The sequence below is a fragment of the Pseudopodoces humilis genome, chromosome 9, assembly GCF_049639895.1.
Source record: "Pseudopodoces humilis isolate 2021_Gansu_Grassland_sample_001 chromosome 9, ASM4963989v1, whole genome shotgun sequence".
Lineage (NCBI taxonomy): Eukaryota > Metazoa > Chordata > Aves > Passeriformes > Paridae > Pseudopodoces > Pseudopodoces humilis.
The window spans coordinates 23,011,205-23,133,100 of NC_142208.1; the positions used below are offsets into that span (position 1 = coordinate 23,011,205).

Below are 121,896 nucleotides of genomic sequence, written 5' to 3' on the forward strand. Positions count from 1 at the left end.
ATAGATTAAACATCCCGGGCAGAGCTTGTGCAACACCCGCATACCAGCAGGAATGTGTCGCTGGGAGCGGTGCGCCTCCAAACCGGGGTGAAGCCCCCCCCTTCCCCCTGAGATCACAGGTGCAGAAGTTTTGTTTAAAATGCTCTTTAAGCTACTTTTTAAAATTATTGTTATTTTCCTGGAAGCTTGGAGGGGGGTGGGAAATGGAGTTTCCAGCTGAAAAGTGAAGGGAACGGAGCACTGGGATTGTGCAGTTGTATAAAAACATAGCTGTAATATTTTGGAGTATGAGATGGAGACCAAATAGCAGCATGGCTAATGACCTCTCCTCCACATGGTACCCTCATCAGAGCTGGGGAGAGAATCCTGCTGCATTATCCAAAACCCGTCTATAGGAAACACACATGCACAGGCAGAAGCAGAGGGAGAGAGATGACATTGTCAAGGGGAGATATCTCTATAAAGCTGGCTTTGGGAGACCAGCGGCTTTTGCTTTTATTGTGGTTTTCTGTTGTTGTTTAAGACAGGAGGAAATCTTCCCATTTGACGTGGGGGTGGTGGGGGGTAGCCCCAGCCTTCTGATGTTGAAAGGAGCGATCTCCTAACATTTGCTCAGAATACATCTTTATAAATGTCAGGGAGCAGCGAAACTTTCCAGACTTAAAAGAGGGATTTGAGACGAGGGGGGAAAAAGAATTCTGTGCCAGCTCGCAAGCCGGGGCTGAGGGGGGAGCAGGTTTGGCCGCTCATGAAAATCATTTAAAGCCCAGGAGCAAGAGTGTCGGGTCTGGAGAGGATGGGCTCAGCTGCATCTCGGGGACTAAAGGGCTTGGCGTGCTGGGGCTGGGACGACCCTGTGCTGGCACCAAACAGCTGACTGGGGATGAGAACTGTGTTTGCACAGGGAGCGTGTTGGTATCCTTGGGTGGTTATACCACTAAATACCTGCACTGGGGTATGGTTCTCTTGTGAGTCTTACGCCTCATAGTTCTACCATCTCTGTGGACTTTGTGTTTGAAGAGCTTCAACACAGCTCTTCAATAAGTGGGGTACTTGGGAGCAAATAAAGAGCCTGAGACCCAGAGGACAGGCAGCTGTTGGGTGTGTGCCTGGGGCAGCTGGAGCAGTAGTATGCTCCTGCAGAGTTGAGAGAGGTGAGGGATGAAAGCTTCAGCCCCTTGAGAGGGCAACATAGTGCCATCCTGCATGTCCCACCTTGATCCCCTCCAGTTCCCAGCCTTGATGCTCATCTCAAGGTACCCCAGTCCCAGTCAGGACCCACTGAGTCCTGGAGGGGACTCCAGGGTCACCAAGCCCTGTTGTACTCCCGAGCTACCTGCACCTCTGCTTAGAGCATGTCTGGAGAGGGCACAGCTCTATACAGGGCTCTGGTCACTGTGTCCCTGAGCTTAATGATCCTTCTCCTGGAAGACTCTGATGGCACAGGAGGCACCGCCGCGGTCCTGGCTCCTGGCCTCCCGTAAAGCCCAGCTGGAGGCCGACGATCTCGGTTCAGCCCATTTTGCCCCGCTGAGGAGTAGAGATTATAATGGTGTGTTGTATATTTTTTAATTTCCTAAAGGTAACTGTTCAGTCCCCACCTAATTTTACACAGCATGTGAGGGAGCAGAGCCTGGTGACAGATCAGCTCAGCCGGCGGCTTGTCCGTACCTACCAGCTGTACAGCAGGACCAGCGGGAAACATGTGCAGATCTTGGACAACAAGAAAATCAATGCGATGGCAGAGGATGGGGATGTGCACGGTAAGGACATACGATGTGGGCAGGCAAGGGGGGAGCTGGGGAGGTGTTCGCAGCCCAGCGTGGCGATTGATGATTTCCGTCCTGTTTGTCAGCCAGAAATCGTTAAAATCGTTCGGCTTGTGGGGGCTTGTAAAAGGAGAACATAGGGGTCAGCAATCAGCAGCTGTGTGATTCAAGGTGAGGGCAGGTTCCCTGTGCCAAGGGAAGGGACCAGCCCTTGAAGGATAGGCTCTGCTTCTTTCATTTTAATTCTTGGTTTGCACCTGACTCAGAGGGTTTGGGGCTGCGGCATCCTGAGCATCATCAGAATTTCATCCTGTCTCTTTGCAGGGATGCGAATCCCTGGACTTCCTTTTGGAACTGAAATGGAAAGTAAATTTGAAAAATAAGAGGCAGGGAGGAGAAAGGGGGAATGACTGCTTTGGGAGCCTTCCCTGAACTAGGACTGTCTAAAGTGGCATTTTCATGTCCCATCCCTTCCTTTCCAAAACAAATCCTGAGCAGAGGGTCAGCGAGGCAGTCAGCTGCAGGCAGAGATGCTGCGGCGTCTCCAGAGACAAAACAGGGACTCTGCAAGTGCGAGAGCTTGTGCTCTGCCACGGCCCCTCTGCATCACCCTGGCACCCCCTCCCCAAAACCTCCACCCTCTCCAGGGCAAGGGGACCAGTCCCTCTGCTGGGGACTCTCAAAGCCCAAATACTTTGATTGTGTGAGCTCCTGACATGTTGGGATGGTCAAATGTGGCACAGGGGTCTGTGGGGCCAGCGAGCCACGGGGCCAGCTGCGGGAGGCCTGATCCTGTGCCCAGGGCAGGGAAGTGCCTGTATTCCTGTGTGTTGTACATAGGTATCACAACTGTTTTTCTTTGGTATTAGCTGCAATTTCCCTTTCTTGCTTGGGTAGATCAGTAGAAACAATTTTTTTCTTTACCTTTCTGGTTTTTGGGTTTTTTTTCCTTCATTTTCCTTTGGGTGAAAATTTCACTCTGGACATTATCTGTAAAGGCACAGTGCAGGTTCCATGTGATGTTCCATATATCCAGAATTAATCTTGCAAATGAATTATTCCCGTCCTGGAGCAGCTCTAGCTTGAAAGGGCAGTAGCTAATTTCCGAAGGAAAAAAAAAAAAAAAATCCCATCTTGTTTTAGACCTCTAACGCCTGGATTTTACAAAACAGTTAGTGCATATTTAAATAACAACCAGGTTTAAATACGGCCAGAAGGAAGGGACTGGTGGTGGCTTGAAAAACTCTATTAAAATGTAATAAAAAAAGGTTAAGCATTTGAAGAGCTAAGGAGGAAAATGAAGACTGATCTAAACCAGAAAGAGAACAAGCAGTTTTTCAGATGTAAAGTTTTAAAAGAGTTGCAAGTCTGTAAATGTTAAAATAGAGGTTCAGGATTGTTCTGTATGAATCTCTAGGGAGGCCCCCATGTCTGGAAGAACTATTAAAACGCTTCTTACTTTCACCTTTTTTAACATTTCCTGAATACTTTCTCCTCTTCGCAGTCCAGTTGGGGGATCAAGTGTGTCTCGCTGCATTTTTTCAGCATTTACGTAGCCACTTTCCCTTCAAAGTTTGAGCATGAAACATAATTTTACTGGGATAAATCTGTCACTTAAATGAAAGAATAGAGTTGAAAATGTTAAGCCTCCCCCCCTCCCCAAAAGAGGGAGGGAAGAAAAAAAAGACTCCCCCCAAATGTTATTTAGAAATCCACTTTTGCAGCAAAGATTCCCCCTCCCCAAGCCCTTCTTTCTGCTTTTTTTCTTTTTTTTCAGTCTCATTTTTGGGGGTGGGCATGTAAAAGGGGTTGATTTATTTTTGCAGATGACCCCTTTCCCCACGCTGACATTTTTACAGCCGACTTAACATCGAGTCCAGTGTTTTCAGTTATTTGTCTTAATTGTCAATATTTGATTGACTTTTTTTAATTCTAAGGGAAGGCGGGCGGCCGGTGCAGCCCAGCTTGTCCCTCCCAGGCTGTGTCTGCCACCAAGAAAACCCCTGCCAGCTGCAGCTTGGCTCGACCCCACGAGTGGCCGGAGACACCGGCACAGATCTCTGCCCACTTGCTGGTTGTTGTTCTGTGCCTAGGGTTTTCTGTTGGCTGGGGCTGGAGTTTGCAGGGTTCACGAGTTGCCTGGAAGGGTCTAGGGGTGCAAGTCCCTGGGGCCAGGTTGTCTTCATCCTCTGTGGATAAGGGGGCTGAAGAGACACATGGGCTGGGCTCGTGCAGGGCAGCAAACCCGTCTGGTGGCTGTAAATCACAGCTGCCCTTTGGGGGGAAAAAAAAAAAAGAGAGAAAAGTCCAAAAGAGAAGCAATGTGCATCTTTAAAGCAGGGTTTTGTGCTCGCTGGGGCCAAGGCCTCCCCACTCCCTCCCTCTTTCCCACTTCATCCCTCCCTCTCTCCCTCCCTCCCTGCTCTTTCTATCTCTCAGAGAGAAAAATCAATTCTCCTCAAACCTTTTACTGCCTCCAAGATCAATTCCACCCCTTTCCCCAATATAGATAAATAGGGGGTCACTGTCTCAGTGCTTTGTTTGCAGAGTGCCATCGCTCCCGTGGGTGGTTTTTGGGGATGCGAGGTGCTTGTCAGGCTCTCTGGGCATTGATCAGCACAGCCTGGAGTTTGCTCTTCCCAAATTTCTTGTCTCCGAGTTCAATCTGTGCCTGCCTAGGAATAGGGGTATGTGAATGCATGGTAGCTTGGGGACAAGAGATGCTGCAGGGTGATACTGACAGGAGGGGGTGCCTGCATGCACATCAAGCTTGGCCTGCCTAACAGCACCAAATCAGTTGGCCCCAGCAAATTTGGGGATGACCTTTCCATTGGTCAACTCAGCAGCTGCCAGCACTGCCTGCTTGCTGTCCCCATTCTTGGTGCTTGACCTCAGCAGCGTCCATCATAAGAGGGATGTGGGGTTGAGGCACTGCAGAGAGAGAAAGGCCATTTTCCCCTAGCCCAGAGCACGATTTAAGCTCACTTTAGCTTGTGTGTGCGCTTACAGCCTGCTTCTGCCATTCAAAACATCCTCCTGCAGAGCCTCCCACTCCAGAGCCACATCACTGCCCTCACTGGGGCTCGCTGGAGGCTGAGCATCCTGAGGAAGAGATGTGCAAGTTGCAGTGAACCACAGTCCTGAGAAACTGAGCAGCCCCTGTGCAGGGACCTGAGAGGATAAATAAGGCACCAATGGACTTAAATCCATAATAAGAGCGGAACTTTTGTGGCCTGTCCTCTAATTGCCTTGTTGGGTAGCACTTGTAGTACTGTGGGCTGATGCTGAGCAAGAGCTGATGGGGCAGTCACAGCTGGCTTTTCAGCACTGTGGGGAATTCTTTAGTGCTTGGCATAGCACAGACCTTTTGAGGTACAAACAGGTAGCCACCATCCCCATCGGGGCTTGCTCTGGGAACAGCAGCTGCAGAACCGGGAAGAAGGATGTCCTGTCCCCATCCTCCCCCTTCCCTGGGGATGGATGAGCTTTGGGCCTTGGGTTCCCAGGGTGAAGGCAGGGAGGGAAGGTGACAGGTCTATTTATAGGCGGCCCATCGACCCAGCGATTTGCATAGCTCCTTCGGAAGTCGATCGATGCCTCCATTAAAAAACTGAGACCAAATCAATACGCCCTCTCGACTTGTGCAAAGGTGAAAGGCATTAAAAGGGTGGCTGTACCCTTCACGCCTCCCCTGCCAGCTGCAAAGTCACTGCTCCTCCTGCAGCCCTGGCCTGGCAGAGTGACATGGAGCAGTGTCCCCTGGGCTGGGGACAGCTGGCAGCACACTGTGCACTTCCGGAAGGTGTCTGGTTCCTGCCCACAGGCACACCCAGACTTGCCTCAGTTTTCAGGGCAGCTGCCTTGTTCTCTGCCAACCAGCATGTGCCCTGCTGGCTGCCCTGCCTCCATCTGGGACTCCTCTGTGGCACCTGAACCGCTGAGCCCTGTGGAGCCGGGTAAAACAGAGCTATTCCCCATCCAGCACAGCTTAAGATGGCAAAAGGACATGTCCAATATCATGCAGGGACATTGGGGCAAGTTACGGGGTGGGGACAAGCTGTATCTTAACCTCATGTGCTGATTTTAGGGCTCTCTCTGGTCCAGCTGCCAGAGATCATGTGCCTGCAGTGCCCAGCATCAGGGTGCATTGCTGATGTCTCCACACCTCTGCCAGCCCTATCCCACAGCCCCTCTGACCTCCCTCCCTCTCTCCCCCTGCTGCTCTCCCCAGCCAAGCTCATCGTGGAGACAGACACCTTTGGGAGCCGCGTGCGTATCAAGGGGGCAGCCACGGGTTTCTACATCTGCATGAACAAGAAGGGGAAGCTGATTGGCAAGGTAGGGTGCAAGGGTACGGGCAAGGCAGGGAACTGCTGGGACACGGAGCGGGGACTGCCATGAGAGCAGTTCTGCCTCTTGGGGGCAGGGGAACAAGCCATCCTGCAGCCTGAGCGGGAGCAAGAGAGGTGGGCGGGTGCCGTGTGGGGCGCATTCCTTCTATCTCTCCGAACAAATAGGCGGATTGCTGGTCTATTCTCCACGATTACATGGTACAAGTGCCAGGAATGTTAAGATGCTCCATGGGGCTTGCCCCAAGGCCAGACCCCACCTCCGGCCCGCTGGTTTGTCATGCAGCTTCTGTGCCTTGATGCCCCTTCCCGCCGTGGCAGGGCTGGATGTACAAAATCCCTCCAGAACAGTGATTACCTGCAAGGATTTTCCATGGCAGCTGCTTCCTGGGGGCTGCCCGGTGTGGCTTCTTCTCTAGTCCTGCTGCTCTCCATAATGGGGGAGCTCAGTTCCTGGCTACCCCATGCTTCCCCCATCACCTTCATCTGTGGGCACCGTCACCACTGACCTCATGTCGCTTCTCCTGCCACTCAATGTTCCTCGGTGTCCCTCCTGTATTAAAGACCCCAGGGGGACAGGATGGGTGGGTGAATTGGGATGGGGAGTTTGTTTATGGTTACATCCAGGCACAGATGGAGGCAAAAGTTCCCTTATGGATGTGGTGGAAGTTAAGGCTGGGACCAGCTGCACTGGTACATAAGCAGCAGTGAGCAGTGTTTGTGCCTGCTCACTGTGGCTTGTTAAGGAAAAACACATTTTGGGCAATTCTGACTTGTGGGAGAAGTGAGACTTTGGTTGCCCACAAGCTCTGCAACCCTGCTGCCACAGTGAGAAGCAGCCCTCTGAGCAACTGCCTGTCGCTTAAATCTCTGCTCCTGTCCCCTTCTCAGAGCAACGGCAAAGGCAAGGACTGCGTCTTCACGGAGATCGTGCTGGAGAACAACTACACGGCGCTGCAGAACGCCAAGTACGAGGGCTGGTACATGGCCTTCACCCGCAAGGGCCGCCCGCGCAAGGGCTCCAAGACCCGGCAGCACCAGCGGGAGGTGCATTTCATGAAGAGGCTTCCCAAGGGCCACCAGACCACCGAGCCCCACAGACGCTTTGAGTTCCTCAACTACCCCTTCAACCGGAGAAGTAAAAGGACTAGAAACTCCAGCTCCAGGGCGGGCCCTTGATGTGCCTGCCCCTGCCCCCTCTGCCTGCATCTCCTGGAGGATGCTCCTCTGAGCTTGATGGACTATATGTAGAGACTTTCCCATATGGGTATTAAAACAAAACAAATAAAAAAAGGGAGGGGGGAGGATAAAAAAAAATTACCTGCTCTAGTTGTTGGTACTTTTGGGAGGGTGTTTGGTTTTTACAAAAAAAAAAAAGAAAAAAAAGACAAAAAAAATGAGAGAGACTCTATTTTTGTACTCCAGCTTTAAAAGTAATGAAACATTCAAAGACTGGTGAAGGGAGAAGAGCCCTTCACTTAGAAATGTTCTAGTCTGTTTGGGGTTGCGCTTTATTTTGTAATTTTTTTTTTTTGGTAGCTCTAGGGGGAAAGGAGTTAAAAAAAAAATGTTTAAAACAAACAAGCAACAAACCATGGAAATCCAAATCTGGAAGCGATGTGCTACTTAAATGAACTGAACTAATGCTATGCTTGCTGGAGAAGATGGAGAGGCTGGAAAACAGCTAAGACGTGGGGATTTATTTTGGAGGTAGTTGGAGGCCACCTAGGTGGTTTTGGCAGCCTGAGTGGTGTGAGGACACTGCCAGTGGGGGCTGACTGTGACACCTGGGGTGGGGACCACTGGATGCTTTCTTTCCTTGGATGTGCCCGCTTCTTTGGCTGAGCAAGGGGTTGCTGGAAGTCGCATCCTTCTCAGAATGCTGCTGACTTCACAACTCTCAACTTACTTTTTTTCTCAGGAGGGGACAGGGGCTGATGGATTCCCCAGTGAAAGTCCTGAACTGACTCGGTACCTCTTACCCACGGGAGCATCTTTGGCATTTGGTTTGTTTTAAAGTACTAAGGTACAGCTGCTGTGGAGCGGGCTGATAACTGGTATTATTTTTTTCCCCATGTGGAAAATGTGAACTTCTCACCAAAAATTGATATTTTTTTTCTGTCTATATTTTTTTATGAGATGCAAGTTTTCATCCATAAAATTAAACAAAGTTTACAAATTATTGTGGAGCCATTTCAGGCTGTTTTGTTGTGATAATTCAGTATCTTGTCATAATAGTTGGTGCTTCCATTGCCAACTGTCTTTTCCAGGTTTCTTCTTTGATGAGAAATACTGCTCCCCTTGCCCCCCTAGGAAAGAAGGGGGTTTCTTTCAAAATTTGTGTTGACAGAAGCCAAATTTTATATTTAGAGGAATGAAAAATCACAAAGGAAACATTACATCTCTTGAGTGAAATCCTCAGCCAGCCCTGCTCTGCACATGCTGCCCTGGGACTGTGACTCTCTCCAAAGGGTTAAACCAATTATTCTTTATGGGGAGGGCAAACAAAGACACTGGATAGGAGTCAGAACCAGGGGTTGAATTTTCATCCAATCTTTTTTGATTGTTTGAGGTTTTTCCTGTTTCCTTGAGGATTTTTGTTTTGTTTCAGTTGTGTACAAATTGAATATGAAATGATTGAAATATTTATTTAATATGTGCATTAAAAGTTTGTATTAGTCTAACTGAGCCTGATGCTTTTCAGGGAGGGGTTGGGGCTGGACAGACATATTGGAGAGGGATGAAAGAGGATGGCAGTGAGGTGCTGGATGGGGCTGAGGCTGCTGGTTGCTGTAATTTCCTTCCCAAGGGAACAGCTGTGGAGAGTGCCCCAAGATTTTGGACCCAGATGAGTCTTGTGGAAATCATAGCTTTCCTTGCAGCAAATTCCAGGTTTAACGTGCAGATGCCACCTTCTTGACAGGTGGGAGTAAGGCCTACTGCAGGTTGAATGGGGACATAGTACAATGGAGCCTTGATCACTGCTCTCAAGGAGGGGATGAGACTGCCCAAGATAAAGCTGGTATTTGCTTCTCTCTTACCCAGAAGAGCTTGGGGCTGTGCAGAATGGGCTGTTGTGTCCTGTCCTTCAGAGAATACTCAACCCTGCTGTAGTGCTGGGTCTTGCTTACAGGAGATATGGGATTCAGATATGGAGTGGTTCTAAGGTATGGAAGCATGCAAGAATGAAAGTGTGAGATATGTTAAAGTGTGTAAGTGTAGCAGCCCTGCAAGGTGGGTTTTACCGACACAGGTGCCAGCCCCGGGTTTGTTGCAATGCTGATGGGGTGCCTGTGACATCACCTAGTGCTCATGCTGAGACTGTGGGTTTGAGGCTGAGCCTTCCCCTGGCTGACACAGCAGCCTAGGCAGAGCTGGCAGTATTTGTCAATAATTTCAAGGAGGGAAAAGAAGGGACTGAGCACTTGGCCGTGCTCTGTACCTGAACATCGCTGCTGCATCACGGAGATCAGGGATGTTGCTTGAGCCACAGGACAGCACGGATGGCTTTTGTCTGACTGTTTCAGGAGGGATCCAAGGGCTGCAGAAGCCTGAGGATGACAGCTGGGACGAGACTTTGTTGTGGTTTACAGGCTACAGGAATTAAAAGTGAACTGCTCCTGGCCTTTCCCCAGGCAGAGATGGTGTTTGATAGTCCTTAATGGTTGCTTTTCTTCCTTTAATTTGTCTAACTGTTTTCCTAATGGCTTTGTGAACATGGGTGAATTGGTGCCAGGTGCCTGCTCCAGGTACGGGTAGCAGAGGCACGGGACTAAATCCATGTCTCCTGTCTCGATACAAATGCCCAGCTATGGTAGAGAAGGGCACGGTGTGGTGCTCAGCCTCCAGTAAGGCTGTTCCCCCATCCCTGCCATCCTGGGGTGCAGACAAGAGCTGGAGCAGTGAGCAGCCAGCGCCCCGGGGTTTGAAGTGAGTATGCACACTCCTGTGTCCCTGCACAGCTCTGTACCACACTACCCCCCAAATCCTGCTGTCTGCTCTGCCACAGTGAAAGGCACCCAGGCCTGGCCTCTGGGAAGGGATCCCCAGCTCACTCGGTCCATGGTTAGTCAGCCACTTTTCATTAAAGGGCTTTTGAGTGGCCATGGAGCACTACATGTTTTGTTTATTGTTTGAATTTGTCTAACTTCAGCTCCTTTACTCAACAAAGGTTGTTTTACCACTGCTTGGAAGATTAAAGAGCCCAGTTCTAGTAAGTTAATGAGTAAGTGAATTAATTAATGGTTTCTCATATCCTGTCTCTGTACTGATACTACTTAGTCCTTGGTAAGTCTGGAGGAGCTCATACTCCTCCTGAGTCCTGCAGGGTGCTGTGCATATGGTCCCCAGGGCTGGTGGCTTCCACCACCCATGCAGGGAGGTGGGGACAGTCCCTGATGATACCTGCTGTTCCTCCACAGTCACAGGAACCCTAGCTGCTATTTGAATGCCTAGGGTCAATCATCAACCCAGTAATCTGGGACTTTTTCTTCTTCATCAGCAGGTGTATGAACCAAGCTTGAGAATCAAAGCCATGTAAGGGCCCTGGGGACTGTGAGGTGCTGAGATGGGGGCAGGACCTGCAGGAGAGGGCTGGGGGGCTTTGGGGATGGATGTTTGCTTTTGTTAACTCATGCTGTTAGTGTGGGTGTTTTGGGCAGAAACCCTAGCTTTGAGCTAGCAAAGTCCTTGTGGTGGCCATGTGCCTGTTGCTGATGCCACCATTCCATGTCACCCTGCAGCTCCCTCACTGCCACTAGCTGCCTGGAAGGAGGTGACAGATGAAGCAGGAGAGGAACCTTGCTGCTCTGGCTGTTGGAGCAGGGATGATGGCCCCATCCTGAGCTCCAAGCAGTGCTGTGTGCATGTCCCTGCCTGGACAGGGCTCACCATGTGCTGCCATCCAGACACAGTGACAAGGCTGGAGTTGAACAATGTTTGGGAGACTCTGCCTTGCCAGATCATGGGGAAGCCCATCAGGTCCAGCCAGCTAACACAGGGTAAGAAGTAAATGGGCAACACCAGGCAGGAGAAAGAGCTGTTTTCAGATTAAATGCTGCTGTAGTTGCCCAGAGAAGCTGTGGGTGCTCCATCCGTGGCAGCATTGAAGGCCAGGTTGGATGGGGCTTTGAGCAATCTGATCTAGTAGGAAGGTATCCCTGTCCATGGCAGGTCATTTAGAATGAAACAACCTTTAAAGTGCCTTCCAGTCCAAACCATTCTGTGATTCTGTAGTAGAGAAACAGGGTACAGGCAGCAACAAATTGAAGTGGCAAGAAAAGGGGCATGTGCTGTCTGAGCAGGGGCTGCACCAGGGCTTTATCAACCAAACCCCAAACCTTTTGGCTCATGCTGTCTCTGCTTCCACCCCTTCTCTCAGTTTACAACTTTTCCATGATGTCTGCTTGGATCTGGGTGCCCACTGAGCTGGGTGGACTGCAGGATGCTGTGGCAGGGCTGGAGCTTGCCCAGGCTCCTTAGGCAGGCTTTACCTTGGGAAGGACGACTGGGCTGTTTGTTTATTGCATCAGGCTCAGCTTTCAAACATTTCCCTGCCATCCCCCTCCCCCTCCTTTAATTAATTCTGGGTAAGAAGTTCTGGCTTTATTGTGCTACCGAACTGAGGGCTCCCTGTGGGAAAAGTCACACCTTCTGAACAGCTTCTGATACCATGCAAATGAAGGACAAGTCCAGGAAACGCTTTCATCTCAGACCTGTCCAGCCCCCTGCCCATTAATTACAGACATTTCATTTGTGTGAGAGCAATTCCTCTCGGGGAGGGGGCGGGGATGGCTGCAGCTTGTGGATCATCTCAGTCCCCCTCTCTAAAGACTCCTCCTTGGAAGGGATTTATAGCCAGAAACAGGGATGCTCAGGGACTCAGTGGGAGAATCTCATATCTTGGCCACTCCAAACCAAACTGGCTTGTTGGTGGGCTGTATCCTGCCAGCAGGGAGGGCTCAGCACTGCTCCATGCCCTGCTCCACACCAGCAAGCTCTGGCTGTGGAACCAAGTGGAGCATCTTAGAGGGAGACACAAGGTGGAGCAGAAATGAGCTCGGGGCTGTCACAAGGCAATGGCCCTCCAGGGCCAGGAGCTCATGAGATAAATTGCTTTGGGCAGGGTGGCCATAAAATGAATCTCACATATGGAAACAACCTTCTGTGCTGCAACAGTACTCAACATGTGTTGAGGGCCAGCACCATACTCTGACAGGGCACAAAATCTTCTTGGCCACACAGACCAGATCCGATGCTCCTTTTGAGCCTTGGTCCCTCTCTGCTCCTCTCTCCTTTCCACACACAGCTCTTCTGACCACGGGGTGCAGCCAAAGACGCCTCCAGGCTGGTTCCTGTTTTCCGGAGTCTGATGGGGAGTGTTGGGTCCAGACCCTGGAGAAGGTGCAGAGAGAGGGGATGTGGAGTACAGTTGGTTTTCACAGCCAGTTTCCTGGCCATAGTAATAACACTTAGCACTTCTCTAGCACCTAGGATGCTCCAAGCACCTACACATATGCTCCTCTCATTACCACTCTGCTTCCCATTTGCAGCGTTTCTGCCCCCTCCCCACGCATGCCTACAGCACTATCAGTTCTCCCTTAGAAATGGGGCCGCCCTCCAGTTCCCGTGGCATTGCTGCAGAATACCTTTGATGGCTAAGTTTGCTGTTTGCCTTCCTCCTGGACAAGGATGTGCTGTGAGCTCTGGTGTTGACAAGCCATGGGCCCAGGGTTACACGGCCCCTGTGGCTTGGTGCACCAGAGGAGCTCTTGGGAGATGTTGGAGGGATATTTGGGACTGGACTAATGGGAACCTGCAGCCATTGCAGGGTCAAAGTCAGCATGGAATTGGTGCCAGGCTCCAGTAAAACTTCTTGTCCACCCACTGGCCGTGTACCACATCAGCTGCAGGATAAGAGAGGGTTCCTGTGTGGATCAGTTGAAGGTTACAGCTGTTACTCCAGGTTGCCTAATGGCCCAGGTACTGTGCAATGAAATGCACTTCAGATTTGCTGTTCTGGGAGCAAAGGGGATGTTCTTGGGCTTCATGTGACTTACAGCATCTCTCCTATGCTCATAACAGCTGCAACCTGGAATGTCCTTCCAGGTTGTGTGGTGTCCAAGATAAAATCTGTGGCTACATATCCCAGGATCAGAGCCTGGGGGAGGCTTGGCTGTGTTGGGAAGAACCACTCCAGTTACGTTCAGGTATTATCACTTTGCTAAGGTTGTGCTGCTGTTTGTTGTGGACTGGAAATAGAAGGCTGAGAGCTGTCAGAGCCTCCCCAGTTTGGTGAATGCCTGATCTGTGCCACTGCTCCTATCCAAGCCCTCTGTTCAGCCATGACCGTGGCACTGTGAAAGGTTCCTGCTTCCTGGGCTGGTTTCTCCTGCCAATACGGCCAGTAGTGTTTTCTAAATTTTTTTCTTCTCAAAGATTCATAGCAGGAGGAGGAAAAAAAAATCTCAGCCTTGCTCCTTCTGTGATTATTTTGCAAACTCTTTCTGCTGTAGTAGTAGTACATCTTGGTGGCTGGAACCTCCTCTTTTATGAGCTGCTCCCAGAGTAAACAGCAGCCCTTGTCCCAAAGAAATCATGTTTCCTATGGTCAAGTGTAGCAGGTGCCATAAGCTGGCAAGATAGACATAAGCACAGGTCTAGTTGCTTAAGCAACTAGCAAAAGAGGATCCTGAGATGGGATTTGAAGGAGATCAGGAAGGTGTCCCTGTGGAAGTTCATAGCACACATTAGGAAAGCTCCAGTAACAACATTAAAAAAAAAAAACCCTAAGAGCCTGCTGAGGCACAGGATGAGACCCAGCCTGTACATCCATAGAATTTTGACTATCAAGATGTGAAATGGGACCTTGAGTGCTGGCTCTGCCTGCTCAGGCCCTGGGCTGTGGCTGTGCTCCCTATCTCCCCGTGAGAAGCAGAAGCCCAGCTGGGAGCCAGCCCTTTGGTAATGGCCTGCGAATTTCCCTGGACTCTGTTAATTGCCGCCTGGCTGCTAGTTACAACTCCAAGTCAATTGCTGGGAGTGTTGGGCCCTGCAAAACAACCCCTTGAGATCAGCTGTTAGCCCAATTAACAACCAGTTTGGCTTTGGTTCAGGCTGTTAACCATCAAACAGCTAACTGCTGCTAATGATTGATTTCTTAGCAGTTGGGGTAGCAGTGGAGGAGCAAACCTGTGTCACAAAATGCCATTAAAACCAAAATTCTGTGAATGCATCTGGCTGTGGCAAACATTTGAGTTGTCCCACAGCAGTAGAGCAGGCTAGGGGATGAGCAGCATTTTCATCCATTTTGATTGAAGTAGGGGTTATTGGCATGTGTTGGGATGAACGGGTAGCCACCAGAGCACTGCAGTCACCACACAGTGCTCCAGGACGGTAGCCAACACTCTCTGTAGGGCAACCACTGGTACTCATGGGGCATCACAGCATTCAAGGCCCCCGTGGATGGGACTTGCTTGTTGTTTAGTTCTCTTCCACAGCTACTGTTCCAGCCAGCAAACCTGCACAGATTAGTGTGTCTCGTTTGGATGTTCACGTGTTTCCACAAACCACCTTTTCTCTCTGCACCACCAGCTGGGAGCTTGTACAGGGAGAGCAGCTCCTGTCAGCATCTGCAAGCCTGGGATGTTTCCATAGCAGCCTGAGACACCGTGCTTGCTAGATGACAAGGTAGACACCTCTGCAGGTGTGAGTATCTCTACAAAAACTCTAAAATACTCTTTGGGTCCCAGGGTTCAGGCAGGATTTGTTTAAGACTGCTGTCCAGGTCTTCATCCATTTCCCTCCAGTTTCAGGCCCTGGTTCTCCACTGTGCCCTGACAGGCTGGTTCAAACACATTGCTGGTGTTACATCAAGAGCTTTTCCCCTGGGGATATTTTCCCCCTGATCAAAGTGTCTGATTCAAGCTGTAGCATGTTTGGGGAGGAGGAAGACAGCCACCTGTTAAGGAAAGACTTTGAAAATGTAGGGGATGCACTGCAGAGGTTGACTTTGTGAAATGTAAGGTCCAACGGTGCAGGGTGAGGAGTGAGCACCTTGATGAACAACACTACCATGGTTGTGCTTTTGTGGGTACTCAGGGGCCTGTGGTCCCGCTAGGGCCTCAGCTCTGAAGCCTGAGCTCAGTTTCTGAAGCTGGAATCTGGTGCTTTTCAGCAGGACACGTGCTCCTGAGACCCATGCAGATATTTCAAAGATCTTGCTGCAGGGTTCCTCTAAGTGCAGATCCGGTTCTCCCTGGAGACATGCTTTTCCTGTCCTTTCACCGCAAGTACAGTCATCCCACATTCCCACAAGTACACAACCCTGCATGGTGCATGTTTTCTGTAATCAGGGGTATTAGATCCCTGGGCAAACAGGACAAAGTTGCTTATTTCATCTGATACCTGCTGAAAGAAGCTGTGTTCTCTCTCACATTTGGATTACCTTGCCACCCATACTGGGGAGGCTGGGTTGCAGCTGAGACTCCCCCCATTCCAGGCAGCACATGTGCAGTGAGCCTCTATATCTGGGAGATCAGTCAGGGTTTCACCTCCAGTCTGTACAAGAAGAAACTGGTTCTTACAAAAGTAAAAATTAGGAGTTTGGAGTAAGCAGACAACCCAGTTTTCTTACTCATTGGGTCTGTGAGCGAATGTTTTACTTGCAGCTTATGCATTTTACTGGGCTGAGTAACAGCAGTCCCAGTCTGTGCATCTTCTGGGTGTCCCATTGCCCCAAGCTGCTGCTGAACACATCCTTCCAGGTGGTGCTGATGGGTGCCCCTTGCCTGCTGGAGATGGGTGAGCTCTGCCTGCTCAGACTTTTTGTATGCCAGAGAAGGTCAGCTATAAACAGAAATTATTGGTTTTGTTGGGGGCTCTTTTTAGACATCAAAAATGCTCCATCATCACCAGGCTGGTTTAGCTTTCAGTAGCCAATGCAAACAGAGCCAAACCCTCAGCAGAGAATTTAGCAAGAGAAGTGGCACAGACTTTCCAGAGCTATTCTGCCAAAGTATCACATCCTCATTCCTCCTTATACTTTGTGCCACAGCAGTTGATGTTGCTCTGGGCTCTGCACAGACACAGGGTGAACACAGAGGAGCTCCCAGCTGGAGCTGAAGGCAAGTGGTGTAGCCCCACTTTAGAGAAGGTGTGGGGGAAATTAGTGAACGAAAAGATTAAGATCTGAAAGAAATTCTGGCAGAGCTGCAAATCAGCTGAATCAATCTGTAAGAGGCCAAGAAAAGGTATGGCAGTAGTCCAGTGGGAGAAGCAATGCATATATGAAATAATCTGAGTTATAAATGAGGTATAAAACCACAAACCTGATTTTTTTCTAAACCTCATGTCCGATTCCTCAGCTTTGACTGAAGATTGGACTCTATCCTGAATGCTGACTGGATTTGTACATCAGCAGATTTCAAGGTCATGGGGAATATTCCAAATGTTTGTCCCAGTCTTCTGCCGTACTCAGATGAGAGAAAGCTGCTCAGTGCTTTCTGTATGAAAGTCACAGTTCTTACTTAAGGAACAGGAAGGAAGGATATTCTGCAGGGACCCCATGTTGCAATATTCTTTGGCATTTTTGGCCTAAAATACCTAACTTCAACTTGCAGCACTTGACTTTGCCCTCTTCCAGTTTACAGTGCCATCCCACCTGACCAAGTTTCTCCAGGCAGAGCAAGCAGGTTTTCCAGGTCTCTCCGAGCTCTTACAGGGATTTTTTAAAAGCTGATTCCCATCTGTCAATATCTCTTGTGAAGTGCAGCCAAGTGTCTTGGCCTCAGCATCTGGTGATACAGTCTGGTGTTGGCTTGGTTGTGTCCAGGACCTTGAGAGGAGAAAAGATGCAGCAGCCACACTGCTCAGAGCTGGTGTTTTCAAAGAGGTACTTGCAGGGACTTGTGGAGCAATTGAAACCAATCATGGAGCTGTAATCCTCATTCAGATGGCACCACTATAACTCCAGTCTCTTTTGAAGGAGAGAGACATGGATGGTCCTCACAGGAGGTGCAGGTAAAGCAGTTGCAATCTCCTGACACTTACACCCAGCTGCAATGGCCATAGCACATCTCTAAGGCAAAGACAGCATTTATTTTATAATGAAATCTCAAATGCTGGATCTTGTGCCTTCCCAGGAGGACTCCATGTCCTGTCATCTAAATATTGATGTCTGATCTATTTTTGCTCTCAGTTGTGATGGTCTTTCCTCCAATTTCACTGGAACCACTGTGGATAAGTTGACATGTGAGCAGAAGGTGGTTTGACCTAATTATCCTCCATGCCTATGTCTGCAACTCTCTCACACTAAGCCAGCACAGTGACAGCGTGAGAACAGTTTTCATATACCCAAATGTTTTGGCAGAATCTGTGTTTTGGGGACTGGTCATTGACCCCAGATGCTGTCCCACGGCACTTTTGAGGAGTGACCGAGATGTAGAGGGGCACAATAGGGCAGGAAGTGCTGTACAAACTGCAAATTCCGGAGGCTATGGCTGTGTCTTGTGGCAGTATCTGCGGCACCTGCTGCTCTGACCCAAATCCCACCACTGTCACAAGCTGGTTAATTATAAGAAAAGCTCTTTCTTACTAATTGCTGCTGGCTGGTAAAGGGGCATCCCCGGCCCTAAAGGACTGGTGGGATCTAGAGCAGAGAGGGGTGGTTGCTGACATGTGCTGAGCCCTTGCAGCCTCCATTGTGGAGCCTGAATGTGTCTGCACTTCACTCCCTCTCAGAGTGATCACTGCAAGGAGCTGAGAGTTTCACCACCTCCCCCTGCAGAGCCGTGGGTTTGCTGTGCACTTGACACCGGTGCAGGGGGATGACTTGCGCTTGACGAGTGTCCCCACTACAGCAGCCGCCTGTCCTTCACCAATGCTCCCCTCCAACCTCCTTGTAAGAGCTGTGGATTCCCAGAATGAGGCTGAACTCCAGGGTGGTGCAGTGTGATGTGGAGGTGGCACCCCTAGGGGCCGTGTTGCCAGCTGGTGAATGTGACAGCCTCCAGGCCATTATGGTCCCAGACACTACAGTCACCAGCTGGGCCTTCCCAAATCAAGTCTGGTGCTCCCTTGGGGAGCCAGTTTGCCTTCAGCATCAGTAAGGATTAGAAACTTCCCTACAGGTAAGAGAAAATTACAGCTGAGATTTCTGTCCTGATGGTGATACTCTGAGCTGGGATTTCAGACAAATCCTCAGTGCTGTGACAGGGGATCACATTACACGTGGTGTGGATGGGGCATTTCTTTTGTGTATTTGCTACTTATGGTGTGGAAAGCTGATGTGACCAAAGGGACCAACAGCAAAGGGGACAAAGCAGGCAGGAGTGTGGACAAGTCCTACATGGAAAAGCAGAAGCAGCCAGACTGGCCAGTGGAAGGGTGAGGAGGGTCTTTGGATCCCATCCTATGCTCCCTAAAGTGCATGTCCTGGGGATGAATATCTGTTGGAAGGAGAAGGGAGATGGAGCCAGTTAGTGAAGCACATAGGCTTTTAGTCCTCTTGTCACTCAAGAGATGACAAATGTGGAGTCTGCTATTGAGACCAAGTGAACCCCTAACAGTCTGCTTCAAGGGACTGTCACTTAGAGAAATGGCAGTGTGACACAGACAGCTATTTCAAGTCTACTTTACTAGGCAGCACCCACTGCTCACTGTTCCTCTGCTGCCTGTTCCACCCCAGAGCCAGGCTCACCCTGTGGCAAGCTGGGATGACCTGGCCATAACCTGTCCTGATGAATGATCCAGAGGAGTTGCACTGACTTCCTGGGGGAGTTGTTGGATGCTGAGATCAGACTCTGCTCTGTGTCTGGGCAGCATCACAGGCACTGGTGGGCACTTATGGATCTGGCCTTCCCCATTGGTGCCAGTGCAGGAAATCTCTGAGTGTGCCAACTTGCAGGATTTTATGCATAAAATGGATAATGCTGCCACTGCTGTTGTCTGGAGCTGGTTTGGAGCTGTTACTTGAAGATGGCCATGTGGGAAGCAGTCATGATACAAAAGGTTGTAAATATAGAGTGGATGCCAGTGGGGCATGAAGAGCTCAGGATGGGGAGGAGGACAGTCATCAACATGGCACAGAACCCTCATCCCCAGAAACCTTACTGTGTTGCTTCATGCTCTGCTTTAAACCTATAGAGAACCTGTGGATGTAAGAACTCTGAAAATGTTTGTATATTATTTCAGGAACATTCACTGTGGGGAAGAAAATCTTTCCCTACCAAAGCTGTGAATCCTTACCTCTGCCAACAGCCTGTGCAGAGAGGGCTCAGCCCTAGATGAGATGCAAAGCAGCAGGTGAACATCAGGATGCTGCTGGACCATAACGCAGACTTAGCTGCAAGCTGGGTGCACCATTTACTGGTGTGAGCTGTCATGGAAGGCAACAGGTCTCTGGAGTTATTCTCCTGTATTGAGCTCCTAGGAAATGTCTGACCTTCCTTGAAACCAGAGTATGCAGAGCAGCCTGCTTACCCTCAGCAGTGATGTCTGGGCAGGAAGCTCAGATGTGAGCAATGAATGCAGCAGCTTTGCTGAGGAAATGCATTTAATTTGATCTACACTGCAGTTTCTGTTGGAAAAAAATGTTGATGCAGTAACATTCTGCACAGTTACTAGGGGTGGATTAAAGGTCATAGTGATACTGTAGCATGCTGAATTCACAGGTGGCAGATGGGAAGAGTCCAAGATGAACTGGGAAAGTCTCTCTGAAGTGTCTTCTCCGCAGCTTTATTTGTTCTACTAAAGAACTGGGTTTGTTTCTCCTTCCTAGCAGGTTTCACTCTTGCCTGGACACTTCTGCAAACTGGGAATACTTGTTGGGATACTGCACCTGAATCTTTCCCACATGCTTTAAGTCATGGGGTGACCACTTAGCATGGTGGAGCAGGGAAGTCTACTGATTGGGATGCAGAGATGGCTGGACAAACACAGCCTCCAAGAAGCAGTTCCCTGGGCACACAGATGGGTCTTGCTGCAGAGCATGCTCTTGGGAGAGGGCAAGAGCAGGTGTCCCTGTCTGCTGCAACTTTTCAGTTATCTGAGGTGATGGAAGTCTTCTGTGGAACACAGCAGGTCTGTGACAGAAGCATTTTAAAGCACTGTTCCCAGAGGGATAAAATTCAGCACTGTGCATTGGGAGTATATGTGTCTCAATGGACAGTGGAGAGCCTCACACCTTTCAGCTCACGACATGGGATAACTGGCCGACCACCTGAGCTCCTCCTGCCCCCTGTATAAAACAGAGCTGGTGCCAAATCACTCCACAGGTCACTGGAAGTTTAATGCAAGTTTCCCAGAGGAGCATGCAGTGGAGGATGTTGGTGTGCAAAGCATTGCTGTTTATTTCACCGTTATCACCCAGTGGGGAAAAATGCAGGGTAGATTGTGGCATCCACTGAAATGTCAAGGGAAAAAAAAAGCCAACTGCCCAGCAGCGAAATCACCCTGTCCTGCAAGACAGACAGACAGACACCCCCCTCGCCCCCCCCAGCCCCCTCCCGTATTTTGTGCTCTGTCCCAGCAGAGGGAGCCCGAGTTTATTAACAAATCCCGATCCCGGCGATAGCTGCTATCAAGGTGGTGCCAAACCCCGGGCAGGATTCTGGCTGCTGGAGGAAGTCAGCAGAAGGAGTAGAGGTCTAGCAGTGATGTTGAAAGCAGGGCTGTGTTTTCAACTAGGGAAGCAAGCAAATGGTTAGCCAAGAGGGCCTGCAAGGAACTCTGCTCCTGGGACACTGCAACCATGTCAAGAGATGGATAGCCTGAAGCAGCCAGCGGATATGCTCATTGCACGGGGAAAACATTTTGCATCAACAGATTCAGCAGATCCACACTATGATGAATTAATGGAGTTTAATTTACTTCAGAGGTTATCTGAAAGCAGTCACTAACCTGTGTACCTGCACTTGTACTGGGCTGTCCAGTTTTAATCTTGTCATCTGGACAGCTCTCCCAGCAGTGTTGAAAGCCATTGACCAATGTGGTGCCAAATCCACAGCTGTTCCCATTTGGTCTGCATGGAAATGCTATATAACCCTTCAAGCACAGGAAAGTGGCCCTGAGCCACCTAGCATGAGCTTTTGCACTGGTTTCCCTTGGTTTTGGAGGCTCTATATTAGTGCACAAAGAGTTTAGTTGAAGGTGCAGGAGAAGTTTTAGTGAAGTGCCTTCTCAGAGCTCATAAGGATGCCCTAAGTATTCTCTGCTGATAATGTGAGATGAAATGGTTCTCAGGGAGACAGATGATTCCTGGCTATGTGTTCTTTTTTTACAGCCAGCAGTTGCACTGATACCGTGGATGCATACATGAGTACAAGATTATCTGGGAGAAAAATGGTTGTGTGATTGGGGTGTGGGAGGGTCACAGATAATTTTAGGCCAAACCCAAAAACCATTAATATTAATGCAAAACCCCTCATTAGCCTGAGCAAGCACAGAGATTCTTGTTTTAGAAGCTGAGTAACAAACTGTGACATTTTAAGAGACAGGGATGGGAAGGCAAATGACTCAGGCTGCACTTTACAGAAAGCAGCAGGCAGATATTTTCCGAGGCAACTTTTAAAAGGAAGGTTAAATTTCTCCAAGATAAGGAGAGCTCCAGCTCGCTGGAATGCATCACGACCCCCCCTCCTCCCCTCCCCACCTCATCCTATGATAACAGCTGTTGTGTTGGAAACCTAATGCTGATGAAAGAGTTAAAGGCTGGTTGATGGGCAATATCGGTGACACACCTCTGAATTGAGCATACTCCTGGAGTGAGACTGCGGACTGGTGTTACTCAATGAATAGAGGCCACTCCAAGGGAGTTTTTCCTTGAATAGAATGGGGTCAGGGAGCCGCTTTGGGGAACAATGGTTGCCACCGGCTAGCTGAATTTCTTACAATCACACACCATACCCCCTGATCAAATAGCTCCTTTGTCAGTCTGATATAAAAACATGTCATACAATGATGATCTGGAAGAATGACAAGAGCTGGCCTTTCAAAGAGATCAGAAGGGCTTGTTTTGCACAAAAAGAGCCCCCATCAGAGTCAAGACAGAAAAAAATGGAGAATAAAAAGGGATGAATGGAAACAAACAGCAATAACAACAACAACAGAAAAGAGGGCAAGTTGGAAACTTAGGTCTGGCTTGTTTCACAGCATCCCATATCCACAGCAGTGCAGCATGGTCGAGTTGAAACTCTTTCAGTAGGGACGTGGATGTCAGATTGTGCTGCCATTGGGTTCCCATTGTCATTCTGCACTGGGACAGAAGAAATTGCTGGATGGGAAAAGGTCACTTGGCCCAACGAATCATCTCCCTGCCCCCCTGAAAATGTCTCAACACCGTCTCTCTCCTTTCTCACTGTAGTTCACTCCTCTGCCTTTTTAATACAAGGTTCATCTGCTGTCTTTATGATCCTGTACATAGTTCAGATTGCTCAGAAAGCTATTCTTGTCCATCTGCTTGTGTGAGCTGGAAAATGTCTTTATTCTCCCCTACTACCTTGTTAACTTTAATACTTTTTTTTCTTGAAGTGTATACTCTGTTTTCAACCCTCTTCCCAGGATTTTCAGAGACATAATTGGTGTTCTGGAGGGACAGAAAGAGTTTTTCCCCAAAGAATGTTTTAAGATGTGCAGGGAAATGGATCCTTCTGTGCTACTTGCAAGGGAGCTGCATTCCTACAGTATCTGTCACATGAGTCCCAAGAGATGGCATTTACACACAATCATTACAATTATTTGCAAGCCAGAAAAACTCAGCAAAGCTGGAAATAGACAACTAAAGCTGCCAGGCAATTTCAACACCTAAAAATGTTTGAAAAATGTGTATTTAGATTTTAATCTGGTATTATATAAAATAAGAAGTCAGAACAGTCAGAAGAAATCACAGTATATATAAGATTGAGCTCTTGGGAAACTGCTCCTGAAAGTACACTTACAGTAACAACACAACAAAGCTTTGCCCTGCTTAAGTTTTTTATACATATATATATATATATACACATATACATTTTAACCACAGCATTTTATCTAAAGAGAAATAAAACTCAAAAAACATTTCTAATGCTTCCAAGAGTTTGTATGATTGAGCACACAAACCGGGAGGTACTTTGCAGAAAGGATAACTTCATGCATCTTTTTTTACCTCCAAGAAAAGTATCTATTATCATCTAGGATTTCTTCATTTTACAGTTTTACTTGCCCCTTTCTGCAATTTTGTACAGAATCTGTTATACTCCTATTCATGTTACTCAGCATATGTACATTTTAAAGAAAAATATTAGGTAAACTCTATTTACAGAATACATTGTTTATTAAATGCAGAGAATATTTATAAACACGCACACAACACTGACAGGTGTAAACCAAATAGAATTGATGTCGAGTTGAATGGCTAAGCTCTTCAATTCCTTTACCTAAAAGTCTATATAGCATAAAATTAGGGTTATAATTAATCACCTCTTCTCCTGAATAAAGGTCTGAAGAGCTGGCTGAAAATAACTAGGCCACATTCTAGGTGCAGGGAAGATTAGGATACAGGTTACTGTAAATTCTGGATAAGTTAAGTTTCAAGACTGTTACTACCAGTGTATTTGAGATGGTAGAGGAAATACAGGACACACTGTGCAGTGCCATTTGGGAATTAATTCAGAATTGTAGTATTAAAATTTACACCACAGTGAAACAGTGCAGAGAGTAGATGAGACACAGCACATGTAGTGTTAGGAGTCAGAAACTAGACACGGGGGAAAGTATTTAGGCACCTAAATAAAATGTTTTCAGTGGTCCTGAGCACCCAACAGTTCTGCTTGGTTTTCAGAACTAGTGACAGACATATGACTTTTAAGTTTGTCAGTCTGAAAGCCAGGTTTTAGTGCTTGTACTTATGGTTCCTTCAGCCTCCAGCTGGAAACCACAGGTAGCAAAGAAGGTAAGAATTCAGTTTTCAGATGGGATGTACCTGCCTTGAGACTGGCTGTTGACCTGAACTGAACACCTGGTAAGTGGTGAACGGGTTTCTGCAGCATTGGTTTTGATCCAGCTGCCCTTAAAGCATCCCAAGACCTCATCATTTTGTGATCAAGTGGGGCTACATGAGAAGGAGCCCTTGGCATGCCATAACCTGCTGGCTGGACTTGACAAGCCCACTTTGGCCGGGAGAGTGTTATGCATGTCCTAAAGGACAGGCTCTGGTCCACTGGATGTGATACCCACTTGGTGATAACCTGCAACTTCATAGCACCTTTATTTTTCTTACTTAAACTATTTTGAAATTGTGTTGTTTGGCTTTCACTGGACATTTCTGTTTTGTGGTTAGTCTTGGTTGCTGGGTTTTCTTTATTATGGAAGTTCTGGATAGGTGGATAATTACTGTGTTTTCTCTAGGTGACACCCTGCTTCAAAATAAAGCAGCATAATTCTGTTAAACACAGTGAAAACTCCTGTTTACAACACCTTCACATCTGGTCCTGAGACTCTGGACAACTCTGGGAAAGAAAAAAATATGTTAAGGGAACACTCACTGTGGAATTAACAGTATCAAAGATTGGAAGGCATAAGAGCCAGCTTGCACACACATCTTAATTTTGTCCCTTTGTCAACAGGTTGTACAGTCAAAATTTAAGTGACATTTCTGTCTTCTTTGGGCCACTGGCTCTGCTGTGCTGAATCTCACCTGTTCAAGTTTCCAGTGAACCTTCTTGCATTCTCCTCTGGTTCTTACCCTGCAGTTATAACCTCAGTATTGGGAGCAAGCCTGGAAAATTTCAGAATGAAAACTGAAACCTTCCAAAAGGTAGGAGCAAATAAAAAACAGAGGATATTAATATAGCAACAGCTGGACTTCAGCTTTAATAACGTATATTTTTTTAGAGCACGTAGCAATTCAGATCAGACAGAGGCATTTCTGTGTGCTCCTGTTAAATCAGGCCTTTTGCCAATAACACAGTGAGAGGCTGGTACACTCTATTAAAATATTAATTACCAAGCCCCTTTCTTTTGATGGGTCTACTAAAGATACTTCAAATGGATATGTGAGAATTGATCAAAGATTCTGCAGGTTGTTGCCACTGCTCACTGGGCATTTCAAACCAAAGGAGAACCTGACTCCCATGAAAAAGATACTGTGTTTTTACAAGCAATAAAAAAACACTGGTCACTTGATTGCTATGGGGATGGATATAACTAAACCGGGCTTTCTTAAGGCAGAGAGCACGATCTAAGAGAAACAAAAAAAGACATGGGAGAGGGAGGGAAAGAGCGAGCAAGAGAGAGCTGAATTGATTTCAGTCTGTTCAGGTCTAGCTGGAAAACACAATGCAGTGAAACGGTCCCTTAGTCGGCAAGCTTCTTTTCCTAGTTTTTTCCCATGGTTTGAAGTGGAGAGGGAGGGATGGTATTAGAAAAAGTGTGTATGTGAGAGAGAGAGAGATGGCTGTAGGAAAGGCAGAGAGATGAGAGACATCATTTGGAAGGATGTAAAATAGTCCTTTCCTTCTGGGGGTGGAAAACTTTGATGTCCACATCTCTGGTTTTAAAGTGGCAGTGTCAGGTTCAGGCTGAAAGGTTCTGATATTTGAATCTTTGTGCTTGCGCTCAGGACTTTGCCTGTGCACACACCTGCACATCTAAACACCTGCCAGGGCATCCACACAACAAATGGGTCCTACACTTCAGAGGGACAACAGAAAATAAGCAAGGAGATGGCTTCACTGGTTCCTTGTACAGAGACTCATGCTGGAAAAAAAAGGCACATTTGTATGTGTGTGCATGGAAAAAGACATAACCAAAAGGGAGAAAGTGCTGTGGGCTGTACCTGCCTTAGAAAGCTGTTTTCCTCCTGGCATTACTAATGCAGTTATTAGGCTCAGAGTGTGTTAAAGGCTCACAATGGCTATACAGATGAAGAAGCACAATCACATCTGAGGAGAATAATCTGTGAGAAGCACTGTGGTTTGCCAGGTTTCACCATACTAGTAAATTCAGTTTCAAGAGTTACAACCTATGACTGTTAATCAGAAGCCTTTTCTCCTCTGCAGGGGCATGGACATCTTGCCCAGCCTGGATGTTTTGTCCTTGAAATGCATTTCAATATATTGTTACTAATAATTCAGGCATACCAACAATGGTAAGTCCACTGCAAACTGGAGGAAAAGAGAAAGGACAAAATTTAGCACTCGTGGCAATCAAGTGAATTCTGATAAGAGTTGATCCAGTGTTCAGGTGTCTCTTTCTCCTTTTGTCCCTTCCAAGAGCAGGAAGGTTTGTGCTCATGGTGGAGTTGAGAGGGCTCATGCTCTGCTGGGTAGCAAGCCAATCTCACTTCAATCTGCACCCAAAAACTACATCATGTGCTAACAGGCTGCAAAACCAGAAAGGTAGTTGAGAATTGCACAGTTTCCGATCAAGCCCATGACAGATGTAAATGTTACTGTGATGGCCTGGGACTGTGAGGTCTCTGTTTCAAGCCAGAATAGAAGCATATGTGCACAGGGTGGCTTGTGGGTCATGATGGGAGACAGACAATGGATCAATCTATGTTCAACTGACAGACCTCCTTTACTGGAGGGGGTGATTTTGACTTGAATCCCTGGAATGTTGGCATTTTTCTTCCGAATACTCAATTTTCAGTTTAAATAGATAGAGTGAAAAGCTATTTTCATGGCAGGTGGGCTAGAGAAGGGAGGTTTTAATGACTCTTTATTCTTGGATTTATAATCTGACACGCTGCATGCACATGTGTTTGTCACAAAACTGTGTGAGGTGCCCACCACCCAACCATGCATTGTCCAACAGATGTTAAAGCCATCAAGTGTGTTTGCTTCCAGTTCCAAAGGAAAACATTCTCTATTTTGGGACCTGGGATTTTTTTTTTAAACTGATCTAAACAAACAAATAAAAATAGTCTTGGAGAGTGGGGTCTTAGGTGATCATAAGAAACTGTGTAAATGAGGATCTAAGGCCTGTTCCCTGACCCATAAACTGGGTTAGTAATCAGTGGTTCCTGCAGTTTGTTATTGTCGTCACAAAACTTGAGGTTAGGCTGCGGACTATTTAAAAATCACGTGCCCTACCAATACGGGGTATCTAAACATACACTTACTGAAGTGACAAAGCATTAATTGCTCCTTATAACAATACCTGAGGGGCTTGGTCACAGCAGAGATCATGCTGTGTGAGGTACTGTGGGAGCAAAGAAAGGACAGTGCTGCACCCAAGGTGGGTACAGCTGAAGACCCCAAATCTATCATGAACCTGTGTGGTGGGACTGTGCACAAGTGTAGTGCTTTGCTGCAGGACCAGGACCTACTGTGTATGAACAGTGGAATACTGTCTTCAATTTTTTTATATATGTGTGTAATTCACTTTTAAGAGGAAAGGGTAAAACCTGCCTTGTGGGTTGGCATAAACTGAGTTGAATAGAAAGAAAGGCTGTTTCTAGCACCAGCCAGATTCCTGTTGCTGTATTGTAACTCTTTTAACTTCAAATTAATGAATTCTATGTTTCAGTAATAAGAAACAAAATTAACCAGCAAGAAATAAAAAATGTCAGATAGAGAAATCCTACTGTGCAAGAAAGGACAAATAGTGAAATGTTTCCTCTGACTGTAGAAAAAGAGAGATGTAAGCCTAGGACTCTAATAATTTTGCATATTTGTAGTTGTTGCAGGTAATAAAGCTCTGTCTTGGTTGCCTGGTCAAGGCAGACCCAAAACTATTTGTAGGATTAGGTTTGCTCACTTTTCTTAAACAAATTATTACCTTGTAAGTGATATGACAGCAGTGAATCCTCCAAGAGCAATGAACCCCTCTGTACCCATGGGCACAGGATGAGTCAGGGCACTGTAAGACTTGCTCTTAGCAGGTGAGGAACTGCACAATGTAGTCATGTAGGTGGAAGGAAAATGCAGGATAAAACAGTATCACAGTCACTTCTACACCAAAGATATTTATATTACTTTATAAATACTCCAAAAAGTTTTGGAACTACCTGTGGAATTGATAAAAACTGAGCTGAGAATCCCTAGAAACAATTTTGTATGTCTTGATCTCACTCCCAAAAAAGCCAGTGGTATTTGAATGTTTAGTTCCTCAGGTTTTAAGTACAAAAGGAAAAAGCCCCTAAAATATCTTCATAGGTAGCCCCTATAAAAGAACAAGATTCAAAAGCATTCCTTCAGGAGATCAAGGACGGTCCAGCCTTTGAAGCCTGGAGGATTGGGAAATTTAAAGATCTTTGTGGCAATCATATTGTGCCATTAGAAATCTACCATTTGGAATTGTAAAGCGTTTAAAAGGAATGATTCCAAATTCCACAGCTGTCTGGTGAATGACAACTTGATGTGGCCTGGGGGGGAGGAAGAAGGTCATTGTTGGGAAAACAGTTAAAATGAACATTTTCTGAACAGATGCTTTAGATAATACTTTGATAAATGAGGTTTAAAACAAATAAAATATTCTGGGTGACTTCCTGGGAAGAACAGATTAGTAAAACAAACAAACAAAACTCAAAATGCAAAGACAATAAATAGGTATATGGGTTGTACTTAGCAAATAATACAGGACTGTTCAAAATAAAATGCACAATAAACAGAGTCTGAACCAGCAAGATGAGACAATTCTGCTGGCTATGGGAGGTGATACATTTTTTTTTATTGCACTACAGTTTTGCCAAGCAAGAAAGATTCTGGAAGGCTCTGTTCATTTTGATACACTAAAATATTTGAGAATCCCTTTTTACTGCCTTTCTCCCTAAACCATTCAAGCAGCTCAGCTGCTTGATCAAAATACAAAAGCATTGCATGCGCCTAGCAAGTGGATAATGAAAGTGATCCCCTCAGTTTAGTATCTTGTCAGCAGAGTGTAGTGAGAAAAGTAAACAAACAGCATCACTGATGACAAACTGATTTATGGAATTGTTTGTTATCATAATTTTCAGTGTAATCGTGACTAAAGGTCCCAATCCTGAGGCTGTTAACAACATTGTAGGGATGGCTGCTAGCTGTGTGCCTTTAGTACTCATCAAAAGCTCCTTGTGGATGGGGTTTGCAATAGGGTCTGTGGAGAATATTTTTAAGGGAAGATTTTTCATCTCCCTTTAACAGAACCCATATGAAACAGCTTCTAATCTTTGTTTCTTCTGGCAAATATTTTATAGGTAAAACCAAATCAATATGCATAATTTGGGAAAAATTTAAAAGCAGAAAATTTGCCCCCAAATTCAGCATAACCTTTTAATTTTATCCTCTTTAATCCTTTGATAATTTTTGTGCTTCTCCTACAGAAAAGCAATTTTGCTAATCACCTTTGTGCCAATCCCTGCATTCCTGACAATAGCGTGAACAGCTTCCATCAAAGTCTTTGATGTGGGAAAGACACACAGACACACACACACACATATAATCTGAAAACAATTCAGCTCCTTGGTTCTCAATGGTGAGCACTCTGCTTTAATAGAGTGCAAGTTCTGTGGAGGTTTCTAATCCTTTCTGCCAAACAGAAGAGACACAGTCAGGTAGCACACCTTATTCAGAAGTTAAAATAACATGTTACTTGCTCTTAGAGAAAATCAAAACAACTCAAGATCAAAAACAGATTCCGCCAACCCTAACGGGATAGACTTTCTACTCAGATAACTCTTGATCTAAGTGTGTAACAAGTAACCTGCTTTAATCCCTCAAAGCGATGGTGTTACAGATAAGTACTGTAGTAGCAGAGGAGGTGTCTTAAGTTTCACAAATACACAAAAGCATTGGTTGGAAGGAAAAACAAAACAAAGAGCTGTCCACATGAATGTGTCTTTAGCTGGAAAGGTGTATTTGAGGGCACTGCAAATAATAAAACCCCTTGAAGACAGAAAAAAACTGTGACAGGCAGGTATTCAAATGGTGTTTCTCCAAGCTGGATTTCATTGACTTATGCTGTTAAGGCTTTGCTGATGCAAGCCCCTGATCTTTAATTTTCAGGCCCTGCAAGCCATGATGTTGGAATGATCTGTTACTTCAGCACAGAACCCTACCTCCTTTTCTAGTGGTTCAGAGTGGTCATGAGCCATGAAAAGGACTGGGATCTTTTTAAGATTTGGGAAAGATACACTATTATGCTTACACTGCACTCAGCACCTGCTTTGAGTCCTTTATTAGAGTGTGAACAATGCAGTGGAAATAATCATGCTATACATACAGTTTTGGGAATGGTTCAGAACCTTCCTTGGTTCTTGCTCCTACAGACACCTACATAAGCACTTTGGCATTATTGCAAAGACTAAGGCCATGGGGTTCCTAGTCTGCAATGCACAGCTTTGACAGCTCTGCCAGAGGCAGTATCCAAAACCATACCAAAGAGTATGTGCAAGGGTATGCAGTTGCTGGTATATTTCTCTTAAAAAAGAACCCAGACAAAGTAATGGATGACATCTCCATTTTGGGCAAAGACTAACTATTGTTACTATGCTGTAAGACAATTATCCATAATTGAAAACAGTGCCACATTTAGGAGCAAGGTATCATAATTTTTTTCTTCCTACTGCTGTGTGTCCCCTGCTTGGAGCATAGTTGACTTTCTCCAAGATTACTGGGTGTAAACACCTTTCATCTTAACCAAATATTTCACAGTTGTTTATACTTTTGGTTACAAATTGGGGGGCACTAAGGCTCTCCTTCATCAGATCCATACCTTGGCCCTGGTATCCCAGAGGGTCATACTGCACGTTATTTTGCACCCAGGCTCCTTCTGGTCTGCACCAAGCAGTTTTCCCTGATAAAGCAGCATAGCCACAGGCTGGAGACTGTCCACTGGAATTTGGGTGCCACACGGTGAGGGAGACACGTACTATGCACATGATGCCTCTGTAGAGTAAGAGAGCCTAAGACTGGAAGAGACCCCTTGGACTGTCTTGGTCTGATACCCTGGTATCCTAGGACTCTCCAGGTCAATTCCTGGTTAAGTTTTAGCAGCTGTGGTCAAGCCTGTCTGTCTCTCTCTATAGAAAAAACTCGAAACCAAACCAAACTGGTGTTGTTTTTTATAAATCCAGTAATGGTGAATCTACCATAAATCTTGGTAAGCTGTTTCAACAGTTGATTTTATTCACTACAAAAGCACACTTTATTCATGAATTTGCTTCCCATCACCTTCTGATCTTATCTCTTTGTCTGTTAAGCGGAAGATCCAGATTTTTCTTCCTGTTTCAGTGCTCATAAGGTACGGTCACCTCACACCTTCACCTTCTCCTTAGAAAGCTAAAAGAGATGGAGCTCTTTGGGTCTCACTACAAACATGTCTGACAGTCCTGTAATCATTTTTACTACTCTTTGAAACCCCTCTACTTTTTTAAACATCCTTCTTGAAGTGCTGTCTGGACAAATTATTTCCAAAACAGTCATAACAGAGTCAAAACCAGAGGTAAAAGAACTCCCAGCTTGTTTTTTTCCCAGGACAGCACTAGCCCTTTGGTCACAGCACTGCAGAAGGAGCTCACATTCAGCTGATTATTCATCTTAATGAAGTCTTTACGGAATTGCAGCTTTGCAGGATAGAGTTACATCCTTTCAGTGTGACCTACATTCTTTGTTCCTAGATGTGAGACTTTACATTTAGCTTGACTGAAATACATATGATGTGATTATGCCTAAATTTAACTTAGGGCTATGCAGCCATAAGCATCCTTCGCCCCTTGCCCCATGCTTTGTACCTCCTACAAAGCTTTGCTAAGAAGAATTTCAGATTTTTTTTCCGATTGTTAGTAAAAATATTAAATAGTATAGGGTACTTAAGCAGTCTCTGTGGGATCCTACTAAAGAAAGACCAACTTGATAATGTCTTTACAATAACAATTTCAGACAGAGAAGTGACTCAGCTTTTAATAATTTTAATGTTTCAGACAATATCATCACCTATTACATAAAGAACCGAGTTTCATATCATCAGAAAGATGTGAAATTGACATAAAACTGTGTTCACATAAAGTTTCCATAATCTTAAGCAAAATTTGTTGTATCACCTCCCTTTCAGCTGGCTACTTAAGTCCTGTACGAGATGTGCCGTTACTTCACCTGAGCTCAAACTCAGGTTGAGAAATTTTTAATTACTACAGACATCACTCCTTAAAAATGCTGACAAAAAATCTGCTTCCTTCTGAAACTTCCCTGACTTCCAGGTTATATTAAAACTCAGTGTAAATGGACAAGAGAGCTCCTTATCCAGCAGTTTTGAACCTCTAAATACAAGGCTTCCAAACCTGGTGATTTATAGGAATATTTGGGAGCTTGAGATTAGATAGAAAAGATGATCTTCTGAATAGGATGCAAGTACTGTCAAATGGCCTGTATGCTATGGTGACCTCATTATATGCTGAAATTTATTATCCTACTCCACCCTGCAAAATGAGATGTAGATTGTGGTGGCTAAGTGATACCTGTTCAAAGCATTCTAGGCAGACGATGAACTTCTTATAATTTATCTATTTTTTTTTACTCTGAGGGAGAAATTTCCCCAGCATTTCAGGCTTCTGTAGAGTGGAAAGTACTGTAAGAAAGAATAGCACAACACTAGACTCATATTTTCCTGCTCCACTGTCTGTGGAGAGCTACTTTGCCATTTTGGACCAGAAACCTTCTCCGTTGTCAGTACTCCAGGCTCCTGTGGATGGCAACAATGACTCAGTTATTATGAACTTCTTTCGAGGTGGTGTGCTTGTGTATGTGTACACACACATGTGAACTGTGAGCATTTTTCAGACCCCACTCTGTGGAGCTGTAGAGGAGAGAATGGACTGCAAGGAAGGGGGCTGGTGAAAAGCCAGCCCTAAATCCATTGTAGCAAGGCCTGCTCTTACGTGGGGAAGACCCTTTCTTTTACGTGTCACAGGAATTTGGGAGTGTTGAAAACTGCTGTGCAGCACCAGATGACCCCTGCTGTCACTTCGTCGGTGATAGGCACTCCTGACCCTGGTCAAGGATAATTAATGAGCATTAACCACCTTGCTGTTCACCTTCCTTTGCAGGGGTGCAGTATCTAGCTGGTGTTGCTTCAGATGATGAGGCAGATGTTCTGGTTACCTGGGATCACCATCCCCACTATTAATTGCTCAGGGTATTAATGAATACTAGAATCAGGCTACGTTGCTAATCCCAGAATGGAAGATACAGACCCGTGAGCCGGCCGTGGCGTGGCGAGGGGGTGCGGGGGAGGGCAAGTGGCACAGGGGGAGTCCCAGCGGCTCCCGTTAATGAATTAAAGCTGCTAACGAGGGTGGGCTCGGCGGCCCGTGCCCCCTCCGGTCCCGGCAGCCGCCTCCTCCCCCGGAGGGGGCAGTGACAGGCAGCGGCTCCTACCCCATGTGACTGGGGAGCGGCTGCCCCGTCCATGGCTTGGCCTCCCCCGGGCAGCAGCAGCTCCGGCTCCCGGGGAGGAGGGGCGGGAGCTGCTGCTCCATGGGGAGGAAAGGCAGCCCTCGATCCCCCCAGGCAGAGGGGGGATCCCGGGCCGCCTCCCCCCCCTCCCCGGTCTGGGCCTTACCTGAGGAGCTGCTGCTCCTCATCTGCTCCTACCTGGACGCGCAGGCCTTGGGCCGCCTGGCCCAGGTCTGCCGCCGCCTGCGCTTCCTCAGCAGCCGCGATGTCCTCTGGAGGCGCATAGCCCGCGGCTGCCTCAACTCCGGCTTCACCCAGCTCGGCACCGACCTGTAAGCGCGGCCTTCCCGGCGGAAGGGCGGGGGGACGGCGGCCGGGAAAGGCCGGGGATGACGCGGCCCAGCCGGTTGCCAGGGCCGCGCTGCGCTCCTGGCGTGGCCGCCGCTGGGCTGCGAGAGGCGGGGGACGCGGGGCCATTCCCGAAGCGCGGTTGCGCCGCCCTTTCCCTGCGCCAGGAGGGGCGGCAAGGGCACAGGAAGAGCCTCCCTGGGAGGGAGCGGCCGATGGCGCACCCCAGGGTGGCAGGGCCCAGCCCCGGCGCTGCCCAGCCCCGGCGCTGCCCAGAGGGGTTGGGGGAGGCGCCTGTTGTCCCCGCGGGGGAGCGGGCGGGGGCCTGGAGGGACGTCTCCCTGTTAGGCCCAGCGGGATCGCTGGAGCGTGAGGCCCTCTCCACATCTGGAGAACTCTGTCCAGTTCTGGCCTCCTCAGTACAAGAAAGACAAGGAGCTATGGGTGAGGGTCCAGTGGAGGCCACGAAGACTGATAAGGGGCCTGGAACATCTTCCCCGTAGGGAGAGACTGTGGGAGCCAGGCCTGTTCAGTCTAGAGATGACTGAGAAGGATCTCATCAATGCATTTAAGTATCTCAAAGGCAGATGCCAGCAACAGGATGAATAGCAATGTCCATAAACTAAAACAAACGAAGTTTCACCTCAGCATGAGGAGGAACTTTGTGCTGAGAGTGGCAAAGCACTGGAACAGGATGCCGAGGGAGGGCATGGGGTCTCCCTCTGTAGGCACTTAAAACCCACCTGGACTCATGTCAGTGTAACTTGCTCTAGGTCACCCTGCCTTGTCAGGGAGGTTGGACTAGATAATATCCAGAGGTCTTCTCCACCCCTAATAATTCTGTGATTTTGTGATCATCTTGGTCCCCAGACCCCTCCAAACACTGAGGCCTAGGGACTTCAGGCTAGGGGAGGTTGGAACACAGAGACAGAGCTGCTGTGTGCAGCTGGAGTAGATCCTGTATGCCCACATGCACTCCCCACTTCTGAGCACTGATCCCTGTCATGGTCTTGAAAACACCTCAGAGAAGAAGCTGCAAGGGAGCAAGGCCTGGGACGGCATCCTAGGAAAAGGCTGGAGAGTGGGCTTAGTGCATTCTTAGGTGAAACAGGTTTTGTAGGCCCCCAGGAACATGTGTCTTAGGTTCCCCGAGGAGCTTGCTGGTATAAATTATGATGGCTGGCACAGAGAAAGCGACTCCTGGACTTTTCATGGCTTCTAGGTTTTAAAGTTTTGTGAGTAAGAATTGTTTTAGGTTCTTTTCCTCTTTATTTTCCCCCCAGTTCAACAGCACAATGTAGGTTAGGAATAGGATCAGGCCCTCTAGGCTTTGCAGTGTGTATGACACCAGCATCTTTCTAGATAAAGTGCCTTTGGGGCTTGGGCCTTGGCAGTGGTTGGTGAGGATCCAGAGTTTGCCTTTCCTCTCTCAAATTTGGCTGTATACCAAATGCCACTTGGAGGCAACCTCACAAAGGGGGCTTTCCTTCATCATTTAAGGATCCTAAGAGAAGTTTGTATTCTTAGAATCTACGAATCCCTTCCTATGGCTTCTCTTTTACTGCCAGCATGGGTCTTGTTTGTCATTCAGTGACTCAGTATTGTTTCCATAAACACTGCAGTGACATGACTCAAAAGGAGGGATGGCAGGTTTTGACCCCATTTTGCTGTCTGATGTTGCTGTCTCATCAATGCATAGATTTTAGAGAAACAATTATGGCTTCTGCTGGAAGGAGCAGAAATTTGGTGGTGCTGAAAATCCTTGTGTTGGGTTTTCAGGCCAACACTTCAACCCACTCGGTGTTCACAGGTTGGAAGTTAAGCACCAAGAGTTTCCTTGGAAGTCAGCAGGAATAAGCACTGTGGAATGGCTGTGCGTTGGACTCTTGTCTACTGTGATATATGATTTTGTCTCCTGAGGAAATGAAGTTCTGTATTTTTCATTAAGAATAAGGTGATACTCTGCTCCTTCGGTTGCAGGAGGGATCAGGTGTACAGCAGAGCAGGTGCAGTGTGTGTAAGGACCACCACTTCCCCCTGCGGAGGAATGCAGGTCTATAAACAGCTACAGAAGAGATTTGCTAGGTCAGAGGGTTTCAGAGAAATGAAGGCTGCTTGAGTATCATGAACTCACAGGGATTTCAGTGCTGTTAGATTTGCTATGAACAGGGAACAGGGTTTTTTTTTCAGTAATTCTAGGATGTACTTTTGTGCTGTGTTCTATTTTCAAGTTTTCCTCAAATGACTCCAGTACTGAGAGGTGCTTTTAGCATTGGTCAGCACTTCCTTGGTCCTGGGGAGTTCAGTCATGGGTAACACACCAAGTTACATTACTAGTACATATGAAGAAACCTGGAGATATATCTGGAGGATGATTCCTTTAATTACTTTTAACATCATAGAAGGCTCAGACAGTCTGTAGTTCCTTGAAATAGCGTACCAAATCCTGTGGAATATACCTGAGAAACAAACACTTGTTTTCCCTGGGTGGAGACCCAACATCTGGGAGCAGTTGCAGGAGTTTTACTACAGTAGGGTAGACAGTTTGGCAACAGATAAAAGGCAAGTGCATATTGCAGAACCAGGAGGTCTGGATATCTGAACATCTGCAGAAAAAACAGTATGGCTGCATGCTTTGAGTTCTACAACTGTAAGATTTGTACTTAGCTGAAGAAGAGTTTAGTAGTCTCTTTGGCAGCTCAAGGGTTTTAACTAGCCATGTCTCTTCTGTAGCACTTGCTCCTTGTGCATGTCTCCAAGATCTAGAGCAATCTCCCAGATTGTTGCTCTTGCAATTGAGGGAGCAAGATTTGCACAGAGGTACTGTATTTTATTTGAGTAATCAGTACAAGGTGGAGAGGGACTTTAGGCAAGCTTCTGGGCACACCATCCTTCTTAATAGCAATTTTAAGTAGGAACCTGGTAGATTGCTCATTGAAAGTTAAATTGAGCTGAGTAGGTATTTAAGCTAAAATATTACTGTGTAAGTAGAATGGTGATGAAGATGATGGATAGCTGGACCTTCTTGATAACTGTGCTTTCTTAGCAATATGGAATAACTCTTGAGTTTGTCAAGCTTGGCTTTGACTCATTCAGGAGCTGCTGCTTCTGTTGCATGTTGTGGCTAATGTTGCATGAGGTGAATACTAGTTTTTATGCAATACTGTGTGCAATTGAGAAAGCAAAGGCTGGAACTGTTTATGGTTAATATGCTTAATGAAATAACATGCATGGTTCTCACATTAGATCTTAAACTGATGGTCCCTGGGAGGCTGGCATAAGTTAAAAAGTAGTCTAGGGAGTATTTACAGTTTAAAACAAAAATCCATCTCAGAATAGTTTGTTCATTTCTGCTGTTAAGTGGCTTTTGATAAGCCATCTGTTAATGCTTTGTAAATAGCAATAAATTTGAGCCTAAAGGAGATAGCTGTGAAACTTAACCCCTGCCCCCACTTTCCCATTTTTAAAAAGGTGATTAACTTGAAAATGACACTATTTCTTTTAAATGTTGTTTCTGTTGCATATATCTTCAAATAACTGTAACAAGGATCAGAAGGAACAAGCTTTATCTTGTATGTGAAAAAACTGTTTTCACAGTCAGCTTGCTTATAAAACTTCTTTTTGCCAAAATAGAGAAGAGGTACCATTGATAAGAAACTGGTTGCATACCCCTAGCTGTTAACAGCAGGGAGAAGAAAAACAGCAGTATATGTGAAAAATAAATAAATAAATAAATAAAAGAAATTAAAAATTGTCATCCTGGCTACATATTTTTAAAAATTAACAAATTTTAAAAATTGCCAGTACTTTTAAAAAGTTTTTTGGTTTTTTTTTTTTTAAATACTTCTAAAGGTTTTGGGGTTTTTTTAATTGGTTATCTGTGGACACATGCTTGTGCTTAAACAATATTAAATTAAGTTGCTAATGTCAAAGGAAGATGTGGACTTAAGCCCACACACTAGCTGTTATGCTAAAAGGCATATTCACAACATTGACAATCTCTCAGTTCTGTTAGATTCAGCCAAATGGGAGCCACAGATGTAAGCCAAGTTAAGTAAGGCATGGATTCAACTGTGCACTTGCAGGAGAAGAAAAGTTTCTTTTGAGGGATGTATCTGTACACTTAATTTTTTTGGCAGAGGGGAATCTCTAGGTTCATATCCACCAAGTCACTGTCTGGTAGGGATGGTAGGGGCTGACCTGGAAGAGTTCTTAAAGCACAGTCTCAGTGTTAAAAATGTACTGTTTCTTTGCTGAATCAGGAGTAACTAAGTGCTCAATGGAATATTGTGTCACTATTATGGAAGTACAGAGTGGCTTTAGGTGGATGTGCTTCTTGGCATCTGAACTGTGAATCTCTCCAAATTAGGTTGTCACTTTTTCTGTATAGACAAGTTAATTTTATGTATAGACCTGCTACAAGACCTTGTCTTGAGGATGGCAAAAAGAGAGTCCCTATGTTAAGATTTTTGCTTTACTCAGTCATAGGAGCAGTGAAATAAAAGAAAAGTTGACCCACATCTTCATGATGTAAGGTGAAAGGAGAATTTTTTGTTTCAAAAATGTGTGGCAGCATATCACAGGGAAGTTAAGTCTTAACAACACTTTCTGCAGCTGAACTGTAGCTGAGTAGTAACACAAAGCCTTTGGGGGGTTTTGGTGATATAGTGATATTACAGTTGTGTCCTGTAGTCTGTGTCTGTTTTGCCAGCTGTTGTACAGGCCCAGCAAGAGCAGTCTCTGCCCTGACGAGCTTGCTGCCTAAATAGCCAGGGTAAACAAGGGCTGGAGGGGAAGGAGAGGCAGGGAGATGTCAGCCAAGCTGCCCTCTGTGCAGCAGGTCAGTGTCAGAGCCAGGAATAGCAGAGGGTGCTTTAAGCCTTTATCCAGGGCCTGCTTGCTGGACCACCTTGGACTGGAGAAATTGGAGAGGCAAAGAGCTCATTGCAAGGTGATTCTTTATTTAAGGCATGGAAGAAAGGAATAAAGTTGCAGCTGGGCTAAACTTATTTCCTCTTTGTTACAAAGGAATTTTAGAGGGCAGCTTAAAAGTTGGAACCTAAATAGCTTGAAAGTTTGCTATTTGTAATGTATTAATAGATGTCAAAATATAGAAATGTTCCGCTGCATGTTTTCTCTTTCCCTGTCTCCTGTTCTGCCTTGCCCACTAGGATTGTGGTATATTCTCCATTTTAGAGAAGCAGATTCATTAATGGGCAGATTTATCATCTATGAGTATTTAAGAGCTTGTGTAAGCATTTTGCTAAGTTAATAAAAGCTGTGTTTTCTCCAGATCTTGGAAAATGTATACATCTACAGAAGCAGGAAATGGCCAATCTGTGCAAGTCAAATTCAAAATGCAAACTGCAGCAATCATAGGAGACCTCAGCCTTTACCACTGGAGGGGGAGGGAGTGTGAATGCTTGTAAAGCTGCTTCAGTTTCCTTCATCTTTTAAAACTTGTTTTAAAAGCAAAGTTTCATTACTTTAAGACTGAAATGAAGGAGGCAATGAACTGGTGCAGATGATGCAGAAGGGAATATCTGGGGAGGATATTGCAGTAACAGAAAAAGCTTGGAAGAGGGAATGCAGCTCTTGCTTTGTGCTGGAAAAGTCAGTGGTTTTTATAAACTGCTGTTACATTTATTCTTACTCTGTCTTAAACTGTTAGTGCTGAGCAGGACAGTTCTGCCAGGACAGCTCCACAGCATTGAAACTGCTGCTTTTTCTGGGAATGTGAAGTTGTTTGTAAGAGTTCTTTGAGGCCTGCCTATCCTTCCCTTAAGAACTTCACAAGTTCAAAGAGGAAGAAGAATTTTATGTAGTTCAGGGCTTAAAATATGTGTGCTTTGTTTGTTGCTGTTACCCCTGTTGGACTAGCTATGGGTTATTTCATTCTATCCAAGTACTACTCTGACAATCTGCTCTTTCAAATCAGAATACATGTGACACCTCTTCCACAGCTTCAGGTTTTCTCATAATCTTTCCAGGGCAGTGTATTTTTTGAGGAAGCCCAGATTTTGTCTCCAAAAACCCTACACAACTCCCTAAGAGAGTCTAAACCTTGCCTGGAGTTTCTAGCCAATATCCCATTGCAGTTACTTGTAAGGGAGAGGGCATCTGATGGCAGAGTGGCCTGGCTCATTCTTGGTGGTGATGGTTTTTTGGGAAGCCTTTGTGAAAGTGCGTGTCCTTGCTGTGTGCACAGAAATTTGTTTGCACCTCTGGGTATTATGACAGCCTCTGCCTTCTTCATGGGGTGACTTGTTCCAAAGATCTGTTTGGTGAAGCAGTTGACAGCCTGGTAACATCCGAGATGGCACAGATGCAGCAGAGGAAGCAGGGAGCAGTGAGGAGCAGTTGGCAGAGCTCTCGTCCATCTCGGAGTTATTTGAACCCAGGTCCTGTAGGGAGAGGGGAGCGCAGAGGACAGGGTGAACATGGCAGTAAGCTGAATAAGGGTCATGTGCTAAAGGAATTCAGTTGGAATTTTTGTCCTGGAAGAGACATTTTGGAAGCTAGCTGACTTGTTGAGGACAGCAACAGGGGCTCCTGACATAAATAGCTTTTCCTTCTCAGCTGGCTGTTGGTGGCCCATGACTTGTAGCTGCACTGAGACCCTGCCACTCAACAGGTGTGTCCTGACTACACAAATAAGCACAGTTGGTCCTTGTGTTAGCCAGCCTTGCCACAGGGCCAAGGTTGATGGTGGGGCTTAGCCACTGTGACCTGTTTGTTCTCTGTATGACCCTTCCAGTCAGGCCTCAGGCAGGCTGGTGACAGCTTTTAGGCAGACAGCAGATTTTGTCCACAGAAGACATTCAGTCTCAGCAGGTCTCTGCAGACTTGCATTTCCAGATGAGCTCTTCAGTACTTAAAATGTAGCAAAACATGAAGGACTTTGGTGGGTTAGGGTGCCCCATGCAGCTGGGAAAATACACAGTATGACATGTTGGTATTATCTTCTGTAACACGGTCTATGTTGTTGCAGGCACCAGTGTTTTGGCACGTGCTGAAATTGTAGTCAGGCAGCAGAAATCTCCCTGGGATGCAGTACAGCACAGAAGCTCTTGCTGTTGCAGAAATACCATTTCTGGAGGCAAGGGACTTTGGACAGGGAGAGGATCATTGAAGGCAAGATCTGTTGGAGGTGAAGCTTTAGGAAGTGATGTGCCCTGGCTGAGTCATTCTTTTGTTGCTTTCTTTTGGGACCCAGGCTAGCACCTGCCTTGGTACCTGAGGTCACCTGGGTCAGTGGTGCTGTGTGGGGACAGTTCCAGTCTCTTACTTCAGCAGCTGGAAAGTGGGCTCCAGAAGGAATATTACATTTCTTTTGGTAATTCTGCCAAGAAAGAGAGGAAATTCATAATTTGAGCAAAATACTTTTAGCTTTTTTTGTAGGGTGGAGAGAGGTAGGAAGGGGGAAATGAAAAATCCTTTATAATGGGTTGCTTGGGATGAGTTTTCTCTTGGAGCTCTCTCTCAGGCTGTAAGAAATGTTCACCTTCTCTTTCTTAGTATAACAAAGTCTTTGTAAACGGAGCCTCCATCAGGAGTGCATACAATTGAAAACATGCATTGGCTCAGATCATGTATTGCACTATGATTTGGAATCCTGATAGAGTGCTTTTTGGTGGTAGTTAGATAATAACAAAGACAGCCTTGTATGTCCTCAGTAATGTAACTTTATCAAATACTGATAATTGCCCTAGCATAGGTATAAGATGATGTACTCTAAAGGGCTTTAAGAACATTTTGCTTGAATTTCATTGTGTTTTCATAATCAGTGTTCACTGGATCCTTCATCCTGTGTTTTCTGTCATCCTTCTAGGATGCTGGACTGTACCTCTGTTGCTTTCTGATGCAGGCCTGTGTAGGTCCTGCTAAAAATAGCAGTCTTTCCCCAATGAGTCAGCCTTCAGCAGTCTTGAAGTTCACTGTTGGGTGGCTTCTCTGGGAGCACAAATACTAAGATCTTGATTTCACAGAATACTTAAGCATGTGCTGAATTTTAAGCATGTGGCTAAGTATTTTTCTGGATTGTATACTAAGAAAGATCAAGGTATTCGTTGGCCAGTGGATAGTGTTCCCTCCATAGCATTTTATATAGCAGTTGGCTTAATGAGGTGGTTTAATCTCCTGAATCTTTGGATGTTCAACACAGTTGCTGAAGTAAGAGGTACCTAGCTACCACTCAGTGCAGATGTGTGATGTCTGTTGGTTGCCTCAGGTCATCATGGAAAAATTCTTAACAGTTTGCAAGTGTAGGAAGTGTGTTGATCATGACTGAAACAGAATAGGCTATTGTAGGGGAGAAAAGGAGTTTTTTATCAAATTGCTACGTTTCTAAGATTTGAGAATTGTTCTTGTGTATTGCAGTGATACTCATCACATTTTTTGATGTATTCTATGAATTGCTCTGGGGGGGTGCTGTTGAGGAAGCAGATCAAACGATCAAATTGTGTCTCAGCACTTGATTCCATAACTGGGCTTGATTTAACTTCTGGCATAAGGCATCAAATGTCTCTGACCAATACTGCACTTCAATATTTACTGCCCCATAGTTGGCAAAGGGGAGGGATGTATCAGTCCAATTTCTACATCATCTCTCTCCATATGTTCTATCCCTTTTCTTGCATCTATTTTGAATAAATAAAATGTCTGCGATATAAAAGGAGGATACTTTTAAGACATGTTTAAATTAGCTGGATCCAGAGTTGCTATATGGAGGAGGAAGGCTGGATGAATAATATATCTATTAAGAACAAAAAAAAAGACAAAAGAACACCATCACCACCCCCCTCCCAAATCCCATCAGACCTCCCCCATATAGTCTCCCTACCCAACCCTCATCCCCTCCAGACAGGAACTGTTGATATGTGGGAAAGAACGAGGTGTCTGTTACAGGAGTAACTGCAATAGTGAACTGGGACTCTGGGCCGAGCCAACGTGTGACTATTTGGAACTTCCATTTTCAGCAGCAGGAGCGTCAAGGCCTGCTAGAAAAGGGATCTGCAGGGTAAGATGGAGGCTGCTTTTTTGACCTTGGAGTCACCTTTTCCAGAGCCTTGGAAATTACATCTAGTCTTAGTAGGGTTTATGCATTGAGCTCAGAATGTCTGGTGGGGCCAGCATGTGTTGGGAGGGGGATGTGGCTTGAGTGTGTTTTCCATCACTGTGCTAGCTGGTGACTTAAAATCTGTATGTGGGGAGAACTTGAACTGAGGGTTGAGTGTAGGGAGAAGAAGTGTTTTGGAATAATGAATGGAACTGGATATAGGCAGAGAGCCTGAACTCTGTCTGGGAGAGTAATAAGCAATGATGAGAGTGGACCCGACCTAACTTTTCAGTACTGTGCATTCCTCATCTCAGACACTATCTGGCCTCATGAGCTCTTGCAAGTGCTCCCTTTAAAAAAGGAATTCCTCTTCTTCCAGCCTAGCCTAACTCTATTTTGGGTTTGTTTGTTTGTTTTTAAATGGCTATGAAAAATAAAGAGCCTGTAGTTTTCTAAATTCAGTTTTAATTGGTGTGGCTCTACTGATCATAAACGTAAAGTTGCAGAGCTTTCTAGAGGATGAAAAGCTTTTCTGTGTGTGGTTTCTGTTTTTGTTTAAAATGGGTCGCATGCCCAGGAATGCAGTCAAATTATAATGGTGACTAAGTGCCGGAAAGCATAGAAAAGAGGAGGGAAGGGTGAGCAGAAAAAAAGGAGCCCTGAGGCTATGGAAGGAAGGCTGGGAAAATAAGAATCTGGCCAGACCCCAGGGCCAGGTTAGAGATTCCTACACCCATTAACAACCACAGGAGATGTTTATTTACAGGGAGCTAATCTTTGTTTTAAAAATGACAGAGTACCCAAAAATGCTACTTTTGAGAAGTGGATTGGAGAGACTTTAGGGATGGGAGGAGGAAACTGATTCTGATGAGGCACCAGTTCCCATCTCTCAAGGATCTTCCCTTCTCCCTGTGCATCTGGGTGTGTTGGCTGTTGAGAAATGCATGAATGCATGAAAATGGGATAAACTCTTGTAGTCTAGTAAGTGGTTCATAACCCCTAGTTACAAAGGACAACTTCTAGAGTTTCTTCTTGTTTGTAATTTTCTGATCTTTTCTATCTAAGCAGCTCCAGCAAGGAAATTGAATAATTAAATTTATTATATGAGAAAGATGGGAGCTAAAGCTGCCTTTTCCCCTGTCTTTAATCAGTTCTGGATCATGAAAATAAAACAGGTGTTGCACAGCTGCTTGAACTGGGTATATTCATGCAGACTCTAAGGAGACCTTGGTCCCCCGTCTCTGTGGTACCTACTTTTTGTCACATCTTAAAGAGTGTTGATCTTGGTTTGTCTCAGCTCATTACAATAACTTTGATTTGTAATCCAGCAACAGCTATATGAGCTATAGTTTCTCTTTTAGTAGCTTTGTATGACTGTAAAGAGAATTTTCCAGCAATATGCTGGAATTCTCTATCCTTTGGTGAGATGCTGTAAAGGATGTTTTTTTTGGGGGTGTGTGTGCATTGGGTAGTTTATACACATGAATGTATTTTATTTTTAGTTTAACACATCTTGATTTCTGATTATCTGTATGTGATTATCAGACAGGTGAGACTCTGGAGTAGTTTCTTTACTAGTCCTTCTGGATAGACACTCTCTGACTTCTCATTTCAGTGTTCTCCTGACTAGTGTTTGCTCCATCTGTTCTTGTGTGGTGTTGTCCTTGTCTTAAATTGCTCTTGTCAGTCTCTATTAAAAGGGTGATGTCCTATATCTCTGGTTCTTCTGGTGGTTTCTTTCTGTATCATCTTGTTTGGATTACATTTTGTCTGAACCTGTGCTGCATTCAGTATACTTGGTCAAGTCTTGATCATATTAAAGGTTTATGATCATCAGGGGTGGCTTTCTTTGCTGGTAATCTCCCACTCTTGTCAGTGTTCCTCTCTTGTCAGCTCTCACGAACATGCTCACTGTAGTGTGTTTCTGGAACCATCAGTGTGTGTCAGTTCCTCATTGTTGAACCAGGGTGAGAGTGTACCTGTGGCCATCTTGAGTGCATTTGTTGTCCAGAAGGCATCAGCCCTGGTTGCTAATCTCATCTCTCCTCTGTCTGCAGAGCTGCTGGCATTCCAGTGAAGGAAAGGGTGAAAGTATCTCAGAACTGGAGGCACGGACGCTGCCGAAGGGAGACAATCCTGAAATGGAAACGCAAGCAAGTGGCTTCTTTCTCTTCTTCTTTGTTATGTGACAACTGCTGTGGGGCCTTGGGTTTGTGCCTTTGCCCTGAAATGAGATGTTTCCTGCTCCTTGTGCTCCATAGGGTCTTAAGAGTGATTGTTGCTGGCTTATTTTGGCTGTTGCTGGTTAGCCGGGTGTGGGGTAACTGGAGTTGCTGCCTTGCCCTAGGGATTCATGCTGAGTGTCAGGAGTTTCTTTCTTAATAATTTGAATTTGTCTTTGTTCTGATCTGTACAGTTCTAGTCACAGTTATCAACCTTTAGTATGGATTTCAAACTGTTGCCTCCCTGTCTACTGCTTGTATACCATAAGCTCTCTCACAAAGAGCTCACCTTGATCCCAGATGTGTACTTAGGTGTCCCCTCAAAATGCTTTGTGTGTCTCCTGTGGTTTAATCCTGGACCCTGATTTGGATGTACAAATCTAAAATGCTAATTGCCATTCATCTGCTTTTTGCTCCTTCATTCTCATGCTTCTCTCCTTCACTTAAAAAAAAAAAGGATATTTGACATTAGTGATAGGAGCTTGTTGTTAAATTCTTGTTTGTAAAGGTGTACTTGTGTACTTGGCTTTCAAAGCAAAGCATAAGATAGGTCTCTTGTCTGAGCATTACATGTAAATTTTCAGCCTTCACATCATCAGATGAAGGAAAGACTACGGTTTGTTAGCTGCTGAAGAACAGGGACCTTCTACTGAGCTTTCATGCCTTTTTGTGCTGTGTAGATTGAAGTGCTGGATAATGTGCCACTTCTTGTCTAAAGTCCTGGGAACAGCTGTAATGAGCAGAGAGGATTTTGGTGCAGGTTGTATACCTGCCTTTGAAGTGCTTGCAACCATCTGTGAAGACAGGCTCTGTGGATATTAGAGATCATTACTAAACTAGCTTCCCAAGTGAAAAGGCAAGGACTGATTTAATGAGGCCACCATCCAAATGGCATCCCCTAATTTTCATTTATCCTGCTTCAGATTTGTTACTTCTCCTTATGAAAAAGCTGTAGAAAAAGTAAAAAGCTAAACTTTTGCAAAAGGAGAGCCACAGAACCTGGCTGTAGTCTAGGTAAGCTGGATATTCACTTGCTTTTAGAGGACTGTGTAGGAGTGGAGAAAGGAAGGGGAAATCAAAGCCTGCCTAAACCCAAAGCTTCTGCTCTAAAGATGCCTCTTACTTTTTCCATGTATATGATCAAGTCCCAGATGAATATTGTAAACTCAACTGCTTTGTCCATGTGATTAAAAGCCTGTTACTGGAGATGAATACAAGCAAGCAAGAACCTTCTGTCTAATGAGCAGTCTTGTCCTCTTGCTTGTTTCTAGTTGTTCATTGTGATGTTACGAGGTACAACTGTGTGTAATGACTCTGATGACACAGAAAATCATGACCTCTGAGATTAAATGATCTGAAAAAAAGAGGGAGACAGGTTTTTATGAGAAGCCCCACTGCTTTCAAAGCCGTTTGTTCCTGAATAGTTTGAAAACTGAAAGGCTGTTCTATAGAAAGGCTCTGGATTTGCTCGGTGTTTCCAGGGACATTGGTGCACTCGGCAATGACTGCAGAGCAGAGACAATTTCACATATCCATGCCCCATAGGACATGAGTCCCATGTGTTCTTGTATCTGGCCTTGCTATATCCAGAAATCTATACCAGAAATCTTATTTGCTGATTCTCTGTTGGCTATGCAAAAGCAAAATCTTGAGCAAAGATCTCACTGCCTAAGTGTGTATTGTAGCCTATTTTATTCTGTATTTTGGTTTCGTTTCAAGAATTAATAAACTTCTTGACATGGCAGACTTGATTCAGATATCACTTGAATGTATTCTCCTCTTCTTGGTCTCCCAGAAAGTAAAGCATATTTTCCATATATAACATCAATCTTCAAAATACTTTGGGATTGTTTTTTTTGGCTCCACTGCTCTTGGCCTGGAACCTGTCCATACAAACCTGCCACTGTCCCACATAAAGCATTGGGCAGAAAGGCTGTATGGGCTCTTCTAAAAGATGGGCAAGAAAAATCAAGAACTTGCTCTACAGCTTACGGCTCAGCAGGGGAAGAGGTGTGAGTATGGAAAAATAGCTCCTCTGTATGATGAGCATAAAGTTCTTGGGTAGCCTCAGAGTGCAGGAGGCAAGTGACTTTCTGTCTGTAGGAAGATCTGTGGTATTTTGGTGACATGCTCCCTTGCGTAGAGGTGTGTGGAACAGAGAAATGCTTGGCATAGCTCACCAACACCACAGTCTAGTTTCTTAAAAAGTACAGAGCTCATATGCAGGTTCAGGGGCCCTTAAGTATTTCCTATCTATGCTTACTAGACTTTTGGCCATCTTCTCTTTTGGAGATTCCATGCTTCCTTTTCCTCAGCTCTTGGTTAGAAAAATGTCAGCAATGTAATCTGCTTTTTATGTTGCTAGAGAAGCCTCACTTGTAGCTGTGCTGCTATATTAAGCCCTGCTTTTGCATGTGACCTTGCTGCTCCAACTTCACATTTGTTGAGCAGGCATTTGTTTTTGTTGATACGTTTGCATATGGATTTTTTTTTCTTTTTCTGTGTGAGGTGATTTTGTTTCATTTTCTTCTCCCCACTCCTGCATGCCCCCAACCTGCTGTCTGTTTGCAGTTTGATGCCCTGGATGGAGCTGGATGGCGAATATCTCTACCTGTCTCAAGCAGAGAACATCCAGGCCTATCACCTCTGTGCAGAAGGGACAGGTTTGCAGTGTCACCCTCAAGCCATCTTCTCTGGCCACCAGGAGGACGTGTGTCGTTTTGTTCTTGTCAACTCACACATTGTCAGTGGAGGGGGGTAAGTTGAGTGAATGAAGCAGCCCAAGGGTTTTGCCACTGAAGTTGGAAAGAGTCTGTGTAACGCCAGCCCCAGAGTAGAGGGGCTGGCTACAGTTTTGCTACAGTATCCTCATGCTTGGCTGTGGTCAGCTGCTGCCCTTTCCTCTCTTATAATTTTGCTTCTGGCCTGCAAAAGCATCTCCTGCAGCAGTGAAGGAACCGAGTCTCATACTATTGACCTTGAAAGTGTTCTTTGCTCTTGTAAACTTGTGTTGATGTCTACAGGATTGTTGAATTGGGATTGACTAATCAGGCAAACCTGCAAGTTTAATTTCTTTCCCTGGTTAGAGCCAGGGTAGCTAGACTGTTATAATAATCAGTACTGCTGGTTAGCTGGGACTGCAGTGTGTTTTTATTAGAACCACTGATACAATTGTGGAGAGGGGAAAAACTGCCAAGCCTTCGAGTACACACACACACACACACACTTCTCCAATTAATTTTGCATTGTCTGGCCTTTTAAAGTTACAGTGACAGGACTTTCCTGAATAGATAAAACTTTAAAAATATACACAACAGTTAAGCACAGAATTGGGAGAGACAACCATGGCTGTGTGCCCGGAGTATCTGAGTTCCTTGTGAACTCTAGACCAAAATTCAGGTGAAAATGAAGGCTTGCATTTAAAATTCCAGTAACTGTCTTGGTTGAAAAAGGTCTAAATGTCTGTGTAGTTAATTCAAAGCACAGCACCCTGCACAGCTACTCTGAAATTAATGAAAAGCTGAGGCTTGGACATGGGTGGGAATGTCCTCTCACTTGTTCCCTTACTCCAGCCATTCAGCATACAGACAGGATTCTGGCAAGCTCAAAGCAGTAGGAGGAGGAATGGCTGCTTTGCTACAGTTTCTGCAGCTTAGCACAAAGTGAAGGGTGAAAAGACAGCCAGGAAAATTTTCATGTGCATCAGATCAGGCTTTAACTGGCCAGATGTGGAATTGCAAGAGATCAGTTCATGTGTGAAGAGTGGAGAGTTAATAATGCTGCATGAATTTCAGCCCCTGCCAGAGACCAGTCCTGGTCTTTTTGTAGCACTCCAAAGCATTAGTGGAAGGTGCATGTCCAAGGGATACAGATTCCCTGCCTGTGGATTTGTTTTTCAGAGATGGAAGTATTGTCCTTCACAAGATCCATGGCTCCTACAGTGTCAAGTTCTCTGCACATGAGCAGGAGGTGAACTGTGTGGACTTCCAAGGTGGTCTCATTGTCAGCGGCTCCCGGGACCGAACAGCGAAGGTGAGCAGGGAATGTTTCAGCAGCTGCAGGTGCTGCTGTAGAGGTGACTTCAGAGGTCTTGTGCCATTAATATTTAAGTGTCAGCAGAACTGTTGTGAGCCCTGTACTCCTTGCAGGAGGAATGCTGACTATCTTGGCTCATGTCTCTGAAAAGATGCTTGCTCTGCCAAGCTTGTTAGAAAGAGATTTGGCAGTAATTTACAGCATCAGCTGCTTGCTTATACTTGGAAGTGCAGAAGGCAGCAGCTGATATTTTGCTTCTTTTCCTGTATATCTATCTATGTTGTAGTGTAGATGAATGCCAGTTAGTGTGAAATTGACTGTATGGATCTCAGACCCATCCTTGTTTTATGATTTAACATTGCAATGTGATTTAACATGCTCTCTGTTATATATTCAATCTCTGTAAGGGTTAGGATGATGTCTTTTCTTAGACATGGTTATTTACTAATTTTGTGGTTTATTTATTTGTGTGGAGGTTTTTTTTTTCCTTTTTTTTTTCCAATGGTTTTTGGTTTGCAAACCAGGAATGAAGTTAGACTATGAGTACTGTTTGCTCCCATTTTTCTCTTGCAGCTGGCATCAATGGGTCCTATCACGTAATTTCTGACTATTTCTTTTTGGGGCAGGACCTTGTTGATTTTTGTCCTTCTGGATCTAGTTGACAATGCTTTGTTCCTGTTTGGACCTGAAGAGTTGTTCCTCTGAACTGTAACCAGCTCTGTTTGATCAGTTTAGGAAGCTCTACACAGATGTTTCACCCTTATCCTGTTAGCATGATGCAGTATGTGTAGAATCTTCACAACCACTTGTTTCATTGTTTGAAGTGGTTGCTGTATGTTAAATGTTATATGTTGGCTTTTGCTCTGGGTAGGCTGATAGACATTCTTGGTTCCTGATTTATATCACAGAGCATTCATGGAGTGTAGTGGGTAAGAGGAAAACCAGCTAATTTCTGTTTATCAAGAGGGGACATTGAAGCAAGGAAAGACTTAAATATCTCTTCCAAGGATTTACAGAAAGTGTGTGAAAGAGCATGACCTGATTTATTTTTGTTGGTCCCTTTGTACAGATGTACTTGAGTAAAATCACTTCCAAGTAAAGCAAGCAATGTTCAGATGCAAAAAGCAATTTTGGGGTTGCTGTTTGCTTCCTGGGAGCAAGACCTTGATGCTGCTTTGTCTCCTGCTTTAGCGATGCTGCTCCTCTCTGGTCTGTGGATCCTCTTTTCTGGGAGAGTGCCTTCTTGCTACTTCTCTGACAGCTGGAGGACAGACATCCCCGACCTTGAGAACAAATTCCTGAAGCCCAGAGGGGAATTTCAAGCTGTTTTTCTTAGAGCTAGTGTGAGATCTTGCCCACCCAGTGCTCCCCACAGCATATACTCTGGGGATGCTCACCTCTTATTTTTTATCATCTCTTTTGTAGGCTGTCTTGTTTGCCTGAATGAGACTCTTGGAGGGTGGAAGGGAATCCCTACCAACCTTTTAAAAGGGGCTCTAAGCTATTGAGGGCTCTGCTGAGTGTTGATTAGGACTAAGCCCTGAAGAGCTGCTAATGTACATTCCTGTGTGATAGGCAGCAGATAGTGTGCTCTGAGCAATATTTTTAACCTGTAGGAGATAGGGATGCCTTAAAGGAGTTAAGCTTTTCTGCTGCTTTTGCTGACACTAGGTGCTAAATTCCCCGCTGACAAGAATAGCCTGCAATCCTGGGCATTATCAACAAACAAACAAATAGGGCACTCCACGCTTTGAAGTCTTGAAGCAAAACATTGGGGGTTGGTTACAGACAACTGGGAGGCTTGTGTCCTGTGGACCAGGAATGATGGCAAGGTGGAGAAAATGAGGGCCACTAGCAGAGGCCCCAGCAAGAATTTTGGGGCCTTTATTATGGCCCAGAAACAAAGGGGTGAACTGGTGGAAGGAGATGTGCATGTTTGCACTGTTGGGGGAGGAAAGGAGTTCTCTCGTTGTCAGTGAGCAAGGGCAGCCACTTTGAAAACAGCCTGGAGTACACTTGAAAAACTTGGTCTAAAGGGGGGATCTTATAAAAGATTATTTTATAGGCTGGTGAATGATTAACTTCATAGTTAATATTAATAGAAATTTTTCAAGGATGCTACTAAGTCTTCCCACACTGTTCAAGAGAACATATTTCAACAAATCCTAGTTGTCATTTATTTAACTACAGAATCTGAGCAGTTAGTGTTGAGTGCTGCCCTTAGAGAGCAAGTGGTGATGGGGGTGCTCTCTCTGTTACCAGTGAGGTGGAAGGCCATAAGCTGAATCTTTGTGTGACTACAAGTACTTGTTTCTGCCAGCAATTGAAGCTTCTGCTCTCCCAAAATAAGTAACTGGAATTCAGGGAGAGTGTCTCTGGGAAGGTAAGCATGGCAGTTTGGGCAGCTCTTCTAGCACGTTAGCAGCATGCATCCTGCGTTCTGCAATTTTGGGTGATGTGGCATAACATGCATCTCTCTCTTTAGGTTTGGTCCCTGTCCGCAGGCAGAGTTGGTCAGTGTCTACATACAGTACAGACAGAGGATCGAGTGTGGTCCATTGCTATCAGCCCATTATTAAGGTAACAGATCTCTTTATTCCCAATTTTCTGCAGAGAAGTAAAGGAGTTGGATAGGCTGTGTGTCCACACACACAGCCTCAATGTGACAGTTCAGGGACTTGATTTGTGTGGAGGCTGATCAGGTGCTTCTGCCTGCAGCAGGAGCTCAGGGAAGAGCATGTGGTCTTTATTTCCTGTACCAGCAGAGTGATCCCCTCATAAAGAGGCTGTGAAGGTGGGCCTGGGTTCATCTTAGTGCCTCAGGTGGAACCTGTTTGTTCTTTCTTGACGAAGGATTGCTGACTTGCTAATTAGAAACAGTGACCTGGATCCTCTTGAGATTTTCTGTGGTGAAAAGATGCCAACTTGTATTCTCATTCTCTGGCAGAAGAGATGCTGAGCAAAAAGGTCCCTGCTTGAGAGCTGCATGCAGTGGTTAGAACTCAGGTTTTTTTGAACATGTTGAAAAGATGATGTGGAGTTCAGGGATGTGGTTTTCCAGCCTTGCCTGTAGCTCTGTGCTTCTAGTGCAGGCATAATGCTACAAGTACAGCTTCAGCATGGGAGACAAGGGCAGTACATACACCAGTGTCTTCCAGGGTGTTCTTTGAAGTGCTCCTTTTCTTGAGGAAGAGAAAATATGAGAAATTCTCACTGTTAAAATCTTAAACCAACCAGCAATGATCTGTCTCTTTGGTTCCCTGTTAAACTGGTCTGCGTGCAAGAGAGGTTCTTCCTCAGCATACCTCAAGGAAGAGGGGAGGAAAAGCTGCTATTGCTGCTCATGTGATGTCTGCAACTACTGAATTTTAGGCTTGTGCAAAACCAAAATACTGTCCACAACTGCTGTCTTTGTTTGATTTCCAAGCTTGTTTTGCAGGCAGCAGAAACTTTGTGGTACAGAGCTAATGGCTTTATCAGGAAAACGACACTCCAGGCTTGCTATGATTTTGCTGTTGCCTTGTTCCTTTGCTTTGAGTGTTTGAGACAATTAGTGTTTTGAAGAAGTGCCACGTGCGTTAGTGCTGCTGCAAGATGTGAGATAGAAGCCCTTTGCTGTCTTCTGTGCTGCAATGGTCCCTTTCCTGTCAGACAGGCTCTGGCTCGGTCACCGTGGCTGGTTAGAGGCCGGTGGCATTCTGCTTCCTACTCCCTAAGTGATGACCTACTGCCGTGGCCTCTTGTCAGGACAGTGTTCCTCTCCCTGGTGTGCATGCTTGTGCACACTCTCTGTCACAATATTTACCCTCATTCTCCCCACCCCACCCTTTCCTCCCTGCAGGGTGGTAAATTGGAGGTGGTGGAGCAGCTACCCCATGAACAAGTGGGCTTAAATTGTGCACTCTCATTTTTTTATGAGACTGAGGACTGTACCAGCCTCTACCACTAGCCCATCCTACTGCACCCCCCCTTACCCCTCCATATTTTAGGGAGGGGGCTGTGGAGAATTAGAGCCAATTAGCCACGTCATTAATTCTTCAATTTGACGGCTGATATAGCAGGGCCTGAAACACGCTGCTGACCTCGTATAATGGGAACTCTGCTCCTTAACATATTGACGATGGGAGAAGTTAATTAAAATTCCTCAGAGAGAAGGTGTCGGCTAACCTATAAACCTGTCGCTTCTCAGAACAAATCGCAGCCATCCTAGGAGAGAGAGAGGATCAGAGCAGGAGGGCATGTGGTGGGGGTGGGCCAGGGCAAGGGGCAGGGGAGATGAATTTTTCACTAATAGGTTTTATTACTTGCTGTCTAATGAGGGTGAGTATCAAAAAGATAATATCTGGTTTCTAGGAAAGTCTGCTTTGGGGAGCTCTGTGCTTTCTGTTTTATTTGTAAGAGCCCATATTTCACCCATATGCATTCCCTATGCACTTTTGTGTCTAAATCTTTTCCTCCCTCACTCTCCCCATACTTCTAGCCAGAGCTTGGATACATTTGTTCCGCAGTGCGGCTGAACATGGCCTATAACCTCCACTTCCTCCTAAACATTTATGCTGATGATCTCCTCCGTAAGGACAGGTAGTTCTGCTGGTGTAGAACTGCTGGAGAATCAGGCTCCAACCACCTAAGTATTTTGGCCCATTGCTGCTAAGAAATGGCAGGTATTTCTACTATGGATACACACAGCTCAAAGCAGTTGTGTTCAGTGGGGTAGGAGCAAGGAAGGCTCCTCCAACTCTAGCCATTCAAAATTGCTTTGGAGAGGCTGTAGTTTCCTGCCATGGAAGTTTGCTGGGGCTAAGACTCTCTAGATTACTCAGGATGATATTCTTACTGAACTTCAGCTGTTAATGGGCTGAAAGTTTTAGTCTTTTCAGTGGTATCATCCTCTGTGTGAAGCTTCTTACAAAGTTGCTCCTGACCCACAGCTGAATTTTCTGCTGTGCCTGTTGTAGTCCTGCACTGCTGGACTGCTACTCTAGAGGACAGTGCCTGTACACTCAAGCTAAACATTAGAGACTTGTGCTCTTAGACCACAGCTCCTCTGGCTTCAGGCATTTTTTCTTAGGTATTCTGCTTTAATTTGTCCGTAGTTTCCCTGTGTCACTACAGAGATCATCCTGTAGTTGTGTGGAGCTGGGGGAGGAGGCTTCCTTGTTCTCTGTGTAGTGGTGCTATTCTGGATATTTTTAGGGTCTGCAAAGAGAATGATTCCTATAAGGGAGATTAAGTAGAGGGAAAGGTATTAGAAGGGTCCCAAGAATGTTGGATCATCTCTTCATACTGTGCAGGGGAAAACTGTGCTTAGTCCTTTACATAACTTTTTCAGCCATGGAAGTGTCTTGACATCCATGTGTGTTAGAGCTTCATTGCTTTGGGGATCCCTGATAGTGCCCTGCAGGGTAATAGGGATGGGAGGGCATTGTGTTCATTCTGGGTTTTCAGTAAGTCTGCAAAGTTACGCTGCTTGGTGTGCTCTGGATAGCAGGTCACACACTGCATGTTGCATAAGTGACTAGAGAAGACTCTGAGAGTGTTCTTAAAGTAGGATAATTAAAATAAGGGTATCTCAGCTTCCTTCAGTCACTGGTTTAATTGATCTCCAAAGCTGTCCTTCTCCATGGATTAGTAAAATGCTGTACTTACTCTGCTGCGTCCCTTAAACTACATTTCTTAGCTGCTCATAATCCTCTTGCCCCCCCAAGTTCATTTGCCTTTTGAACTCTGCATCATGCAGATGTTAAACTTTCATTTAGTGGTGCTTACTGCAGTGACTTATGTGTGCTCAGGGACCAGGGCAAGCCTAAGTGCAGTAGACCAATTCAAATGTGCAAAGTGAGGCAAACTGGGGAGTTTCTGGTAGAGCAGTGACACCTTCATGCTGTGTGGTTCCCTGAGGTGGCAGTAGCCAGGGAAGAGAAGGGAGCAGTGTACAATGTAAACTGGAGGGGAAAGAAAAAAGTGAGCCTTCATATTAAGTTCATTATTAATCTTGGATCCAGATTTTTTTTTTTGTGTTGAATTTTAAAAAGTACTCAGATCTAAGCTGACTTCTCCTGCCAGGTCTGGCCACTGGCATTTGCTATTTTCATCTTAAAATATTTAAATATTTATCATGAGATGCTGTACTCAAAGTGTGTCAGATTTTAAAGCAAGCAAAGAGAAAATGGAGGCACACAAATGGTTTCCAATGTACAACTGTAGATGAGCAGCAGGATGCCAGGTTTCAGCTGTAGATAGAGAGCTAGGAAACCCTTGGTATGTTTTGGGGCAATCATAAAGTGCCCTACTGTGACAGAAACATGCTTTGGGTGTGTAAGCCCAGGAAACAGTCTCTTCTGTTCTGACTGTGTCATTAGTTTGCTGCAATAGATGACCTGTCCTCGTGGATGTTGCCTTGGTGAAGTGCAGGTTAACTCCAGAGAGAAGGAATATTTGTACTGAAGATTAGCTATGTACATTGGATGCTTAATTTAAAGGAAAATAAATACTAACATGAGCAGCTGAATTTAAAAAGCCAGGCTGGCTCTCATGTGTATGCAGTGTTGTAGTTGAGACCCAGCTTCTCTATTTGAACATGCTGATTTTAACCTAATTGCCTCTCCTATGGATTATTATGAGGAAATAATATCTGAGGAGATCTCTGCTTCTACAGACCTCAGGCAAATTGTAAAACATATCCCAAACTTGTTGGGGAAAGGAAGGAAGAGTAAGATTACTGACAGGCAACTTAACTGAGTGGGCCTCTCTTCTATTGGGAGCGATCAAAATGATTAATTTTGAGGGCTTGTTTTTAATGGTTATCTAGAAACTTCTTGTGAAAGTGTAACAATCGATCTTGCAGATTGCCTTAGAGCAAAACCCACTTGAATCAGAGCAACTTTGCAGTGGTTTTAACTGTGCAATTGAAGCCCTAATGTGTAGAAGTTAAAATGTTTGATAATGTTCCCCTGTCCTCATTTCTTACTCAGATTTTATCAGCAGATTTCCCCTACTGCATATCAAGATGAGCTGTTGGCCATAGTGTGCTCTGCCTTGACCTAGCTTTGTGCAGTTAACCTCTCTGAGTCTGCTAGGACTTGGGAGAAGTAACTGAGTTTTGTTCAGGTTTGTGCATTGCCAGCAAAACAGCCGGCAGCAATAGCTCTGCTGTCCTTGGGGATCTTTGTAGAGCCTGGTCGGTTTGAATAATTGAGAGGGGACTCTGACCTGCAGCTGTTTCTTAAGCAGGGCAGGAAGAACCTGCTCAACTGTGAGATCCCAGAGTGGACGCGCAGAGTTAGTGGTGGCATTAACTGCCATCTTTTACTGACCTCAGAGGGTGATCTGGATGTGGGTTTCTAAGTATATGCAATAGTCATAACTGACTTGGTGCTCTTTCACCCTAAAGCTGAAGAGCAGGAAATGAGTATCAGTTTCTCCCCTCTGGAGCTAAAATGACACCTGTGTCTTATCCATTTGCCCTGACTGTTCCCTTGATGTTGGGAGGACGAAGGCTTTGTTTTACTTCTTTAATTGTGTGATAATGACTCTATTTGGTCTTCATGTGGGTGAACACATGAACACGCATGTCTGTTTTCCTTCTCCTCTAAAAACAAACACACATGCAAACATTTCTATAGATTGAGAAACTGCAGCTTACCTTTCTTCACTTCAGTTTCTTTCTTTTGCCCTCTAAAGCTCACATGATTGATGACTTCCTCCCTTTTTGTCACTTTTGGCTAATACTCTAATGTATATATTTTCTGTGACTGTGTGAATTGGCTCACTAGTGGTTGCAGGCAGGTGAGCAGGTTTTGGGAGGCAGTAGCTGACAGAGTTAGAATGCAGACATCTGTTTCTAATTGTGTTGAGTTGTGTTGCATATTGAATTTTTTTTTCCTCTCCCTGTAGTTTTTTTTTTTTATCATTTTTCCCCTTGCTTGAGGGGAAAGTCTGTCTCAGAAAGCTTGGAGGAAGCATCTTTCTTGTGCTGCCTGGTTTGCACAGGAGAATCGATGGCTGTTTAATCGATGTGACAGAAGAAACTTAGTTGAGGGGGCTGGCAACCTTATGGTTTGAGGTTTCCATTTCCAGTTTGTGATTGTTTTCTCTTTGCTTTTTAAGTTTGCAGGGGGAGAAGGTACCTTCACCAGACCTTGGCTTCTGTTTACCTTTGCTCAGTTGTGCAGTGTGCCTTTGTTTTTCCACCTTTGATCAGTGTCCTGCCAACAGATAATTTAGCAATTGCATCCTAGGGTGGAAGTGTGGAGTTAATGTTAAAATTAGGGTTTTTTTCCTTTCCTTACTTCTGTGGCTGATGGAGCAGAGAAGAGGAGAGGGGAGGTGAAGGGGGCCATAAATTCTAGACCTGGTGATTCTGTTCCTTGTAGAGAAATGAAAGCCTCTGATGTCTCTTCAGCACTTTCATTAACATTTAAATTAAGGGTTTGTTTTTCAGGCGGCTTCAGTCGAAGCCCTTTCATAATCTGACACATGGAGGCCTTTCTCTCTCTCTCCTCTCTCTCTCTTTTTCCAGCTTGCATATCAGTATACAATAGTAATCACTGTTTAATTTTTTTTTCTGATCTCTCAGGAGGGCAGCGACCTGACAAGCTGTACCAGAGGTTCAAAGAGAAACAGAAATGGAGTGCAAAGGTAGATGAGCAGGAGGATGCCAGTTTTCACTCCTACAATTAGAGTGGTGTCTGTTCCCTCCCCGCCTTTCAAATGACTGTTTTTGGGGGCGGGAAGGGACACAGAGGGATGGACCTTTCTTGCACAGTGAGAACCCCAGGTGCATATGCCTCTAACCAGCCTCAGCTTCCACTTTACTCCTCCCAGATGAGGCGGACATGTCACTCAGAGGATGCAAGCTCATGCCCTGAGGTGGGAAGTGAAGCTGTAGTGTCCTAAGATAGCAGCCTGGCCCTTCTAAAGGGGTGTTAATTCACTCTAAGGACAGCTGGAGACTGGTCCTCAGCCTGCCATTGGCATTTGAAAGGAGGGTGATAGTGGAGGATATTACCCTGAAGTAAAAGCAATATCTGTCTTCTGTGCTTAAGTAATGTCTGCTCTGAGCACTCCAGCTTAGTGTCTGAAGTGTCAGTTTGGACCTTGGTTTATAACGACCATGCCTTGCCATAGCTAAGCAGTTTTTGGTATAGGAGAAGAAGAAAAAGCTGTTTTCCACCTGCTTCAACAATTTTGTAAAAGCCAAGGAACAAAGGGACAGTTTTAGGAATGTCAGTGACTTGCAGTGGAGAAGCAATGTAGTAGGATTTGTGTAAAGATATGAATCTTTATCCCAGAACTCTTTTGGAATCTTCCACTTCTCATCTCTTACCCAGCTGGTCACCACTGGTAGGCTGTTACCTTGTGCAGGCTCTCTGACAGGAATTAGGGAGCTTTGGTAGCACTGCACTGGTATCTTTTAGCTAAAAGACATTGGAAAGTGAGCCAACACATGAGCAGTGTTTAGCATAAAGAAACTTGCAGCTTGGTTGCTGTGACTGTTCTACTTTCTATGACTTCACTATACTACCACCCCAGATTTGTTTTCCTTTCACTAAACATCTTTATCCAGGTTGAAGAATGCCAACAGGATGAGAGCAGCAAGCTAGCATGGGAACAGGAAGGGTATTCCCTGAATGGCAGTAGATATGGTGCATAAAGAAGAGTGCCAAAAATTTCTGTTTCTTCAAGACTGATCATAAATGTGCTAGTGGTGGCCATGACTTACACCATGTGGCTCTTCTGGAGGACCTAATTCAAAGTCATGCACTTTCGAAAGCATCCTATATATGCTGAAAAATGTTCCTGTTACAGAGTTGGATTTTTTTTTCTTTCCTTTTTGTGTGTACTATCATAGACTGTAGTCTGTCATTTCTTGTGTTACTTGCCAGGTTGATTATTGTGTCTGACTGTTCTGAGTGTACAGTGATGATGCTGTGAGTGATGCAGAACAGTCTTCCAGAGGCAGTTGATCTTGTCCATATTCCAAGTGCTCTGGAGCTATCTGGTAGGATGTGCTTCTCTGATCCCATCTGACCCATGCTCTAATTGTTTTGTGTCCATTTCACTGCTCTGGCAGTGCACATGGCTCCTACCTCCTCTCTGTGAGATATTTCTGTGTAGTCCTAAGAACTGCCACTATCAACATCATCTTGGTATTTTCATCCTGTATAATGCAAGGGGGGAGTCAGAATGTCTGCCCTGGCATCTATCCACTCTTCCAGGTGCTTCAGCTTTTGGAGACTCAGAGATTCACATCCACTGAGTTTTAATTCTTCAGGATTCACTGTTGGATGGTGCTGACCATGTTTAGTGAAACCCACAGCCTGCGCAAACCAAAGATATCAGCAACAGGAAAGAGGATGCTTAGTATTTGTCACACAGTGTCCTCAGTCATGGCTTCTGAGCCACCTCCAGTGTTGCCCTGTTACTTTCCAGTGAGAAATGTTTTTAATTTAAGCTCTCCTGAGGCTGCATGACAGCACAGAGCTGTGCTTGGCTGCCCTAGTGGTACTTGGGGCAAGTATGCTCCAGCACTAACTGGGGTAACTCCTACTAAGTCTCTGTGGAAGCTCCACTGTATTTATGGGTGGAGAGGACAGGGGGATGCTTACTCTCCCACCTTCCCCCTTGTGGTCTCAAAAGTCCTTGGTGCATCTTTGATTAGGTGTAGGTCAAAAGAATTTCCACATAGTGACCTTAATAACTGAGGTTGACTGGCAGGCAGTCTGCGGAGACGGAGCAGCCTGTCCCTTTCATCTCCCTTGGTGCCGTGCTGGAACAATGGACCAGCATATTTTCCTTGTTGTTCCTCATTTGAAAAGGGTCTGGTATCTCTACTAGGTACCTGTGACATGGGGGTCTTGATTGGGGTCTCATAAAGGGCCCTGTCACTGTGTCCAAAGGCCAGGAATACAAAGGCGGTCAGTGGGTGGGGGTCTCAGCTGACCACTGAAGAAGGGAGGGGAGGGTCCTGGAAGCAGTGGAGGGAGAAGCAACCCCTGATGGGAGACCTTAAAGGGGGGAGGGGGGGGAGGAGGCGGCCCATTTTTGTCCCGAACTCATCAAGCACATCTGCAGAATTGTCCCAGCCGCTGCCTCCCAGTTTCAAAAGAAAATGATCGTTTGATAAACCGTCCTGATTCACCACTTTCTCACAAGGGAGGGAGACCCACCTTTGACCTCTATGATTTCACATTGGGCCCAGCTCCCCCCCATCCAATTGCTGGAGAAACTTTGAAATGCATCCCTTGTGCTCCCTTTCCTTCTCCCTCTTTCCCTTTACTCTCTCTTCCCCCTGCATTTTTTTTTTTTTGTCCCCCTCCTCCTCTTCCCACCACCCCCACCTTCCCCACTCTCCCGCTTTGTGAAAAAGCAGGCGTACTGCTTTGGAGTTTAGGCAAGTAATTAGTAAAATCTTTTCTGCAGCACAATAAAACCACAGCCCTTGGCCTGCATATTCCCACAATTTACATACTCACGGGCATTCGAGAAAACAAGTGGTATTCCCAGTGCATCGTTGCCTATGAAAATCATTTGGAAGGCAGGGAGGGGAGGGCGCTGAGACCCACTCGCTCCTGCGAGCTATAGGAATGTGCATGAATATATTAAAATGTTTTCACACAATGCTTGTATTTTCCAGCAGGAAGAGGCATCTTCTGGATGAAAGGCGGCTGGCCCAGACACAAGCCTCTTCCAAACGCTCTTTCCCACTCAGGGTTTGTTTGCATGGACCAGATAGAGAGGGGGCCTGGAAGGGGCAAGGTTGCTATCTGTGAAGAGTAAATCTTTATGTGCCTGTTACCCGCTCCCCATTTGTGGTCCCAGAAAATCAAACTATGAGGGAGTTGTGTCTGCAGAGGGAGGCAGGAAGGGAGATCATCAGGACTTCCTGCAAAAGCTTTTGGAGGCATTGCAAACATAGAGAGGAAATAGCTTGTAATGGAGCATATAGTGCTATGACCAATGGGATTCAGTGGCTGCAGCAGGAAATGACTGAGAGGGAGCTGACTGTCTTGAGCAGTATTAGCAAAGTGCCTATTAATAACAGAAAACACTCTTGCTGCACTTTTCCAGCTTCATCTTACGGTCAAGAACAGGCTACTCAATGCTCAGTCTGGGCAGCATGTCCAGCTGTTCTACTTTTTCCAAGAGGATGGTTGTTCCAGTCTGTGCCACCAGTGGAACCCAGCAGTTTCCACTCCTTTTCAGTCAGGGCCCACTTAGCTGCCTTTCCTCCAAATAGGTTATTTGGGCGCTTTCAACTTATAGGATGTTGACAACAGATATGTGGTCAAACTTGTGTCTAAAGAGTGTACATCTATGATTTCCTTTCTAACAGACAAGAACTGACAGAAAAAATTGAAGTGAAGGAAGGGAGAGGCTGAACACAAGTAATGAATGGCTTAGCTTAGGAGCAGGGTTTGTATGTAGGGGAGACTGTGGGTTCAGCTCCAGGGATACTGTTTTATTTGAGAATACTGGGGCAGGCTGAAAAGAGGCTTTTCTTGGAGGAAGGATGCTGGCTGCATTTTCTCATTATTTTTGTTCAGTCTTTTGGTGACTAAAAAAGCCCTTTGAAATTTCTGTGGAAAGTGGTGTAGCACTAGCATGTCATCTGGATGCCTTTTCCCTGTGTGGTGTATACACCGCTCTTCTGGGTGGATAACATGTCCAGATAGGTTCGGCCCTGAGGATTTATGTGTCTGTCCAGCCACAACCATGGCAGCACAAATTTATGGATGCCATGAAGAGCTATTCCAAGGCCCATGCTACCCAGCTGAAGTTTCTGCTCTCCTGAAGGAATTTTCAGAACACCGGCACCCAGAACAAGGCATAAGCCATTTAGAGAGGAGTGGGAAAGCTTTATTGAGAGTTTCTCCTCAGCTAAGCCAGCTCTTCTGACCAGACTCTCCCTGTGGCAGATGAGAGAAAATGTATTCCCCAAGATCTACAAGGAGCTAAACAATTTAGCATCTCAAAACCTTTTGCAAAAGAGTACTGCATGGCAGCTGTTCCTAAAATGGATCTGCAGAAGTAGCAAAGCTCTGTAATGCTGTTGCTCCTGGCTGGCCTGCACTGGCCATAGTGGTGCAGGTCACAGTGCAAAGGTCTCTAACTTTTTGTTGGAAGCAACCAACAACCCAGCTTGCAAGAGGGCTTACTTCTTATTTTTAATTATTGTCTTCCGAATTGCCTGCTCCTCCCCTTCATCTTTCTGCATTTCTTAAAGAGGCAGTGGAGGGAAAAAAGCTTTGGTTTTTGTTTTGGAAGAGGGTTAGGAAGGGCGACATGGCCCCTGCAACCTCTCATAGGGGTGTCTTGTCAGGGCGCGGCATGGAGGGCACAAACAGATCATAACCTTTAAATGAAAATGTGATGGAGGGGAGAGATGAAAGCAGTGAAACAAATTAGATACATCTAGAGGGGGTGCTCAACTGGAGAAAATTAGCATTTCTTCCTAATTGGAGTGCAGGGCATTCCATTACAGGGTTTCATTACAAGGAGGGAAGCACTGGGCCTCTTTGGAGGATTCCCCCTGCCCTTGGTTTGTCTAGAAGTAAAAAATATATTTGGGAGAGAACTGTGAAAGTTCTGAATTTATCAGAGTGAAGGTTTCAGACTGCTGCAGGAGGCAGAATTATAGTAAACCACCAGTTCTTTATTTATTAAGACAAGAAAGTGATGATTGTGTACACATGAAGGCAGTTGCTAGTCCATGTTTTCCTGAAGGAAACTAGAAAGTATGCAGGAGGCTGCAGGTGATGGTAGCTTTCTGATTTAAGTATTTGCTGAATCAAATTTCTAGACTATCCAAAATGGACTATTTTGTTTGAAGCAAATGGATGTGTTTTTGATTATTCAAGCCTGTTTTATACTGCATATTAAGTCCATGCTGCACAAAACACTTGTTTAATGTGTGTTTGCCTGATTCTACCTCCAACTAGAGCTGCTGTATCCAACAGAAATTTGCTTATATCCCTGGGAAGACAATGGCCAGCTTCCAGCACAGAATGTCTGGTGGCTGCTTTGGGGCTTTGTGCACAGTTTTGTGGTCCAAATAGCTTCTGCCAGCTTGAGGAACAGGCAGACGTGGATGTGCTTTACATGTACATCTGTATGTGGGAATGGGGGCAAAGAGTAACTTAGAGGGAATTCAAGGGACAAGGTTTTGCACTGCATTTCCTGGTTAGAAGTAGAGGGGAACAGTTTCTTTTTTCCAAGCATGGACTGGATTACTTATCAGTCAGTGCTCTCAGGAAGGGCTGGGGGGAAGAGGAGAAGGGGGAGGAAGAAGAGGAGAAAAGCATGCTTTCTTTGGGTGTGTGGTATACAATGTATGTCATTCTTCCAATCTACAGTTACAAACTTTTCTGTTCCAGCTCAGGAGAGGGAATACATGAGCATATCAATATGGATTGTAGGAAACTGCTAAAGGAAGGGTTCTGTCTGCAGACAAGGTAGCTCCTGGCAGAGGAGGAGATGTTTGCAGCAGCACTGCCTTCATCCTGGGCAGGCTCTGTCATCCATGTGCTTGGGATGACGTTGCAGATGGTATGAATTTACAGAAGTCATAAATGTAAATCTCTGACTTATCACTTGCTGCTGAATTTTGGCATTTTGACACAGAGCATAGCACTGTCCATAGGAATATCTTCAGGCTTAGAGAAACTATTGATAAAAATGAAAGTATGGCTAAGAGATGGGCTTCTCCTATATTAAGTCTGGGACACATCAGGATAATGATGTCTCTCATCACAACATTCTCCTTGTCACTTCAGTCCTCACAGAAGATGCTTGGCAGACTGTTTAAAATAAGGCAAGAGGGGAACAGGACAGAGAGGCTGAAATTTGGAGAGGAGCAAATGAGTAACAGAAGATAGTTACCCTTGAAGGGAAAGAGTTCCTCTGAAGAATGTGAATTTCTCCTCAATGTGTGCATCTGGCTTGAATGCTAATACACTTTCAAATGGAGCATGCCAGAGTGCCTCTTGCCTGTAGCTAAGCTTCAGTTTCCTTGGGTTGCTGGCATCTTGAATCTCCGTTGTGAGTTGAATTGGACAGATGGACAGAACTGTGTGGCTCTGACTCTCCTTGGCTCCATTGCCTGTGGTTTCTTTTCAGAGCAGTGTGAGGCTGTTACAGACTGGAAGGCAGAGTGGAAAGTCTGTTCTTTCTGTGTGGTGTTGCCCGTGTTGTGTTCTGTGGTTCATTATCTAGGATTTGTCAGGTCTTCTCTACCTTCCCTCCCAGCTGCATGAAACAAAACTGCTGCAACCAGTTCTTGATATTAAGAGGTGTTATGGTTTCGTGATACTCCATTCACTATCCCTACACATGGCATGCACTCTTACTGCTCTGTAGGCATCCTGACACTTAGCAGGTGCAGGGCTAATTTAGGAACAGGTATTAAAGCCAGCTTTTAATGTGCATTGCCCTGTCTAATTAGTAAATTCTTGTTCTCTCTCCTCTGAGATTGAAGCACATATTCCTTTAAGTCTAACCGTCCATCAAAGAAGACTTGAATGAGGCCCTGCTATGGTTGGTAGACACAGGCAGCTAATGACAAGAGAGAGCCCATTTCCTTTGAGAAGAGAGACCTGTACCAAGGTGATTTATAGTCCCAAAGATTTATTAGTGTGGGGGCTGAAGAGAGTCTTGCAAGCTGGAACCCAACAGCTTAGTTTTTTTTCAGGGGAAAAAGAAATCTGTGTGTGTACCTCTTCCCCACTCCTGAAAGAAGTGAACTCACCAGAAGCAGCAATTGCAGACTAAGCTGGGCCAAGCAGCAACTGCTACTATTGCTGTGCTTGGTCTCTTCCTCCTGATGCAGCTGTGTTGAGCTTTTCACCTGTTTAGTGACCTGCTTTGGCTGTTCAGGCTGATTTAATGAGGGATGGGGATGGAACAGGACTGTCTGTTTGAAAAGCTTCTCTCTTGCATCTGATTTTCTGTCTTGGCCGAGCATGTTTTCATTTTCTTGTACTTCCCCTGGATTTTCTCCTCTTTGACAGTGGAGAAGCAAGGGAGCCTTCCTCCAGATATTAGAAAAGCAGTATTGTTTCTCTAACATCTGTCTTCTGATGGTCTCAGAGCAGTCTGGGAACATGGATGGTGTGCATATCACTTCAGGTAAATTTGGAGCCTGACAAAGCAAAGACTTCATGCTCCTGGTACATGGTGGAAAATATGAATAGTGAAATATGAAAATTCAGTAGTACTGTGTGCAGGTGAGCAATGCTGTTGGCACTGTGCAAAATCTGACAAACTGGTTTGTGAGACCCTCATGGTCCTGATATGCTGGCTCTTCAGCTCTCTCAGTAGAGCTGGTGATATTGTTCTCTGCTAATTTTAGGAGGGACTAAGGCTGGTTGAAGCCTCAAAACATGGAGCAATTAACCTGCCTCAGAAGGGGCAATGAACCAACAGGTTTTTCAAGAGGAGATACAGCAGAGGAACACTCCTCTGTACCAAAGAATTGGATGCATTACTAGTTTGTATCGTGTTTAGTGGTCTTTCCCTATACTTGGTCCCAAGTAGAACACTCTGCAGAAGGTAATGATATGCTCATGTTTGGTTGCCTCCATTAGTCATGGTAAAACCAGCCTGAAAAAATATGGAGAGTAAGATGATGGTGGGTAAGCTTGAATGTGGAACTGTTTTTCACCAAATCCTACAATAGTAGTACCAGAGTAGTACCAGAGACATTTGAAATAACTAGGAGATTGTTTTAAAATTAATAAAAGATAGTATTCCTTCACACAGTGTGAACTCAGTGCTTCTGAAGGTTGTCGAGATGGGTGATGCCAGCAGTTTTGAAAGTGATTTTATAAATTCATGAACAGCAGGTTCATAATGGGCAATACTTTTTAAAATCCTTAATACGGCGATTGTGAATGCAGAGCAAATGACCACAGAGGGTTGCCAGGCTTACATGATCTTCCTGAAAACATTTGCCAATACCACTAGAGACAAAATGGTGAGCTTGATGGGCCATGGCTTGGCAAAGGTGGGCATTTCTCTTCTTCTGGCCATGGTGGGGCAGTCCAACATACCTCTACCCCAGCATTTGGTGTTCAGCAGTGGTCAGTAGTAAATGGTGTCTAGGGAGAAGGTTAAGAAACAAGAGTAAAAAGATCCTTCCCTGCCTATTCCTTCCCAGCTTCCAATGAGAAGAGGTTAGGGCTTCCCTGACTAGAGCTTTCATCTGGATCAGTGTTTCTTTGATATTTGCAGAACATATCTCTGTGAGCTCTGTGAGCAGCTCATCTCTTCTTTATGAACCTGTTAATGTTCTAGGCTTTATATGTTCTATATATGCTGTATATGTTCTAGGCTCCTTTCAAATTCTGTGTTGTGTCCTGAGGAAGAAACATATTGTTCCATTTTTAAACCTTTTGCCTGATTGTCTTATGGGGCTATACAGGGAATGATTTCATTCTCTAGATACCCTTCACTCTGTTTTAAAGTTTTAATATTTTTCCACCCCAACTCCAGTATTGATGGCCCTGTGTGAAGCAGTAGCAAACCACAACTTGCAGGTACTTGCTGGCCAGTTGTTATTTGGAGTGGAGTTCATATGGCGTGGAGTTCAGGCATCCCTGAGCTGTAGGAAGCTCATCACTTCCTCCCAGTGCAGCCTTTGATTGGAGTCCACAGAGATGCAGCCCAATGTGAATTGATGGCCATGTAATTGGTTCTTGTGTACTTGCATGATAAAAGTTGAGTGACAGTTTGAACTGAGACACTTGTAACTGGTTACAGAACTAAATACCGATGCTCAAGTAATGCACTCATTTCAGTGTAGGACGTGTGAGTGAGCTTGGTTTTGGCATTTCTTTGTGTGGGTGTTTGACTTACCAAGTAGAAATTGTTCTTTTAATAGCTGTGTTTTTGGATGTGACTTCCTAAGTTCTCAGAGCACATGGAAACAGAGCAAGCCATGGAAAGGAAAGGAGGAAACTGTGGTTTCACACTCCAACCCGCAAAGCTGCCTATGCATTTAAAGCTTCCAGACTTTTCTTCCTTGAAGTGTTGGTAGACTGACTGCCAGCAGGTTGTCCTACTTCACCTAGACAGCAGCTTACTCAGTGACAGGAGGCAGTGTGGTAATTAATATCCCTTTATCAGATATTTTTTGTCATCAAAGGACAATGTGTGTTAGGGAATCTTTTGTTCCATTGCAGACTTGAGATGTGTGCCTGAAGAGTCTCTCAGTCCCTTTCAATGCAATCCTTTCCCTCTTATATCATTTTATGTGTAATTTTTCCCCAATATACTGACATAAAGCATCATAATAAGTTACTGCTCACCTTCTTGTCATATCCTTTCCCTATCTCTATGCCATTTATTTTGCCTGATCACTTTCCTATCTGGCCTATCTTCATCTGGCTTATCTCAGTTATCAGTGAAATTTAATAATTTTTAGCCTGCCTTGCAGCCCAGCTTGATTACAGATACTGAAGGTGATAACCTGTGCTGTAAAACTGTGCATTACTGATGTCAGTGTGGTTTGAACTCTGGCTTCTGCAAAACTTTCCTAGAGAGTTTTTGTGTGGTTTGGGATCTGTGTGGAAAGTGGCCACTAAACATCTTTATGCCTTTGATGTGTATTATCTGTTAATGAAACCTTGTATGCCTTTCTCTGCATGCAGGGCTGGGGCTTTCTGACCTGACTGGCAGGTTTTATTTCTCACTCTGGTGCTTGCTCACAACCAAGCATGCCCTGAACCTGCAGATGGGGAGGAGGGGTTTTATTCAGGATCTTGGTTGCCTAGGGCTGAAGAGCTGACATGCTCCAAACACGTAGTATGAAAACCCTGAAGCAAATCATATTGTGTAGAGTGGAAAACTGGGGAGGTGGAAGCTGCCCAGAGCTTTAAAGGCAAGTGGATTAAGGTTGTTGCAAGCATGTCTGTGTCAGGACTGGAATGATCAGCACAGGAAAGCTCTAGGAATCATTTCATGGCTGAGTTAAACGCAGATGAGGCTTTGCTTCCCTCCTCCACAGAGCACCTGTGTCTCCATGGCTCAGTGTCCTGGCCCTCTCTGTGTGTAGTATGTGCTCCATATACATGCCTTTCCCCTTTCACCTTTTCTAGTCTTTGGCTTCTTAAAACCCTCTGAGCATTATTTCCCTCTCCCTGATGAAGAACTCATTTAGACTTAATTTGTAAATTGTCTGAATATCAGAGGGCAGAGGAGGAAGATCAGTCACTCTGATTTTGTGATATGGCTTCTTTCCCCTAAAAGAACCAGTACAACTCCTGCCTCTGTATGCTATCGAGAAAGAACTGCTGCCCTGTGTGCTAAGATAAGGAAAGTATATATTTGTTGATAACTCCTCTTCTTCCTCACCATCCTGATCACTTTTTTCAAAACTCTCCTAAATATGAGAGTTTGAATTTATTACACGTGTCTGTATGGCAGAAGGAAAAAGACAAAAATAATTTCTGGCTTGTGGCACCAGGAAAAGAGATTCCTTCCACATCTACTTTTAAACTGAAACATTCTTGATTTTAGTTGTTTTGGCAGACCTGAAAGGATTCTCCCGTCCCCCTGACCTCACTGGCATGCATGGATTGCTGCTTATTGGAAAGTAATCTTCTGTCATGGATTCTAATGGAAAAGTTTATATAAAATGTCATTCTATATATATTTACATGCATTTTTAAAACAATACTTGTTAACTGAAAACTTTGCCAGTCACATCTGAAAAAATACTGGGATTGGTTTTGGCAGTTCCGAACCTTAAAAAATAGAAAGGCGGTATTTTATAAATAGAAATTTTCTTCTTTTGCATCATGATTCTTTAAGCCTTTTTTATACATGGGCAAATATTTAGACTTTTGTCCAAAGCACTGATAGCTGGAATATTTACTTAAATCAATTCAACATGTCCTCTTGTATGATATAGGGTTATAAGAAGAAAAAGCCCAGATATCACAAACCTGATAAGGTTTGTGATAGAGTGTGAGCACAGATGACATTACATGTCTTCCCCCACTTCCCCCACTCTGTTTCTCTGCACAGGCTTGAAATTGGTCTAGTCAAAATGGGTCTGTTTATGTCCATGCTGGCATGGATTTCACAGCAAACATACTTTGTCCAGAGGTGTCAAAAGTTGCTTCTAAGGAAAAGTCTTGAGCATTGATGGGTCAAAGGCACGCAGTATCTGGCTGAACTCATCTCTGTTCACACCTCTGTCCACATCTCTGTGACAAGTACTTAAGGCAGCTTGGGTGAGGCTGAAATAAATAGTATTGAAATTGAAAAATGATCCTTTCTGTGAGAGTCTTTCATAAAATATGATAGAAATAGATATGGCCTGAAAAGAAACTAGAATGAGGGGGTTGAACCAGGCAATTTGCTTCTCTAGTTTGCAACCTGCTGAAGCATCGTGTCACAGTTGTATTTTAGGCAGCTCAGAAAATTAAGTCTGTGCCCTGGGGGTTGTGCTGCCTGCCTACTCCCTTCCTACAATTGGAGTCCCTGAGGATCTCCTTTCCTTGTCAAGATTGTTGTAATTGCATCATCTCCAAGGGCTTGCTCAACACTCCAGTGTACCTGTCCTTTGATAATAGTGGCATCTTTTCACTTTCCTGCTTACCACCTTGTCTTCATTGCAGAATCAGGACCAAGCTTTTTGATTATGATAATTCTTCCTTTCTACTAGGATACTGCAATCATAAGAGACATGAGGTGAGTTTTTTAAAACTATGGTTTAACATTTAAGAACAAACAAAAAAATCCCCAAGACCCCATTGTACTGATGCTGTACAGCTGAGCAGCTGCTTTAACTTGTCTACAAGACCTGACAAGTCAGGACAAGCATTTCTATCCTGAAGGCAATGGTGATAATTCAAAAAAAGCATAGATGCTAACAAGTCCTGAGAATCAGCAGAGGCAGCATACCTCACACAGACTGCCAGTTTCTGGCTTGTGGGACATCTAACGTCAGTCTGATTTAACACAGGAGCAATACACTGCCAAACTGTGCGGCAAGTTTCCTGGTAGTTTTGCAAAACCAAAGTCTTGTAGCAGAAAGGGGGACAGAACAAATGAGGTCCCAATATGAAAAACAGTTTTGGTTTGCTAATGGGGGGTGCCTCAGCAAAAGAGCTGAGGGGGCCTTTGTTGCTGTCCTTCTGGTTATGGTTGTTGCCTGACTTTTGGGGCAGATGTTGGAGGAGTTGACTTATTTTCGATGATTTTTCTCAGCAATAAGAGTTCTCGCTCTGTCCTTGGCACAGTTCTTGCTATCCTATTTGGGACTTGCATGGTCCAGCTTATTCTCCCTGAGTCTGTTGCCTTTCTAAATCTCAGTGTGAAGGTACTAGACTAGAAATCCTGTGCTGGGAGCATAGGCTACATCAGGCCTTCAAGAATCTGTCATGCGTTGCACCCCTTCACATGCTTCTATTGTGCATCACTGTATCTCTTTTCTCCTTTACCGTGTTTTTGGCATCTTGCACTGCCGTGTTCCATAGGCTGGGGGAAGGATGCCATGGGTTGACTTCCTCAGTGTGTGTCCCACCGCTGACTGTGCCCCAGCTATGCCAAGCAAACTGTCCCGCTCCCACCCCCCTCCCTTGCTTGCCCCAGATTGGAGCCCCCGAGAGGTCTTTGTCAGCCTGTTGAGAGCAGCCCCCGTTCCTCCATTCCCACATGGCGCACCCTCCCCAGCAGCCCTCTCTGCATTCAGCAGTTTGGGCTGAAAGAACCTTGGCTAATTACGCCGGGCTGAAAATTACCACTTTGCTGTGTTGTCCTGCTGCTGGGCCCATTTGTGTGGGGCCTGTAGTTAGAGGGAACAAAGTCCCCCCTGTGGAGCCAGGCAGGCCCCAAGTGTGAAGCTACAGGTACAAGCAAGAGGGGAATGAAGGGAATAATTACCAGCTTCTCCAGGTGAAAGCCCCGTTAAAACTTCAATAAGCCAATTAGGGGCCAGGGTGTGTGTGTGGGGAGAGTCTCCCCCACCTATAACTGATTCCCACCAGGCAATTAACAGAAATCATTTCACGGAGGCGAGGATAAGAAATGGCTCTTAGAAATTGTCTTGGGTTGGGGGGGCCTGAAACAGCACGACTGCTGCAGTGGTCCTCATGTACTCCAACCTCCCTGCTCACTGTGTGGCCTGAAAATGTTGGTGGGGCTAGAAGGAGAGGGAGGAGGGAGGGAAAATGGCAAAGAAAAAGGAATCGCTGGAGCTTTACACCTGGACAGGCTTTGAGAAAGTGAGGGCTGGAGTTCAGAGCTTCTTGTAAGGCTGCGTGTGGGCCCAGAGCACTGAGCTCAAGGAGGCTGCTGGGTGTGGGGAAGTGGGCAAAGATCAAGCTCAGGGTGTCTTCCTCATGGGGGTAAGGGGGAAGGATAACGGGAGCAAAGTAGGGAGGAGAAACATGATGGGTGTGAAGGCTGGAAGTGGGTGTGGAGGTTGGTGAGAACTGAATGCCAAGCCCTCAGAGATCTTCCAAAGATGCATGGTAGTCTGAAGGTACAAATGGTGTCCAGTGTCTAATACTGTGCATGTATCTCATCCAGGGATCATGTTTTTCTGCTGCTCAGTCAGCAGCTTCACCTGTTCCTTCCTTTCAATTCATTCAAAAAACCCATGGAATTTTCTTAAGATGGAGATTATCTGAAATTATCTTGCAACTCCTGTGTACTGTATTGCAGATGGCATGTGCAGCAGTTGGAGGTAAAGCATGCTGTCTGGTGGGTACCTCGCAGGAGTCTTGCTCACTGGTGTTTGAAAGGTTGCTCTGGGGAGTAGAGCAAGAGTAGAGCATAGATGAAGTTGCTACAGATGGCTGAGATTTCTGTAGTGATGTTGGAAGGGAGAATGCACTATGTGAGTAATGAAGTTTAGACCCCAGTTGTTATTTCGCCTGCACTTGAAAAAGAAGCAAAAAACCCAAATAAACCTTTAACTCCACGAAACACAAATGCAACCTTAGTTACATTTTGTAACTAAGTTAAATGTTAACTTTCTATGAATTTCTAATGTTATAGCTACTGAGCATTAAAAATGTTCTTTGAGATTTTGTTCTGGTTACTGATAAGCTGATATAACTGTGCTGTAGTGGTGTTTAACCACCTAGACTCAAACTGACCTGAAAGTCCCTGTATTTCATCTTTTTTCTTCTTTTTTTTTCTTCCTTCTCTTTCTCTGCAGAAAGCTCTTTGTGGTAGGAATAGAGGGCTGTATCTCTTGCACCGCCCAGATTCTAGACTCAGAAGTGATTTCTCAGCTGAGTCATGTTTCTTTATTATTCAGCTTCTAAGATGTAACCCCAGTGGTTGCCTGCAAAGAGAGCTCTTCTCACAAAAGCTTGGTGGGCATGCAAAGACAAATCAGTTTTGGCATGAGCTTTGATTTTAAATACAAGTGACTCAGATCAGTGCCTGAATTATGTTCTGGATTAAAGTTCTGTTGTGGTTAAAGAGTCTCTTTTTTCCTGTAATAACAGTAATAACTTGAGCATCATTTGGAGTTTAAATTTGGTCTTGAGAGATAAGGGGTTCTTGTACAAAGACCTCTGCATGAACAAATACTTCATGCCTGGTGAGCCCAGAGGTTTGGGGAGTGAGGAAAGATGAAGATTGTTGGACATACCATGTAAATATGTATTTTACACTGTTAAAAATAGGTTATCAAGACTTTTCTTCAATAAAGGAGCAGGGTCGATGTCAAATACTTGTATAGCTACAAAAGCAATTCTGTTTGAAGTTCTGAAAAATGACAGCAGCATTGTGAAAAGCACTGTTCCAGTATTCCTCTTGTACAGGAATACTCAGGATCCTCAATCAGCTTTTATAGAGCTAATCTGAATGCTGTGCTTTTGAACACTTGCTTCTTCCTAAAGCGTATGTCATGTAGAGTATTGGGGAAAACTGTGATCCCTAGGTGTGAGCAGCCCTGGGAACATCAGGTCCGTTTTGTGGATTGAATCACTAGTTTCGAATCAAGGGTATTTTCCCATTCAATGCTGAAGTGTGGAAGAGTGTGCTTGTATTTGTCCTGGACAGGTCTGGAACCTTTGTCTTGATGTAACTGAGCTCGGTTTTTTTCCAGAAATGAGGATTGTGTTCTATATCTGGTGGCTTGTTTTCGCAGAACTTACCTGTACCTGCTGCAGGGCTGCTGAAGGGACAGTGATCAAGATTGCAGGTGACTTGGGCACTGAGTATGGGATGAAACTGCAAAGCAGTGAAGGCAAGATGGAAGTATCTAGGTTGGACACCTGCTAAGCAGCTTGCTAGAGTAGGGGTGATTTGTCTACCATGCCAGTAATTGGGCTTTTGGAGATATTAAAAGCTTTTTCTGTTCTTCAGCCTGAGTGCTTCTGAAGTCTGGAGGAAGACATGAAGTTAGAGGCTGAGGAGAAAGGTTGGAGAGGTGAAGCTGATGTTCCCTCTACCATGAGGCATGAATACCTCATGAATACCTGCTATGAATTACCTGGGAGGCAACAGCCTCTATCTCATGAGCTGGAGTTCTGCCTCAAATGTGACGTCATGTTTCAGCCCAGCATCTCTACAGTGCCCTTCAGTTCAAAATGTAAATACTTTCTTTCTGGGGACCGCTTTTTAATGGTCCACTTGAGGTGGCATATGAATGAGTTATTAGTCTATCTGTTCATGCATGTGTCACTGGTGTTCCTTGCAAGAGCACAGTATTTCCTCTTAGAGCAGTAGTGGTTGTCAGCTTTGCAGGGTTCATGGTCTTCTCTATGCATTTTGCTTTCTCTTTGTGCTGAGTCCATGGTGGGGTGTGGCAGAGCTCTTCTGTACCTTCTCTGTGTGACATTTATGAGGTATATCAGGAGCACAATTTAACTCTGAGTTGACTGAGATGCCTTGGGGGTTGCTGTAGCATGCACATGAGCTCAAAGAAGTAGCAGCAAACCTGCTAGAGCTTTCCAGTCTGTTTCTGGAACAAGCCTGGCTATTTGCATTCAGCCACTGGGTCTTTTCAGCAAGGTTATTCAACAAAGATGAGGCTGTGCTGCAGTGGGATTCTTCTGCTTGCTTAGTGAGCTTTAGGTGCAACTGTCTTACCTGCTTATTTTTGTTGAATTTGTGGTTACAGAATGTTGACATACAACCCAGCTGTCTTGACTTCTGAGATACTGAAGATGCTTGGCTTAGTTCTCTGGTCAACCTGCAAGAAGTACAAAGTATGCCTAAAGGAACTGGTCTGGTACAGTGAAGGGGCAACACCAGCCCTGCATGACCACTCAGTCCTGGGTTTGTCCAGCATTGCCTACATCTAAGGCGGGTGGTGTTTCTTACATGTTTGTGGTGCCTGCTTGCTCATAAAGAAGAAAATGCTAAACCGATGCTGTGCTGTTTGTTTTTTTTTTTTTCCTTGCAAATTAAATGCCTCTGGGGAAGGAGCACTTGCTTTCCTGCACTCTCGGTCTCTCTCCCTTTGTGTGTATCTGGTCTGTTAGAGAAGTCTCATGCTGGAGGTGGCGAAACTCCCTGTGCTGGGTTTCTGACCTCCTCCTCTCCCCTTCACAATGTTGTTACTGTTGCATCTGCTCTTCAGCAGGGGCTCCATCAAGTTTGTGTGACCTTAGCACTGTATTCATGTTGGAGGAGTTACCTTCCATAATGATGTCAACTGATGAGGTTGGCGGGATGGTGGCGGCCACGATAAGACATGACATGTTCTAATGATTTGCCTTAGCGAGCTGTGTGTGTGTGTGTTGGGGGGGCACAGAGGGGCTTGGAGAGGGGAGGTGGGGGCCCCACAGGTGCCGACAAAGACTTTGACCTTTGCTGCTATAATATCAGTGTTTCACAGGCAGGGCGGTTCGGTAACCCACTTTCAGCCCATCAAAAATTGATTTAATTGCAATTTTTTCCCCCAATTAGGAGCACTGGAGCTTAACTAATTGGAGTAATAGAGAGTAATAAGGCTCTGATAAAAAGCCTTCCTCTGCCTCCTTTGTATCTTGTGTCATCGCCTGTCAGAGGTCAGAGAGCTTGCATATTCTATTAGGCAGAGTTGCCTTCATTTGTACAAATTAGTTTACCCAACAGTAATTAAAATGCCAGTGCGGGTCGGGGAGAGCTGAATACAATTGATGGGCACATTGGTGAAGGATTTGACAGCTCCGGTGGCCTCCCTTGCCAAAGCGTGTCAGTGCTGAATCAAAGGCTACACAAACCCACAGACCCGTGCGTTTAACCCACGGCACCGTCAGCACCAACTGCTCTCTCCCTTCTCCTATCTCCCTTTTGGACTTGCTTTCTCTTCTCCTTCTTTTCTCATCTCACTTGAGACTTTTTAAAATAGATGTTTCCCATCTTTGAGCTGTCCTTTCTGTTGATCGCTTTCATAACACTGCTACCAACCCCCCATCCTGTCTCCCTTGGTTCTCCCCCTTCTCTCCCCCCCACCTTCCACATTCCCAGCTGCAGGGCTCTGTCAAGTAATAACTTCTTTGTTTCTCAGTCCAATGAGTCTCCATATATAATAGTTTCCAAAATGGAACAACGATGTCCAATTCCAGGGGGCAGGGGAGCGCGCCAGGAGGAAGGAACAGGCTCTTGCACGTGTCAAGCAGATTCTGGATTTGAAATCCCTGAAGAGCAGAATAGAACTAGAGAAGCAATCTGTTTACAGTACAGGGGAAGGGCACAAGCCTGGGGAACAGGGGAGGTGTAGAGAGAAGAGGTGGAAAAGGACCTTTTACCCAGGTTCCTTCAATGAAATTGTGTTGCGGGATTCCCAGCTCAGGCAGGACTCACTCTGGAGGCTGGGTTGATAGTGGGGAAAGTATATGTTGTTCAATGTGATTTGCATTTCTGGAGCTGAGACTGTTTCCAAGCCTCAGGATAAACAGCATCTTTCCAAAAGCACTGATGGGCATCTGTCCCTCTGGTTTGCTCACATCTGTCTATGGTCTGTCCAGGATGGGGTAAAGAGGGGTGCTACACAAGTCAAACTGTAGCTGGCACCTTGGGAGCAGCCATGGGATTATTGCAGCTGGAGTGTAGCCAGAGCACTACTGCTGTTGCCAGAAATACCATGGGATCTTCAACAACCACAAGTCAGTCAGATGGAGAGTTCTTGTGTTTCTTCCAACAGCACTGCCACGTTGTGTGTTCTCTTTCGTTTCCTGGCCCAGCTTATATTGTGGGGGGATGATGTCTAATGAAATGCCTCTTCTGCAACACAGAGAAAGTCTGGCTTCTGGAGAAGCAGGCTCTTGATTGTTTTGTTGGGTTTTTTTCCCCTCTTATTTATTCCTCTCCTCTCTGTCAGTAGGGAGTTTCAAATAAGAAAGACGACATCAAAGTAGCAGATAAATTGGAAGATTCCTTGTGTTGGATATCAAAAATATACTGTTTATGAAGTACGTGTGTCTCAATGCTGTGCAAAATTCTTGCCTTCCTGGTCTGGTTTTTGGCTTGGTTTTGGTTCCTAGGGGATCCCTGTGAAGACAGCATGGCCTGTTATGGAAGCCCTACAATGATGCTTTTTTACCCCTTAGAAGGGCCTATTAGAGGGAGCTTGTAGTCATGGTAGCCAGCAGCTTTCAAAAGAACTGAGGGAAGCTTAGTGGGGAAGGGGCTTTACATCTCCAAGGCCATCTGGAGACTGGCCATAGCAGTTTTCATGGTGGATGTAGATGCATCTGATCAGTGTCAGTGTACATCAGTGTGTTGTATATACTTCAGGTAGGTGAGTCATGCCTGCATTAATATGTTTAGGGTATCCTGTACTCCCCTCTTCCCAATCTAGTCTCTTCTCAGTCTGGCTGTAGAAGCAATGTGGGCAAAATTAATTACACTCTCTAAGCTAATAACTCAGCTTGAATTGTTTTTCTTAGGCAGCTGGCAACAATGGCTGTGAAAAAGATGCACTTCTCTAAGTTGGAGGGTTTTCTTATGTGTGCTCTGCAAGACAAAAGAGCCTTTCTGAAGATAGACTGAAAGAAGCAAGCCTGATAGAAGGCTTCAGCTCCACTGAATGAAGTTTCAGAAGTTTTGGAGCCAAGCTTTACATGCTTTCCTCCAATCTGCATGTTGTTTTAGACATATGAAAGCTAACTTACGTTGGTCTTTTGCCTGAAGTAAAACTGTTACCTCTGAGAGGTTCCCAGTTATGAGACACCTGAGGCTTCAAGGTGTGTGCCTGCAGATCATACTCAAGGTGAGGGGCCCTGTATCATGCCCTGGAATCCAGACTTTCAGTTCACTCTCAGGCTTGAGAATTTCTCATTGGCACCACTACTTGTGCATGTTGTCTTGTGAATGCTGCATTCTGATGCTGCAGTGAAGGTGGCCTGCTCTTGTGGGAGAAGTCTTATCTTTGCTTGCTAATGGGCTCAGGCTGTTAAAGATAAGGCCTGCAAACCTGATCCTGCTATCCTGCTGAAGTATGAGACAAAATTCCTGTTGACTGAATAGAGTCAGCTTTACCCAGAAGAGACTTGTTTGTGGCCCTGAGGCCTGTATTTGATGCTGGAAAAAAATCTCTATCTAATGCTTTTCTCTCTCCTTTTTTTTTTTTTTTTTTTTTTTTGTCTGAGGGGTGAGGGGTAAGGACCAACGAGAGAAAGCTGAAGTCCAGAACTGTCAGCATGAGGGAGGATTAGACCTAGCTGTTCCTCCCACTTTTTTCTCCCTGTTGGTGTGCCTCCATGGTAATTTAGACCTGTGGCAACCATCAAAGCCTTGTGCATACCTTCTGCACAAAGGGGGTCTGTCTCCCACGTGAGGGTGTTCTCTGCTGGGACAGAGTCAGTTTGTCCCCCAAAAGAAAGATCTTAAAAACCCAATTGCCTGCTTGACTGACTCCCTGACTGCTATTATGTTTCTAACCACAGTAATTGACTTTAGTAGTTATTAATGGATTATGACTGGGGAGGGGGGACAAAACCCAACACCTAGCTTTGTAGCAGAGGGACCTCATGTCCAAAGTGCTACTTTCCAGACATGGGGCTTGACCAACAAACTGTCAAAGTGGGTGTCTTTGGCTTTTTTTCCTCTGAGATGGGTGACACTGGGAAAAAGGGAAATGGTCCTTGCTGTCCTGGAATATGGTAGAGAGAAGGCAGGCATTGAGCAGAAACCATGTTTCCAAAGATGAAATGCTGTACACTTTCTTAATTGATCCCGGTGGCTGCTGCACAGCAGCAGGAATTGGATTTTCCATAGATTCTCGGACTCTGGTCGAGGATTTACATGGGGAAAAGTAATGTGAGCACACTGCAGCACCTGTAGGGACAGTCCAGTGCTGCAGGTGCTTTGGCTGATTGCATGTGCACTGCGAATGAACCTGGAATTTTGCACATATGACATCCTGGTTGGAGACACTTTGAAATAGCTTTAGTTCTGCAGGCCTTTTCTAACCTAAAGGGCAGCTAAGGGTCACAGAACTTGTGGGCACCTCCAGGTATGTGAATTTAGGTGGAAGGATAGAGTAAGCACAGAAGAGGGCCTTGGTAGCTGAAGCCCTTTCTATGTTCTTGTAGCTCTTTGAAATGGTTTAATGTTATCTGCTTTGCCTCTTTTGCAGAGTGTTTTGTCAGTGCTGCTTTGGCATTATGGTCTGGAGAAGCTAGTTGCTCAGCTGAACCACAGAGACAGGAGTAGAAGGAGTCCTGAGTTCCAGTCTTGCTTCCATCTGGTCCTTCTCTGGCTTTGATTGAGTTGAGCCTGTGTTTACCACTTGGCTGCTGAGTGCTTTCTTACAGCAGCAGTAGTGCTTCTCACAGAAGTTAAAGATGCTGCAAGAATTCATTCCTGGTGCAGTAGCAGCTTGCAGACACCTTGACTTCCAAAGAAAGAATGTTGTCGAGGATCAAAGAAATTTTTAAAAACTGCTTTAACTGCTATTTTTACAATCATGACATTGTTTTCTTATTTTACTTTCGTCTTTCAGCTGCCAGCCCTGTGTCATACTGCAAAAGTTCTTCAGGCGAAGTGTAGAGATGACTTTTATTTAAAGCAGATTCCATTTCCTGTATTCATGCTATCCTTGTTGCATTGACTTAAACATAGTTTTGGCATTTTATTCTTGGTAGCTCTAATAAATATGGCTTTGTGAGAGGTCATTTGTAACTTACTTAGAAGTCCTTGTATGAGCTGCTTCCTCTTATTTGGACTGAGAATGGGAAGCTGGCACAAAACAAGCAGTGTGGTTTGGAGACCACAGCACCCATGCTCCTGATGTTTGATTTTAAGAATTTATTATGTCTTATAAACTAGCATGAGGCCAGTGACTATCAGGTGATCTCTGGCGCCAGCATGTGCAGCAGGGGCATAGCATTGCCAAGAGGGCTTTGGAATGGACTCTGCTGGAGGGTGTAAACTGAGCCAAATATTGCTGCAGGAGAGGTGTACTGCCTCTAACAGAGTGTCTGAGCACTGGGGAGGGCAACCTGATCCAGCTTTGAAATGTCTCAAAGAGGCCCTTCTTTGAGCAGGCTGGACCAGAGACCTCTATTCTGTGATTCTTTAGGTCTGTGATGCTGCAGCCAGTTCATGATTGTACTCAGAAGTTGCCAACAAACCGAAATGAGACATGAAGTAGGAAATAACAGTAAATTTTCCATGGAGTTTTTCTGCAGCTTATAGCACTGACTGTGTGTGAAACATACTGCGTACTGTACTGACTAATTTGAAAATGTTTATAGCTGTTCCTGTTCAGGTTTTCCCTTTGTATTTACTAATGCATCTTTATGTCCTGCCAGTTCTCTGCAGTTGTGACCTGTTGCATCTGGGGAAGCTCAGCTAGTCTTGCAGCAGCTCTCCCTTTGTTGCTGTCTGTCCCTTGTGAAGTGTCGTGGGACATGCTAAAATCATCTTGACCCAGAATTCAACGTCTGTCTTGTAACCTGTTTTTCTCTGTCTTGTTCATGCAGTTTCTTCAGAACATGAGGATTAGTAAGTGTTTTTTATTTGTTTCTTTTTTTTTTTTTTAACAGCTCATTTGTGACGGGGACAGCCTGCTGTGGACACACCTCACCTCTGAGAATCTGGGACCTTGAGAGGTGAGTGAGCTTCCAGGTTACTGGGAGGGACTTGACAAGAAAAGTGAATAACAATACAAGATTGGAAATGCTGCAAATGAGTATCATTCCTTTTGTCAATGTAGGCAAGGGGTGATAGAAGATGAGATGTCTTGTGGAGTGGGGGACAAAGGAAACTGGTGTGGAAAGGCATATGTGGGGGGTGGTTCTGGTTCACTAACTTGGCTTTTCTTCTCAGCTTTTCCAGTTGATGGCACAGCCATCCTGGTTTCTTCCTATTACCTGTATACAAAATATCAAAACATCCCCATTACCCTCCTTTTCATCTGTCTCTGTTCATGCCTCAGCCAGAGGAGGTGAGGAAGGTGATCCTTATCCTCCCATTCACCCACTTCTCTGTGCTGCTGAGAAGTCATCTTGTCCTGGCTGGCAATTCCAGTAGCTCAAAGAGGTGAGGTGTGGCAACAGGTTATCCGTGGAAATGACTTAGGCACATTGTCTTCTCTTTGTCCTAATAAGCACTGAGGAGGTTAATTGCTGTGGCCTCTGATTTGGGGTCTTTGAGTAGTTCCTGTTCCATGAAGGTGCTGACCTTAGCAACTGGGGAAATGTTCTCAAATCTTGATGTGAGACTCAACTGCTGACAAATTTGAAGCTCTCAGCCTGGGGGTCTTAGTGTAGTGATGGACAGATAGCAAATATTTCACAGGATTATTGGAACAGCAGCCCTGCCTTCCAGGACCAGGATGCTCTGGGTAGGAGTGGCACAGCCCATATTATCCAAAGGAGTGCTGTCAGGATTGAGGTGAGCAATGGCAGAAGGAGCCTGAGGGATTTCAGTAGAGCTGTACTTGGGGAAAGGAGGTAGAGGAGGAGTGGTGTGGACACAGGGTAGGTCTGAGACCAATTGCCTTCTAATCTATAATTTAAATAGTTTAAATTGTTTAAGTCAACTGTATCAAATACAAATTTAAACCAGCTGTTTTTTCTCTGAAGTAACAAAAATACTTTGCAACAATGTATCCTACAAAGGACAAGCTGGAGCAGGAAAGAGCACCATTGCATGTAGTTATGGTGCATGTTTCTTAGTGACCCATCCAGTGGTGCCTTTGGAGTACCCCAGAAAGACATAGGCTGTGCTGTGATACCCCTGCCCATCAAGTCTTCTGGCTGTTCTTGAATAGAGGCATCTGACAGGGGTGAGGAGATGGGCAACCCTCTCCCCCCTGCCCCAGCCTTTCTGACAGCCTTTCCCAAGGAAGCCTGAAGAGATAATAAAGCTGTGTAGAAAATAGGATTAAGGTAATGAACAAGCACAGCGGAGTTTGATCTTTCAATAACGTAAAAGCCTGAGTGACAGGCAAATAAAAAAGCCATGGCAACCTAGGCTGCTGGGCCTCTGTTGAAATGGCTAGAGTGTCAAACTTATTCTTCCCTCTTCACCTGTCACAGCTGGAATGCACCATGCCACTGGGTCTTTTCCTCTGCAGGGACCTGTGTGTGAGCTGTTAGACTCATCAACATGTGCAGGGTAGGAGGCTGAGTAGGAAGCATGGCTGGGACTCTAGCATGTGAAGCTTGGTGTCATCATTCATAGAAAGGGGGTACAGAGCTATCCTTCCAGGTCTTGACTCTCCATAAACTGTTCATGTTCCCAGCAGAGCTTTGGATCCATCCTCAAAAGCTCCAGTGATTGTGAGAAGTGATCTTGCAGGGAATGCTCTGTTCCTTTGAGACTTTTGAATGTTGTCTTCCTGGTCAGATTCCAGGAGTGAGAGTGTGACATGAAAACTTAAAATCTTAGAGCCACCCACAACTTAAAAACTCCTCCTGTGCTCAATGTGTCCTGATAACATCTGGCAGACAGAGCCGGGGCCTCTGAGTTAGCTGCTTATCCTGTTCTTGTGGCCACAAAAGGGCCCAGAGGCTGACCCACAGAGGCTGAATATGGCAAGGATATTATGACTAAGAACAGAATCCAGGTAACTTCTGTCAAAAAAAATTAGGCAGGGTAGAATGATGTGTAAGGTGTGTTCTTGAAAACCAAAGGATCCTTAGCACCACTGAGGTGTTTAGTTCTGTCCAGGATCAGTTAGTTCAGTTAGGGGAGTTTTCTTTGCGTTGGGGGATGAGTAAGTAACAGTACAACAGTTTTTGTGCCATTCTCTTCCATTGGGGTAGGTGGTCTTTTTACCCAACAGCTGAGACCTGAAACGTGCTACAAAAGGATTTAAAGCTTAAATAACCTTTTGTGTACTGATCATCTTAATTCCAGGCCAGATAAGTCCTTTGCTGGTGCTTGTCACTGTTGGTCATGGTATGTTTTGTATTTATGACCTTCGCTGTTCTCTGACCCTCGGGCAGCCATTCTCATCCCTCCAAGAGGAAGGGGATAATATCTTCGCCTGTAAATATGTCCTGTGCTTTGAAAAGGGTTTGGTCGGTTTTGGTGCAGAGGAAATTTTTAGTGGGGAAAGGAAACGCCTCTTGCTGCATCCCACTCTGACAACTGTCTTTCATTTCTGACTCTGCTGAGATGATGGCGTTGGATCAAAGCCACAACAGGCAGCAACAAGCAATTGTCAAGGGAGTCTAAAGCAGGGGAATGACTGCATAATGCCAAGACACTGTCTCTGATGGCTGAAATTCCAGCTGCTGCTACACCTGGCCCTGTCTCCTGTAATGAAGGAGGATTTAGATTTTTTTCTTATGCTTTTGAAGCAGGCTAGCTGCACTTCTGGAGGACATCTCTCACCCCACACATGCTACATTGTGCCATCTAATTGCTTTTAGATGTGGGGAAGTTGCTGTGCACTTATTCCAGCTCTGGATCAAGGTGTGTATGTGGAAGGCAGCTGTAAGTTCAGTGATTAGAGGCCTGCAAGGAGAATGGTGAGCAGTTATGGGCCACAATACTAACCTGTGTTCTTGCATCAAGTATCAGGGCTTGCTGAATCCTTGTCCTCTTCCAAGTCCCTTTGTCCTTACTTTAGTGAAGGATATGATGGCAGCTGCCCCTCTTGCAGGTCAGGTTCCTTTGCTCACTTTTGCCTTTCTCTATTCAGACTATCCTGTCTTGTTTGCCAGTGTGACTGTGTGGCTCAACAGAACAGCCACTTAATGGCAAGCAAGAGAGAAGGAAACCTTATTCAGATCCTCCTCCTCTTTCTTCTTTCTATTGCCTTTCGGAGTTTAAACGCCTTGGAAGATGAGGGTCGTGCAGCACTGACAGCTCCAAGGCCAGCATTTGTCATTTGCCTGCAGAGAACTGTTGCTTCCCATGTTATTGGGGTGGTGTTGCATGTCATTAGGAAACAAATGCCCCATCTCAAGGATGCTTCTCCATAAGATAGGATACTCCAGAGGTCTCTTTGCAGCAACTCTTGGAGCTGTTCTGTGAAGCCTGACATTTGAAATGGACCAGTGATATGTCTCACATGGTAGACTTCATGCTATAAACACTTTGAATGCACAGATCCTAGTGTTTTTTCCTGTGACATGACATGCTGCAGGGCATGAGAGCTGTGAAAACTGAACCAAAGTTATTTGTGCCCTGCAAGCCGCCCAAATCCTCTACCTTTTAAATATCCAGTCTTTGTCCAACTCCTCCTCCCTTTTGAAGGTATTTTTGGCAGAGAGGGGATTTTGTTTGTTTGTTTTCTGTTTTTTTTTGTTGGTTTTTTTTTAAGAGCCCTCTAATTTCTTGTTCGGTTTTTCTCCCTCTCCTGAGCCCTTTGAAAGTAGCTTTATGCCGTCACTGACACCAAACTGACACTTTGCGTTTCCCCACTTCTTATCCTTTATGGCAACAGATGTTGAAATTTTGTATCCCTTTTATCTGTCCCTCTTTGCCCTCTTCCTGTAATTAGGTTTCCCTTGTTAGCAGTACAAAGTGGCCCGGTTTGCTGCCTGGCCTTTTGAGCCATTGTGTCGGAGAACATTTTTTTCCTCCTCTTTCGGAAGAGTTCCTTCCCCCTTAAGTAATAGGCAGGGTGTGGGCCAGAGCTGTGGCTTTTTCTTGTTCCTTTGTTCTCCATTTATCTCTGCCACCTTTTTCAAAGAGATGGATAAAAAAAAGAAATAGAGAGTGCATGGAAGGGGAAGTTACAGTGTTGCATTTCTTGACTGTCAGGCCCCCCTGCTCTTCAGGTGTTCAAGGCAGGTGCCTTTGATGTCTGCAGGTTTTGGGGAGGCGGGAGGTAGAGGATTCATGAGAGTGACTTGGGAGTGGAGGAGAAGGGAGATTCAGGTGTATGGATGGTACTCTCAGGAGAGGGCTGGGGAGGAGTCTCAGGTTGCCAGGCAGCTGCTGAGCAGGTTAGTAATCTGTTCTGCCTATAGTGCTATTGCACAGTGCTCTTTCTTTCCAAGAGCCAGTGTGTTACCATCCTAAACAGCTGGCTTAAGTTTGCTGATGTGCTGCTACTCTATCTCTAGTGTTTGTGGGTTCCTAGCTAGGTTACATCTGTCTGGGCCATGGAGGGGGCAAGAACTGAGTTACTGTCTTTTCAACTTCTGGCTGATGTTGATCTGCATCCATTTTGGTGGCTTTTCAGAGCCCATGGAGTTAAAATTTGTGCTCCCTGTACTGGTCTTAAACAGCAAGTGTAATTTGAGAGTTAAAGCATATAGCACTGAACACCCTGGTCAGCTGATCACTACTGATGATTTCCTGTTTAAACATAGTCCTTCTTGACTTTGTCTCCTACTGTGCTCCGGAGTTTTTTAATTGTGTGGAAGTAGATGAGTGAAATGAGAATCTGCAGTTCTAGTTCTTGGTTATAGTCTTGCTGAATGTTTCGAATTAAAGTTTTTCAAGTAGAAGCTTGGCTCAAAGCTTCTTAGTGTTCTGCTCTTAAATAATTTCTATTGAAGAGCATTCTCTTCACAGCTTTGAATTCCAAGGTTTATACAAGTTTGAGACCTTCTAATTTAATCACCAAAGGAGCTGTTGGGTGGAGGAAGCACATATATTCAGGACTGGAGTTGCTAGATCAAAAGGGAAGGTAACTGACTCAAAGAAGTGTGGGGAGTCTGTTTCACCCAGGCATTTAAACTGGATTTATCCAGTCACAGAGAAGTGGGTGCATATGTCTAAGAGGAGAGACAAGCAATAGCAAATATCCTGTCACTGATAGCAGTTTCACAGGATTTGGGGAGCAGAAGAATAAATGCAGTAGATGTGGATTACTCTTTCTGGTCCTACTTTTCTATAGATTCATATGGCAGGCATCTTTTTTTGCCAAGGAAACTCTTCCAGGTTTTGTGGGAAAGGGGCTCCCTATTCCTTTCAAACTTGCATTTCTTTCTCAGCATCTCTGTCTTGGCTGAACACAGTTTTAAATCACAATGACCAATCCAGACCTTGAGATCTTGAGTGTTGTTGGAAGCAGGACACCAGGCCTATGGCCGGCTTGAACTCATTCTGGAGAAAGCTTGCTGCTGCAGGGAGCCTCTTAAGTGGTGATTTCTTGGATGGCCGTCCCTTTTAGAAGACTTTGTTGTGTTCAGAACTCTGTCTCCTGTCTATAATGGATAACTTCAGTCTTGTCTGTGCAATGTATTCCCATGGTATTTATGTTTTCTCAAAACTGAGGCCTCGCTGTTCTTTACTGATTTCTGGTTGAGTTTTGGTTTTTGTAACACTGTGTTTCTGAACTCTTCTCACATAAGCTGGGCATCTTCTGCCTTCTTTTTGTTAAGAGGGCTTTGGTCCATCTTAGCCTAAATGTAAAATCATTGTAAGAGGAGAAACATACAGGTGTTTATCCTAAATACTTTCTTCCCCATGGCAGTCTTGGCCCTGTCTCACTAGAAAGGACCATGAGGCCAAACTCCTGCCTTTTCGATATGTGCATGTTCAGGGCATGCTGCGGCCTTTGAACCCTTGTTCAGGCATATTTATGACAAGTTTACAAGGCCCTGAACAATCAGAGAGCATGGGTGGGGGCTGGACACTCCAAGCACATCAATCAGTTTCATCCCTCTGAGCCAAAGCAAAAGTAATCTTTATTTTTCCCTGGGTTGAGAGAGAATCAACAGAGGCAAGAGAGAAGAATGGGAAGGAGTGAATGAGGAACCCCCTCTGTCACTGGCTAGTGGTAGCTCATTTAAACAGATGGCTTTGTTTTGATTTGGACTCTCCATTTTTTTGTCTCCCCACTAAAGGAGACCTGCAGAGCTCTGTCCAGAAAGGGAGCAATACAGCCGCCTGTTCCCACACAAGTGGGGCGAAAGGCGAGAGGCTTTGAGAATTCCCTGCTTCTTTTCCTCGCCTCCCTCTTTTTCTCTTCCTCCAAGAAATCACAGTTTGAGAATTCCCCCCTACTCCTCCCGTTGGAAAGAAAGACAGAGAAGACATTCTTGACATTCTTTGCAGAGAAAAGGGGTTAAATGTCTGAATTTGGGGGTCACCATGTTATACAAATTGCAATCTAATCGTTTTTACAAGAACACACGTGTGCTAAGAAAAGGAGCCATGGACAAGAAAGAAAAGGGGATAGACAACCTTTTTTGTCCTATCTTTTTTTTTCCCTTCAAGGTTTTCGACTATTGTCATGTCCTGTCTCTCTCCCCTCCTCACCCCCGAGAGGGAGAACATTGGTTTTATAGTTAAATTGGTTCGTAAAGCAGAAGGGCTTGGTGCCATTTCTGTTTGTTTTCCCAAATAAAAGCCCCAGCAGGGTCTCTTTTGCACCGTTGTGGCTTTATTTGAAGAAACTGGCTTTTTCCCATAGCCCAGTGTGTCAGTTTATCCTCTGAACTTAACCTTACGGGAACCCGAACAACAAAAACTCACAGGGTCCCAGAGCTGGAAAGGTAAAGAAATTGTATCTTTTTATTGGACCATTTAAAACGTGTGTGGGCCAATTCAGAGAAAGCAGAAGAAAAGAAGGCAAAACTCCCTCTTCTGTCTCTCCCCTCTACACAATCTCAGACCGTCGTTGGTGTCTTTCCCCCCTACTGCCTCGAGTCCCTTCAGCTGCACTGAGGAATCGGAGAGGGGCATTTGCCCTGAAAATCACTTGAAACAGCATCTCTGAGCCATTTCACTTGGAGGTGCTCCCTCAAAATTCCCCAAGCCAATCCCACACCTCCCTGCAGGAATTAGTAGCCTGGTCTAAATGCAGGGGCAGCTTTGGGGTAGGATAGAAGAATAACTTTGACAAGGATCTGTGTTTCTCCCTATGTACAATACAGATGTTATTCGGTCAAGCCTTTCCCTTCTTAGCATAAGTTGCTGCATCCCCTCAAATGCCTCAGCTGCTATTGCAAAGCACCTGGAAGAGACAGCAGCTCAGCTCTTCCCTTTGGTTTTGGTGTGCTCTCCTAATTGGGTGTCAGAAATTGTGCAAATGCTGCACTTGGGATAATTATTTTAAAATATATTTGTTTTCCTTTCTCTGTTTGATACTCAAACCAAATATGCCAATGTTTGGAACTGAACAGTGTTCTTTATATCTTTTTTTTTTTTAAAGTATATGCTTCCCACCTGTTCCAAATAGTTATTGGGGCTGAAATTTTGGTTTAGAGCTCTGTTTGGTTTCTGAATAGTCATCTGCTTGTGTGCAATAGATTCTCCTCTTTGATGGGTGATCACAGTTCACAGATGGGGATTCCAGAGTAAATGAATTGTCCTCAGTTTTGCACATCTCTGTTTTCAACAGATGTTCAAAATACAGCAGTTTCCTAGAGTTTGCACAGTTATATAATACATCAATTCTAGTGAATTGGGGTCACCAGAAATTGAGAGTAGGGAGAAAAATGTTGTTTCATCCCAGCTTTTGGAATGTAGTTCTTGTGTACTGGTGACAGCTTGGCAAGATCTTCAGCAAATGGGCAGGTTCCAGGAAGGTAGATGCTGACTTCTTTAGGACTCTGACTATCAGAAAGATCTCAGGGAGATCTTGAGCTTTTATGGCCATACAAATAGTTTCAATGGCCTGGGAGGCTGTATATAATTTTAACTTGGTGAAGTAACATCCCATGGGTTATCTGGAAAGTAACCATCTGGGCTCTGCCATGACTGATTTTATTCTGTTTTTATATTAGTGATTGAAAAGGAATAGAACTTGAAGTGTTTTTAAAAAGAAGAACAATGACTTAAAGAAACTAGCCTGTTTCTTCCCTTCACTTTTTTTCCAGACTGCTGTCTTCTGGAGATATCAGGAGAACTATGCTTATGGCTAAATTTCTTGCATGGAATGGAAAGAGTGAAATGTGGAAATCCTGAATAAATATCTGATTTTGAAAGTAATTTAAAAAGTCTTGAAGAACTTAGAAATTGATTAGGATGAATCAAAGGATTCTCTATAGTATCTGAACAAAATGCCTTTCATTGTTGGACTTACCAGTTGGATACATTTACCAGGCACATGGACTTTGTTTAAACATCTTGTTCTATCACCAAGGAGTCTGGAGCCTAGTGCTAACACAGCTTTCCTGTGCTAGGGATGAAATAGGCTGCTGGATTTGCTCTGGCTATGTTCCTTGTGGGCTGGTACTGGATTACTGCCAATATTATTCAGTTTGTCTAGATGCTTAACAGGAAGTATGAAAAATTAGGAATATTATGAGATTCCTTGACAGTGGAGGCCTACCTCTGTGTTTGTTGGTGCCACATTGGCCCATATGGTTTGTGGTTAAAGTACTGAAATTGATAGCACTTGCTCTAGACTGGTCTTTCCAGAAAACTTGCACTGTTGTATTTGTGCTTCTGCCTCACAGAGCTCCACTGGTTGTTTCTGTTGGTGCCACCCAGCACTGAGACTGAACATGGGCACTATCTGGCCCAGGCTGTTCAGTACAAAGACAAAGAAAGCTCCAGTCATCTGCACAGGTAACTACCTGGCTTGCCTGAAGACCTGGGAGCGAAACAGCTACTTGCTACTGCTGGAGGGCCATGGCAGGGTGGGAAGATGGTGTGGCCCTTCCATGTTTGGTCTTGATTGGTCTTCACAGACACTTCCTGCCTAAAACCTTCACAGCCTGTAACAAAGGCAGGGCCTCTGAAGTACTGATGATCAGCCTACCTGGTATTTGAAAGGTGTGTAGGTTTCTTGCTGTGTTTGGCTGGTGCTGGTGAAAAAGATCCAAGATAGCTATGCCATCTCGTTCTGTCCCTCATGGAGAAGATATCTTCTGTCCCTCTAAGTTGTTAGAAACCACTGGTGATGTGCTGGTGTGGCTGCTGCTATTCTGTTGCCTGTTCATGGGTTGTCTTGATCCTTTATGGGTTATTAAGGATTGGCTGTGGGTTTTCCTCCCAAGAAAGGGGAGGCTGTTCAGTTATAAGGTTTGAGGGAAGGGAGTATTTGGGATAACCAAGAGTGGACAATTTGTGGGCACTAACTTGTTATCCCAGGACTGGAAGAGTTGTGGTGGCAGAATTTCCTTCCCAGCATGGCTCAGCATGGCTGTGTATGCTGCAGGCACATAGAGCTACTCTGGCATGGTGACAGCTGTCCAGAGACACCTTAGTCTGCTGGATAAAGGGGAAATATTAATTGTGTTCTGCATCTTTTTTCACCTTAAGTATACCCATGCCAGAACACATGGGTGTTTTGTTTGTGTGCCCAGTGTACAGCACAGTAAATTTTCCCCTGGTGCCAGATGGTTAAATGCTTCATTGTAGCAATTACCACATTGCCTGTGTAAATTGCCAAAGAGCTGCTCCTGATTCCAGGGACTGCAGCTCCCACCTGAGAGCTGCTTTGGCTGACCTGTTCTTGGGCCAGGAGAACCAAACTGATTAACAAACTGGCAAAGCAAAGTTTACTTTGCTGTAGTAACTTGCAAGTATGTGTGCTTATTTTATGCCTACAGAGAAAAGCCAATCCTTTTCTTTTCTCCTCCCTTTTTTTGTTGCCTTTTCTTTCATTTTTGTTGCCTGGGATGGAAAGGTAAGTGGAGGGAGAAAATCTGGTGTGACTCTGTTGAAGTGCTTGGGTACCACTACAGTGGAGTGAAGGCATGAAGAAAAACTGTGAGTGGAGCACCTGGGTGGTGCTTAGGGTCCAAGCTGCTGGTGCTGCCTAGGGCTTGCTGGGGTAGCTCACCTCTTGGGGGTAACTCCTTGCTCCTGCCTGAGCAACTGGCAGAAGACTCTGTCAGTTGGGCAGCCTGGCCCCTTATGCATCTCACATGTAGTCCAAGGATTCTTGCCTGGGAGAGCAGCTGACTCCTCATACCTCTGTTGTATGTCTTTTGTATGTATGTATACAACATATCTATGTTGTATGTAACTCTGGGCCATGCATACATCTTGTAGGATGAAGGTTTAGCAGAAGCCTCGATAAGGGCTGTGTGCATGTCCATTTGTCCTGCTGGTTTTGCAGAATGGGAGATGGAAGGGATCTGTGTGCCTGGAAGGGCAGGGGAGTGCCAGAGCACTCATGTCCATCCATGTCTCACCCCATGGTGGATCTGATGACCCATCTGTGCCAACCAAACTCCATTGCTCTTGCTCATGGTGGTCAAACCATGAGTGCTTCAACCTCTCAACCCACAGACAGGTGCAGAATTGTGGCTGGCTTGTATTGCAAGTAACCTTCCAAGGGTTAATGTATTGTGAGAAGGTTGCAAAGGGCTGGAGCCTGGAATCCCCTCGATCCCTTGCCTGGAGAAACACAAAGTCCAATAAGCCAGCACCCCTGGATTCGTGTTGGGGGGGATTAATTCATGCACTTGATGTTAAAGCTTGTCCGAGAGGTTTGCATGGGGGGGCCATTGCTAGGGCTGGTTGGCCTCTCTAAATGGTTGCTAGGGCCCTGGCATCAAGGTCCAATGTAGCTGCCCACAGCCACGGTCACGGAGGGAATTACACAGCCACAAAGAAATTGTTATTCTACATAATCTGCTCTTTGGAGAGTGACTGTGGGGAAACAGGCTGGCCCCAGCATGCCGCCAGCTCTGTGATCATAGAAGCGTGCTGGCTGCAAAGATCGGCCAGGGCTCGCCTTCTGATCTGGGGACACCAGGGCTCGAGGCGCTAATCTGCTTTATCAGCGATTTCTCTCTCCTGACACAAAGGTGTTTACTTGTTTTAACATCTCCCAGGACTCTATTTCTCCTTTTGTGTGGTCTTTATCCCCCGACGAGGGCTTTAGCCCAGATTACAGACAGAATTAAGGCATTTGGCCGTGTGCCTCAGAACTGTGTGATGCTGGATCAAGGAGCAGAATGTAACAAAATAATGGAGGGAGATGCTGAGAGTGACCCCACTGTGGGATCTGTGCTGTTGGCTTTCAGGACTGCTTCATTGTCCTGAGAACCAAGAGGCTGTTGGAGAGGGGTGGCCATGCTGCAGAGTTTGAAAAGCAGGTGCTTCAAGTTTTATTGTGTCCAGCATTTTTGATGTAGAGAGTGTGAGGAGAAGGAAAAAAAGGAGGGTTTGCAATAGGTGGCCATTTCAAGCAGCTGGGCAGATTGTCCACTCCATTCCCAAGAGTGTGTCATGTCTGAGTATCACTGGCTGCTGCAGCAGCTGGAATGACACTGGGACAGGCTGTACCATGCACCTGATGCAATTCCATGTGACCCAGGGAAGGGGCTCAAGCTTCTTCTTGAAGTCTGGCAGGGCACCATCCACCTGGTGAGCTGCTGGTTCTGCACATGAACAAGTAGCAGAGTGATACCACCATAAAGCACCCAGCACAGAGTTTCATCGAGATCTTGCTTTTGCTCTTTCACTACAAGCAAGGAATTAAAAAGGAGGAAAGGGTCAAACAAAAGAGAAAAATCTAGCCTTTGGAAGATGATCTGCAGAGCATCACTGGGGTATTGCTTTTGACCTATCACATTCAGCCCCAGATATGGTGTTTGTAAGGTGGTGTAATTGGAGTGGGTTGAGAAGAACAGCCATGACAAACTGGGTTGGGAGAGTCTGATTTGCCTCTGGATCTGTGCTGTGTGTCAAAGATCTAGGGGAATACCCCAGTGGACATTATTTCGGAGGACAGAGTATGGGCTGGGATTGAATAGGTAAATGGCTCTTGCCGTTTGGGGTCTGACTAAGCTGGGAGTTTCCTATGGAAGTGGAGCCATATAATTCAGAATACTGGTCACTTCTCTCAGGGAAAAGGATCCCATTCTGCTGGGGCTCAGCTGCACCTGTACCTTGGCTCTTCCTCTTTCAGCTGAGTCCTGCTGGCCACCCTTCATGACACCCTTCATGGTTAGTGGCCCAACCAGTAGCAGAAGCTGGGGGTGGGAGTGGAAAACTGTGCAGGCTTTTGTATTCCATTATATCACAGAAATGAGATCTGGAAGACTTCTGTGACACCATCTCTGCTCTGGCCAGCTGAACTGGAAGGACTTTTTGCTCTGAATGACTCTTCTCCTAATGTGTTTCATTGCAGTGGTCAGCTGTTGACCTGTTTAGGGACCGACTTCCACCGTGGAGCTGGAGTCCTGGATGTGTTCTACGAAACGCCCTCCCTTCTCCTTTCTTGTGGGTATGACACCTACATCCGCTACTGGGATATACGGACCAGCACCAGGTGAGCCTGCCCTGCTTGCCTGGGGCCGAGGCAAGGCTCCTGGACTGTCCTCATGCAGTGTCTGGGAACTCAGCTCCCACTGGATTAACTCCTTCAGGCAAAGTGGATGGAGGAGTGGAGGCTCAGCCCTGCTCTGGTTTGTGTTGCCCTTGCAGGAAGTGCGTCCAGGAGTGGGAAGAGCCCCATGACAGTGCCCTGTACTGCATAAGGAGTGATAAGAACCATATGATTGCCAGCGGCTCTTCCTACTATGGTGTGGTGCGCCTCTGGGATAAACGGCAGACTCGGTGCCTGCAGGTGAGCACTGCTGGGAGACTGGCAGCAGCAGAGCTTCTCAGCTGTTCTCTGGCAGCCCAGTGCACATGTCTGATGGGAAAAAGAAAGAGGGACTGCTGGGCTGTCTTTGGGGCTAGTCCACCATGGCAAACCTATATGCAGGGAAAACCTGCTTTGCTCAGACATCTCAGCCTTTAGATCTGTAACACCAGCCAGCATCTTTGGGCTGACCTTCTGTCTGAAAGATTGATTGTCCTGTTTTTTGCAGAGCTTTCACCTGTCTTCACCCACCAGCAGCCCAGTGTACTGCCTCCGTTTCAGTACCACCCACCTGTACGCTGCCCTGGCATCAGCCCTGCACGTCCTGGACTTCACTGCCTCGTGAAGGGCACCACAGCTGCTTCTGGTGACCCCAGCTCAGCAGAGCTGACACTTGGCTCAGGGAATTGCAGGGCAGGAGAGGTGAGAAAGGCCCACAAGGCTTCTGAAGGGACTTTTTTGCCTGCCAGAAAGCTACAATGAAGAGTGCACAAAGGGCCAAACTTTCTCAACCTTACCTGCCTGTTAGTGAAAATAATAGGCCAATTGTCCTTTACTTTTTTTATTTTGTGCAAGTCAGGAATTGTTTTATTAACTGTGTTCCTTTTTTTCTTTTTATCTTTCTTCCTTTTTTTTTTTCTCCTGTGGATACATCATTTGAGGGGCAAGTTGAGCCAGGATGCTCCATCAGCTGTGTGCTGGTCTGTTTGAGATCAGCCAAGCTATAAGCATGTGAAGCAAGACTAGGCTGCATGTGGGCTGGACTGATTTGGTGAAGGAAAAGGTGGCTGGAGTGAGGCCCACCTTTCTCTTTAATTTGCTGTCCTGACAGCTGCTTGTGTTGTCCTTCACAGCCAAGAGCAACAATTGAGCTAAAAGGCAGAGCCAGCCCTGCTTTCAGTGTGCCTCCCCAAGCTGGCTGTCAGGTCAGGCTGTGCACTTGGCAGGGCTGAAATGGTCGTGTTTTGCTAAATAAAACTGAAAGGAAACAAGAGAGATTGTATGTTTTGTTTCAAGTTCTGAAGGGGTTGTGATGTTACCTGCTGATTGCAGAGCCTGGGTGCGTGGGGGAGGTTGGGCCTATTTTCAGATGCTGTATCCATGTCTAATAGATCTCTCTTTCTGGCTAGACCCTGTGACACTGCTGCATTGAGGGTGGTTCCTAGGAGTTTGGATCTCCTGTCACATTTTCAAACAAGAATTCAAAATGTAGGACCTGTGACTCATTTGGTGCCTGCATAATGCAGCAGCAACCCAGAGTAGTATGAACACCTGGATGTGATTTTCTGGGATCCTGTAGGAACTTCCAAGTGAGCTCTGCTCCTTTTTGTGTTATCCTTCTAAACCTGACATGGGCCTCTTAACAACCATAGCTTTCAGCATGCTCTGTGCTGTCTGAATGGATGTGGATAACGTGCTGTGAGTGAATACAGTGCTGTCTGAGGTCTGGCCCTCCTTGGGGAAGGAAGTGTGGGAACCCTACTTGGTTGAATTTGGGTATCCTGGATAGGTAAAGGAGAGGTTTTTATCACAAACTGAGAGCACTTCTAGGGTGAACCACTCAGCATGGTGCTTTGTTAGTATATTAATTACCACTGTTAAGAGGCTGCTCTTTCCTTGTGATGCACAAGAATTGGAGGAATATGTTTGCTGGAGCCCCAGACTCTAAGAAATGTTCATGGTTTGAAAGCAGCCTCATCAGGGGAGCTATGCTAGGAGCCCATGAGCAGCTCCCTTGAAGGTAGACTTTGGTAGCAACTGTTCAGGTATGAACTGGGATGGAACAAGATTCAGAAATCTAAGCAGGGGGATGGCTGTTGGAGAGGAGTTGGTAAAGCAGCACTGTTGGGGTTGCCCCTGTACAGTGGGGTTTGCAACAGGCGATGTTTGTGCCTTCACAGAAGGATGGGCAGCTGCTGCTCCTTAGCCAGACAGTGGCCCAGCCACTGCTTCCCCTCTGTGCCATGCAAATGGAGGCAGCTGCATGTTGGTTCCTGCGCTCTGCACAGCCCTGTCACGTTGTGGGTGGCTGGCACTAAGGAAGCAGCTGCATGTCTTCCTCTTTATCCTGTTTCATAGGCTGTGCCCCCTCAGGTAAAAGCATTGGTGCTGTTTGCAGATACCAAAGTCACCAGAGCATCCTGGTGACTGCATGGAGGAGCTGCATAACTGCACAGGAGGGAGCTGCTTCCAAACACATCCCAGGCAAGTAACGGGTGTGAGGAGGGAGTTCTTGTTTTCTTGTTTTCCAGACATTACTGCCTTGAGCAATGGTGGCAGATGGGGAATTCTCAAGGTGTCATGTTGCTCATGGAGGATGGGGACAGGGCTGCTGATTGTAGATGGGTGTGCTTCCCTATGGGTGTGCATACTACAGCTTCCCACAATTCATAGCAGGATCATTCTCTTCCTGAAAGTGTTCCAGGCCAGGCTGGATGGGGCTTTGAGCAGTCTGGTCTAGTGGAAGGTGTCCCTGCCCATGACAGGGAGGTTAGAACTAGATGATCTTGTGTTATCTTTCCAACACAAACCATTCTATGGTTTTATGAAATGTCTGCATAAATCAGCAGGCCAGGCAGCAGACAGGTCAACTACACTGCCATCTTCCTGGCCTTACAGAGATTCCTCCAAATGGCTATATTAACAACAGAACTCATTTTTATTAGATAAGGCAAAATAAACACCATTAGGCTGTGACAGAGAGCTGCCCCTCACCTCAACCTCTTAGCAGCCACTGCCTACTGGGTCTTACAATCTCCATCCCCACTGTTAGCTGCCTTTATCTTCTTCAGCTCCTTCTGCAGCTTCTCTTCTGCAGCCAGGATCTCCTTCGGCTTCTGGTACTGTAGGACAGAGAGAAATGCCCTTAAGACTTCTGAACTCCTGTTCAGCCTCTGCTCCAAGCAGACCAGCTGGGGTCTGTTGCTGCCAGCCCAGCAAGGGCCCTCCTGCCAAGGGAGGCCTTGCCATTACCAGTTGCCTCTGAAGCCCATTTAGAGAGGTGGTGCCATCAAACTAGAGACATTAGCCAAGTTCTGGAGTGCCTTTTACAGTGCAAGTAAAACTTTCCTGTTAGGTGTGGAATCCTGGCCCCCTCAACCCCTCCGGAATATCCTGGCAAGCAGATCCTTGCTGTGTTCACTAACTTGCTCACAAGTGTCTATATATATATATGTTTGGGTTTTTTTTTTTTTTAATGCAGAGAGAAGTAACAGTTGCAGTTCCTCTGTCTTCCCCTCAGAGGCCTTTAACCCAGCTGCAGCTTCGTGGTGGATGAAGGTGCTTTTTGCAAGGTTTGGCCAGTAGCAAACAGAAGCTCATGAGGACACAAGGTATTCCTCCTGGCCCATTTCCTCTGCATGTGCAGTCCAGCTTTGCTGCCAGGTTTCTCAAAGAGGGCGTGCCCTCTGTGTAGCTGACTTCTGCACTGAGTAATACAAGCACCTGTTGCTCAAAAGCATCTGTCTGCTCCTTGCCACAAGGAGTGTGTGCCCATGTTGCTGCTCTCTTGCTTCCACCATGTGTGTGGAAGTGTTCCCTCTCTGACACAAAGCAGCAGATGATTATTTTTATTATTATTTTTTAAGACTGTGAGACTTCAAAGTGCAGCAAGTCCTTGGGCTCTTATGCTCTGAAACAAGAGAAATTTAGTATCACTGAGTGGAGGCTTGCTGAGGCCTGAGGGAGAGAATACATGGAAAATAGGGCATGACACTCTTCCACCTGCATGTCACCTTGAGCAGCAAGCAGGGCCCCTCCTGCCACCTGGGATCTCTTGGCTAGTGTCAGCATGCCCAGCGTAATCTGAAACTCCCACTGACTGTGTGACAGAGAAGGGGCTGCATGGGTGACCCTCAGCTCTGCCTCATTTCCCCACATGTAAGAACTTTAGCTTCTTTGTGGACATAAAGAGAAGGGCAGAGTGCTCTTCTGCGTGGTTAAAACCTCACCGTGATGATCAGGGTGTTGTTGGCATGGGTGAAGCTCAGGGCAGCTGCATCCAAGGGGAGGTGGTATCTGTCCAGATCAGGAATAGAGAACTTTTTATAGTACCTACAAATGAGAGAAGAGACAGAAATAAGGAAGGTGGGGTTTCTATTCTGCCACTAGGAGTGCTGAGACACAGACTGCTGGTCTACACAGTGTAGATGAGGACAACAGAACTCTCAGGGTTGGCAGGAGGCCCTTGTGCCATGTTGTGTGAGTGCCAGTGCCCTCAGGTTAGCAGGAGCACTAGAAACAAACCTCCAAACTGGAAACCAGATCTGGCAAAGTCCTGAAGAGCTTTGGTGACAGCAGGCTTGGTCCCTCCAGCCTGCCTGTATGTATAGTGCCAATTACGATTAAAGATCAACTACTCAGCCCTACCAAGGTGTTCCTTGTCTTTTTCCCTGCTCATGGCCTCTCATTCCCTCTAAGTAGCAGCTTCCTTTAGTTTTTGTTAAAATAGTGATCAAAGCTCTTGTGCCATACCTTCCTCTGTGATGCATCATTTTGTGTTGCAATCCTTCCTAAACCTGTCTTCTAAATTTCTTGCTTTGTTGCACGGTGGTGCTCAGGCATATCCCTGGGCACAGACCTCCAGATGTAACTGCCCACAATCACCTAAGCCTCTGCTCTGTAGCATCTCCATGCAGCCCCCATGGTGGCTGTGGTGCTCCTCTGCACATACAGCTCCTCCTAGTCATCCCTTCCCTGGTTTCTAGCCCAGTCTTCCAAAAACCTCTCACATCCAAGCAGAGGACAGAGATGTTAGATGTTTTTGCTAGCTAAGAGATTTCCTAAGACTCTGGAGCCAGAACTCTATAGACCTGTGTCTGTGTTTGCCTGAGATAATCTGTGCTTGGTATGGCTTGTCCTGCATCTACTGCCTCTCTCTGGGGCTGCACCAAGTACACTGGCATGTGGTCCTGTGCTCACCCAGAAGCATGGCTGGATTTTTAGTCTCTTCCAGCACTCTTGTGGGCAATCCTCTCCAAGGAATTGGCCTGTAGCTGGTACTGAGGTGTCTGGAGCAGAGTGGGAATAGGCAGTGGCTGCTACCCTGATTGGTGCTTCTCAATTCAGCTGGCTCTGTGTGAGGCTTGGCCTCTCTAGCTACCTCTGCCCAAACTGCGGTTTATTTTCCAAGTCACGGTGAAAACAGCTACAAAAGGCAAATGGCTTTCCCGGTGCAGTGGGAGGAATGTACACGGCTTGTTACCGCAGGGCTCAAACCGTTCTGTGTTGTCACTGCTGTCGGTATTTGGAAAAGGTGGCAGACATGGATAATAAGGGAGATGTCAAAGGTTAAACAGCAGAGATTAGATGAACACAAAGACATGTTAAGGAAGTGTTAACTTCTTACCGATTAGACAAAAAAAAAGGAGTACACAGAAAAAAACCACTGTTTCAAAGGGCCTTGGGAGTCATCAATGAAACAGCAGCATTCTGCTGCCCCAGGACTAAGGAGAAGGGGAGAAGAATGGCTTTGGCTGGCCTCAAACTAAAATCTGTGACAAGATCAAAGGAAACCAGATCTGCCTTGCCAACCCCTCCTCCTCCTAACATTACCACTGCCTCTCACTACAATAATTGAATCAGGTTAGGCGTTTGGGGAGGTGGCTTTCTAGGTTTGTTTTCAGAGTTCAGTTTAATGGATTTATTTTACAGCAAGAGGTTTTAAGCAAATCCCACTTGAGCAGCCCTTGCGTGGCCAGAGGGAACAGAGTGACTGGTGGAAGTGAAGAGCTCCTGTCTGGCCTGGGGACATAGTTGATGGGTGGTTATCATAGCCAATGCAGGCTGATTCTCTGCCCTCTCCTCTCACCCCATGGCCAAGGGCAGTATTACACTCTGAGTCTGAGTCCTGGCCCGAAATCCAGTGTGTGTGTGAAATCACCTCTATTATTTTCCTACTGGAAACCCACTTTTTGTCAGCCCGTAGGGGAAACTGCTACTGGTATGCTGAGAATTTAGAGCTGAGCTACTCAGTAGTGACTTGGCAGCCCATGCTGTTACTTGTGCCTCTGGCTGGCGGTCAGCACAGCTCTGTTGCTCAGGAGCAGCGTGGCTGACTTCCAAGGGCTGGAGAGGCTCCGAGGTTTCCTTTCTCTCCCGTAGTGATGTGTTCTCTCTGTGGATTCCACACTGTTGTTGCTATCTTGGAATTAGTTGCTGAGTGGTGCCTTGCCCTGGCTGAGACCCAGGAGAAATGATCTAAGATATCCTGGAGCCTGTACTAAGTGTGCTAGTGCTGGTGTCTGTCCCTGTCCCTGCTGACAGTAACGTCATTCTTGTCCTCAGTAAGGTGGCTTTCAGCTTTAATTCTAAAAGTCCTTAACTGTCGGACACAGGCCATGAGTTACTGTTGGGTCCTCTGACACTAGTCTGTGAGAGAACAAGTGTCAGCTGCTCATAGAAGACCCCCCTGAGAGCGGTACAAAAAAGCCTGACCTCAGGTAGGGGTAAGTAAAGCCTCAATGCTACATTATAACTTTATGGCACCTGTGCAGGAAATTCCCACATACACAGGCAAGGAACACATACACACCACTATCACTAGGACTGGGAGTAAATAAGCCCGTCTGTGACAGTATGTGGCTGGATTTAGGATCAAGTACTCCATTACTGTCCTAACTCCATGCATATCCACTTGTGGCTGATGGGAATCTCATTCATCTTTTGCTACATAGGTCTCCCTCCTAAAGCACCACTGTTGTGTGAATCCCTCTGTGCATTTAGGCCAACATCTTTCTGTATTAGAGCTGTAATTTCTTCCTGTTTCTATGCGTTAACTTCCCTCTTCCCAGCCTTCTGGTTTTGAGCCCCCCAGGTACGCTGATGTGCAGAGTTCCAGCAGCTCTTTGCCGGGAGACTCGCGGGTGCCGCATGACGAAGCCCTCGGCAGCCGAGAGGCCGCAGTTCTGTGCCGACAGCACCACCTACAGCCACTTCCATCACCTTCCCTTGTGCTCCCACGGCTCGTTCCGTGCACTCACTTCCCAATACTACAGCCTCATCTTGACTTATCTGAGGCTGTAGATGCTCTGGGAAACACATAGCGTGTGTTTCATTCCATGTGAGATGCCATGTATTGACACACTACAAGAGGTAGCTTTAAAAGCATTTTCCATTTTCTTCCTCCAATCTCAAATCTGTCTTGGCAGAACACCATGGTGCTTCCTTCCCAGATTCAGTCTGTCTTTTTTGCTTGCTATCTCCAGATCATATCACTGGCATTGTGACTATAGGACGTGTTTATGCAGGGAGTCTGTCTGGGTACCCACAACTTTGCTGTCCATGTTGAATCCTGCAGCATTCCATGATGCAGTGACTAAATCAGATGGAGAAAACGGAATGTTCTAGCCTCAAAAGGTCTGCAAGGCTCTTACTTTATTTTTCTGAGAAAGTGACATCTGACAGGGCAAGAACAGGGCAAGCACCGCCCTACTGGAGCCAAGATGAGTTTGCAAGGGCCAGTGCAGAGCTTGAGAGGCCCTACTTGTAAACATGTCTGAGGAAGTTGGGAGTGGAAACTGGGCAGCAGGAGACATGCTGCAAGGTGAGGCCCCTCAGCCTTTGCACACTAGGGACAGAAGAGGAGACAGTCCCCTGTGCAATCATAGCCTGCCCTCTGTGCCAGCCCACCCCAAGGGACTGTCAGCACTGGCAGTGCTGTCCTTACTGACTTCTTGTTGGTGGTCCGGATGACACAGCAGCGCTGCCCCTCTTCCACGGAGACACTGTAGACCTCTTTGGGGTAGGGAAGGTTACGGATCCGCCACTGGAAGCTGCTCAGGGTATCCTTCCTCATGAAGATAGGCTACAGCAAACAAGTACCTTTAGCAAGGTCCCTCCAGCTGTCTCCTCCCTGTTTCCTTCCTTACTACCTTGTGAGACTCCACATGGGAGTAGCTTCATACTACAGCATTAGGGAGTAACTCAAGCTGTAGAGCACCACTTTCCTACAGCTAGGGCTGCTCTGCCTTTACCCTGGGCACTGCTTCCAGGAGGCTGGAAGTGTTCAGTGAGGAAGCCTTGCAGTACAGGGTTACAGGGGCCTCTTCCTCACAGGCAACCAAATACTGAGCTCTGCCTGCTCTAGGAACCTGCTGGATTCAGTCCTAGCTCTGACCCAATTTGCAGTGCAGAGCTGTGCTTGTGTTTCAGGTCTATAGAAAAGCAGGTGAGAGACTAAAACAGCTCTGCCCTCAGCTAGATCTAGGGGTGTGAAGATGAAATAAGCTGTGCCCTATTAGGGAGCAGCCTGCTATGTGCTTCCTGTGCCTTTCATTTCTATCACCTGTTTTTCTTTCCCCTGACTTGTCCTGGCACTGGCCTTCCTGTAACCCTGCTCTTTCAAGACAGGATAGTAGTTGGCCAGCACAACAGTACAGTTTCTTTACTTAAGGAAACTACAAATCTCTTGAAAACTCCTAAAGAACCTAAGCTGTACCTTCTTTCTACTCAGCCCTGGAGTTTTGGGGTGATTTGTAGCAGAGTGCTGGGTGCATTAAAGCTGTCTCTTGGTGATTTGCACTCTACCAACTGCTGTAAGCACAAGACAAGGTAGTTTTAGGTGCAGTGATACCTGCAGACCCTTACATACATTTGAGCTGCTCTCTGTTATATGCTCTGACTCCAGTGCTCCCAGGAGCGGTGAGGTTGGCTCTCCCACTTCCACCTGCCACTTGCCGGTGCCCCCAAGGGTGTTCTTCTCTCGCCATTTTCTACCTGGGGAAGAGAGAAGAAGGGTTTTCATTCTTCTGCTCTGTAAGAACTCCGGCAATTGACTGTCAAAGCTGCCCAGCACACTGAGATGATATGAATACATGTATCTTAATTGCAGTAATTTCAACTTTGGTGTGAGTTGACCTGCTAGTTGGCCAGTTCCTAGGTCAGAAATTCTGTGCTGAATGCCTCTCTTTTTTGCTACTTGGTGCTGAAGCCATAGTGGGGTTGCAACAGGTGCTGTGCTGCAGCTGATGTGGTTTTGGACAGGAGCCATAAATAACACCTTGTTTGCGGTAGCAGAAGCCACCAAAAAGCACATTTCAGCCCTTCATGTGGTACAGAATCGGTGCCTGGCAACTATGATGGCAATATGATCTAGTCCGTCCAAGTCTGTTGTGACAGATCGACGTCTGGGGGAGATCCTGGGCTAAAGCAAGGTATGCTATGCCATGAAAGTTAAGAGAACCCTGGCTGCAAGTTGAACCCTACTTCTGTCCCTGCAAAATTCCGAGACAGACATACCTGTCTCCCAGAATAGGCTGGGATGATTTGTTCCTGACCAGGTGGTCCCTCTCAACACCCCAGCGCTGAGGGTACAGACCTACTGTCCTGCTGTCCTGCCCCGAACCACGTCTGCTGGGGGCCAGCTGACAGCACCACTTACTTATTAACTGGCCCGTCTTAATGTCGTACTCTTCGGCCATCTCCTTCCCATCCTCGAACAAGTAGTGGATCTTCCGCTTCCCTAGAGGCAAGGCAGATGGTGAGAAGCAACGGGATACACCTACTCCTGGGTGTAGGGCTCTGTCCCACTGCTGGGGCCATATCCCATTGTCCGGGAGCCCGTCCCACAGCCCGCGTTGATGGCCTTGTGTCCTCCCCCGGGGCCCTGCCCGAGGTGCGGGGCTGTGCCCAGGAGCGCTCCCCTCCGCGCCCTCTCCCTGCAGGGCCACCCCACACTCCGCGGCGGGAGCAGGCGGGGGCTGTCCCGACCCTCGCCCAGCGGTTACCGTCCTGCACCAGCGCCGTCTTGCCAGCCGCCCGCAGCCGCTCCAGCCAGCTCGGCACCGCCATGGCGGCCGCGCCGTCACCGCGGCAACGCGGAACCTTCCGCCCGCCGCTCGGAAGCGCTTCCGGCCCGGCCGAGCTGAGCGCGGCCCTGCCCGGGCGCGGCCTCAGCCCCGCGCTCGTTCGGGGCCCTTCCCCTCTCCGGCTGCGCCCCCCTCGGCGCCCGCCTTCTCTCGGCTCCCCCGGGCACAGCCGCGAGCTCCGGGCGGGGGTTGTTCTTGCCCCTGAGGTTGTGAGTGTTGCCAGCCCCAGGTTGGTGGCCTTGAAACCTTCGCGGCCTGAGGAGGCTGGCAAGGCAGGTTTGGTGCCCGGCGCGTGGGTTGTGGTTTATAGGAGTTAAAATACAGCCTGCAGAAACACACTTCCGAGCCCTGGAACGTACTTGGGCACCCATAACCTTGGCGGGCTTTTAGTGCGGGTTTTTTCTTTATCTAATAGAAAGGATTACTGTTTCCAGAGGGCTTTTTTTTTTTTTTTTCTTTTGGTCAAAACGACCTGAAAACCGATACGTTTCAGCCAAGGTGAGTTTTAGAAATGTAGCAGGGTTTCTGTTCCTATTGAGCTGAACTCTCTCTCACAGAAGCAAGGGCTTGAGTCAAGCTCTGGGTTGGTCTTCAGAGGATTATGTTTAGTACTCAGATGACAAAGTGACCATAGCAGGAAGCCATGGCCAGATGGGAACATTTTCAGCTTTTCCAGGTTTGGTAAGGTAGGTTTGTGTTGGACTGTGTGTCAGAACTTTAAAGAGAAACACAGAGTACTGCACAGAGAGGAAACTAGGTTGGTGTTTCCTTAGTGCTGCAGCCACATAGAAGGGGCTTTTGGGTTATAAAGCAATTCAGGGCTTGTGAGTGCTACAGAAAACTGAGCTTCCTTGTATCCTGATAGTTCAAGCTCCAAAGTTTGCATTTGCAAGGCTTGTCATGGTAAAGCTACAGTTGTATGCGTATTGAACTTGGCTAGTTAATATTTAGTAATTTGCTATTTTCAGATAAAGCCAAGTAGGGAGTTTTCCTCTTGTGGCTGTGTGAATCAGTGTTTTATCTCATAGGTGACTGGATTTCAGCCCTGGCAGGAGAAGTGTTTTCCTCTTGGGAATGTGCTTAAGAAATACCTGCAAAATAAAGTTGCTTCTTTAGGCTGAGCATATAAGAGCTGCAAAATGTTAAAGTAGTTGAATGCTTTCCATTGCAAGAACTCAGCTGTAGAGGTTTCTAAGACATTAAGGCAGGGTTCACTTAATTGACTTTCTGACTTTGGTTTTTCTGACCTTGTGGGCTGCAGTTCTTCTGGTTGCCTCCCTCAGGCTTAGCATTTTTTGAAGGCAACAATAGAAAACTTCAGAACAGCAAAGACAGTGAGCAACGTTAGTGAATCTTGAGTTGTGATTAGGTAAGATTTAAACAACCTTGCTCTTTTTTATTTGTATTTAGGAATTGCTGTTAACCTTCCCACCAGGCCTATGGAGCCACAAGGGATTGTAAAAGCCTTTCCCAAGAGGAAGAAGGTGAGGGATGACTCAGGGAAAAGCATCCCTACAAAGATCCTGAAAGAGGAGGGAACAGAGATACCTGAGGGTAAGTCCTGTGTCCCTGTAATGTGGGATATAATACTTATACCCAGCGTGTTAACTGCAATTGCTGTTCCCCAAAGGCTTTTTCTGCCCCTAAGTGTGTTTTCTGTAGAGGTTATGGCCACCTTGGTTTGGTGTGTCCAGCTGGAGCCCCCCAAAGACTGCCTGCCAGGGCTGGTGCCATCAAGTCCTGTGCGAGAGATGTAGCCCTTCTGGGCTGAGGTACTTTGTCACTGTGTCCCTGCCCCTATGCTTTCCTCAGCAGAGTGGCTGAAACCAGTCATTGCCTACGTGCTGCAAGCCGGCATTGGCCAGGCCAGGGCTGAGATCTTCCACAGGCAGATTGTCCAGAATGGGGGTGTTGTACACAGCCAGCTCTCCTCGGAGGTGACACACGTCATTGTGGCTGAGGACATGGACTGTGATCGCGCCTTTCGGCTCCTCAGATTAACCAAGCTGCGCCCAGGGCTGCAGCTGGTGAAGGCATCCTGGCTTAGTGCTTGCATTAGAGACCAGAAACTGCTGAGTACTGCTGGCTATGGCATCTTTATCCCTCACAGGTATGTAAATGCCACACCGCCTTTCCTCCATCCTAAACTGAACAGCACTAAAATTTGACCTCTGCTCAAATTCTTGGACTGCAACTCCTTGCAGCTCCTGTGAGCATGACTCCATGTTCTCTGAGGTAGCAAAACGTGTAATAGGGCCCAGAAGTACTACCAGAAGTCCTGTCACTTGCTGCAGGTGCTAAAGGCACCTCTTCTGATCTATCTGTGATAACAAGATATCTCTTAAAAATACTGAGGATCAAGTACTGTTTCTTACTTACTGCAGATGAAAGGTAGAGAGAAACTGGCAACTAGGAACAAGAAGAAATTAAAAATGGAGCAGCATTCATGGGTTAGGATCAAAATGTTTTGGCAAAGTTTTGGAAGGAGAGTCTAAGAGTGAGGTAGGTAGGAATGGAAGTTGCAGGTCAGCAAGGTAGATGTTAACTGGGGAGCTGAACTAAAACCAGAGTAATTAATTTGCGATCTGAGAGAGTACAATTCATATGGGTTATTTGGTCCATCCCAAGACATGCAAAAGGATTTCTTGGTGAAACTTCTGGGGGCTGAGAAGTCCTCCTTCTCCTGTACTGAGACATCTGATCCATGGCAGATACCTAGAGGAGGAAGAATTCCAAAAAGAACAGCAACAGATCCTGGACAGAGAAAAAATTCAGCCCCCAGCAGAGGAGGGAGCAGTGAAACTGAATACTGAATCACAGGTGGAGGATTCCTCACAGCAAGGCTTGGGCACCCTTGGACAGCAGCAACTGGCTGAGGTGAGGCTTTTCTGCACAGATCCATCTCCTTGTGAACAGATCCTGCATGCTGCTTTTCCTGGCTAAGAGCATCCCTAGGATGTATCCTAAGGGATACAATGTGAGATTTTCTCAGTGAATAGAAGGTGTTTGGATGTTTCAGTGATCCAGACTCAGGCTGTGGACATGGTTACTGCTTCTCTTTGTCCTTTTTAGGTGTTAAGAATAGAAACAACACCCCTAAATTTTTGTTCCCATCAGAACATTTCCAGCTGAAGTAGTCCTGGTACTCTCAGGCCAAGGCTCACTGTGGTGATATTCATGTGGATCAGGTTGCTACCAGAAGGATTGTGGAGGTGTTCTTAAAATATCTGTGTTGGGTTATTAGTAGCTTCTGCTGTGAGTCAACTTCTCTGGCCTGCTGTTACCTTTTCTTCCTTTCTGTGTATTTTTGCTCAAATTTGCTGAATTCTTCTTGGGCATTGGTGTCATTCAGATCTCTCTGTAGCAAAGTTACCATAAACATCCCCAGCAGCTGCCTCGTATTGCTGGCATCTGTTTTGCTACACAGTCCAAAATTTTGTTGCCCAAACCTTGCAATTACTCTCTACCTGGCAGCTCACTGAGGGCACAAAAGCCACAGTTGTAGATATTTCAGTAAAATCTCTTGTCCCAGGCTTAGGTCTGTGCAACTTGGGGAGGAGTGGGATATGCTTTAAAGACAATATCAACCACTTGAGACCCAGCTACAACAATAAAGCTGAAACTTAGTTTAGAAGTATCTTTCAAGCGCAGAGTCTTTTCTAGCTTGGGTGGATGTTTTTTCTCTTGGACATGATGGGTGTGCCAGTGTTTATTACTAAACAAAGACTGATCTGGGAGTTCTGCCTTTGGATTTAAACTCCTGTGAGGAAAGCCTGTTACCAGTCAGACTAGCAATCACTTTTTGACTGGCATCTAGGTGCAGTAGGTCTCTGCAAGGCAGCCTCTGTAAGCAGTGCCAGTTACTCTCTGTGAACCCAGAGCTGTCATCCCAGGCTGCCTCCCTCCCTCTCAAGTAGCCTATTGCTACTAGTTGGTTTTGCACATTTGGTTGTAAAGAGTCCATCAGTTTTGCTGACAAAGTGTAGAGAGTCAGAGGTTTAAGGGCTGTTTCACCTCTGTGACACTGCTGGCCAAGAGGATGGGAATTGCTTCCAGCTCCAGTGTTCTCTGCATTGTGATTGGATAGTGTGCTCCTTTATATGCTTTTAAGGGGCTTACTGACTTATCTGAGCCCTCTGAGGCTTTGCTGCCCTTAGAGAGAGCAGCATCTCAAGGGAGTTGCATTTCAAGGCAAATTAAACTGATTAAGTCTATGAAATCCTCAATCTCGCCCGGTTTCCAGAGTAATAAAACAAGACTGCAAAACAGATCTCATCTGTGTCTCCAGACCTCCTGCCTCCTCAGCCAGCAGAACCAGAGGTTGTAAGGATGTGGCTCTGACTTAGGCTGACACTGCAGAAACTCAGAACATGGTGTGCTGCATGTAATTGCTGGACTGATCCCAAACAACCCTGAATCACTCAGAGTTTCTTCCACAACACAGAAGCTCTTGGATCTTCATAGACTCCTGTGTTTATACGTCAGGGGAGATGGGGACCCCAGTGAGCAAAGCAGTCTACAAAGCCTCTGTGCGGCTTTCCACTTCTATCCCCTTTTGTTCATTACCTGAAGCTGAGGCTCATTGTTTCTTAAGTCTACACAGAGGCATCCTAATGCTGAGGGTATCAGCAAATGCATACATTGGTTCTTTCTTCTGTCACTGAGGAATGTGGAGTCCTTTGTGTCATTCCTTCCTCCCCCTTTTCTTTTGCAGATAGCCATGGGGAAAATGAGGGGGTTTTAATTTACTACTCTGTTAAGATTTTGTGTCTGTAAACTGAAAACAAAGTTTAGTGCCTGTCTGCTGTCATCTGCATCATGGGGTAGAAGTTGCTGAGTCTGAATGTGAGAGATGTGCCTGCGCTGCCACCAGATGAGCTAAAAGTTTCCCAGTGGGAGTAGGGAGTCAAGATCTCTGCCAGCCAGGGATTTTGGCATTGTCATACCTTGCTGCTGGCAGCAGTTGCACACTTACTCAGTGTCTTACCTCAGTTACTGGCTTGGCTGTAGGAGGGGGCTATGTGCTTGAATCACACGTAGACAGCAGTTTAGTCTCCTGTGCTGTGTGAGATGTGCATGTGTTGCTTGAAGTGTGAGGAACTGTGGTGTGCATATAACCAGCCATTTCTAGAGGTGGCAATTGGAGTGTGGCATGCCCGAGAGGGAGGGTGGTTAGTGCTCTGGCTTCCTAATCTCAGGAATAGCTTGTGCCAAGGGGACTTATGAGGCATGCACTTATTCTCACATGGCTGCTTTCTGATCTTTCCCTGAAGAAATACTCTAATGATGAAGACAGTGAAGGAGAAGATGCTGGTGTCACCCAGGGAGACCTGGAAGCATTGATTTCTGGCCGCTACCCTGTGAAATCATCAGAGGAGATCAAGGACACAGTGGCCCAGCCTCCCAGCAAGTGGGTTTGTGCCCAGTCTTCCAACACCAAGAAGGAAAATCACAACCAGTGCATCACAGAGAAGCTGGAAGTGCTGGCAAAGGCTTACTCTGTCCAGGGGGACAAGTGGAGAGCTCTGGGCTACTCCAAAGCAATCAATGCACTCAAAAGCTACCACAAACCAGTCACCTCCTACCAGGTAAAACAGCTCCCCAGGGGGGTGGAGCAGGGAGATAGACCTTCCATGGAAGTTGTACAGCAAGTGGAAATTGAGATTTATTGACCATACACAGTGTTTGCAGAACAGCAGAAAAATGGAATCTGAGCCTTTTAGGGCCAGATCTGAACACTTAAAAGATAAATGCCTTCCCTAGACACAATGCAGGGACATTTTCACCTTGCCCTTCATCAACAGTGTCTGGCCACCGATAGTGGTAACATGTAAAACTGACTGGATATGAGCCTTAGGGGCTGTGGCAGTCCAGCGTGTTCATGTTTCAGTCCCATTTTGCAGGCTTGTCCTTTTCCACTTGAGTTGATCAACCAAGGTAAGCCTGAGCTAGAGAGGAGACCATCAGGCAGAACTAGTCCTGCCACTTCCCCTTTACTCATCAAATGACTAACCAGGCTCCGAGTCAGTAGCAGCTCCCCAGCTGCTCTGTCGGTGATCTTTGCTTTTCCAGTAGCAGCTCTGGTTTCTTTCTAGGAAGCCTGTAAAATCCCTGGGATTGGGAAGCGGATGGCAGAGAAGATCCTGGAGATCTTGGAGAGTGGGCACCTGCGCAAACTGGATCACATCAGTGAGAGTGTCCCTGTGCTGGAGTTATTTTCCAACATCTGGGGAGCAGGGGTCAAGACAGCTCAGATGTGGTACCAGCAGGTAAGTTCAGTTCCTTACACAAGAGGCTCTCAGGTTATGGTTTGAAGACTGCTGCTGAATGTAGGAGAATTACTTTCACAAGTAGTTTTTAATTGCTGATATCTACAGGTAAGATTTAAATCTTTTTTTGGGGAGGAGCTATGAGGTTTTATCCCATTAGGTCTCAGCACCCAGCTGAGACTTCGATTGTGGTGAGGCAGGTAAAGGACAAAGATGTGGAGAGGGGGAATGGAGGACACGCTGCCTCTACTCTAGCATCACTTCTTGGAGCTCATGACACACTAGTCATGGCAATGATGTTGCTAAGAAGCCAGGCTTGAATCAGGGCATCTTGTCCATGGAAACTCCTGATGCAATTGCTGGCTGTTTGCCTGTAGCTGTCAGAGCAGCCATCCATCTTCTCTGGAGGTTATAAAACTGAGGTTGAAATAATTGTGCCAACAGGAACAGCCCAGCTCACTGGGTGGATTCCTTCTTTAAAAGCAGTTTGTCTCCTGAGCACAAGCTAATGAAGCCTGGTTTCCTGTAGTGTTTGATTGTTTGATCCAGTCCTGTGTGACTGGATTTTTGACTGTCTTAAAAACACGTTTGTGTTCATGTTGTCTGCGTTCCCTCACTGGGATGTTGTGGGTGTTGTTCCTTTACCTGCATTACATGGTTTCCTTCAGGGTGTAGGGACACCATGCCTTAAGAGCAGTAGCCTCCTGTTAGAGGAGATTGGGTGGAGATTGGAGGTGTGCATGGATAGTTTTAGGAACCAGGCACTAAAGTGTTCTCTACATGTGATCTCAGAAGCTGTGACTTGGCCTGAACTGGAAACAGGCTAAATACAATCTCCCCAAATCTTGACGGAACATATGCGAAGAGCAAAGTCTTGGGAGATGTCTGAATATCAGCACATGGTCTGCACTAGGGTTTCCGGACACTGGATGACATCCGCACCAAGGCCACTCTGACCAGCCAGCAGGCTGTGGGGCTGAAGCACTACACGGATTTCCTGGAGCGCATGCCTCGGGAGGAAGCTGCAGAAATAGAGCAGATGGTGAGTACCTTGGCCCCAGGCCCTCAGAGTACAGTACCTGCTGGGACATGACAGGAAGGTACATGCTGTGAAAATGGCCCTCGTGTTATAGCTGAGCTCTTCAGCCTCTCCTCTGAGTGGAGTCAGTGCTTGAGGGACCCTTTTTGGGCATGAGCACACAAGGCCCCTACCTTGCCCCATAAGAAAGTTGAGTCTGAGTGCCGGGCAAGGAAGAGGATACTTCACAGGGGTCAGTTCTACACACTGCTTTTGAAGAAGGCTGCATATGGCATGGTGGGATAAGCAGGTTTCCAGCTCTGCTTTCTTGCCTCTCATCATGTCTGGAATGTCTGTTTTCAGCTGAGGTGTCCCTGGTGCTCCAGCTTCAAAGGAAGCTGTGAGCACCTTATGATCTAGTTGTCAGTTAGAGAACAGAGGGTGGATATATCCTTGGTGGAAGCAAAGGGGATCCAGGCTGCAAAGGAGTGCTGCTTGCTGTAGTATGCTGTGGCACTCCCTGACTATGGGGTACTAAGCCAGTGTACCCTAATGTGAGCAGAGAGCCTGGGGGACATACTGTCATTGCTACCCCTGTGCTCTCCAATCACCATGGAAGCAGCAGCAAGTGTGACCCTGTCACTCGGCCACAGGGCCTGGCCATGAAGAATACCCTCCTGCCAGGCTCCTGCTGGGGTGTCAGTCCTGTGTGCCGGATTAGCCATTTTGGTGGTGAGTGGTCCCTTTCCCAGGCAGGCTGGGCTGAGGAGCTGGCTCTTGGGAGTGGGTCTATTGTTATCTTGATGGGATTACTGTGCTTCCCTCCATGCACACGAACACACCTCTGATCCAGGCCCAGGAGAGAGAATGAGGGATTAGTCACTGTCTGTGCTGCCTGTCACAGTGAGATCTGAGGAGCTTTTAGGCTCTCGGGTGGGGCTGGAAGTTTTTCTAGAAATCTTCATTTAAAGCCAGAGAGGGGGAAAAAACACCAGAGGAGGGCTTGCTCCGCATGAGAAAGGCTTGTGGCTTCTTGGAGCACCTTTGGGGCAAAGGTTAATGGGTTTATCTCTTGCTAATGAAGGATGATCCCCAAGAGTGACAAGGGGCTGTGGGCACAGACACTGCCTTGCTGAACCCCAGCCTCTGTGATGGCCCCATCACTGGGAATTGCTGAGCCCCTCATTATTTGCTGCCAGCAGGGTGATTGGCACAATCAGACCAAGAATATGTTAGGCCTGTCAGGGACTTGGGAGCCTTTCTTAAACATGTAATGGATGAAGCCATCAGGGTTAGCACTGTCTGCACAAAACAGGACCTGGGGTCCAGCCTGGAGAAGACTGTAATAGGGGAAATTCTGATTATGTGTTTGCTGGCAGCAGCATGTTGGCATCCCTTTGGTCTAAAGTTCTGGGACAATTGTGCTTTTTCTGGGTCAGGAAGCCCAGATCTCCTGCAGAGGCAGAGCTCCTTCCAGGAGTGAACTCTAAGGGACACTCACATATTCTCTGCTATGTTGAGTCCTGCTGGGGAGACTTCATGAGCTCATCCCTGTTTTTGAAACATGGCCTGTGACCATCACCTGTTGAGCTGATTCCCTTTGTGGGCAGAGCTGGTGAGCCTTGTGCTTGTCAGCTGAAAAACCTCTTACCTCTTGCAGTCTCAGAAACTGAAGGCTCTGAAAGCTTTGCTCCTTCATCTTCCTGCTTGTCCCAACCCAGTGCTTCCAGGAGATGATGGTCAATCACTGTATGGTGTGGCATTGTGCAGGGTGTTTGCAGGACTGGGTGGAGGCCACTCTGGCTCACTCCTCCCCTGACAGCAGGCCAGCCTTCTTTGTGGGACAGTGTGCCATGCCTGCCAAGTGTATGGGAGACTTTGGAGATGCAGGACAGACCTCAAGGCAGGCACGAGATCCTTTGCTGCTCTGATGGGAAGGGCATGAAGAGGCTGGTCTCTGACTCCTCATCCCTCTTTCTTGAAGGTCAGACAAGCTGCCCTGGCCCTGAAGCCTGGACTTGTGTGTGTTGCCTGTGGCTCCTACCGTCGGGGGAAGGCCACCTGTGGGGATGTGGATGTGCTGGTCACTCACCCAGATGGGCAGTCTCACCGTGGGGTGTTCAGCAAGCTGCTCAACAGCCTCCGCAGGAGTGGTAAGAGGATGGGGAAGCTGCTCTTAGAATGGCCAAGGCAAAGGGGCAATGAGGTGGATGGCATTCATTGAAGGATAGGTGATCACTTCTCCCAAGGATGGGACATCTTGTTAGTCCTTAAAATTACTGCCCCTGCACCTGGCTTAGCTGTAGTGTTAAGGGAGGGAGTATTGCTGCAGCTCAGCATGTTATCCCTGGGGTCCCACAGCTTGTTATGAGACATCTCTGCTGCTCTCTGGGCAGTGGGGAGTTCAGCATGGAGGTGTCTGTCTACCATTCAGCTCCTCTTGGCCTGTTCTCTCTCCCCAGGCTTCCTTACAGATGACCTGGTGAGTCAGGAGGACAATGGTGATCAGCAGAAGTACCTGGGCGTGTGCCGCCTGCCGGGGCCAGCGCAGCGGCACCGCAGGCTCGACATCATTGTGGTGCCGTACCGGGAGTTTGCCTGTGCCCTGCTCTACTTCACAGGCTCGGCTCACTTCAACCGCTCCATGCGTGCCCTGGCCAAGACCAAGGGCATGAGCCTGTCAGAGCACGCGCTCAGCTCGGCCGTGGTGCGAGGCCCTGGGGGTGCCAAGGTGTCATCTGGCCATACTCTGCCCACTCCCACCGAGAGAGATGTCTTCATTCAGCTGGGGCTGCCTTACCGGGAGCCCTCCGAACGGGACTGGTGATGCCTGGTTGTCACCCTGGGCTTGCTGTTGTTCTGCTGTTTTGAAGGATCTGATTTCCCCAGTGGTGGAAAGGCTCTGTGGTGCCTGCAGGCTGAGGAACATATCCCAGCAAACTCCGGGGCTCCCTTGCAAGTGTGAGGCTGGCTGCTGGGCAGAGCTCTGTGGCTTCCTCAGGAGAGGCTGTGGGCTGGAACCACACTGGAAATGCTGTCTTGGTGTGGTTTCCAAAAGGGCTCATTGCCCAGCAGCTACCTGGCCCTGCTGTCCCCAGCTTTGGAAGACTGGGCTGCAGAACCTTGTGATCCAGCCCCTGACAGTGGTTGGGAACAAGGGAAGTGGAATGCATCTTCCTCTGTATCTGAGCACTGAGACTTCGAAATTTCTGTTCTGAGCTGTGAATGAAGGTAGCAGAGGTCTAGCTTGGTTCTGTGACAGGCCTTCCTCCTCACTTCTGCTGGCAGCTGCTACTGCAGGAGTCTTGATGGGTTAACCTATGCTGCTGCTGTGTCCTTCAGTCTGAGCTGATGTGTCCTTTGATGGGTCCCATTGCACAGGGCCAGGCTGCTGTGACTGCTCCCAACCTTATGTTGTGAGGATCCTCCAGATTTACTGAGAGCCCTGGTCTGCCCCAAGAGCTCCTTTTCAGTGCAGGAGAAGAGCGGAACTTGCAGCTTGGGGAGCTGTGCTCAGGAAGGGTTTGAATGTAATGGCACTGAATGTAATCCTGCAGGGCTGTGTGTCTGTCTGTAGGAGGCATGGATACAGAAACACAAAGAGACGGTTAAGTTCTAATTGTGCCAAAGCAAAGCTTTTTCCCTTTTTCTTTGTGTGGAAGCCATGGAGCCGTCTGGTCTTTGATCAGGGAAAGTGTGTGTGTGTGTTTGTGTATACATGTGCATGTACTGGTCCCACCAGTTCCATGGGAGTGAATTTTATTTCTCAGGAAACCTCGACTATTTTGTATTGTGAGATGATTTTCCCAGAGACATTGAGTGCTCTGTTACAGGTATTGCAGTGGTTGCTCCTGGCAGAGGTGCCATGGTGGGCATTTCTGTGCCAGGACCCTGGGGCTCTTGCTCCCTTGTGGGGGATCTGGCCCTGTCACGTACAGTGACAAAGCTGCATGTTTGCTGCTAGGGCAGGCACAAAACAGGTGGGTTTGCACATTTCCTATGGCTGCTGGGCACCAGCAGGGCTGGGGCTTTGCTGGGGTGACCCAGACCCCAGCAGTGACATTTGTCAGCTGAGCCTTTATACTGGACACCTGAGGGAAATTAATGTCTTTTGGCATGTCTTGGTGCTTTGAAATTTGAAGTGTAATAAATAAATCCCTTCTCTTTGCCCTTGGTATCTGTCTTTTTCCTCTCTGCACTGTGACTGTTGGGACTTTCTCCTGTGGCTTACCAGGAGCTCCTCCTGTGCTGGCCCATTTCCCTGGTTTCAGTGGAGGTAGAGAACATGCAGTGCAGATCATCACACTGTTGGAGCAGCACATCTGGCTCTCAGGGCAGGGAGTTGCTGGCCACCATCCTCCCATACCATCTTCTGTCCTGGCATCCAGCTGGCCATGTGGCTGAGCTGGGATTGGCTGTTCCCAGAGAAAGGAGCAATCCTTGAGCTCTGAACCTTGGGTTGAGCTCTTTCTTCAGGTGTGGAGTCAGGAAAGGATTGCTGTCAGATTTTCCATATGCATCAAACAGTAGGGCATGTGGGAGTTGGCTGCTGTTCTGTCTCTTGTTCTCTGCCTGGAACACAGCTCAGAGTCCTGAGCATGGAAATGCTTTGGTTATCCAAGGGGAACCTGAACATCCTGGAAGCCGAGGGTGCACATGGAGATAAGCAGCAGAAATTATTGGCTTGCAAGGGATTTGGAGAAGCTGGAGAAGGACAAGGGCTGCTGAGGCAGAATTGAGCTGGGTTATCCATGAGCAGAAGGGGAGGCAGCCTTAGACCATGGGGCTGTCAGGTCCAGGGAGAACACTTTGACCCCAGGAGGGCTGTGTAGCCCAGGGACCACCCCTCAGGGAAAGGGGTCTCCATCCTTCCAGTCAGCCAACTTTGGCTGGGCAGCACCACATCTGCCCTTGTCCCATCCCACAGACAGTCCTGTCCCACAGGGAGGTTAGATGGGGAAGCTGCCTTATGTCTGACAGGCCACAGGCCTTTTTCTGCTTGGTCTGAGGCAGGGAGCACAATGTGGGGCTGCTCAGCTTTCTGCCTTGATGAACACAGGTTTGCCTCCAGCTCTGGATGCCAGGGCAAGCTGTTCCTGGAGGGCTGGGGCTGCTTCTCTCAGTGGGGCCATGTGCTGAAGATATCAATAGTGGTATGGGAAATATGGCACTACTGGCTCCCAACTCCTTTCCCTTTGTCACCCCTCCTCCAGGGCTGCAGTTCACACCCAGGTAGCAACGGGGTGCTGTAGCAGCGTCTGACCCTGCTGTTTACCTGCTTTTATTTAGGGAGAGGCTGGACATGGGGATTTGTGGGGCCAGGGCTCCACAGGAGCAAGACTTTGTGCCCAACCCCTTGGGAAATGCCAGGGAGGGTGGCCCTAGTACATACGTGTCATGTGAAGGCCACTGGGACAGGAATTCCACTAGTGCCCTGCTCTGTGAGGGAATGAGCCTGCTGTCTGTCCTCTCTGAGCCCACAAATGCCTGCCCAGGAGCTTTGGAGGGGGCAGAGGGCCCTCATGTGGCTAACTGCAGCCAGGTGGGCCATGGATGGATAAGGGCCATTTCTCCTGGGTGTAGCTGTAAGGGTTGAAAGGGGCAGGAGGTGAAGGAGCACAAGGAGCCTGTCCACAGCAGCTGGAGGGTGACATTTCTGGATGCTGACTCTCCCACATCCTGGTGCAAGGGGAGAAACATGAGAGGCTGGGCCATGCCACCCACTGTGAGTCAGCCCTGCCCTGGGCAGAGGGGACAGAGCTGTCCCACACATGCTCCTCTCTACACCTCTAATCCCTGCCCTTGCAGCAGGGCAGGGCCTGACCACCTCACAGCATACCTCCTGCCTCTTCTAAACAGCATGCCACACTTGGGAAGAAGGTACAAGGGATGGGTCTCCTGGGGTGTGTGAGAAGAGGTGGGTGCTGAGTCCCCTGGATCAGTGCAGGCAGGGAGAGCAAGCATGGTTTTAGGCATATCTTGCCTGGTTTCTGCTTCCCAGGAAGGGGCTTCAGTTATTCCTCCCTCTCCAGCACACCCCCTCCCGCTCTCCCTGGCTGTGAGTCTGATCATCCTGAAAATTAAAAATAACACAAAAAGCAGCAGCACTTATAGAATGAGTGGAAAGTCGTGGAGCTGGGACAGGCCCTCAGGTTCTGTTGCAGAGCCCCTTGCTCTCACCCTGCCAACCCTGTACCCTGAAGGTGAGTCTAGATTGGGGTCTCGGGCAATTCCTGTCCCCCCAACAACTCTCTGCCTCCCTCATTGAAAAGGAAGAAAAGCTCCATATGAAGAAAAAGCTCTAGGCATTAAGCAGCTCTTCCCACCCTGCTCTTCTTCCCTGTGGGGAGGACACTCAGCTATCCTGCTCATCCGGGTGCAGGGATGGGAGGGGGCTGGAGGAAAGGGGTGCAGGGAGAGTAGTTTGGTCTCCAACTGGCACTTTGTATTCATGAGTAAATATTTGCTAATGGCAGCATGGCTGGGCAAATGTAGGGGAGCTGCTGCTCCCCCCGTCGGAGCAGGCAGGGAAATGAATATGAATTTATCATGATTAGGTGAACTCAGCAGGGAGAGCGGGAGAGAGAGGGCTAGGCAAGGAGGGGGCGGGTGAAGATGGATCTGTGCAATAAAATTAAATAAGGACACCAAATAGAGTCACTTCTCACGCACTCACCCGCCCTCCCGCGTGCAGGGCCTCTCCTGCCTCCCGTGCTTCTCTGGCTTTGCTGATTTCTCTCTTTCCTCGAATTTATGAGGCCAATTATGAAGATGAGGTTGGAAGTTCTCAGAAGTTCACTAAATGCAAAGTGTGGTCCCTGCTGTTCCCATCAAATTAATTAACCAAGTGCTATTGATGGTCAGGGTGACGTCGGCACGGTGCGGAGCGTGAGGGAAGGGCTGCTGGGGTGTAGCTGAGGAAGCCTGGTTGGAGAAGGCCTGGAGGGAAGAGCACCCTGTGGGGCATTCTTGGGGCCAGTGGGTGCAGAGTGAGAGGCCTGCCTGGGCAGCCAGTGGGCAACAGCAGCAAGGAATGCAGCAGGGCATGCACCAGTTCCTGGTGTGATGATTTGTACTGCAGTCCCTGTTTCCAGCAGTTTCCTCTGTCTGGAGTAAGATCCAGCTGGGTGATGGCAGAGCTGCCCTGATGAGAACATGGCTTGGATACATGGCAGGAGCTGGGCCATGTTCTGAAGAGGATACCATGGTAGTGTCTTGTGGTCTGCATGAGCCTGTGTCTGCAGGAGCAAAGCCAGGAATCAGTGCCTTCTCAGAATCATCCCTCCCATCTGGTGAAGGGATTGTGACCCCAATCCCATGGGAATGGTCTGCACAGGGGCTTCATGCTTGGTTGACAAGTGACTTTATGGTTCAGCAGTGATGGTGCAGCTGGGACAGGCCTGCTGCCACCTTCCCTTGCTCCCAGAGTCCCAGCAGCCCTCCCTGCCTCAGTTTCCTTGTCTGTTCTATAGGAAATAGCCTGCCTGGTAGGATCTCATGAGCAGAACGTCCTGATTCTCCAGAGCCCCTTGGCCATCCCTAATCTCTGTGCAAAGCCGCCCAACTCTGTGCAGGGCTCAGGGTGCCAGTGAGTGCCTTTGCCATGGGGGCAGCAACGTGTGCCTAGATCACCCCTGCTCTCATGTGCCTGGCTGTGTCAGTGTCATGTCAGCCCCTTCTAGGGAATGTGCTTGGGGGGGCTGTCTCCAACATGAGCTCATTGCCTGCCCTGTCCCATGGTTCACTCACTGCAGGGAAGGTGCTGCAAGGCTGCTGCAGCAAGGGGCTTGTGAATCCCCAGGCTGCTCAGGTGCAGGTCAGACACTGGGCTTCTCCTTCCTGGGGGAAGTTCACTCAGAGCAGTTTGTAGTTCCTGGGGTTAAATCTCAGCACTTGCTGTGCTACAGCAAATGCTTGAGGTTGTAAAAGGATTCCCCCATAGTGGCTGAAACCCAGGATGACTCTGCATGTCCCATGGACTCTCTGTGCCTCAGTTTCCCTCCTTGTATTTCTCAAAACTGTTTTTTCATTGGGCAGGGTCTGTTTCTCTCTGGGTACAAATAACATCCTGGTTCCTGAGCATCCTTGGTAGCATTTAGTGGCTGTGAGTTGTGAGCCAAATAAAGGGTCAGTCCTCACCCCCAAACCAGCCTTTTTTCATACCAAATATGTGTGCCATAAGGCTCTGTGCTTGCACCATGCTGGCATAGGGACCTTCCTCCATGGACTTCTGACAGTGCCATGGACTTCTGACTTAAATCCTTTTGCAGTTGCTGGCCAAGCAAATGAGCTTGTTCAAAAGATGGAAGAAGCAGTCTGTGTCCTTAGACCAGGGATCTCACAGACGCAAAAGAACACAGAGGGCCAGATCCAAGCATCCCTGCATGTGTCCAGCTCCTGGCATGGCTCTGGCTGCGTGTCTCCACCATTCCAGCTCCTGCTTCTCTTCGCTGGCTTCACTCCTGTCCTAGTGATCAATGGGCCCTGGTTGGGCTGGAAAACAGCACAAACAGAGGCATTTACAAACCCGCTGTCTCTCCAACAGGGCAATAACTCAGGATCCCCGTCACCGTGGGGAATGGGAGGCAGGAGCTCCTGCTTTAGTGGCAGCAGCAGCACTGACATTTTTCCTCTCGTGGTAAATGTGTTACTTGGGGATAATTTACCTGCTTATGTCAAGTTTTAAAAAGAAACAGACTGGCTGCTGAGCAGCTCCTGACACTTGCAGTGTGCATGGCATGAGCACACGTCTACCCAGAGAAATCATCTAAGCTGAAAAGACCTGTTTGCAAACGCCTGCACTTTGGAGCTGCAGTCTCAGCGTGGAGTCCCTGGTGTGTAGTACTGAGGCTGAGATCTTGCCATAGTCCGTCCCTCCATGGGGTCTTCAGGGTCTGCAGCCACCTACTGGTTCTGGCAAGGCTGCCCACCCGCACAGGGGGCTGCTCGGGACTAGGTGTCCCACGTCTCCCGCAGCGTGCTGGGAGCATCCTCTGCCCGCAGCCCTTCTCCAGGTGAACGGATCGGGGGGCGTGTGGGAGATGCTGGTGCAGGTGCCCTGTCGTCCGTGGTTGAAGACCTTAGTGGGTACCTAGGGCGGCTGCGATGCTGCTCCGGCCGGCTCGGGCAGCCGCCGTCCTCGCCGGCAGCAGAGGGAGCTGGAGGACCGGGGATGGCAGCACGGGCAGGCAGAGGGAGGCTGGACTGGGCTGGGCTCTGTTGGGCTGCGCTGGGCAGCTCAGGGAGACCCATTGCGGGAGAGAGACCCCTCTTCACCCACATCCTCCCCTAGCAGGGCAGTGGGATGTGCCCCAGCTCTGTGGCAGACACCTTCTGAGCTGGCCCTCAATCCCCTATCTGGGCTTTTAGGGTCTCAGCCCCACTGTTTCATTCTGGGGAGCCATGTAGCCTCTCTGTGGCACAGTCCCTTCTCCCCTCCCTGCGTGCTTCTCATCACCCTGTCGGGTGCTGGTGGGACAGCAAGGTCCCCAAGGAACCTACCTGTCTGGAAGTGATGGGGATAAAGCCTCCATCCCTGGGAAGCATCCCAGAGCCAAGGTGGTAGAGTCCTACAGCCCGTGGTGGGCACTTGTCACTGCCATCCCCAAGTGTCCTTGCCCATAGGGAGCTGATTTATGTCTGGGCCAGCCTGCACTGACCTCCTGCTTGGGCTCAGGCATTATAACTAATGGCAGGTCAGTGAAGCTACAGCTAAAGTGAAGTGACTGGTATGGGTCAGGGAGGGGGGATGCAGAACAGAGGTTGCTGAGGATCCCAATGACACAGCTGCCTGGAGCAGTGAACAGCAGGGGTGAAGCAGGTGTAGCTCCCAGTATACCCCTCCCTACCCTGTCCCCTGTCCCTGAGCTCTCTTTCTGACCATACTCTCCTTCTGTTTTAACCACAGCATGTTCTGAGTCAGTGGTAGCAAGCCTGGAGAGGTGGCTCCTTGTTGGGGGCGAAACTGAGGCATACATGGACTGATGGTTTCATGAGCATCAACAGCAGAGCCAGGGAGGGCACCAGGTATCTGAGCCCAGCTCCTGCTTGGGACTTGGGGTGAGGAATCAGGAGGACCTGATGGAGGTACAGCAGGGGGCAATGCCACAGCTGGTGGCCTGAAATGTCCCCTTTGGTCTGCTCTCACCTTCTGCTTGATCCATGAGCCTTAAGGTATAGAAATCTCTTGTGGAAATCTTGTGCAGAAATCTCACCCCTCCTGTTCCCTCGTGACAGGCTTACCAGACCCCAGTGTGCATGGGCCCTGTGTCACTCAGCCCCATCTCAGCATACTCTCTGTGTGTTTTGGCAATAAGCCCTGTTTGTTTTCCCAGCTGGAGTGGATAACCAGAGCAGCATCCAGCTGGGCTATGGGAACTGAGCTTTGGGGACAGCTATATCCTACATATATATATATATATATATATATCTGCTCCCCCAAGTCCCTGCCTGCACCAGCTGCTGAGGTGAGACCTGAACATAGCTGTAAACCTGGATATTCATGTACCCACCAGGCAGCTGCTCCACATCCTAGGATGATGCCAGCCTGACCTGCCAGCCTACGTGGTTTAAGCTGGTTGAGTGGAGCCCTGGGGGATGCAATAAAAAACACCCTATGCCACTCCTGGCCACACACTGAGCTCCCCTCTGTCCAGCAGTAAGGGAGAATATTTTTGCTGACACTCTGCCTTTTCCCTCTGCTTGGGAAGGGGGAGAACAGCAAAACATATCTGAGTAAGGCATTAGGACTTTCCCAGTGATAAGCTATATCTGCCTGACTGCCTGTGCTGGGACTGGCTCATTTTTGGTGAGCAGTACAGCCAAGGGCTGGGGTGTGCAGGCTGCCAATCCCCTGTCTGGGCAGGCAGGCAGGGCTCTGTGAGCCTCTCCTGGCACTGCCTGGCCATCTCACAGGTGCAGTGGATCTGTCACAGTCCTGCCAGGCTCCTGCTGCTGGTCACAAACTGAAGGGTGTGCTGGTGTCCAGACTGACACTTGTGCTTTCCAACTGGAAGCACACATTTCTGCTCCCATTTCTCAGCCAAGGAATATTACTAACTTTGCAAGGCTGCAGCGAGAGCTCCCATCCTTCTAAGCAACCCCTCCCCAACAAGTTTGTCAAGTCCTCCAGATGACCCCATTGCAAGTTGTTTTTGCAATGTTTATGGGGGTGATTTATCTTTTTTAGGGTCTTTCTTAGGACTAAGCTGGGTTCAGACAGCAGCAGCTTGAGGCCAATGTCTAAGCATCACCCTTGAGCACTGGCCTCTGACAGGTCCAGGTGCAGCATCCAAAGCTCATCCCAGCTGGGGAAGCAAGTCCCCTGGTTGAACCTGCTGCAAAAACAGGAACTTGGTGCATTCCCAGCTGGCTCTCAGCGAAGGTGATTTGTTTAAAATAATTTCCATGTCCCCTGCACTTATTTTTGCCACTTGATCCAGGAGAGCAGGCTTAATCTTGGCTGCTAGGCAGCACCAGAGACTGAATTTCATCCAGAAGAAGCTGTTGGAAGACTTCACTCAGCTCTCACTCTGAATAGGTCTAAAACTAGATCTGGGATACAAAAGTCGATGAGCAACCGATACGTAAGTTTGGCTTCAGATTAGCAGCTTTTACAACAGAGCTGGGATGCTCCCACTGGCAGTGGTTGCCATTTGGGATCAGTTTTGCTCCAGCAATATTTCAGGTTTGTCAAAGCCCCTTTGAAGGCCTAGGCAGGCGAAAGGAGCATGGGGAACTGTAAATAAATGTGAGCCTTAAAAAACTTCCTGAAATGACCAATAAATCCCCCAGGACATGACATCCCATTCAGGGATCCTTCCTGAAAAAACTTAGCTTTCCATTGAAAAGGAAAAGTACTTTCAAAAG

General features: G+C 46.7%; 4 protein-coding genes and 1 long non-coding RNA gene across 12 annotated transcripts in view; 4 read left to right on the forward strand and 1 right to left on the reverse strand.

Moving 5' to 3' along the window:
* The window catches only part of FGF8 (fibroblast growth factor 8), a 9,375-nt gene extending 1,473 nt beyond the window's left edge, over positions 1 to 7,902 (forward strand). The window contains exons 4-6 of one of the 2 annotated variants that reach the window (XM_005520685.3): positions 1,583 to 1,763; positions 6,001 to 6,107; positions 7,010 to 7,902. In XM_005520685.3, the coding sequence (XP_005520742.1) occupies positions 1,583 to 1,763; positions 6,001 to 6,107; positions 7,010 to 7,297 (576 nt within the window). In that variant the 3' untranslated portion in view covers positions 7,298 to 7,902. The remainder of the gene's footprint in view (positions 1 to 1,582; positions 1,764 to 6,000; positions 6,108 to 7,009) is intronic. The other variant, XM_088059686.1, reaches the window with a different exon arrangement.
* Positions 7,903 to 33,433: 25,531 nt separating this feature from the next.
* FBXW4 (F-box and WD repeat domain containing 4) lies at positions 33,434 to 93,929 on the forward strand. Its single transcript, XM_005520686.3, has 9 exons — positions 33,434 to 33,797; positions 44,929 to 45,024; positions 47,665 to 47,850; positions 48,993 to 49,125; positions 51,614 to 51,708; positions 80,076 to 80,141; positions 92,480 to 92,620; positions 92,776 to 92,917; positions 93,165 to 93,929. The coding sequence occupies exons 1-9, from the start codon at positions 33,547 to 33,549 to the stop codon at positions 93,279 to 93,281; spliced, it is 1,227 nt and encodes a 408-aa protein (XP_005520743.1). The 5' UTR covers positions 33,434 to 33,546; the 3' UTR covers positions 93,282 to 93,929.
* LOC148183792 (uncharacterized) lies at positions 71,146 to 74,300 on the forward strand. Its single transcript, XR_015773198.1, has 3 exons — positions 71,146 to 71,268; positions 73,462 to 73,687; positions 74,219 to 74,300. It is a non-coding gene; the product is annotated as an uncharacterized LOC148183792 (long non-coding RNA).
* POLL (DNA polymerase lambda) lies at positions 93,240 to 114,203 on the forward strand. Of its 7 annotated transcripts, none has more exons than XM_088059505.1 (9): positions 93,240 to 93,358; positions 104,152 to 104,295; positions 104,554 to 104,851; positions 105,453 to 105,618; positions 108,015 to 108,329; positions 108,837 to 109,010; positions 109,924 to 110,052; positions 112,013 to 112,181; positions 112,491 to 114,203. In XM_088059505.1, the coding sequence occupies exons 2-9, from the start codon at positions 104,181 to 104,183 to the stop codon at positions 112,853 to 112,855; spliced, it is 1,731 nt and encodes a 576-aa protein (XP_087915631.1). In that variant the 5' UTR covers positions 93,240 to 93,358; positions 104,152 to 104,180; the 3' UTR covers positions 112,856 to 114,203. The 7 variants fall into 7 exon arrangements, with proteins under 7 accessions (XP_087915631.1, XP_087915629.1, XP_087915628.1 ...); XM_088059503.1 differs by lacking the exon at positions 93,240 to 93,358 and adding an exon at positions 96,079 to 96,267 and having other exon boundaries at positions 104,557 to 104,851; XM_088059502.1 differs by lacking the exon at positions 93,240 to 93,358 and adding an exon at positions 96,080 to 96,267.
* DPCD (deleted in primary ciliary dyskinesia homolog (mouse)) lies at positions 95,576 to 102,779 on the reverse strand. Its single transcript, XM_005520687.2, has 6 exons — positions 102,661 to 102,779; positions 102,315 to 102,395; positions 101,526 to 101,650; positions 100,606 to 100,739; positions 96,886 to 96,988; positions 95,576 to 95,778 (listed from the first exon to the last, which is right to left on the reverse strand). The coding sequence occupies exons 1-6, from the start codon at positions 102,722 to 102,724 to the stop codon at positions 95,674 to 95,676; spliced, it is 612 nt and encodes a 203-aa protein (XP_005520744.1). The 5' UTR covers positions 102,725 to 102,779; the 3' UTR covers positions 95,576 to 95,673.
* Positions 114,204 to 121,896: the final 7,693 nt, after the last annotated feature.

Bases quoted from the DNA above. Each gene is read 5' to 3' on its own strand.
- FBXW4 (XM_005520686.3), top strand. From the start codon at position 33,547: ATGGGGAGGAAAGGCAGCCCTCGATCCCCCCAGGCAGAGGGGGGATCC. The intron at 47,851-48,992 runs GTAAGTTGAGTG...TTTGTTTTTCAG, and splicing joins CACATTGTCAGTGGAGGGGG to AGATGGAAGTATTGTCCTTC. The intron at 51,709-80,075 runs GTAACAGATCTC...TTTTTTTAACAG, and splicing joins GCTATCAGCCCATTATTAAG to CTCATTTGTGACGGGGACAG.
- POLL (XM_088059502.1), top strand. The intron at 108,330-108,836 runs GTAAAACAGCTC...GTTTCTTTCTAG, and splicing joins AACCAGTCACCTCCTACCAG to GAAGCCTGTAAAATCCCTGG. The intron at 110,053-112,012 runs GTGAGTACCTTG...TCTTTCTTGAAG, and splicing joins CTGCAGAAATAGAGCAGATG to GTCAGACAAGCTGCCCTGGC.
- DPCD (XM_005520687.2), bottom strand. From the start codon at position 102,724: ATGGCGGTGCCGAGCTGGCTGGAGCGGCTGCGGGCGGCTGGCAAGACG. The intron at 102,396-102,660 runs GTAACCGCTGGG...CCTTGCCTCTAG, and splicing joins GACGGCGCTGGTGCAGGACG to GGAAGCGGAAGATCCACTAC. The intron at 95,779-96,885 runs GTGAGGTTTTAA...TCTGTCCTACAG, and splicing joins ACAACACCCTGATCATCACG to TACCAGAAGCCGAAGGAGAT.